This window comes from Haemaphysalis longicornis, unplaced genomic scaffold (genome assembly GCF_048455015.1).
Source record: "Haemaphysalis longicornis isolate Haplotype H1 unplaced genomic scaffold, Haemaphysalis longicornis Haplotype H1 scaffold_304, whole genome shotgun sequence".
Lineage (NCBI taxonomy): Eukaryota > Metazoa > Arthropoda > Arachnida > Ixodida > Ixodidae > Haemaphysalis > Haemaphysalis longicornis.
Window position 1 is genome coordinate 142,129 of NW_027526338.1, and position 115,349 is coordinate 257,477.

Below are 115,349 nucleotides of genomic sequence, written 5' to 3' on the forward strand. Positions count from 1 at the left end.
CCCAGGTTCCGTAGCCAGAAGACCGTCGACCGGGCTCCGGCGTTCCGAACAGCGCGTGACCGGGCTCGAGGCGGGAGCAAGGCCGTCAGCGGACCCGGCGGAAAGTCTTCTGGCTACGGAACCTGGGCATCCAACCTCAACGACGCGGACACCGCTACGAGGGCGACGTCGGCACCCGCGTCCCATACAACCGATGTGAGCGTTTCCTGCCCCGGGACGTTTACGCGGGGACGGTGCGCGGACTTTGTAGTTGCGGGCGCTGCAGCGGACCGCGTGGGCTGTTTTATCATCTGAGTTTCCCCTAACGCTTTGTGAATTCCCCTTGTCATTAATTCAACCCTCTGTGCTGTCCAGTCTGTAAATACAATGTCATCTCCTCATCCGCACTAAGAGCGTTCCCTCCGTTTTGTGTGATCCGGCCCATTTCATTACAGCATTCCAAGCAGCCCAGACGACTATTTCTTGAATAGCGCTTCTGCAGTAAGCATCCCTCAAATTTTCACAAATACCTCACCTTTAGTGACTGCATTCCTTTATCAGAAAAGCGTTCATAGATGTGGGATCGTGCTGGTGACTGCTGTGCTAGTTCACCCAGCACAAAAAAGCGCTTCATGCACCCTGATTTTTCCCTGTATGGTAAGTTTCAGTTGACCTTATTTTCTTAGTACCTATATTAAGTAGAATAGAATGCAAGCTTGGGCTAGTTGGTACATTCCGAAAAAGAAAACTGCGATTAAAACGAGGACACAAGAGAAGACGACTAGACACACAGGGTGCAGACTAGCAAGTGATTTTTTATTTGAGTGAAAAACACATCATGAAGGAAACTGCGATCTACACATGTGCGATAACCTAGGGCACAGGACTAAGATGAACAACCAAATTACACCCAAAAGTCCAGTCACGAAATGCAATCTTCGCCTTTTTTGCAGAATCGCGTACTGCAAAAATCTCCCTCCTGCGCGCACCCCTGTAATGCTTTGTAAATTCGCGTGCTTCGAGGCGTGGCGCACAGCCTTTGCAGTTCTTTACAGTGGGTGGCCAGGTTGCTGCCAGTAAAAGTGCGGAGGCTGTCGGCGTGTACCCTCAATCGATCATTAATGCATCGGCCCGTTTAGCCAATGTGCGATCATCCACTGGACAAGGGGGTTTTGTAGACGACGCATGCTTGACAGTTAAAAAAGCACTTCTCATGTATTTTCCAGCACCCCGCATGCCTATTTTCTTCGATGTTTACATGCTTACACAACTTGTGTAGCTTGTTAGGTGCCAAAAAAACAACACTAACCCCCACCTTTTCCCCAGCTTTCTTGATCCTGTGCCCAACATTATGAACGTAAGGTAAAACGGCCATCTTGTCGCCCTTGCCCCGTTCGCACCTCGTCTTCTTGGGGCGTGACTCGACAAGAAGCTTCTCGCCAACTGCCAAGATAAGGTCGCAAGGAAACCCTGCTTCCTTCAGTCGCTCCACCTGTGAACAGAAACTCGCCTCAGCTTGGTGTGTGCACGAGCGTTGCAGCGCATTCCCGAGAGCTGACGTGAAGTGAAGCAGTCCTTTTTGGAATGAGGGGAATAGATCCAACACACATGGTCACAGTTCACCTTGGGCTCCATATCCAAAAACTGCATCAATCCCCCGACCGGTGCTTCTATTGTTTACGAAAAGACATAGAGGGTGGAACGAAAGAGTTCAAAACACTTCTTCAACTTGATGTGTAGTGCCCTCTGAATTGAGCTGCTACAGCACTAGGAAGTCGTCAACGAAGTGGAAAATCTTAATGATGTTAGTGCAGAGCAACGGAAGCAACTGACGAAGTTGTCGAAACGTGCGAGTACGAGGTCACTGAATATTGGGGCAAGACACGACCCTATACGTACGCTGTCCTTAGGAACATAGGAATGACTGCACACCCCTTGAATTGGCTCAGCTGGTTGGGCCGCTGGCACCGTCGCAGAGTCACAACCGCCGCTTGTGCCAAATCCTTCGGGCCTCCGTATGAAAGATTCGGCACAACCGGCGGTTGTGACTCTGCGACGGTGCCAGCGGCCCAACCAGCTGAGCCAATTCAAGGGGTGTGTGGTTGTTCCTATGTTCCTAAGGACGGCGTATGTATAGGGTCGCGTCTTGCCCCAATATTCAGCCACCTCCTACTCGCACGTTTCGACAACTTCATCAGTTGCTTCCGTTGCTCCGCACTAACGTCATTAAGATTTTCCGCTTCGTTGACGACTTCCTAGTGCTGTAGCAGCTCATTTCAGAGGGCACTACACATCAAGTTGAAGAAGTGTTTTGAACTCTTTCGTTCCACCCTCTACGTCTTTTCGTAAACAATAGAAACACCGGTCGGGGGATTGATGCAGTTTTTGGATATGGAGCCCAAGGAGAACTGTGACCATGTGTGTTGGATCTATTCCCCTCGATCCAAAAAGGACTGCTTCACTTCACGTCAGCTCTCGGGAATGCGCTGCAGCGCTCGTGCACACACCAAGCTGAGGCGAGTTTCTGTTCACAGGTGGAGCGACTGAAGGAAGCAGGGTTTCCTTGCGACCTTATCTTGGCAGTTGGCAAGAAGCTTCTTGTCGAGTCACGCCCCAAGAAGACGAGGTGCGAACGGGGCAAGGGCGACAAGATGGCCGTTTTATCTTACGTCCACAATGTTGGGTACAGGATCAGGGTACAGGATCAAGAAAGCTCAGGAAAAGGTGGGGGTTCGTGTTGCTTTTTCGGCACCTAACAAGCTACACAAGTTGTGTAAGCGTGTAAACTCTGAAGAAAATAGATATGCGGGGTGCCGGAAAAGACACGAGAAGTGCTTTGTTAACTCTTCTTGAACCGCGCGGTTTTAAAACTTAGACAAGGGAAGAGCACACAAGGACGGGACTCGCGTTTTGCCCCGTCCTTGTGTGCTCTTCCCTTGTCTAAGTTTTAGAACAGCGCGGTTTAAGAAGATGTATAACCAACAAGCCCCCGTTTTAGCCTTGCTTTTTTAACTGTCAAGCTGCGTCGTCTACGAAACACCCTTGTCTTGTGGGTGATCGTACATTGGCCAAATGGGCCGATGCATTAATGATTTACTGAGGGCACACGCCGACAGCCTCCGCACTTTTACCGGCAGCAACCTGGCCACCAACTGTAAAGACTGCAAAGGCTGTGCGCCACGCCTCAAAGCATGCAAAGTGACAAAGCGTTACAGGGGTGCGTGCAGCAAGGAGATTTTTGAAGCGTACGTGATTCTGAAAATCAAGGCGAAGATTGCGTCAGTTCACCGTCAGTGTCCCTAGATCGCATGCACCGAGATCGCGTATTGTAACGGGACTCTTGGGGGTGATTTTTAGTGTCCTTGGACTACCCCGGCCCTCACCTTGTTTGTTTATGTGCGAAGCGATTGCACATGCCTAGTGTAGGGTTCTTTGCCCCCGTGTTGCGCTCAGTCTTTTGGCTGTGGTTTTGGTTGTTTACCTTTGTTCTGTGCCCTAGGTTATCGCAGTTTCCTTCATGATGTGTTTTTCACTAAAATAAAAAATCACTTGCTAGTCTGTAGTCTGCACCCTATGTGTCTATTTGTTTTCTCTTGTGTCCTTATTTTATGTGCAGTTTTCTTTTTTGTACATTTATTAACTTTGATAAAGCTTCTCCCACCTTCAATTGGCCTTTGATTTTTTTTCACTAGCGTACCACTCAGCGGAGCGTCGCATGTGTGGAGTGAGTTAAAACAGAATACAGTCTACAAACTAACAAACTAAAGGCAGATATTTCCAGGCACAAACGGGTCATGGCTTAGTTTCAACTGAGCAAACAAATTAAGACGACCCGCTGGCGGCCAGAAGACTATACGCTGGACCGACTGACTCTGTCGGAGGGTCGGCGAGCCGCACAGTAGTGCAGCCAAACCATCTTGTTTTGATGTCACACAAAATGTCAGGAAATAAGCAAGAAGGATGCGGAGGAAGGCCGCATTTTTGAATTGATTATTTCTACCGAATAAATTCACGTAAATGCCGCGAGTGGTGAAAATATGGCCTAGAGACTCCAGACTACAATTCGCACTAGTATTCCTGCAATATTTACAAATCACTTCAGTGACGCTTAAAAAGGGGTATTAAAAAAGACGCACACACACATGCACAAGAGAAGATAACAAACAAACAAACCCTCAATTCCTCAATGTTGTTCCAAATCAACCGGGCTGGAAGGCGAGGCGTGGGGATGACTCCTGAGGCATGCCAGGACCTTGTGGACTTTGTCCCGCTCCCTGGCACAGCCCGGCAGCAACAGCAGCTGGTCTAGCAGCCGAAGATTCCGCCGTGCGGCCAGCAGCTCGCCTCCCTGTTGTTAAATCTGGCCACTCTCCATGGCCAGCAGGCAGGGCTGTCAGCCACCTCCAGGTGGTGTTTCTCTGCTTGGAACCCACATGGGGCACAGGACGGCTGAGAGCTGCTGGAAGGGGAGGAAAACAACTAAGAGGAGCCCCAAAAGCAGCATCCTGGGCACACAGAAATGTTTAAACAAGTAAAATGCCTTCCGTACAGACGAGGTTCTGCCGCACAGACGTCTTTTAGCAGTGACTATGAAATGCCTCAGGACAAGCACCAAAAGAGTTCATGCGATGTGTACATACACCACATGAGCCAACAGATCATGAAGGAACTTGACTTTCATTTAAAAAACGACTATCGGGGTAGCATTCAATTCGGTAGGCTACAGAACTTTTCATGAAACCAGAATGAACGAAACACAGTCACTTAGTGGACAGTTTGATGTACTCGAAAACAACATCCTGAAGCTAAAACGACTACATGGCAATAAAACACAATATGACTAGATTCCCTGAAAACACCTTTGAGCTTGTTTAAGTAAGCAGAAAATGTAACGAACCAAAACAGACACTTGTGCTAAACCCACGTTTCTCTGGTTAAATATGCATGAAAGCAGAACTATCGTGACAGGTCCAAAGTTGTTTTTTGTGCCATTTTGTCCAGTGCTGCCACCATTCTAGCTTTACCCTCAGGTAAGAGACTGCCCACTTTCGACATACCTGAAGCTCTTGGACTTTATGTCGAGGCTAATTAGATGCTCCGTATTCGCCACCATGTTATTTTTGTGGTCTCCACTTCTTGCTGGAGCCTGTCTCGGGCATCATGACTAGGACCAGCCTTGGCTGGGTCAAGACACCACTGCTTAGCTGCCAGAGCTTTTCAGCCGCAATGCGCTCTTGGCAGTCTTTGCTCGATGTTTGTACTGCTCTCAAAACCTCTGGTGTCACATTGAAGCGACTTGCATCTCCGTCAAAGCGCTTGAAGAACGAAACAATGTGCCTGATGCCATGAAAAGTTTGTATCGCACACTGAGCCCTTTCATTAACGTGCCGGCAGTTCTTATTGAAGCCCATTTCCCCAACCGCTTTTCTATGTGGACTGCACAGCAATGCCTTCACTAGCCAAGCCAAGAGAGGGAATTTGGTTTTGTTGTTAGCCTCCTCCTTCCCAAAACTCTGCTGCCAATACTCGTTAATTCGTGTAGACGGATCTGATCAACATGTTCAAGCTGGACGAGCATGTATTCATCCATCAAAGTCAATTCATCAGTTAGATCACTTGCAGCACCCTAAAATGAGCTCTAGAGGACTTTTCTTTCCTCAGCTGTGGGCTTAAGAAGCGCAGGCTCTGCAAAATGAAAGGCAGTCGTTGAAAGGCAGTCGTGCAGAAGGCACTCAGCACATCTTATGTAAAAACTTCCTTCCACTTCATTTTACGTAAAAGATGCCTTCAACGCCCGTGGCGTAAAGGACTCCTCCCACCAGAGCCAACACATTGCGGAAACCCGGCGAAACGAAGCTTCGGCACAAGATTGGCGCAGATTGCTTGAAATGAAGAAGGATGTAGCAGGATTTACCTTTCGGCACGGTTCGGCGCAGATATCACATCACTGGTTCGTTGCACTTGAGCTCCCTGTGTCTGGGCTCCCACTGCGGCCGCAGCCAGGCGCCCCGATACAGCACTCCATGCACCACGAGTGAGCACAAGTCGCCCTCCGGATGCGCAGCAGGGCCACCCGGGAGTAGCATTGCAGGGCACAGCGCTGGGGTCAGGTCCAGGCTGACACCCACCAGCTCGGCTGTGGCTGAGGATACAGCACACTACAGCAGCGCCTGCCGGGTGACCTCCCCTAGCATGGCGCCTGCTGAGGCCGAGCCCTGTCGCTGCCGCACAGAGCCGCCCGAATAGGCCAGGGTGTGGCCCTTCAGGTCATCTCGGACGATGGCCCAGGCCAGCTGAGCTGCCCACAGTGGGGCCGTCCGTTGTTTGCTGCGCTTGCCCAGGATTTCCAGTTGTACCTCGGCCACCAGAGCAGGAGACCAACCAGGGCCCTCCCATCCAGAGGCCACCACCTGGGACATTTTATGATTACTGGACCAATAGGTGCAAATAGCAGTTCGGAAGGGGAAAACACGCATTTACCTTAGGAAATAGGATATAACGGTGTGATAAACATTGCTAAGCCACAAGTGACAAAGCTCTGAGGTTTGCAAGCCCGTCGAATTGCCCTGCAGCTGGCTAAACAGCAACCACTTGATCTCCCAGGTATGACGCTGAAATTGAAGCCTTTGTCATCTCCTGCCAAAACATCATTTTGACGCCACTTTAAGCCACTCTAGTGTACATATAACAACCTAGGACAACCCAATGAACGTAGTTATAAATATTCCTAGGTGAAACCTGAAGACAAGAAAACTAGACACAAGGGCAGCTCTATGCAAAGCGGTAACATGAAGGGCAGTGAGCACAAATTGCACAGCTTCTCTCTCATTTAGTGCACACAAATTGCATACCACATCCTGCCAAAACCTGATGCACCCAGCATAACCGGTTAATTGCACTGTAAACACATCATGGGTCTGCAAGGAAAATTCCAATTGCAACATCAGCTATACACAAAAAGTGGTTACCTTCTGTAAATGAGAAACGTCCTAATTAACCCTGTGCAAGCGCGGCTTGGCCTACTCACACATAGACAGGTTGATCAGCGACACCTCCTTGGCAGCTTTGTTGACATCCAGGGCTTGAAAAGGCGCCCTGAACGCACCGACCAGATGCCGGCAAAAATGCGAGATAATAAAGTGTACACAACTAAAGCACTGAGAATTAAAGCAGTTTGAAACTTAAGGTAAGCAAAACTTATCTCGAGGTAAACAAGGATGCAGAGGGGTTTTACTACTGAAAATATGAAAATATTGAAAACATGAAAATATCCTACTGCACAAGGACAAAAAAGAAGTCAAAAGCTCATTCACCGGCCTTTGCCTATGAATGAGCTTATCTTATTCAAAAATCTCAAACCTGCTACAGTGAAAGGCTTGGAATGAATAAAACTCTAGGGCAGTGCCTTGAACATGCACACAATATTTTGGGAAGGTCTGGCACTATTCATAACTCAAATGTGAGTTAGCAGAAGAAAACTAAAATATGTCAGACACTAGCAATACCATTGCAAACTTTCTCCATAAACACACGTTTGCAGCTAGATAATATGCCATTCTCCTTTTGTCATACTGTTTTATGTGACAGGAGACAACTAAAATGGAACAAGTAGTAAGGCAAATGTGCAGTCTATTAGCTTCATTTTTAGCTCAGACAGAAATTTACTAAATATGCCCATCATGAATATCTCAAGACAACTGATCACATCAACAATAAATGCAGCATGGAGATATGGTAACGGTCAGTGGCAATGCAAATTGTCTTAAATTGGCCCCACTCCAGCTTTATTTTTGGTCCAGATTACAAAATCGCACGACATGCATTTCATACGGGTTTTTGGAAACAGATGGTGTATTAACTCCAACAATTTGTGTTGAATAACGACAATTCCTCCGTCATTTCCATTGTTTTCTTTGGAGTTATGAGTAGGATTATTGTATTGTTGAGTTTTAGTTTGCGGACGCACCATAATGCGCAACAACTGTCTAGTATTTGTAATGTCCATACGCTAAACTGTGCTCTTAAACGCACTGACCTATGTAGGATTTTATCACATCAAAGGGACCTTACAAACGATTTCTGATTCAGTCTCTGTAGTCACATGCGTTATCTACTGGCTATTTTCCGGAATCTGTGAGAAACATTGCGTACTTACTACAAACTTATTGCTTTTTTTTTTGTTAGTGTCATCTTGGTAGCAGTGACAACAGACAATGAGTGGAGCCTGGAAGACACTACAACTCTGTCTGGTCAACGTGTTCTCAGACGCTTTCTTTTACTATTATTTCTTCTCGGCCAGTACGTCATATATAATCTGAGAATGTGAGCGAAAAACAAGAAAAACGGGGTTACAGCATGAAAGGCGCCAACTATAAAAAAAAAGTACAGTTGCTCCCCCCCATTTTGCCTTAATAGGGTATTTACATTGCACTCCATCGTTGTGCTGTGACATCACCGAAATTTATTAAAGTTTTGTGCATCACTAGTCCATAAAGGCTCAGCGCGAGCTCGGCTGATAGCCTGTGCATTCGTTGTACTACTTGTACCATTTCAACAGTTTTCTCTAACGAGAAAGGTAATGCCAAAAGTTTGCAAGCCCAAGCGTGTACTTCTTCACAAATTGTGGTGCTGGGCACCGGCGTGTGCTGCGCACAAAATTCGCCAAACTACGGTACTGTGCAGTGATAGCTCATTAACGACGACCGCAATAAACTCTGCTACTACTTATCACGCTAGTAGCTACTCACCTTTGTTCGTGCCGAGTCGTTTCCGGACGCTTGGGGAACCGTGGCAGTCTTCACGCATACAAAGGCTTGAGCAAGGTATTTTGGAGATGCATTTAAAACACCATTTACCTATTTACTCTCTCAAAAGCATTTTTCCTTGCGCAAACAACCTTACAAACGCAAGAGCAACTCTTAGGAACGACAAACGCGACCAACGGTTGTTGTGTTTGAAATTTGAATTGAAGCGACAGAGGAACTCCTGGTGGTGCTGAAAACTACTACCACAAATGCCTAAACTAAAAAGTAAAATATTTTCGCTTAATAAAAAGCAAAAAACGTTTTATAAGCCAAGTTTTTTTTAAATGCAACAAATTACTCCTTTATTGCAATGTTTAACGGCTTGTTATCTTTTTTTTTGAGTGAGCACTCAGCGCGCGCTTTTTGAAGTTTGCAGCGGTTCGGTTCTACAATTTTGGATTGAATCAATTGGAGTTGCGCCGATGCGTTATCGGGCACTCTGCCTATCTTCGGCACCGTGTGGAGCAAGGAAGCAACGAGTTATTTTCCAGAAAGGTGGAATAGGGTCGTCTGCTTCGCTGAACGCTAGCGAGCATTTTTGGTAGAAAATAACTTTCGCTATCCCAAATGTTCTCAGTTGGGTGCATAGCTGTTCATTTTTTTAGCTCCGGAAGACGCTGCTTGATGTGTGCATTGTGAACGCCAGCCTAGGCCATAATCACTAGCTAATCACTAGCGCCACCTTTAGTGCTATTACGCCGACGCAGCGCAGCTCCAGCCCAAGCGAGGTCTGGGACGCGCTCGTTAGTGCGCGTGGTTCAACCAGGTTCAACCAAAGGTTCAACTCCACAGCTGCACAAAACATTGCAGTCCGATTCGCCTCGCCATGCCTCTTCAATGCTCCAGCCTTCATGCCAGCCCTCACATCTTGCGCAGTCGATGCCCGAGCCTATGTGCTACCACGCAGCCACGCAAGTATGCCAACGCTGTAACTAAGCCGGCCTTCGCCGTTGGACCAGTGCGCCGTTTTGTCTTCCTCGCCCAAGCGTTTTGCACCGTTCACTCGCTTGCCTCCTTGTGACCGCCTGCGTGTATCCGGCTCGGCGGCATATCATGCCGGGCATTGTGTGGGAGCGGCTCGTCTCAGTGACAATGTCGCGCCTATTCATCGACCTCATACGGAAAGAATTGGCACGGCGACAGCTGGACACTGCCGGTTTCAAAGAAGAGATAATTCGGCGACTGGAAGCCGACATTCGGCAGCAGCATGAAGCTAGCCCCCCGGTTGAACCGAAGGCTTCTGCCTCGTCCGCCGCGGTGCCTTTGACGCTAGACCCAGCCACGGTACTTAACCTTGCCAGACACAGTGCCAAAGACTGCCTGCAACATGATCCGTTGCCTTTGCCAGAGCAGCCGCCATGGCAAGTGTTAGTAGCCCAAACATTGCCCTCACGAAGTGCCCCTGTCGCATGACACCGTCGCATCCGACGCGGTGTTCGCGCGCCATCATCCCAATATTCCATCGTCCCGCTTCGCAGCCAGCCCACTCCCAGCCAGCACGCAGTTATAAAAGGTACATTGGCCGAACACAGAGCTGTTTTTGCTTGCCACAGCGATGATCTTGACCATATCATTGATATGAAGCTCCGTGTTTACCTGCTAGCGTGTTGCCCTACAGTCGGCGCTCATACCGGTACGATGGAGAAGGCAAGCAGTTCCTGAAAACTCAGGGGCCCTAATGAACCATGGCTTTAAAGGGGAATGTAATGAGCTACAATCAAAGCCATCATCCGTGCCTTGCTCATCGCAGCCAAGCAGCCGCTAACTCTACAGCTTCTGTGCGAATTCAAAACGAGTAAAGGCCAGGAGCTTCCGTTCAAACAGTACGGCGTCTGTGGCCCCTCCGCTTCCTTCTGAGCCTCCCGAATGCCGTATGCTCAACACGGGTGGGCGGCGAAACCAAGTTCTGTCAGGCCAGTTCTCACAAAGGAAGTCAAGCACATACAGAATTCCTTCAACAGCCAGAAAGAGGTCATACCGTCGGTGAACCACCTGCCAACTACTGTCAGCCCAGCCAACAGCAAGCCCAGCGTGCCGAAAACTTTGTCCATGGACAGAAAAAGGGAAGAACGCTCGTGAGCCAGCCACCTACAGGTTCCAAGCCCGTCAACAGCGCCAACCAGGCGCGAGCTGTGCAGCAGCCAACGCCCAACTCGAGCCATCTGTGGTACCATAAGAGATTAAGGACAACTTGTGCCGCACCTGGCTGACCACTTCGTGAGTGGCATCGATGTACTTCAGCTGGACAAAAGCCCATGCCTGAAAGTTTTTGCAGCAGCACCGACCATTCAGCATTTGGCTACAAGACAAGCAAGGACTTCCTGCGTAGCAATTGTGGCATACTGTGTGACACATGCAGCTCCATGAGACTGTTTGAGAGGGTGTCGGCAACCTCCTGTACAAGGACAACTGGCACGCCTTTCACGAACCTCGAAGCCAAGGCTAAGGCCCTTACCATGCTTCAGTGTGCATGAAACTGCCAGTGCAAGGAAGCAGGACAGTGTAGACTCACCTCTGCAGTCAGTACAGCCACAGCTTAAACGGGACAATGCGCTTATTGGCTGTCTAGCCACCTAGATGACTTGGTGCACGAGTGAAGCGTGCGGCAGTGTTTCCCCCGCGTGTATGAGTGTTGTGCCTGTTGTGGACAATGTGCGGATATTACTGTCCACGAGACGTGGTCAACCAAACTGGTGGGGCGGGGTGCGAGCAGCCAGCCACATGTGCTGTAGTCATTGGGGGATCACTAGCGTCACCTTCAGTGCCATCACGCCACGCAGCTCCAGGCCCATTCGAGGTCTGGGACATGCTTGCTTGTTTGTGCTTCATTTGTGCCCGCCTCCGGTGTGGTCAATCGTGTTGTATAATGTTCAAATAAATGCGTTCCTTTAAATAACTCCCATTCGCCTCGCCATGCCACCTGAATGCCCCAGCCTCCACGCCCAGCCCTCGCAGTACCGCATACGGTGCAATTCATGAATTGCGAGGAGGACCAGAGATAGCGCAAATAAAAGTAATGTGGTTTTAGCAGCACAATATTTACAACAATCGAGGCCTAAACCTAAAAAATAGCCGCAGTAATTTCATTGAATCGGCAGATTTGAAGATCCACGGTGGGTAAAATGTATCACAAAAAGAATCTGGCTTGGATGTTTTTACAAAAGCATAGTAGAGATAAAAAAATGGAGGTGATTTCTTGCTGAATGGATGTCGGGATTTTTTACTATAGAAGTGTAGAGCATGTGTGCTTAAATTTGTTTTGAGATGGGGCGTGTTCAGACGTATTTAAGCGCAAATGTCAAGGAAAGCATTTCTAGTAAATTTATCATGAGTGGTTTTCAAAGTGTCAAGACGCGTAACAAACAAATAGGCTCGGGTAACACTTCTTTAGCATGTCTCCAGATAAACCTCTCTCAAGCGACGTTTTTAAAACCTCTTGGTGTAGCATATGCTTGTGTTGTTCTCAGCAAGACATCTTTTACACGTTTACAAATAAACTTCTCGAAACTGCTAGCGGTAAACGTTTGCAAGATGTCTTCACGTAGAGGTAGACGATTGTAGCTGTTTCAGGCCGTTTCAAGACGTCTTCAAGACAACTTGTGTTTCATGGGTCTCCACATCGCTGCGCCCGTGTTACCACGCCTCGCCCCATGAAAGCCTCTACCAAGGGCAGCTTCGCTGTTGAACCGTTCTCGTGGTCGGAATTGAACCTGTGTCCCACGCGTTATGAAGTGTTGAAGTGTCTACTCGATTGCCCCATAATGCCAGCAAGGTCGAAGCAGTTTAGATTAGCACCCCTCTGTCTAACGACGACGACGCGAAGCTTTCTTCGAGCGAAATCAAATGGCAAAGAGTCGAAGTCAAATTTTTTAGCCGCTGTGGTCAAAAGTCCAGACTGCGTGCAAGGGAAATTCGAAGTGGTCCAACGTTGGTCCAAACCGTCTGCGAGTCAAAGTCCCAACTCAGACGACAACCAAGGAATCCCTCAAAAGAAAGCTTCGCGTTCAACCATCGTCGTCGTTAGACGGATCGGGGGGTGCATGATTTTTTGCCATTGTGGACTGCACAGAACTGTTCCAGAGGAGCTCCGTATTTTTTTTTTTTGCCCATAGAATTTTTATTGCTGGAGCAGTTTTGTACCAGAGTAACTCTGGTTTTGTACTGCCGTGTAAGTGCTCGAAACTGTTCTGCACATGCAGAAACAAACCGACCTTTTCTCCCTAGCAGACGAATTCTCGGCGGCCGAAGCAGACACGACGTCGAAGGAAAAAAGAGAAAAAATTAAAATATTTTTTAAAACCATTTCTGCGTAATTCGAAGTTCAAAATTTAGATGTGGGGGGCGCAGCTCGTGCCACGCGCGTGGCAGGAGACTAATAGCAGACGAATTTTCGGCGGCCGAAGCAGACACGACGTCCAAGGAAAAAAGAGAAAAAATTAAAATCTTTTTTAAAACCATTTCTGCGTAATTCGAAGTTCAAAATTTAGATGTTTATGCTGATTGTACCATCCTGGACGTTCATAGAGGGCAAGAAAAATGGGCCCAACGCCGATCAAGGGACTTTAGGCCCAACGCAAAGCACCGCTTGCCTTCCTACACCGTGACCGCTTGTCAGAGTCAGTGGCGCTAGCAGTCATCCTGATACGTACGCCTTCGTACGAAGAACGCTGCGTGTGTATACACAGCCTTTGTTGACAACTGACGCATGTGATTTTGTTCGAACTAATGTTGGTTGTGGGCGTGAAGTTTCTTGCCCGGAAAAAAGACATAGCCGTGAAGTGTTGTTCGCAGTGAAGTTGTAGCAAATTTTAAACCAAGGTCTGTCGCAGTACCATAAAATATCGGTTACTTCGTCATTGTGAAGCAGTTCACCGAAGGAAAGAAAACTTGGGAAACATGGACGCTTTTCATGTGGCCAAGTTGAAGTTCTCCCGTTGTCAAACGTGTTTTATTAGTATCCCCCGAGAATGGCCGAGGTTGGCAACGTCGTCGAACGTAAGTGTCGGTGTTAAAAACTGCTACTTTTACTGTCCCGTTTCTTTGTGTATTGAATAAGTGCGAAATTTTTCTGATGGGATATGAACACACCCTGTCTAACTAGCAACAAAAAAATGTCCAATATGTGTTTCGTGTTCAACATTACAAATAGGAATTGATAAAATTAATGTTCGTGCTGACGTTCGCGTGTGCGCTGAAAGTGGGTCTACAGAAACTTGCTCGCTTTGCCGGCCAGTTGAAAAAAATCGTCTGCTACTCTAGCTGGTAACTCGTGGACTGCATACGCTTCTGCTACTAGGGATGAGTGATGTAAACTTCATTCGTTACTCTTCAATCTGGTGTCAAAAACAAGAACACTGAATTGAGCATTTCTATAACAGTCGACCTCTTCTGCTGCTTGATTTCAGGCTTTTGTCGCAACATAATGAGTCGGTGCATGCGCGCTCGATTCGCTATGCAGACGCACCCATGAAAAAGGGGCAGGCGCCTCGTAGGTGTTGTGTAATCCCTCACCCACCCCGAGACGGCCGCCGGCTGTCAGGGCGCGTTGGCGAGTGAGTACGGCAATTTCACGACGCCTGACGAGTACGGCACGCATATCAATGCATATCGCTTCCCGAAGACCGCGAGGCGGACGGTTGCGACGATGGCAGCCGGTCTCGCGAACGCAATAGCTGCGAAGCGCACTGCACCGAATCACCAGTCTCCGGGAGGGGTGGTGGGGAGATTTCACAACGCCTACGAGACGCCAGCAGAAAAACGCGTTCTCAACGTCAGCTACTCTTGTAAGCAGGGTAGCGTGTGTTATGTGCACGCGCACATTGAATGTCCGGGTGCACGGAAACACGCAAATGAACGAGCTTGCTTCTCATAGCCGTCTTCCGTTGCTTTTCAGCCATTTATCTTTCACTTAAAACCCGCCGTGGTGGCTCAGTGGCCGAGGCGTTGTTCTGCTGAGCATGAGGATGCGGGTTTGATTCCCGGCCGCGGGGGCCGCTTTTCTGATGGAGGCGAAAAGCAAAAAACGCCCGTGTGCACGAACGACATTTCTAAGCACTTCAAATATCTCCAGGGGGTCAAAATTAATCCGGAGTCCTCCACTACAGTGTGCCGCATCGCCTGTGAAGCATCGGCGCGTTAAACCCTACAATCAATCAAACAATCTATCTTCCACTTAAATCGTAGAACACACAAACTTTCGCGAATTGTACGGCTTACTACATTGTTTCGTAAATAAAATTGTGAAATCTGCAGCTTATTGCGTTTGCAGTCAGAGTTACATCTTGCAGTTTCTAAGTGCAAATAATTATGCACCATTTGCACAAAAGCCCTGCTTATTAAGTCGTAGTACAGGGAAGGCGTGTTAATTCAAACTTCTGTAATCTGAATTTATGGATGATTCTAACTGTACAGTTTGGTCCGGCCAATTCTCCATAGAAGTCGATGTTTAAAGAAGCCTTTAAGTTTGAATCGAGCAGGTTCCGACATGAATAATTCTAACTACTCACCACCGCGGCGGCGCTTAAAGGAGCCATGAAGAGAAAATACAACTTCGTTTAATTTGAAAGAACTAGGATTCAGTATCTCACTCAGCTCAATTACAGCCACAAAAGATGTTTTTTTAACGAAAAAAAATCCAGAAATATTTAAAAACTTTCAAATTTTGTGCCACAGTGACGTGTTATGAGCAAGAATGACGTCATACGGGCCAACAATAAAACATAATAACTGCACGTTAGCATTCAAGTGATGCGTTCAAATGGAACTAGAGGCCCCATTACAGACGTTCAGTCACGTGTCGTCGCGACAGGTGGGTTAGGCGGTCGCCAATCGCACAAACAAGGTTCCGTGGTGTCATAGAAAAGTTGCGGGAAATTGGCTAGGGGGTCGCGACTGCTTCACACGTTTTCTTTAATATCTCCGTTATTTGTTTGAAGATTGTGATGATATTGGTATCATTGTTCTCGGGACTAAGCAGTCTCTCTAATAAGCCCAACTTGTATTTTGTCTTCATGGCTCCTATAAGCACCTGGCACATGACCGGAGAAATGCACCCTGTGCCTACACAGGAGGCTGCTTAGAACGGAGAAGACAAAATAGGGTAAAACTAATGTAAATCCCATACGGGGGACGCTTGGGAAGAGATGTGCTTTGCAGACTGCATCGGTGAGAAAGCTAGTACGCTGGTGTGTGTTGTGCGCTCTCAGGCGAGGGCATCATATGTCAGGTCAGAAGCACAAAGCCTGTTGCTGCTAATGACGGCAAAGAGGACGAGGGTGAAGCGAAGTGCGGCCGTCCATTCAGAAATCACAGCCAATGGAATGCCACCCATCTCTTCTTTAGTTTTTAAGAAGGCGAAGATGAAGCTGCTGACTGCATTCGTTTGTTAGAGCAAAAGGTGTTGAGTGTAGCACTTAGGGATAAAATGCAGCCGACAATCACGGGCATTTTTAAGTATCAATGTGTTGATTTGCCCTTCTGCTTCGTAATTGCAGGGTACTGTTGTCATTCTTAACTTTCATCAGCAGTTTGAACTTTCATTAATTCGAATTGAGATGGCGCTCCCCTGCGGTTTAAATTAACGGGCTTTTACTGCAGTCGCAGTAGATGTTGTTAACTAAAGTGGACTTTAGCTAAGGTGGACTTATACCCCTGCCAGACGGCAAATTTATTGTCATTCCCATCGAATGTCATTCGTTCAAAATGACATTTGTTTGCTGACACACGAGAAAATGTAATGACAACATCAAAATGACATTACGGACCGAATAAGTTTGCGAAACCCGTTTGACTGCATTCTGCCAGCGAATGTATTATCTCGACATCATCATCATCACCAGCCTATCTACGCCCACTGCAGGGCAAAGGCCTCTCCCATTATTCTCCAATTACCCTGGTCCTGTGCTAACTGCGACCAATTTATCCCTGCAAACTTCTTGATCTCATCTGCCCATCTAACTTTCTGCCGCCCCCTGCTACGCTTGCCTTCTCTAGGGATCCATTCTGTTACCCTTAATGACCAACAGTTATCTTGCCTTCACATAACATGCCCTGCCCACGTCCATTTCTTCTTCTTAATTTCTACTAATATGTCTTAACACGCGTTTGTTCTCTGACCCACTCCACTCTCTTCTTGTCCCTTAATGTTACACCTATCATCTTCCATTCCATTACGCGCTGAGTCGTCCTCAATTTAAGTTGTACCCTCTTAGTGAGCCTCCAAGTTTCTGCCCCGTAGGTGAGCACCGGTAAGATGCAGCTGTCATAAACTTTCTTCTTAAGGGACAATGGTAGGCTGCCATTCATTATCTGAGAATGCCTGCCGAATGCACTCCACCCCATTCTTATCCTTCGAATTATCTCTGCCTTATGGTTGGGATCCGGGGTCACAACTTGGCCTAAGTAGATATATTCTTTTACCACTTCCACTACCTCGCCCCCTATCCCAAACTGCTGTGCTGTCCCGAGGTTATTGATCATTACTTTAGTTTTCTGCATATTAATTTTCAGGCCCACAGTTCTGCTCCGTTAGTCTAGTGCGGAAAGCATGCTTTGCAATTCGTCCCCCGAGTTACTTAGCATGGCAATGTCATCAGCAAATCTGAGGTTACTGAGGTATTCTCCATTAACCCTTACTCCCACCTGTTCCCAATCCAACGTTCTGAATACTTCTTGTAAACATGCTGTGGATAACATTGGAGAGATTGTGTCTCCTTGTCCGACGCCCTTCCTTATAGGTATTTTACTGCTCTCCTTATGGAGGATGATGGTAGCTGTGGACCCATTGTAGATATTCTCTAGTATTCTTACATAATGCTCATCTACCCCCGGGTTCCATAATGCCTGAATGACTGCTAGGGTTTCAACCGAGTCAAATGCTTTCTCATAATCTATGAAGGCTATATAGAGGGGTTCAGAATACTCAGCGCACTTCTCTATCACCTGATTGATTGTGTGAATATGGTGCATTGTTGAATAACCTTTACGGAACCCTACTTGTTCTTTAGGTTGACTGAAATCTAAGGTTGCAGAAATTTTGTTAGCGATTACCTTGGTAAGTACCTTGTAGACGACTGACAGTAAGCTGCTCGGCTTGCAATTTTTCAAGTCCTTCATGTCACCTTTCTTATGGATTAGGATGATGTTCACGTTCTTCCAAGATTCCGGTACACTCGCGGTCATTAGGCATTGCCTGTACAGGTTTGCCAGTTTTTCAAGTACAATTTCTCCGCCATCCTTCAAGAGGTCTGCTGTTATCTGATCCTCACCAGGTGCTTTGCCCCCTTTCATTTCTTTGAAAGCCTTCCTTACTTCTTCAGTCGTTACTGGTGAGATGTCTATCTCCTCTGAACTACTTTCTCGTTCGGCATTATCCTGGATGTCCCGGCTACTGTACAGATCCCTATAGAACTCCTCGGCCACTGTGACTATAATATCCCTATTTGTGATGACATTGCCTTGCTTATCTTTAAGTGCATACATCTGATTTTTCCCCGCGCCAAGACGCCTCTTCACTGCTTTTCAGGCTACCTCCGTTCTTTACAGCGTATTCGATCCTCTCCATATTATACTTCCGTATGTCAGCTGTCTTACGCTTATTGATTAATTTCGAAAGCTCCGCTAGTTCTATTCTGTCAGCTGCGGTAGAGATTGTCATGGTTTGCCGTTTCCTAATTAGATCTTTCGTCTCCTGTGAAAGTTTACCAGTATACTGTCTAGCCATCGTGCCCCCGACTACTGCTGCACACTCCGTGATAATGCGTGTAAGGTTGTTGCTGGCTTCCTGTGTCGTAAGTTCGGCTCCCTAGGTAAGAGCTGAATATCAGTTCTGCAGCGCGATCCTGAATTCTTCTACTTTACGCCTTACTGTTAGCTTATTAATCGGCTTCTTTCGTACTAGCTTGTTACGGTACCTCCTCAAATCTAGCTTACGATGGTCACTACACCTTACCCTTCCGTGCACTTCCACATCCTTCACGATGCCAGGGTTAACGCATAATACGAAGTATATTTCATTTTTATGGTCCCCATTCGGGCTCCTCCGCATCCTCTTCCGGCTCTCCCGTTTACAGAAGAAGGTATTCATTATGCGTAGGTTATTCCGTTCTGCAACTCAACTAGTAGGTCCCCCCTGCTATTTCTGCAGCCCAGACCATAGTTCCCAACTGCCTTGTCTCCAGCCTGATTCTTGCCTACTTTAGCATTGAAGTCCCCCATAACTACGGTATACTGTGTTTTTACTTTAGCCATTGCCGATTCCACATCTTCATAGAAGCGTTCCATTACCTGGTTGTCGTGGCTGGATGTGGGGGCATAGTACCACCTTGAGCTTGTACCTCTTATTGAGCCTAATTACAAGACCTGCTGCCCTTTCGTTAATGCTATAGTATTCTTCTATGTTGCCAGCTATGCTTTTATTGACTAGAAATCCCACTCCCAGTTCTCTTCTGTCCTCTAGACCACGGTAACATAGGTCCATTTTTCCATTTTTCAGCACCGTAAAGGCTTCACCTGTTCTCCTAACCTCACTAAGCCCTATGACATCCCATTTGATGCCCTTTAATTCCTCGAACAACACCTCTAGACTCACTTCACTAGATAAGGTTCTCGTGTTAAACGTTGCCAGGTTCAAATTCCAATGGCGGCCTGTCCGGGTCCAGGTATTCTTAGCACCCTCTGCTGCGTCACAGGTCTGACCGCCGCTGTGGTCAGTTGCTTCGCAGCCACTGGAGACTGAGGGCCGTGGGTTAATTGGCGTATTCACGGGAGGTTGTGGCCGTTACTACACCAGGGTGGCCAATCCTGCTCTGGTGAGGGATTGCGTTATCGGCAATGGTCACCAGGGTCAGTCCGCACCCCAAGCCCCATCTGCAATTCCAATCTCAACACAAGAGTCGCAAATATTGAAGCGCTTACTAAAATATTTTCTCAACAGAAGTTTTTAGCCATCGCAAGTGCCATCATTTGCAAATGGCATTAATTTTGGCCGTGTAGGAGCGTGTCAAGAAAATGGCAGGCATTCAGTCGAACGAATGACTTTCGACGGGAATGACATTAAATTTGCCGTGTGACAAGGGTATTAGCCTTACATAAAACTGCCAGCAATCGCTCTGCCTAGGCGACATTTTGTATCAAAGACTCTAAAAGCCACCACTCATCACTCTCCCACCAAAAATAACAATTTGAGGACTTTTCGTTCTGACTCTGATGTGGAGCGTCTACGTGACATGCACCATCACCTCATCGAGTTGAACTTGCCCCGGTGTCTCAGTGACCAAGGCATTGTACTGCTGAGTCTAATGTAGGTTCAATCCCGGTCGCGGTGGCTGCTTTTCTGATGGAGGCGAAAAGTGAAAATGCCCATGTGTCAAGATGTCAGTGCATGTGAAAGATCCCCAGGTGGTCAAATTTACTCCTGAGCCTTTCACTACGGCGTGCCTGGGGGTATGATTTAGCAACGTGAGCAATCGCCCCAGTTGGTATTCCATGGTTTTGGACAGTTGAGTGCAAAGAATAGACAGGGACTGAAAAAGGGACATGACACGAAGGCGCCTTTGGGTCGTGTCCTTTTTTCAGTCCTTGTCTACTATTGTTTTCACTCAACTGTTCAGAGCCTGGGGGTAGCTTCGACACGTAAAACACCGTAATCATTCGTCGAATTAATTGTCGCGTTCAAAGTAAGCACTACATGGCTGTGAAGCGCTGAGCAGATTAACGTTTTCGTGCCTTGTCTGGTAGTAGCAGCAGCATCAACGTACTGAATGAGCTCTCCATTGTTGCCGACAGGTTGCACAGAAACCCACTAGTAACAGCTTCCCGCTATGAGCTACTTCGTTGGACTTGTTTGGCTGACCCATTTCCCATTACATATTTTGTTTTTGGTGAAGTTTTCAGCAGCTGTGTAATCATCGCTACAAAAACACATGGGTGTGTTAAAAATGGTTGCTGTTTGTTTGCTGGCTGCCGCCCCACCTGAAATAAAAAAAAACATATTTTTACATTAATGTAAAAATACGTTCATGTAGGTGACCTCTTCTTGGAAGTGCGTTTAATTAAGTGAAGTGCAAAGTGCATTTAATGTAACTTTGTATTAAACTTGATGTACTTGTTGTTCTGCCTTGGCTTTTTTTTTATCGGCATCTTTACCGGGATAGTGAAGTGAAAGTACAGCTTTTTTTCCCTCTCTTACCTAAACTAATTGGTCTTGGGTAACTTGCCTTACCCCTCTACTGCAGCAAAGAATGCCGTCTTGTACTAAAACATTTCATAAACAACGATGAACTTTGAAATTTCCTGCTGTTTTCACTAAGTTGATGTCACGTACGACTACATTTTCAGAATGTTGTGAAATTCTGCCTCGATCTTATCCCAATATTTTCAAAAGCACCTTCCTTTTAACAACAACTCGATTGTATAACAATATCTCATTTACAAAGATACACGGAAACACTGTGATGCCCCTAAATACTCCCTCTGTGGACACCCCCACGGTTCACCTAATTGTGCTGTTCGGACTCTCAAGTGTTCTTGCCTGAGAAGTTTAGAACAACGGGTCTGCAACTCTCATCCTGTCATTATACCCACAAGGCTCGTTCCTCCCAGAAGACTCACAACAAGACCAAGACCTTCTCAATTCTAGAGTGCACTTCATCTTACCCCACCCTTTAGCCTGCTTCTTGGAACAGGCTTAGAGCCTGCCTTGTTCCGAACAAAAATTTTAAGGATGATAGTCTTTCTTGGGTTACCTAAACCCGAAAATTTGGTCTGCCTGCCTGCCTGCCTGCCTATCTGTCCGCGTGTCCCTTGATTCAGCCTTCCTGCCAAAAGTCAAATGCTCTTCAATGGGCCTGTAAGGCAGAATAAATAAATATATGGGCAAAACATTTCCAAGCCACTAAATATGGAAACACACTTTGTGCTTGTCAACAATGTTCAAGGAAAAAAAAAGCATTAGGCATATTTGAGGCTAACATCAATACGTAAGGGGTATTTTCAGTGTTGTATAAATTAAGCATACATGGATGCTTGATTTTCGCGATAGCAAATAGAAAATGCAACCAAAAATACAAAAAGCACCAGCTCCCGTGACTTGTGCCTGGGGGGGGTTACTCTAATAAGTCCCACAATAATGAAGGGTTCCTGTAGATGGTACTCAATCAGGGAAGTGCAGCAAAATTGAATGGGCAGGAGCGAACCTCTGCCGTGTTTATTGTGGGAGGATGGAAAGAGGAGGGAAAAAACGTGAGAGGTGGGCGGGGAGGGAAGAGGGGCATCTATGCGGCAGTGGTGGCACAAGACTATCATCTTTCGACGACATTTATGACAAAGGGAACGTATACGGGCCCAATTTTCTTGTTTTTTCTTTCTCTCTCTCTCTCTCAAGCAAACCAGTCGGTGCAATGAGTACGATTCAGGGAAGCAAGCAAGGATAATATTGGTGCTGTTTATGTACAATTAGAGTGGCTAGAGTAATGAAGGATTGCAATCGTTGACACCATTGTCCACGTACAGAAATTCGAAAATCGGTGTCCGCAAACTGTATTCCTTAACATGTATTTAGCGCAGGCGGGTGGGGTTGCACTGAGCTTGCCCGTGCCCAGAAAAGCGTCGGCAAGTGCTATGCAGTAGTTCAATGGGAAATTTGTTTGAGCACTAAAGCGCATGTTGTTTTATGTTTTTCAGGAGGAGGTAGTCGTTTACGAGATAAGCTCACCCCAGGGAGATACAGTGACTCATGCTTGCTGGAGTGGGATGACCACAGACGACAACACTGTGGAAATAAATGATTGCTTCGCACTTCATTGCGGATTGCGCCACGATCAAGAGGTGAGTAGGCAAAAGGGTTGCGTGAGTTCAAGCGTTTCCACAGTTGAGCTCACACTGACCAAACTCGCGCTTACTATGAAGCAAAAATCACTGCTGCACTCACTACCTTTTGGTGTAGTTGAAAGGTTCATGAAGTCAGCATAGTTTTCTTTTGAAAGAACTAGCCCTAGGTAACTCACTCAACTCCATTTCAGCCATTAGATACATTTCTAACAACAACAACAAAAAAAAAATTGGTCGCTATCCCACCCTCCGAAAGTGGATCTCCAGCGAAGCTGTTGTAAACCACTACAAATGGTGATGGAGTAGGGTATGAAATGTTTCTCGTCACTTCGGCAGGCTTGTCACTTGCGCTTGGCTAGTACTATAGATAAGGGTACAGAGCATCGGAACTCTTTTCTCCTATTGTTCCATGCTGCCGCCGTGATCATTGTTCAGTTGCTTTACGTGACATTTGTTCACGCTGCGATGGTGCAGGGGTACCGCCATTTTGTTGCTTATGCGTTTTAGTCGATCAACTTTGGTAGGCTTAGCTTGTCCTCCCTGCTCTGCAACTGCGCGCGACTGACATCGTTCTGAATGCGAATCCAAGATAAAGCGTGTAACAGAATTTCAGCAGCAGAAGTGTGTCCAAAGATGCCCTTTTGCTGCATCTTTGGTAGTGCTGTTTAACAAATAATCAAATTTGCGGGTACGCCAGCCGAAATGCTACCGCCAAAATGGCCGCCGTTGCTGACTTGCGTGCAGTGGCGATACTGTTATACGCCTCGAGCACGGCCTGTAGGGGCGCCACTGAAATCTCCCTAGCGGCCCGTTTCGAAAGCAGGCGCGGGAGTCCGTGCCCCGCTCCCCAGTGCCGCCGCTGCTTTTGCGGCACGTTCACGACTGAGATTTACCGTTTGTGGGCGTTTGAAATTCATGTTTGTGTGGAGCAGTCACTCTGTTCGCAAATGGGGTGTGTTTACGAGAGTGTAAATGTTTCCGACGCCATCTTAGTGTGGTATTTTCGGTCTGTATAAGCGCCAGGTATGTGTGACAGGCCAGCGTCGCGGAACCGGCGTATGATCGAGCCGATTGTAGTTACACTGACCTGAATTTACTAGCCGTGTCTCCGTAACCACCGGTTCCTCAGATGTTCATGCTACGGCTACACACTACGATTTAAATCAGTTTTGTGCGCTTACATAATCAGCGGACCACTCATACCTGACAGCACGCCAGTTACGTTTGCCAATATCATACCTCATATATTGATCACCACCATTTACAAGCCCGTGTGTGTTAATTTCGGGAATATTGAACAAAAGTACGATGGAAAATGCATAATTGTACTCGGGGATCAGCACACGACAGAGTCGTCTTGTTGTGAGGTGAGCGCCCGCAAACATTCATCTGCTACATATATCCCCTGCGAGCAGCGCGGAGACGGGCTTAGAATATAATCCCCGTCCGCGAATAAATGCTTCATCGAAATATCGTCCTATGGCACAGGGAGCCTGCAGAATAAACCAGAAACTGAAATCAGAGGGCCTTATCACATACCACACTCTTCCAACGACACATTTCGTAGCTTGTTGAACAGCCTACTCGGTATACTTCCAAAAATTCGTCCGCCGTACGATCAGCTCTTCGTTGAAGTAGAAAAACAAAAGGAAAGTGAACGCGAGATTTATGTGTGGGTTTACTAAAACGTTCATTGCTTGATTCCGCTCCGCATTTGTACACGGCGTCCCCCCCCCCCCCCCCCCCCCCACCGATTTCTCGCGAAATAGCAGTGCATTTCGCATATAGTTGGTCCAGTGAAACCTACCTGGCTTAAGTCCAGACGAACGTCTTTAGCATGCCAGAAGCTGCACTGTTTTTTTTTTTTTTCATTTCCGTTAGAGCTATTATGTTTCTAAATTCCGCATTGGCACAGCATTTATTTTTCTGTGGTTTCATTTCCTTGGTTCTTGCTATATGGCGTGTGTGGGCACATATTTAACGACGCACAGGCTTGGAATATACTTTACATTTTCGCATGGTTTATATTCTTATAAAAGGCATAAGTTATTGTCCGGGATTGGGTAATCGCATCCCCGAAACATATTTTTCTGCGGCGTATATATGCGAAACGAAGCCGCATTCGTTGTCCACACTGCAAAATGAAGCCAACCTCTCATTGTGCCAGTATCAGGTATAAACGAGGCGCCAGTAGAATTCATTTGTGCCTGATGTTTTGGAGGTGACATGGGTGATATGTTGCTGCCGTCGCCGACGCCCGGAAGAGCGGCGACGAAGCGCGCAGAACCGCGTCCCCGGGTAGCTCTTGCAGGCGATCGCATACTCTACGAAGACGCAGCTGCTTTTTAAGTGACCTAAACGTACTCTTTGCCTATAGTCGTCACCATAAGTTTTTTTAGGGCACGGAAAGGCGAAAAGAAGCGAAATAGAACCAAAACACTGCACGAGCCCCTATCAGTCACGCAGCGCAAATCCCGTCAACGCCGCGGAGAAGCGGCGGCAGGCGGCGCAGCGATCGCGAAGCTCGAGGCGTATACCTTATCTACTGATACTACATGGCTTCTTTGCCGGCAAATGCTGGGTCCTGCCTAGCCTAACGCATGCACTCGGCGTCTTGGGCAAGAACAGCTCTATTTCGTGACACTAGTCCCGCCTAGCCTTCAAAGATAATCTGCTAACATTATCTTTACCACGAACACATGGTGGGGGTAACACATCACCCATAATGCGGTTTCGATGCTTGTTTTGAGGTTTCCTTATCTGAGCTCTATGCTGTATGCCTGATTTGCCTGATGCATGCGCTGGGCGTCTTAGGCTTTGCCGCCTTGACGTTTTTGTCGGCGGAGATTGTTTTTCCTTATGGCGATGAAACCGTTGGTCGGTAGAGGTAGACAGCTTTGTGGTAAAAGTGAAAGAAACGTTAAGGAACTTTCAAATTGTTTGCTGGAGGGATGTAATGTGGACAGGAGTGACGTATTGTGGGTCGGCACTATAAACGTAGTTGTTAGTGTGTTAACTGCACATTACCATTCGAGTGATACCATCAAATAAAACTAGAGGCACCACTGCAATCGCCCTCTCGGGTTTTTTGATGGTGGCTTAGCTCAGTGGCCAACAACCTCAGAAACAAGGTTCTTCAACGTCATAGAGGTATCGCTGGAAAGTGGCTGTGGAGTCACCACTGCTTTATATGTTTTCTTCGATATCTCAGTTACGTGTTGGTAGCTTGTGGTAACACCGGTATAACTGTTGTTAAGACAAGGCAGTATTTTCAAGGGGGGCACTGGTCTTGAAACGACTTCTTCTGATCTTCAAGTAAACTCTGTGAAACTTGTCAGTCTTGCTGCTTTTTTCCCACCGATTTCAGTTATGCCATTATTTTTTTCAGTTGGCCAATTAGTTCCCAAGATAATTAGAGATAATTAGCCATTTCTGGTCAAACAATAGACAAAACAGTGTTGGTCATAAAACTGTAATCTTTATATTTTTTAACAATATGAGCCCTGGTGAATGCAATAAGCAAAGCGGTTTTTTGATGCATCACATGGAACTTATTTTACAGCTCATTAAACTTGTGTTTGAAAGGGGAACTCAAAATGGTTCCTTACCACTGGTGCCACCAAAGTTTAATGAGCTGTAAAATTAGTTCCATGTGATGCATCAAGAAAATTAGTTCCAAGTGATGCATCATCGATTATTGCATTCACCAGGGCTCATATAGTATTGGAAAATGTAAAGATTACAGTTTTATAACCAACTCTGTTTTGTTTATTGTATGACCAAAAATGACTAATTATCTCTAATTATCTTGGGAACTAATTGACCAGCTGGAAAAATAATGGCATATTTGAAATCAGTGGGAAAAAAGCAGCAAGACTGACAAGTTTCACAGAGTTTGCTTGACGTTGTTTTAAGGTTAAGACCAGTGATGTACCAGTTTTCCACGTTTACGAAACTTGTAGTTTGTTTTAGTTGCTCCTTTAAGGTCCAGTTATTATGAACCGCTCTTTTAACAAACAAAAGCTGTGTGACTATAAGAGGATTGCTATTGGTGGGCTGAACTGCAGGAAAAAAAAGATCGAAAATCAATATCTTCAATTATTTAATCCCTAGCACCTTCACAGCATGATGTTTTGGTTCTAGCAGCTCTTACGTTTGGTCAGAAATTGTTGATTTAAGTTTTATAAGGAATGCAGGGAAATGGGGAACAGTTATTCAATGTCTCTTTCTTGAAAAATCTTGCTCTTGTAACTTGTACAAAACAGCCTGTACCTGCGTTGTGCTTGATGTAAAATATTTTGTATTGATGGTTTCGGGCAAAGGGTCCAAAAAATAATGTTAAAGGGACAGTGAAGTGAATTTTTCAGACTTCTGTTCTTGTTTGCATTGCATAGACTGGCTCAAATAAACGCTCTGTTTATCGTTTATCCAGTCGATAAAGCAATATTTAATTTATAAAGCCTGAAAGAAGAAATACTAACATGTGGAATCTGCGGTGGCCGCAACATCTAACAGCTGTGATGCACATTCGAGATGCGATGTGATTGGACCATGTCCAAGATAGGAATTCAAACCAGTTTCGGCATCGGTTCTGTGAAAGAATATGCTTGGTATTTGATGTTATCGTAGGCTGGACATTCTTGATATTTCAGGGATCGGCATACCGTGCTTCTGCCATGCTGTCCGCTGTAAAATGCGTCAGATAAACCTGCCAGCATGGCTTAAAATCATAATAATCACTAGTCGAGGCGTACGCAATGGCTGAGCGCCCTCCGCATTGCTGGAGACGGTCAAATGCAAGGCGCAGTGTTCCACCTTTGGAGTTTGCCTGGATCGCCAGAGACGGTCAAATGCGAGGCGCAGTGTTCCACCTTTGGAGTTTGCCTGGCTCATGCCTGTGTCGTAAGAGGTGTGTGTACACTGGGCCGAGAGTCGGTTGATTTGGCACTATTCCCGCAAGCAATCAGTGCTTATGTCAACACCAGGCCAACGAGAACTCGCCAGCGCATAAGTGTCAGTCTGCGAAGGATTCTGTGAACTCACTCGTGGAGCATGAAAGTTCCAGTGCAAAATGGTGGATTCAGCATGGGCAACATTACCCCAGAACAAATAAATCAACTTCAAAAAAAAAAAAAAGGGCTATCGGGGATTCAAACTTGCAAATTGCAAAACAGTAATGTACCCAACACTCCATACCTCTTGGATATAAGCACAGCACTGCCTGGAAGGAAATATAAATTAAATATCATATACCCTGTTTAGCATTTCCAGCAGCTTAGATGACTATTTCTTAAATAACGCTCGTGCTGTAAGTGTGCCCAAAGTCCCCACAAACGTCTCATCTCTAGCGACTGATTCCTCAGACAGAAAAGCGATCGCAAATGTGTGGTCGTGCTGCTGACCACTGTGTATAGTTCACCCAGCGCAAAGTGCTTCCTGCACCCTGGTTTTTCGCTTTCAATAAAAGTTTCAGTTGATCTGAATTCCTCACTAGCTATATTAACTTTGCTGACTCTTCTCCTGCCTTTAATTGGCCTTATATTTTTCTACTAGAATACCAGTCGGTGAAGCATCACATGTGCACTTGTGTGGAGCTACTTGGGCTTTATAAAAGACTTTACTAAGCTTGATACAGTCTACAAAATAACCAACTGAAGGCACATTCTTCCAGGCACTGATCGTTTCGTGGCTTAGTTTCAAATGAGCGAACGAACCGGTCGACTAAACGCTGGGCCGCCTGACCCTGTCGGAGGGTCGGGGAACCATGCAGTAGCGCAGTCAAGCCGAGCTATCGCGAGTGAGTGTTGTGCAAAACGTCATAGGAAATTAGCAAGAAGGGTGCAGAGAGGAGGACAGCACTTTCGCATTGATTTTTCTGCTAAAATAAAGTTGTGTAAACACATCGAGAGTGGTCGAAACATGTCCTAGAGTCTCCAGACTACAGTTTGCTTACTAAGTAATTCCACAATGTTTACGAATCACTTCAGTGTCGTTTTAAAACAGTGGTGGTATACTTTCCAGTTTTGTATGCAAACTATCGTTTCTTCAGCGACAATGAAGAAGAAGAAGAAACGATAGTTTGCATACAAAACTGGAAAGTATACCACCACTGTTTTAAAACGACGCTGAAGAAGAACGTGTACGACAGCTGCATCTTACCGGTACTCACCTACGGGGCAGAAATTTGGAGGCTCACTAAGAGGGTACAACTTAAATTGAGGACGACTCAGCGCGTAATGGAATGGAAGATGATAGGTGTAACATTAAGGGACAAGAAGAGAGTGGAGTGGGTCAGAGAACAAACGCATGTTAAGGACATATTAGTAGAAGTTAAGAAGAAGAAATGGACGTGGGCAGGGCATGTAATGCGAAGGCAAGATAACCGCTGGTCATTAAGGGTAACAGAGTGGATCCCTAGAGAAGGCAAGCGTTGCAGGGGGCGGCAGAAAGTTAGATGGGCAGATGAGATCAAGAAGTTTGCGGGGATAAATTGGTCACAGTTGGCACAGGACCGAGGTAATTGGAGAATAATGGGAGAGGCCTTTGCCCTGCAGTGGGCGTAGATAGGCTGGTGATGATGATGATGATGATCGTTTCTCACAACACGACATGGCTGCAACAAATATGGATAGGAAAACAGTGAAGTTCAAATGCTCCAATATATCAAGCCTTCTTCTGTGCAGCCTATTCAAGTTAATGCATATAATTACTAGCTTGATGACAGCATTTATGCATTAGAACGTGTTTACTTGGCATTAAAAATTTGCTAGAGTTGTGTGTATGCTTAAAAAAAATCATGTGAACAAATGTTTGACAATAAACGAATGCACATTAGGGGTAGTGGGTTTTAGCTGTACTATTTTGTTTCAATCCTTTTTGTTTTTCTTTTTTCAGGTTTTTGTACAGAGGATACGTGAAAGTGTCCACTGTGCCAGCGAGGTTAAAATAAGACCATCATCTGCTGCCGACTTTGCGAAACTTGTAAGCATGATTTGCTCGCACTCCGAGACAACACTAAGCCCAGAATTTTACAACATGAATGGTTTTTGAGAAGGCGTGCGCCTTTATGTTGGCTGCAGTCAAATAACTGCCGCCATTATTGTTGTCAGTGTAACCGTCGATTCTGGATTTGCAGAAAGGCTAAATGGGCCTTTGTCATTGTTTGGTGATGCAGTATTGGCAAAGATGCCAAATCTTCGCTGTTGCTTAACCAATGGATGGGGAAATGGCCAAGTTTGAGTCTTTTTTGAGTGCTTCCACAAAGAAATATTTTCTCTTGAGCGACTGGACACATTTAGCATTGTTACACATGTCAATGAAAGACCATTGACATCTTCACAACTGCGATTACCGCCATGAGAAAGCCCGAAGGGGACGGGGGCTGAAAATCAGTCAAGGAGTCAAAGGTAGGAAGAGGGCACCAGGCGTTCTGTCTATCACGGTTACAGTGCTCAAAGCTACTGGGCAAAGTTTCCATTCTCTCCGCGTCTGGCCCTGGCGACTCGGTGGCTGGGATGCGTCAATGGATAGGCGACCAGGCTTTGTTAGGCGCTCCACGTGTTTACAAAGCAAAAAAATTTTGGAGACGCAGAGCATAATTACAGGCGTGCAGAGTATGGAAAATACTTTAAGACGAGCCGCCCGAGTGCCGATGGCTGTTGCTAGGTTTGCTTTTAGTTGGTTGGCTTTCACTTGTGTTATATTTGTGTTTTACGGAATACCTCCGGGTTTCCGTATGAGAGTGAGAGGTGGGTCATGTGACTATTTTGCGCTCACCTAAGTTTGTTTGTCACTGCGGCCAATCAGTGGCCTAGGGTGGTTTAATCAATATGAACCATCCTCACTCTCAAATTGTGACGTCCCGGTTGTGGGCAAGGTTTTGGTGGTAAAACTGAGGAATTTAATGTTTTAGGAGAACAGGAGAGGAGAGCCTCGACGCAGGCCTTGCCCGACCTCTTTTATGCGATCATGAGGCCTTCACTCTCGAAATGTAAACAAACGAAGCTGAAACTGGAAGAGGAGTTGCTGATAAATACGCCAGCTGCCGATAGTTGTCTTCAAAGTGCCGTTTTGAGTTTTTGCGGGAGGTTTGAAATGATCGGAACTCCGTGTCCGATGGCCTATGACGCCGTAACGAAAGAGTTAAAGGGGCCATAAAGGCAAGATGCAGCTTTGTTCATTTCGAAGAAACTAGCATTTGGTAGCTCGCTCAGCTCCATTGCAGCCACGAAAGACGTTTTTGTAACCCAGAAAACACAAGAAATTAAGAAAACTTTCAAATGTATTATGCACAAGGGTGACGTACAGGGTTACCAGTGTGCTGATTGCATGTTAGCATTCAAGTGATATGATCAAACGGTGGTTGAGGCCCCATTACAAATGCCCAGCTGTGTTTCTTCGCATTGGCTTAGGTTGGCGACAGCCAGTCGCACAAACAAGATGATTCAGTGATGTTATGGAGACCTCACCAGCGAGTGGCTGGGGAGCTGCCCCTGTTTTCGGCAGTATATAGATTATTCATTAGAAGTTTGCGGTAAAATCGGCATCATTGTTGTTGGGACAAAGCAGTGTTTTTAATGCACTAAACTTGTATTTTGTCTCTATGGTGTCTTTAATTTAATTAAGAAGAGAGCAGGAGGGAGAAAAGTGAAAGTGCACGATGGCCCAGCCGTGGGAGATAGTGCACTGGTGCCCTTGTGAGTGTGGCATTCACACCATGGTGGAACTGTGATGTTTCACTCATACGAGCGACACAGGTTCTATACGAGGAGGAATTTATCATAGTCATCACATTCAGTGTTTGAACCGATTTCCGTGAGCAAAGAATTTGCCCTGAACTTGTTCACCCCCATTGTTTTCAGGCTGCTAGTGGAGACACGATTGAAACTGCACTCATGCGGAGCACCCGCCTAGTGTGGCGGGGCATGACGTTTCCTATCTGGGTATCCTCTTCTTCACCCCCTGTTTCGGTTTACGTCGGTGAGTAACTTGCCTTTGCGCTGGCCGGTTTTAAACTACTGGACGAAGCAGAGGTGTTGTCTCCATGCATCTTTTTTTTTTTTTGAAAGGGAAGTTGTGTATGCTTCTATTTGTAATGTACACTTTTCGCCACATCCATCCAATCTGATCACTTGTTGGCGTATCGACTGATCAATTGCTTGGTTAGTTACTTCAAATTAAAAAAAAAAGGCACATTTATGGACAGTTATCGAAGTCTGCAAAGGTTTAAATTGCTCTTGGGAAAAAAAAGAAAGCAAAAAGATCAGGGCAGGAGCGTCACATTAAAATCTTTATGTGACAAGTGTGTGGCGCCCCCCATCCCTGATATTCGTTGGCCGCTAAGTTCAGTGGCCCCACCAGGCTCGGTGGGCAACCTTGTGTGTGGCCGGGCAATAAACACCTCCGAGCACAGCTGCTCAGGGGTCAGTCACCGTCACCACCAGCACGCTGCATGTCGTCTCTCGGTTGGAGGGTACCCCTACCCTCCCAGGTTCACGAACGCGGGACTAAAACGTGACACTGGCGACGAGGATGGGATCCGTCGCCACAGACGCCACTCGTCGCCACTGACACTGGCGACGAGGATGGGATTAGTCCCGCGTTCGTGAACCTGGGAGGGTAGGGTACCCCTACCCTCCCAGGTTCACGAACGCGGGACTAAAACGTGACACTGGCGACGAGGGAAGAGGCCCGCGGAGCGGCCGAAGCCACCGTGAACGCCGCCACCGAGAACACCGAGCCTGGTGGGGCCACTGAACTTAGCGGCCAACGAATATCAGGGATGGGGGGCGCCACACACTTGTCACACTTTAGAAGGACTAGGGCACAATTTGGGTACTGTTGTCAACCAACTGAACTGTAATAGTGTTGGCCACCACCCCAGTGCAATCTCTCTATAAAAGTCTCCGTTCGGCGTCGTTTTACCTATGCTACCCCTAGCCCTGTAGCCCTGTGATGTACTTACTTTGGGGAAGAACCGAGAATGGGCAGTCAGCTCACTAATATGGGGCTGCCATGAGGGAACAGAAATTTAAAATCGCTGATCTAGTCAAGTAAGGCCTGACAGAGCATTTTATGATGTAACAGCTCATTTAATAAAACAGTTTAGCGATAGGCTTTCTTCTGATTTCAAACCATGACAGGGACTGAAATTGAATGACCTGAGCTACCAAACGTTTGGTGCCTTTTGAGAAGATGGTGTGATTTTGTCATGATTCTTTCAACTTTAAATGTTGGCACCCTGTTGCGAGAGGCACTCAAGCGACGGCGTTATGTCACCATTGCCCATTCAGCCATCTGTAGCGTTCTGCTCCAATTCATGTTGGTTTCCCATCATGTTATTGTGTCGTAACCGTTTGTTGATCACCTTCTCACCACCCAGTAACTATGCATTTTATTTGAAACACTTCGAGTGCCAGCTGCAAGCATCCAAGGCTATTTTAATGTTCGATTGATTTGGTTGGTATCAGCCAATTTTGCAAGTTAGACTTACACCGTCACAGTTTGAGGGCAGGAAAGGGGCTCATTGCATACCTTGTTGATTATCTGAGTGAAATTTGCATTAAAAATGGTGTGAGTGTTGTTCCGAGGAGCCAGTCTTTCAATTGTAACGAAGTTTTTAGACTTGCACCGTCACAGTTTGAGGGCAGGAAAGTGGCTAATTGCATACCTTGTTGATTATCTGAGTAAAATTTGCATTAAAATTGGCGTGAGTGTTATTCCGAGGAGCCAGTCTTTCAATTGTAACGAACTTTGGTTTTGTCTTCATGGTCCCGTCAAACGTTTAAAGAAGAGATTGGTTTCCAACTTGCCTTGCAGTGACTGCTATTTGTATCCTTTCTCATGGGCCCCCAATTTTCATTTCGTACACGGGGGTTACATGACCTTGTGCCCGCTGTATTGCAGAGTCCGTCTCACCTGACTGCAGGCTTTTAGTGCTCGTCCAGAACTGCAAGCTCGAAATCCTCCCAGCAGACTCGCTCACCCAAGGGGCAGGCACGTACGGCAGCCATTCACCTAGGAGTCCAGCGGGCAGCAGGGGGGGAATTTGGTCCTACATTGGAAATATTTGGGGGCGAGGAGGCCCGTCTTCCCAGGGTGCGTCGTCGGAGTTGAGTGATTCGTCGTCTGCCTCCTCAGTGCCGCGTGAACAGCAAGCCGAAGTGTCTCTCACGTGGAAGAGTGCTGTCAGCTTCAGCGCTCGGGTGATTCCCCGCAAACACTTGTCGTGCACGCAGCAGGTGGAAGGTGGCGTTGACAAGCTCCTACACGAGCACCCCACCACGGTGTTCGTGTCGAGGACGTTGCTCGGTGGCGAGGACGTTGGTGACCACGACTCGGCTGAAACTTTCGCAGCTGCGATTTCGAAGATTGCCTCACCGCGCGAGAAGCAGGAAAAAGCGGTCGCTTCAGACGCGAAGGGTCCGTCGAACGCCGCGAAAATTAAGAATAGGGCGCAGGCGAACCTGCCCGACTGTGAGACGTGCTTCGTGCGCGTCTTTGTGGTTCCCGTGGCCTGGGATGCGTTCCAGTCGTTGCACGGCACCGACTTTGTACTTGTTGCGGACACTCTTCGGCGACAGTTGGGCCTCGACTACGCAAGCAGGGTGGAAGTGAAGCCGCTGGCGGAAGATGAACGGCCCGTTCCGGTGCTGTCGGTCGCCCTGCATCCCCTCGGCTGGCAAGTGAGTATTCGGTATTTTCTCAGGTTTTTTTTTGTTTTAATCTCTTCGCTGTTCGCGTGTATTGTCTATTTGGTTATTTTTGAAGCTGCTGCTTGGGCTTCTCGATGCGTCCAGCATTGCAGAAAAATTTTGAGAGGTTTCTTGTTGCGAAGAATGTGACATAGTTCTCATAAGGGGAATGGCTTTTTGTTCACCGCGTCAGCTTGGCATATGGGCGTACATATGGTTGTGCAATGGTTTTGTGGCACATAGTTTGCTGCAGAGCGAATTGGTGGGGAGGTAAATAAGGTGATGTTGAAATGAGGTCTCTAGAGTTGAATGTGAGGGGATAGAAATCGAATTAACTGAGGCTGAAAGAATCAACTGCATCACATAAACACGAGGAACGGGTTGGTGGTTGTGGCGTCACTTAGCAAGCACTCTGGTTGGCTAATACTATTTTTGTTACTGCATTCGCCACACTGCCCTAGAGTCACTGCACACGCATGCACACTAACAAGGGCAGAGCTCGTATCTCCAGCCTTGGAAAATGTGAAAGGAGTGTTGTCCTTGTGTCCTTTCAGTTTTTTTTTCTTCTTCAATCTCTGTGAACTGCACCGTGTCCTGCTAAAACGCCACCTCCAGGTTATATGTTTTAACAGTGAACCTGTTGAGCAAATTGTTAATGTGTGGTGTCCGCAGTTAAAAATACCAAGAAAATGTCGAGCGCACGTGAATGCATTCCTCGCGGTGACCGCCTGGCAGTTAAAAAAAAACAAGAAATTACTGAACGTTCACACGTGCAAAGCTCGCGACGACCGCCCAGCGTCCCCTGCGCATGTTTGTCAAGCTAAGTATACCCACTTAGGGAGATTAGCCAAGGCTGTGACGATGCCCGGCAGTTAAAAAAAAACCAAGAAAATTCCGAGCGCTTGTGTGTGCAGGCCTAACGGCAACCACCCAGCACCCCCTGCACACGTTTGTTATGCCAAGCGTACCGACTTAAGGTAGGTCGACACCTTCGAAAAAAAAATTGACAGGTGTAGCCCAAACGTTACACTTATATTTTTGGCTTGTAAAGCTTATACAGTTAGAAACTTTAAATAGATAAAATTGCTAAAAATGTCTAACAAAAAATTTATATAAATTAAAATGCACCAAAATATGCATGTTGCGCGAACAGTCATAAATACAAAATGGTTGGTTCGATTCAACCACGACTTGGCAGGAACATAATGAAGACAATAACCTGTGCAACTAACCTCCACGAATATCACATCTTTAAGCTGAGTTGCGTAATCATAGAAAGACTCAAAAATTTGATATCCGGCTTGTTTGGGTTTCACACAACTGGCCATAATATAAAAAGTTACCAATAGTTTTCAGTCATTCTGCTTGATTGCATAGCTCTATATATAAATAAACAGCAGACAAAGTTTCGTAAGAAAATAATTTCTAGAAGCAAAGTTATCACTGTTCGCGTAACTAATGGGTGCAAAAAATCAAGTTTTGAGAAAAATGGCTTTGAAGGTTCAGACCTATTGTACGTATTATAAGAAACAGTCAATGCGCCTAAAATCCGCCAGGCTGATAGCTTGCACCCTCCTTGTAACCGGCACGATCTCCGTTTGGCCGAGCTGAAGCGCACACATTTTTTTTGCCTGTTTCGTGTCTTACAGTTGACTCACATGCAGCCTTCGTCTTAGGGTGACAGTCACTGGTCAGGCATGCCGTCCTCGTACTATAACTGTAACTATAAAGTACTGTAATGGTCTCCTTGCGAGGCTAGAACTAAATCCATGAGGTTAAAACGGCATACGAAAAAGCACGGACAACCAGACACGAACGCAAGGCAATGCAAATGCGCGCAACGTGAACACGAGTGTGCCACCAATTGCCCCTTAGCGAAAATTTTGAAATAAATCAAATGTACAATATCCCGAATTGTGTCCAAAAGCTTAGAATGTAGCTAAATAAATTGGCATTATGTAACGTATATACGAAGAAACATTTAGGACGACATGGCAGATACTGCGTAATCGGAAACCTTCAGTTTCGGTTTCGGATGCGTCTCGGCGGGGTTGAAAAATGGTCATAACTTTTGAACCGATTAAGATAACAGCACAATTTTTTTTCTAAATATTCTTCAATAGACAAAGATGTTGAAATTGCAAAATTTAAAAAAAGTCATTTTTTTTCAAAAAATGCGTTTTTGAAGGTGTCGACCTACCTTAAGGCCAAGATTAGCAAAAAAAAAAAAAAAAAAAGCGTTTGCCATAATCATGGCAAAACTTGCTGAGAGTGAGAAAGACACGTGATAGTGTACACCTCTCCAAGGTGATGTCTAATCATTATAACTTCCAGGAAATGAAGGATGCTCACACTTATAGCAACAATGATGGAGTAAAGGTGAAGAAGCAAGTCAATGGCAATCGTGGACTTAAATCGTCGTGATAGTTGTGAAGGTTGCATACAGCTTCGCTACCTTTAAGTTTTGCACGTTAGTGTGAGCTTCCCTCATTTCTTTTTTCTAGGTGCATTCCATTTTTTCTCTTGTGCACTCTTTCTTTGCGAGATAAGCAATTTCTGGCCTTAACTTCTTTCCTAAGAGACCTTGGAAGGAAGTCTTAAGATAGTGTGATGGGGGCTGAATTATTTTTAAGTCTGCTAATCACTTAATCACGACAAATTGCTGAAACATTTTTTTTTGGTTTTGGTTTGGTGGTTGAGCACCCCTCTTGGTTGCACAAATTTAAGAACACCATTTTCCAGAAAAAGAAGTGTATCTTATTTAGCTGCTCCCTGTGAAAAAACTAACAGTAGAGTGACATACGTTAAAAAATAGAATTCAGGACCTGCAGGGAGAGTGAAAGAGAAAGAGAGGGAGAAAGGAAAAAGAAGAGAGAAAAGGGAAAAGGCGGGATATAGAAAAAAAGACACATTTGCACTTCTGGTGTTGCAACATACCACACACTATTGAGGACTCGATAAAAGATTTTACAACTAGTTGTGTCTTTAGTGCGCAAAGTATCTTTAGCATAACAGCCCTTAAAGGGGCCATGCAGACAAAACGCAGGTTTGGTTCATTTGAAAGATTGTCTCATTAGAATCATACTGATACCACGTTAACGTAAACTTCACTCTAATAATCTATATAATTTGGAAAAAAGGGAATGGCCATGCGACCTACTAGCTCATTTCCCGCAACAGAACCTGGGATATCAAATGTGGCAGCTCTGCGATTGGCTGAGGCTGCCAAAAGCAAACGCAAATTAGGCAGGGATTATAAGCCCGCCGAACGAGCTATTTGTGCCCAAATTAAGGGTACATTGTTTTTATAGCAGCAGTAATGGTGGGATAAACATTGGAAGTTACGAAAGTACACGTAAACATAGAAGTACCGATGTGTACTGCTGTTGGTACTGCGCGCACTATACCTGTTTCAGCTGCGCAACAATGCGGCTTTTGGGGTTGTCTCTGATGACACTGGTTGATTGGCATAAGCGATGGTGTCTTACGTGACCCTATTTGTCGAGTGAGCACCATGTTTCACGAAACGATAATTTTCTACCTTAACAAAAACAAGCCAGGTACAGATACGGTCAAAAACAAAGCGAAGGCAGAAAATGGCTTGCCACGGTATGGTGGCGCCATCTAGGTTCACTAATGGTAAACGAGGATCCACAATCTGCTACAATCGGCTGCAGAGCGGTTTTTGTGATGTCATCAGAGACGTCGTGAAAACACACGATTTGGCGGGAGAATCAAAATTTAAACTTAAATGGAATAATTTCTCAGTGAATGTGGCATTGTTTGCTGCTGGACAAGCGCCTGGGTCACTCTAAAACACGAAATCTATCGAATAAAACAAACTTGTATTTTGGCTGCATGGCCCGTTTAAACAATGTTTTGTTGCAACGAGGAAGGCTATTGTGAGAGGCTGATTGCTCGTCTAATTCAAGCTTTGCCTTTGGTTGATTTTAGGCTTCAGCAACATGGCGTCAAAGTATATCCAGCACCTTCCGTGCGTGGTGCAGGGATGTTTCCTCCGCGGCATACCCTGTTGTGCTGTCCTCTGGTGGCCTCCTCAGACTGCCACATAGCTCTGGTGAGTGTTTACCATCCTCCTGTTTTCTGACTGTGCTAGTTAAGGGGCCCTGCTACACTTATCGCTGACCATTCGGAGTGCCTTTGGTGATAAATTTTCGTGCTAACAAGAGCAACCAAACCAGCTGAGGAAGGCGGGTGAATGTTGTGAAAAACTGTGCGCACGAAACAACCATACAAAATGAGAAATTGATGATGACACTTCGCTCACGTCGTCAGTTCATTTCTTTCTGTGCTTGTTTTGTGTTTGCAGTTTTTTGCATCTGCTGCCCCTCAAATCTCCTGCTGCGAGAATGCGGTGCGCAAGCATAAGTGTTTTGTCTGTGAAATCGGGAGAGACTAAGTCTGATGCTGCCGAGCTGGGAGAGGGAAGCGAGTGCCAGGGGAAAAGGGTGCCTTTAGGGGGAGAATAGGTGTGTGTGGAAAGACACATTGGAGGAAAGTAGATTGCCAGCTCCAATGACTTCCAGTGCTTGCAGGCGGCGCATTTGGTTTCACTCTCTGCAATGCGGAATCTCGTACTTCTTGTGCATTGTGTGCAGAGCAAGACAGCGCATGGCTTTGTGCTTGCTCGTGTACGCTTTCCGTTTCTCCGGCTCTTAGCATGCTACTGGCTGTGCCCTCAGTGCGTCAGACACACTGCAGGCATGGAATTGCTCAAATTACAGCAGCGGACGTTCTCCTATGTAGATTTAATACAGTGTTCAAGGAGTGCTACAGGGAACCTTTAAGGCATGTAAGCATCGCTGCAAACCCCTTCTCATGTGCTGCTAAAAGATTATACGAAAGAAATTACACGTGGATAATCATGTGCTGTAACACGACAGACTTCTGTCGACTGTTCACTACTAAAAATGACTTACCAGTATTAGGCCGTCGATTGATTTGATGATATTTTCATTGAAGTGTGTTTGAATAGTTTGTGGTAGTGTTCAGAATGGTGTTGTGGGATGCTTAGTTCATAATTGGTGGGCTTAGCTCATAGCGCCAGACGTTAAAGTGTTGAATATCGTAATACAAGTCTAAGACATGGCGTTATCTTGTTGTCAGTTCTTGAGGTACCCCGAAAAAATATGAAGCAATAAAATGAGGAAAAAAATAAGTGATAAAAGCTGTTGGCGCAGTTAATGATGTGTTTATTGTGTAGTGATAGTGCTGCCGCAATGAATGTTTGATTCTAAGAAAACGGTAATTAGTGCAAGGAAACGACACACCAGAAAGAGGGCATGGACAGGTACTACTGTCCGTGTCCTCTTTCTCGTGTGTCGTTTATGTCCACTACTGGTCATGTTCTCAGACCATAACCATAGCCCAGCAACAGGTTTGTCTAAATGTTTGATTCATGTTTTGTTTTTGTTTTGTTTTCCTGTGTCAGGCTACTCACACGACTACCCTACCTGAGAGGGAAGCAGATTTTTGCTGTATCATGTTCCCCACTTGCAGAGGCCATTCTAGGTTTTCGTAGGTGCATTTCCTATCCCATTGCACAGTTTATGGAGGGGTCTGTACTATAAACAGAAAGGAGAAAAGGAGAGAGAGAGAGAGAGAGAGAGAGAGAGAGAGAGAGAGAGAGAGAGAGAGAGAGAGAGAGAGAGAGAGAGAGAGAGAGAGAGAGAGAGAGAGAGAGAGAGAGAGAGAGAGAGAGAGAGAGAGAGAGAGAGAGAGAGAGAGAGAGAGAGAGAGAGAGAGAGAGAGAGAGAGAGTGTGTGTCTCTCTGTGTGTGTGTGTGTGTGTGTGTACCGACCTTTTGAAACATGTTTTGTGCATGTAACACCGTGGTCTCTTGCTTTGTCATGTAGGCTCCCGGGACTTCCTCGTGAAGCTATCCCAGCAGAGGTCCGACGCCGGAGACGCGCCAAATGGCGGCGCAGACAGCGGTGGCGACAACCCGAAGTTTTGCTTCCTCAGAGACGCATCAAACCTTGACGTTCACCTTGGCAAGACGGTGGACTCACAGCCCTCGGAAAAGTGCAAGCTCGAGCTTCCCGTCCCTAACATCAGTTCCCTCAATCCAGACCTGCAGGCCCCGAAACTTGAAGAGCTGGGGTAAGTGGTATGTGGTAGTTTTCTCCACTCCCAGAACCTGAGCCGAAATTGTCTTCAGCAGTGTTGGTAAACTTGTGGTGCTTTGTTGTTCAAGCATGCTGCATCGTGTCTCTCAAAACGGCCTAAATCTTGACAAGCCCAAGTTGATTTTCGTTGGAGGTACGCTTATTTAAATAAGTGGGGCCGAGATTTGCCATAGACATAGGGAAATGATGTGTATAAAAAAGCACTTCGGGGCTGGGGCACGGTTATCTATAGAGGTTAAGGAAATGGTAGTTGGATGCTGTATGCCACGACATGTGGATGGAAGAGTGCAATCAGTTTACCAGGTATACTAGTTCATGTATCTCTACTATCCAGCTCACAAAACGCGCACATCAAATGCACTGAGAGAACTGCTGTCGGCAAGCTTCCAGTCTCTGCCAGCAGAAGTCTCTCTTCAGCTCGCTTGATTGTGGGAAATTGGGTTCTGTCTAAGAGCAAGCGGCTGTGAAGACAAAATACAACTTTTTTCAGTTTGGAGGGAGTTCACTCAGGTCTGTTCCAGCCCCGAAAGAAGGTTTTTTTTAACAAAAAAAAAAAAGGGGGGGGGGGGGTAAGAAATGTTGCAAACCTTTCAAATTTAATGCTACATGACGTCAGCAGTAACACAATACTAGTGGCAGCGGTGACACAGTAGAGGCCAGCACTAAAGACACGGTATAACTGTTTGAATGCACATTAGCATTAATGTGATTTGATCGAATGGAACTAGAGGCTCTGTTGCAATCCTTTATATCGAACAGAAGTGGAGGCCCCCACTATAATCACCCACTCATGTTTCTTGGCAGTTGCTTTGGTCGGCGACTGCCAGCTGCACAAACAAGATTCTGCACCACGAAGACCTCTTTGGAAAGTGTCTGGGACTCACCGCTGCTTCCTGTGTTTTCCTTAATATCGCCATTATTTGTTTCAAGTCTGTAGTAAGATCTGCATCATTCTTATGGGGACGAAGCAGTGTTTTTCGGGAAGGAGACTTTTAATTTGGTGAAAGGCGAAAACGCCTGTGGGTGGAGATTTCGGCGCACGTTAAAGATTCCCAGCTGGTCAAAATTAACCCTGAGCCCGTCACTATCGCGCGCCTCATAGCCCAGATGTTGCTTCGGCACGTTAATCCCCACAATCAATCAATCAGTCAGTCAATCAAGAAGCTTTTGTCTTCTTCGTGGCCCCTCCCATTGCTCCCCCAGGGGTGTGAAGGAGCTCTGCCAGACCGGCCTGACCTTTCTGGAGCAGCTGATGGGGGAAGGGGGGCAGCGACTGGCGGGGCATGCCCTTCTCATCACTGGCCAGTGGGGCAGTGGCAAGTCGACGCTCGCCAAGTCGCTGGCCCTGCACCTGCACCAGGCACCCCCTTTCGCCCACGTTGAGGTCATCGAGTGCACCGCCCTCAGGGGTGAGTTCCTGTGCCTGGAAGCCAGTTTGCAGAAGGGGAGAGTTGGTTGGTCCTAGGTTCCTCTGGTCGAAAACTTGCTGACATGACTCCCTCTTGCCATTCGCCCTTTGACGGTCAAAGTCATTGTTTGCCGATGTGAATGCTTCGGATGAATCTATTTTGAGTTGTCGTAATTTTTTTAGGGTGAGCGTAAAGTGACAAAAAAATTGTTCGTTTTGTTGCATACGTGTGGTTTTTTCATGAATACAATAAAAAAAAATTCCAAGAATGTTTCGCGGACACAAGAAGCGAGAAGCGCCCGGAGGACGAAACTGAAACCAGGTGTGACCTGATGCGTGACCCGATGCGGGCAACGATAGTGGGAACACCACTGTAGTAAAGGGTAAAAAAAGAAAAGAAGAGCCATCGGCGCAAGAAAAGAATTTCACGGATTTCTGCAGTGTGGCAGCACATACCAAGCGACAAAAATGGTCGAAAAAGGCACGCTTTTTAAACATACCAGCGGTGACGTACAGGTACGTCATTGACTGTTTTGAAGGTATTTGCCGGGGACGTACATGTACGTCAATGACCATGAAAGGGCTAAAACACTGGAACATGGAATAGAGGATTCAAGGCAGCTGACATATTCTGCTAGAGAGGCAGAAGCCTGTTGGAGGAAAAAAAGCTGTGATTCAGAACAGCATTACACAAACATGATTGCAGAGCCACCGGTGACTTAGGTTGTTCTACTACTCAGAGGAAACACGGCAAGTGACTGTATGGTTTCTAGCATTTCAGCAAACTCTAATAACGGTTAGATTGTATTCACTGGCGTGGCGAGCATGTCGGCAGCCATCTGTGCCGCCTTAGCAATGGGGACGCGCTGGCTCCAGCATGGCGGCGCACGCATGAGGCTGTCCCACCGAGCTCAAAAAGCATTACCTCGACGTTAAAGGGACACTAAAGGCTGAACGAAATGTTGTTTTAACTGAAAGATTATACGTTTTGTGGCTCTCTCGGCTTTTGTTCGACGACCAAGGATGCGTTATTTGCTGAGAAATAAGCAAACATAGCTGGCTTTTCTCTCACCCGCTTCCCTTTAATTTTTTCATGACATAGCCATTGCGTCACAACATAGGAGCGAAGCCCTGGTGCGGTCTAGAGCGTAAACACTGGCATCGGTATCTTTTACATCTGACTACGGCAACGTTTCTCTGGCCAGGGAGGTTGGCTTGCATGTTCAGGATCTTTCACCAGCGGGATGAGAGGCGCGTTGAGATGCTCGAGCGCCCCGTGTGCCCGCCTACTCCGGCGTCGCAGACCCCATCGAGCCGCTACGAGTTTGGAGGGCTGCTGCGAAGCCGCTTATGAAGCAACAAGTGCTGTTTCGAGTATGAATCGTGGTTTCCCGGTCTCCGGGCTGGCGCCGTTCAAAAGAGTGCCTTCACTTCACCTCGTCTGGCGATCACAGCCATCTTATATTGCCTTCTCTCGCGTGGTGTGAACCTAGCGTGAAATAGACTTTCTTCCCGGCAGCCGTGTCCAGTAGTCGTCGTTGCCCGCACTCTCCCCTGGCTCAAACATAACAAGGGCAGAGCGCGCACGCTCTACGGTTTATTAATGGCAGCTCGAGGTGAACGGAAAAGCACAAGGGCGGATTCGTCAGCTAACCACTCGCAGTAAGTTCATTTCATGGGCGATTATGTTTGAACTTGGTGTGCTTTCCCGATAGTAACATTTTAAATAAAATGTTACTCCTGCTCCTACTCCTTTTACTTTGTGCACTGTTGGGAATGACCTTCCCAACGCTGTCTGCAGGGTTGTGACTCGCATCCAGCTCGTCACGGATGTTGGGAATCAGTCATCTCGACGCTGTCTTCGCTGTAGGGAGGGACTGAGCCCTCTCACCGCCGCCTCCACTGTTGTGACTGGCCATCCGAGCGCAGTTACCGGTGTAGCGACGTTGCCTTGCTCCGTCCGCTATCGACGCGGCGCAGAGCAGAGCGATGAAGTTGTCGAGCCGACGAAAAGTTGAAGTAACATTTATATACAGTATGTACAGGGTAAGTGAACATTACATGACCCGCACAAAGGCGACCGCACCCTTTTACTCGGTGCCTCCGAAAAGTGCCGCCGGAGAGAAGCCGCCGAGGAATGCCGACGATGAGAGCCTCCGGGCTTGTTTTATACCCCGGGAAGTTCGTTGTGGCCTTGAGAAGTTCGAATAGCTCCAATCAGGGCTCTCGCTGCCTGAAGTTTGAATTCTGACGATTGGTAGCGAAGCGGTGAGTCAGCTGCACCGCCAATGGGGAAAGGGAGGGCGACGCTCACGCCGTCTCCGTGACTTCGCCTCCAGGCGTAGCGACATGCCCTTATTTGGTCGTTCTCAGATGCGGGATTCGGCCGCGCCGCCGCGACGAAAGGGAGAGGCCCCTTGGTGGTTTGATCCGGTTTGGACGAGGCGTGACAGCCTCGCTGTCTGCGCGTCGCCTCGTGCAACGCATTTGGGCCAGGCGCTCTGGCACAATAGCACGGAGAACGGGAGATTAGAAGGTCAGGCGGGACGCTTAACCACCTGCAGTGCATCATGTTCCTTTTTCTACTGCTAATAAAGGGTCTTTAGCTTCTCCCTGTCGGGTATGTATATTGCTTGCAGAAGCTCAGGCACTCACCGCCGTACGTCATTGACTTCGCTAATTGCGCACCGATGCTTTTCGAAAACGAAACTGAAAGCATCATGGCTGACTATTGAATAGTGAGGGACGCAGCCTGCCTCGCATTGTATAAAAGCGGTTGTCACAAATTCGAGTGTATGGCATCTCAAAGTATCGTATTGTACAGCGCCTAATGCTGGTTACCAAGTCGTTCGATTCGTTCAATTTCCTTCTGCCCACCTTGGGAAAGCCCTGGAACTTTCCCGTATGAGGCGTCAGTGGCTCTGCCCACTCACCGGCTTGCCGGCAAGAAGATAACAAAAATAAAACCTCTGCTGCTCAGCTTTCATCGAAGCTTCGAGTGCTTTCGAGCGGGCGAGTGTAGCTTTGCCACTGCTAAGGTGCGCCAATGATTCTAGAAGGGATAAAGAGGGAAGCGGTGCACTCAACGGCAGTGGGTGCATTGTGTCTTCTTTCTCTCCACGCTGGCATGGTTATAAAAAGAAAACCCGCGTCGAGGCAAATTAGTTACGTTTGGATGTCGTGATGTGGCAACGGCTTCTGCCTGTGAGAGCACTGCCATCGGCGATCCGCATCCTGGAGGACTCCAACATACTCCCGGGCCTTGAATCACTGTGATCGTGTTGAGACAGCCTGGGGTACGTTGAGGCATTGCTTCATAGGTAGCCGAATCGCCTCACTCAGGGGTGCATCATCCGGCCTGGTCGGTGAATATTGTGGGACTTTGCTTCTCATATGCATCGAACTGTTTTTTTTCTTTTAGTTAACTGCTCTACCTCGTAATATTCATTGTTAACGCTCCTTGATTGTACGTTTTCTCTTTGAACTGTTTCTCGCATTTGTATTCGCTCTAAGTTATCTCTCGTCAACGTTTCATGTCCTCGTGCTTGTATAGTATTTTGCTTGTTAAAATATGTCTTTCTGTTGTTTTGTTCGACCCTGTCTCATTCTTTCCGCTGTTGTCGGCAAAAGCTGCCATCAAACGGCCACCCCCCTCGTCACCTGTGCCCTGTAGATTCGGTGGAGTTGTTTGCTTGCCTGAGCTAACTCCCCATATCTTCCTAACAGCACACCCTATTAAGGAAACGATCACAGCTGTAGTCTGTGTTTTTTTAAATACAATAAGCTCACGGAAAGCTGCGATTTACATACATTTCATGTGCTCAACCACTTACGAACTGTTCATTTCAGGAAAACATCTATAGATGCTTCTCCAATGAATTTGTGGTGTCACGAATCGTAGCACCAGAAAACGTATGGGGCGTCGTCCCCTGTTTTCATGTTTCTGGCATTTTCTGCCTAATTAAACAACTGCTAGTTGCGAGAATGGCGTTTTTAGATTCTCAGCACTGTAATCCATCGATACGGGCCAACTTGTTTCCCTTTAACTACTGCTTCGCGCAGCGCCCTAAAAGTCTACCTGTCACAAGGCACGAAAGAAATGATTGCCAGCTTCTGTGTTTTGATATCTGCCACAGATTGCTCAGCTCGCGGCAAATGTTTCCACTTCGGCCATTCGGCCATTCGCCGATGGATGTTGCTAGCCCCCAGCTAACAGTGCACTCACTGCTACGCCGCTACGGTACCACCGTATCTCAATTGTCATCTGTGTGAACCTCACGATTTCTTCGGAACCATTATTTGGCTTTTGTGCTGAACAACTCTGCCGTGGGCAAGGTGCAGGCGCACCTGTGTTTATATCTGTGCTCTCAGGCAACTGTGCGGCGGCATAGGCATTTCTTGCGTCGTGCCGCTTCCTTTCGCAACTGCGACTCCTTTCTTTGGTAGTGATGCGAAGTCCTCTAGTGCAAGTAGAGCGTCACTGCACAATGTCACTGCTGTAATTCGTGCCTGTTGATGGCATGGCCAAGAATTGGGTGGTAACGGCGCAGACGGCGGATGCTGGGGCCTGTTCTTTTTTCCTGCGAGATGCGGACGCATGTGCAGGCGTGGTGGGCACTGTCGTGGCGATTTTCAGTGTTGCCAAGAGAAGAAATCGCCCGCTAAACTTTTATGTGAATACCATCTGTACCACCCGTATGTCATGCTGCCTGTTGGCAGGGAGGAGGGGTAGGGAAGGGCTTACAAAAAAAAGGAATGAAGTCTGCATTGCACAATTTTAATGCAGTACGCCAAGAATCGTATTACCAGAAAGATTCCAATCGATCCACCTTGTGAACATGGTCAATGTGCCTTTCTATCTCTCTTTTTTAAACGCAATGCTTCATTCAGTGGGAAAAAAAAAATCCTCTTTAAAATAGGATACTTTATTCAATAAAGCAATGGTGAAACAATGTGAAACAGTGATTCAGTGAAACAAAAAAAATCTTTTCTTTAAAATAGGACGCTTCATTCAATAAAGCAAGAAATATGTGATAGCTGCAATGGCTATGACCGCTTCAATACAAAAATTTCTGCCAGTTTAGTCACAGACCGTGGAGGGCTGAAAGAATAATGAATGATCTTACTGTGCTACTTAGTAAGCATTTTTTTCTTTACTTTACTCGCTTCTGGTTTCTATCTTTACTCCATTGAAACCCAAATTGGTGGCTGCATTACAAATGCAATCTGCCTGGAAGCGGTTGGTGAACTGCCTTGCTTTGCCCATGCAGGTAGGCATGCCGACAAGGTAGCTAAGGTGTGGGAGGGCCTGGTCTCTGAGAGCTGCTTCAGGCAGCCCGCAGTGCTGGTGTTTGACGACCTGGACATGCTGGCCGGGTCCATGGTGTCGCCCGAGCAGGAGAAGAGTCCCGACGCCCTCTACTCCAACAGGATGGCCAACGGTGAGGCTTTGGACTCTAACCTCCGTTTTTCTTCAACACTGTCGGGGTTGCAAAACTGTCCCTTGTGTGGAACCGGGGATGAATTGTAAGGGCTGATATGGAGTGTCTGTCAAGTGGGTCAAAGTTAAGCAATATTTGACGCAGGGTAAGTGAAGTTTAGTGAGCCAGTGAAGCGGAATCGGTCATGCCTGATGCTACGTGTACTTCTGGAGCAGGATGGAGCAATCCACTGCAAAGCAAGGTGATTTGAAACGACGAGTAAAACATAGATGATTCCACTTGGGGCTAAAGAAAAATGTCTCTCAACCAACTGGTAGTATTCATTATTACTTCTCCCACGTATTGTACAACCATTTGGACCTAAGGATTTGTCGATTGTGTGTGTGTGTGTAAATGAATAAACAAGCATGCATTCCCAGGATAGTATGCACAGTGTTTGTTATACTTGGTCAATCCTGCATTGGTATGTGGTGGGGTGGTTTGCGTAAGGAGTGTAATGGGGTGGTTGGGTACGGCCGGAGTCATTTGACTGTGGCGTTACCAGTGGACGTCAGTCAGCCCAGGCTGGAGGGGAAGAGCTGGTGCACTACGCAGTCACCGCTAAAGTGTCTCTCATTCGTCCTGCATGGGTGCATCCTTCGAGCTCCCTGCTCTTGCACGCTGAAGTGTCTCCTGTTTGTCCTGCATGGGTGCATCCCTCGAGCTCCCTGCTCTCGAGCACTGAAGTGTTTCTTGTTTGTCCTGCCTGCATGCTGAAGTGTCTCTCGTTCGTCCTGCATGGGTGCATCCCTCGAGCTTCCTGCTCTCGAGCACTGAAGTGTCTCTTGTTTGTCCTGCCTGCATGCTGAAGTGCCTCTCGTTCGTCCTGCATGGGTGCATCCCTCGAGCTCCCTGCTCTCGAGCGCGGAAGTGTTTCTTGTTTGTCCTGCCTGCATGCTGAAGTGTCTCTCGTTCGTCCTGCATGGGTGCATCCCTCGAGCTTCCTGCTCTCGCACGCTGAAGTGTTTCCTGTTTGTCCTGCATGGGTGCATCCCTCGAGCTCCCTGCTCTCGAGCACTGAAGTGTTTCTTGTTTGTCCTGCCTGCATGCTGAAGTGTCTCTCGTTCGTCCTGCATGGGTGCATCCCTCGAGCTTCCTGCTCTCGAGCACTGAAGTGTCTCTTGTTTGTCCTGCCTGCATGCTGAAGTGCCTCTCGTTCGTCCTGCATGGGTGCATCCCTCGAGCTCCCTGCTCTCGAGCGCGGAAGTGTTTCTTGTTTGTCCTGCCTGCATGCTGAAGTGTCTCTCGTTCGTCCTGCATGGGTGCATCCCTCGAGCTTCCTGCTCTCGCACGCTGAAGTGTTTCCTGTTTGTCCTGCATGGGTGCATCCCTCGAGCTCCCTGCTCTCACGTGCTGAAGCCATCTTACGGGGCCCAAGTAAACCCTGCCATCATTGTCTAAGAGCCGTGCAGATAATAGCCGCACTGTCATCTCGGATCGCGTCAGGCGCATCGTTTGCAGACTTCATACAGAGTGGGGATCACGGGTTTTCTCAATTCCCAAACATGCACACTCTATCATCTGACAGTGTGTGCGCACGCGAGAAGGGGTGGGCCTACCGAAGGCTTTACACCTGCTTTGTGAGCAGCATAGCTTCTTGTCACCCTGGAAGATAGAAGGGGTGCGCGCTGCCCATAGGGGAACCACTGAAAGCCATCTCGTGGCTGGTTTCTGTCCCCATGTGAGAGAGTGCATTGCAACAAGTTGTTCGCTGATTTCCCACACGCCCCGATGCAGTGAGTGAGTTTCGATGGATGAGGTTTCATGGTTTTTGTGCCAAAGTAAGTTATTTCTGCAGTGACAGTGTCTAAAAAGAACCTGTTCTTTATCAGGGCAGTTACTTGTGCTGTGCCACCATAAGGTGGGTGCTGCCCACGAGCACCATAGTGCTTGGGTACGAACTAGTACTTACTCTAAAGGCTTAAGTAAAATGCATTTGGTGCTGTGAATGAAACTGCACAACAGGCTTTTTTTTGAGGAGTTCCTCTGTACACCTCGAGCGCTGCCTGTAGGGGCGTCACTGAAATTCCCCTAGCGGCCCGTTTCGAAAGCAGCCGCGGGAGTCTCAGCCTGCTCCTCAGTGTGGCCGCTGGTTTTGCAGCATGTTCATGACTGAGGTTTATCGTTCGGATGCGTTGAAAATACATAATTATGTAAAGCAGTCACTCTGTTCGCAAATGAAGTGTATTTACAAGAGTGTAAAAATTTCTGACGCGGTCTTAGTGTGGTACATTCGGTCTTTATAATCGCCAGGTGTGGGTCACGGGCAAGCTTCGCGAAACGGGCTCATGCATGGAGGTGATTGTAATTCCACTGCCCTGGAATTCACTAACAGTGTCTCCAAGCAGCATTTCCTCAGTTGGTCGTGCTACGACTATACACTACGATGTAAATCAGTTTCGCGTACTTACATAATCTAGTGGAGCACTCATGCCTGACTGCACGACGTCAGTTACGCGTGCTTCAGATATTCATCAATACTGTGGACAAGGCAATGTGGCATAAAGTTCACGAACATTGTACGAAAGAAGTACGATGGATAATGCAAAATTATACTAAAAAATCGGCACACGACAAAAGATTTAATGCTTTGTCGTCTCGTCGCAACGTGAGCGCTCACAAACATGCACGTGCTACATATCTCTGCCGCAAGCAGCGCGGAGACAGGCTTGCAGAGTAATCCGCGTCCGCAACTAAACGCTCCTTCGAAACATCGTCATATGACACAGGGAGCCTGCACAATCTAGCGCAAACTGAAATCACAGGGCCTTATCAGATACCACGCTCTTCCAACTACACCTTTTCTTGCTTGTGAACTCCTACCCTGTATATCTAAAAAAATGCATCCGCTGAGTGATCAGCTGTTCGTTTAAGCTGACAAACAAGAGGAAAGTGAATGCACAGCTTGTGTGTGTGATTACTAAAACATTCATTCCTTGATTTTGCTTTGCATTTGTACGCAACAATAGTTAAGCGTCCCCCTCCCCACCCCCCATGTCTCGCGAAACCGCAGTGCATTTCACATCTTAGTTGCTCTGGGGAATTCTATCTGGCTTAGGTTTGGACCCTCTAGCCTTTCCGAAGCTTCACTGGGTTTTTTTCATTCCCGTACGAGCTGTTATATTTCTTCCGGACTTGCAAAGCATTTATTTTTCTGCGGTTTCCATATCTTTGCTTGGTTTTTGCTATAAGGCGTGAGTGGGCACATATTTAATGACGCACAGCCTTGGAATATACCTAACATATTCGCGTGGGTTATATTCCATAAAAGGTGCAATTATTGTCAGGTACTGGGTAATCACATCCCCAAACCATGCTTTTTTCTACAACGTATGTATATTCGAAACAAAGCTGAATTCCATGTCTGCGTTCCGAAATGAAACCAATCTTTTGCTGTGCCAGTATCAGGTCTAAAAGAGGTGACAATAGAATTCACTTGTGCCTAATGTATTGGGAGGTGACAGTGGTAATATGCTGCTGCCGTCGCCGACGCCCATAAGAGCGTCCAAGAAGCGCGCAGAACCGCATCCCCGGATAGCTCTTAGCGTTCGAACACTCTACCAAGACGCAGCTATTTTTTCAAGCGCCCCAAATTTACTATTTGCTTACAGACGTGACCATAGCAAGTTTTTTAGTGCGCAGAAAGGCAAAGAGAAGTGAAGGAGAACCAAAACGCTGCATGCGTCCCTATCAGCCACGCAGCGCTTGTCCTGTAAATGCCACAAAGAAGCGGCAGCAGGCGGCGCAGCGATCGCGAAGCTCGAGGCATACAGTCGAACCCCGCTACAACGAACGCCGCTTCAACGAAATTTCCGCTTCAACGAAATATTTCCAATTCCCCGTCAGCTAGCCATAGAAGTCAATGCAACAAAGTCCTCGCCACAACGAACCATTTGTCAGGCTTGCTTTCCCTTCAACGAAATTTTCGATGATTTGGGCTGGGTTTGAACAATTATTTGACAATAAAATAAGATTAGCGCCAGCTATCTGTAACTTTTTATACATTCAGGACGCTTAGTTTCAGCGAAAATGCGCGTTGCGACCACACCGCCACCCAAAACAAAACAAAAAATAAGGCGCACGCCATTGCTTGATGGTGATAACGATGTGGCTGGCCGTCTTTACACGAGGCGCAGGCCCGCTTCGCCAAGGCGGAGCCCCAGAGCTACAGCCAATCCGTATCCAGTTGAAATTGCATGAATGTGCTCCGCTGCTGGCGCGGTGCCGTCATGTATGCGTTGTGAGCAGCTGTCCTTGCCGTTTTCCTTCTACCATTCTTCATAGCCAAGAGCGAAAATCATGTTTGCGCGTTTGGTCTTGAAGCCTAGTCATCCTATCTTAGTCGCGAGCGCGCGGTCCTGTTAAATGCAAGCGCGCGCGTCTTGCCTGCCAAGGTCAGTAGCTGCCGTGCCCTGTCAGAGGATAAGATAACGGCACTGCTCCTGCCACAAGCGAGAGGGGGGCTTACCACGGCCTAGCAGCTATCTGCAAGTAATCAGCTCGGTGGGCACGCCTTGTTGTACAGCGATACGTTTTGCGCCTGCATATCTTCACCCCCCTCCGTAACGCGTTCTTTGGGTGGTGAAAAAACAGATAACCATTGGTATGTTTGTTATCCGAATAAACATGAGTTATTGCGCGTCACTCCTTTTTCTAAACATTGTATTATGCTGCCAATGTTGCGGAAATGCACGGGGCTATTTTTCTGGCCTTTCCGGGGTGTGTTGGGGCAGATTTCGCCTCAACGAATTTTCGCTTCAACGAAATTTTTCGCACGTCCCGTCAATTTCGTTGTAGCGGGATTTGACTGTATATTGCTACATGCTGAGCTAGTTGCAGACCCTGTTATTCGCAGGCCTGCTTCCTGTCTGTAGAGACTGTTCCTTTTGTTTCATCAATGCTGCGAATAATCGTTGTCATTGATAAAAGAAATGATGCAGCCTGGAACTAGCAAGGTAAAAGGGGTAGAAAAATGCCACATGTCACTTGGCATGCCTCACTGTCCCGAGGCAGATGCAGTGCATAGCTTGTGTTCTAGGGTACCGAATTTGGTGTCAGGATTGAAGGATTTTTATTTCTCACAGGGCTATCTGATCTTCTTGATTCTCTCCTGCCAAATTTTTGTCGTTCTGTGCCATCTTTCACGACAGTTACATCAAAAAAAGATGGCTGACGACTGCGACACTCCTTAATGCAAAATTCAGGCATGGCTGTTTAGGTGATTCAGTTTTGAGTTTAACAGAGGCAAAGTATTTGATAGAGACATGGGAGCATGTGCAACACAGACCATTCTCTTTGTATTATGACTGAGAAAATTTTGAGTAGCGTGGCTGGCATGGACAATATGTTGTTCGCACATTGCAAAGTGAGTGTAACTGCCTCGCTAATGGGGAGATGGGGGGATAGGGCACAAGGATGATGCGCAAGTGCGGTTCACAGCGGTCGCCGCAAACAGGCCTGCACTCACGCAGCACCGTGTTTCCTCGTTTGCCACTCTTTCCTTTCCTCGTCGCGCATTCTTCGCTGTCATTCGCTCCTACTTGTCTTCCCCTAGACAATACATAGTTCAGTTGGTTACGCCTGCGCTCACCAGTGGGAATGGCCGCTTCAGAGCTGCACTCTAGAAGCAATAGTGTGCTGTGCTTATCACCTCTTGTTTTTTCATCGTTGCCTGCAGTATTCCTCAAGGTGCTGCGTGGCTTGCGAGAAACCTGCTCTCGAGTGGCTGTCATTGTCACCGGCCGATCGAGGGAGGCCTTCAACACCCGGCTCACGGCTGGCCACGGGCAGCACGTCTTCTACGAGGCGCTCGCCATCCCACCCCCCAATGCAGTACGTCGACAGGGTGCCATATCACCCGGTTTATTCACTCTGTGAGAGGAGGGTGGTGGTTCGTTTGCTACTGTGAACGCTTCCCATGCACCGGGTAAATGAGCAGAGCACCTGACTGGGAGAGAGCAGGTACCCTTATAGGAACTTGTAGCTGGCTATTTCGCCACGAAATATACCTTCTGACTTGTTTATTTGGGTTTTTAAGTGCAGAGCACTTTACAAGGGCTCAAGGGCACATACCAGGGCTTGCCTTGTCATCGTAGCTCGCTCGCTGGACCCAAGTAGAGCCCCACAGCATTCCGTCGTAGCGGCTGTCCCAGAGGCTTAAAACCCAGAGGCTTTTAAAGCAAAGGGGTTTATATAATCATAACCGTTCGAAGCTCGTGAAACGCTGGCGCTTGTCATACATCTCCCCGTTGTTTAGCACAAAGAAAACTGTAGGTACATCTTAGGCGAAATATACGTAATTAACTGGCAGCGCCCGCGTTCATTTAGTTACAAACGCTCGTTGGGTTGGTTTTTGCGATAGTAAGCGAAAAAATGTGGCAGTGCAACACTGGCACGTGTGGAAGGAAAAGCAAGCACAAAAGGAACACAACTCCCACTGGCACAGTTTCCGGCAGGAGGCGCGCGAGCACTGCAAAGGCGGGAAGTTTGAATTGCATTGGGTGGTAGAAGTGAGTGAATAACGGCGCTACAGCCCGTTATGGCGAATCACTACCCTGCACTTCCGGCAGCTTTCACATTGAGTGGAACGGCTTTAACTTTTGTTACCAGCAACTGGGTGCATCTGGCTACCTTATCTTGTGTTAAGTGAAGCACGGGTTCACTCCTTTTGTATGCTGCACTGGGAATCTTGCTTTGATATGGAAAGGGGGCTGCATTTCGGTAACTTTGGGATCGCAGATTGTTCTCGTTTAATCTAAGATGTTCTTGATCTAAATCGACGTTCCTTGTAATGAGAGCACTGTAGATAAATGCGCACAGAAAAAACGTTTTGGCATTCTTTTGCCAACGCTTGTCTGTGCACATCACATGGCTGACTGCTTCTCGACTTCACGTATCGTTTAATTAAGTTCTTCGTGGAGCATAAGTTTGCACCAATAAACTTTACTCCCTCAAGAACCCTACATTGTCCTTGACCAAGTGGCAATATATAAAAGCTGAGCTTAGAGATCCCAGATCTGACAAAAGGCAAAATGAGAGTTTAGATTGCTGCAAGCAAATATTTTTTTTTCCACCCTCCATGTAGTGAGGAAAGTAGGGTGTTCAGTGAATGGCGGTGCCTGCAAGCATACTGTTCTTTGTCTTGTTATTGGTTCAGCTCGAGAGCTGTAGCAATGGTATAACCTTAACGGGACGGACAACCGATATTTATGGAGTATGCACTCCCCATCCCAAATGGAAAGGTATCACTCTAGGCAACGGTCTAATTAATGTCGCATGATGGCCGCCGCGAGAACAGTCTGTCTTGATTTTACCTAACCGGACAAACCGCTTCCGCTTACTGACTAGCCAGAGTCACTGTTAATTACTGATAGTGACGCTGGCTAGTCAATGAGCGGAAGTGGTTTGGCCGGTTAGGTAAAAATCAAGACAGACTGCTCCCATCCAGTACAGCAATCCTAGCTGGTGTCGTTTCGCAACTGCAAATGATCAGTCTGTCTTGATTTTTACCTAACCGGCTGAACCGCTTCCGCTCACTGACTAGCCAGGGTCACTATCAATAATTAACAGTGACTCTGGCTAGTCAGTGAGCGGAAGCGATTTGTCCGGTTAGGTGAAATCAAGACAGACTGTTCTCGCAGCGGCCATCATGCAACACTAATTAGAACATTGCATCACTCAAAACATATTGAACCAAAAAATTAAAGCCATTCCACTCAACGTGAAAGCTGTCAGAAGGGCAGAGCAGTAATTCGCCATAGTGGGCTGTGGCGCCATTATCCGCTCACTGTTACCACCCAATGCAGTTCAAATTTCCCGCCTTCACAGTGCCCTTGTTCCCCCTGCCGGAAACTGTGCCAGCAGGAGTTCTGTTCTTTTTGTGCTTGCTTTTCCTCCCGCACATGCCGGCGTTGCACTGCCACTTTTTTTCACTCTCTATCATAAAAACCAACCCAACGGGCATTCCTAACTAAATGATTGCGGGCGCTGCCGGTTAATTAAGTATATCTCGCCTAAAATATACCTGCAGTTTTCTTTGCGCTAAACAACGGGGAGATATATGACAAGCACCAGCAGTTCACGAGTTTTGAAGGCGTATGTCTATATTAACTGCTTGGCTTTCGAATCCTCTGTGGGATACTGCGACGACAGAATGCTGTGTGGCGCTACTTGGGACCAGCGAGCGAGCTGCGATGACAAGGCGAGCCCCTAAAGTGCTCTGCACTTAAAAGGTTTTCCTGATAGGGACCTAGAACTTCTGAAAGTGGAACTTTTAGGTCTTCCAGCCTTGCGTATGCTGTCATAACGAAGCTCGTAACCATGGCAGTGAGCCATTTGGGAGTGTACTTTTGACTGTACGTGAGATTAAAAGACGTATTTAGAAACTTGTCCTCAGTTAGAATAATAATAAATTGCATTCTTTCCTTTTCTTTTATGCGGTCTTTGAATAGTGCTTTGAAACTGGCGGAACTACTTGTGTACGAACAGTACTGTCACATTTAGACCCTACATGGCATACCCTTTCAGACTTCAGAAGGTTTAGTGCCAAATTTAAACTGTTTCCGCCAGTTTCTTTAGCAATTCCTTGAGGTTACCCCACTGCATAAAATGCTGGCTTTCGTGTGAGCTAGAGGGCATACACTCCAAATAAAGTGGTTCACTTTCCTTTTAAAAAAAATCAGCAGTGGCTTAGCTCGGCTATGCCAGGATATACGTAGCGTGAGCTAAGGTTCAGCTGGTTATTGTTAGGTTTCCTGGTCGTCTAGGATTAGCTGATTATCATACTTGCTGCTGCTTAAACAATTTCCAATCCAATCCAATCCTGTCCAGTCCAGTCACTGCTCCTCGCGCATGAGCAGAGGAGCCACGCGAAATGGCTATCAAGCGGCTCTGGCGCAGTGACAGACTTGGCTACTGCGCAACGGAGCCGACAGCTGGGCACGTGCCGGCGCCAGTGCATCTGCCGTGGCTGTGACGTCATTCCTCTGGAATGCGCAGACTGGCGAATGTGGAGACCCAATTCTCTACACACCCGTACTACAATTGGATTGGATTTCCAATACAATCCAATTTAATCCAATCCAATCCAAATCCAATCCAATCTCATGCTCTTCGCACTTGCGCAGTACGGCCCTTCACGGCCCATGCGAAACTGTTCAACCTCGGCCAGTGTATCTTACGCTACAAAAAACGACCCAGTGCGCAGTTTCTCTGTACAGTATCCTCCTAGAAAGGCTCCCCCCTTCCCCTTCTAGGCCGACCGGGAGGAGATCCTCCGGTGCCTGGTGAAAGCGAGGCCTCAGTTTGGCAGGAGCAGCTTTGACTACAGCAAGGTGGCTCGTTCCACCGAAGGCTGCTATGCACGGGACCTGGCTGCCATCTTGGACAGGGCGGCTCACCTGTTTTCCTGCGACGCTCTGGAGATGCCCGGTGAGCGGCCCTTTACCCTGTACACTCGCGCCTGTGACGGATATACAAGCTCCATTCAATTCAGACGCGATTCCCTGCAACGCCTGCAACGGTGCAGGATGCGCTGCACCAAAGCGCCCGATTCACCGCTGCACGAGTGGTTCCCTGCACCACGTCGCTCGATTGCTCATGTTGCAGCCGTGATGTCGCTGCGGTACAGAGAATCGCTGCACCTGCTACGGAGGTGGTACAGCCATTTGGTGCCGCGGTTCCGTGCGCGCGCGCAGTGAGGTTGGTCAGTTGGCGAAGTTGTAGTCTTGCAGAAATGCTAGTGACAATCGGCGGAGTTTTAATGGAGCTTCACCCCGTTTTGGACGAGTGCGGGGCGACCTTAGTTGTTGACGGCCACGAGCTCTTCAAAACAACAGGTAAGGATCTGCGGAATGTCGTGCCAATCCGTGCGTAGCGTGGGACACGTTTAATGGAGGCGGCATTTTATTTCAGATGGCCGAGAAATACGGGTTAAATATGCTGAGGCGCCTGAACTGCCTGCCGTTTCGCCTCTTCACGAGGCTGGAGAGCGAGGTGATTTCGCCAGCGGCGAGAATGGAGATGTCGCCGCAGGTTTTGCCGACTTCGGAGCCGCAGCCTTTGCGTCTCCCTCGGGGAGTGCTCCGGTTCCCGACGGAGCACTGTGGAGCCGGCGAAGAACGTTGCGGCTGATTTGCCTCTACAAAGAGGCCAAAGCAAAGCCACGCGACTACAAGTGCGTTTTCTCTTAGTGCATGTTTTACGCGTGCAGGTAGGTGGTGGCCGCTGTAACACGTTTGTCTTGCGCAGAGGTACAAAAAAGACTTGTGGCGCAACATTGCGGAGCTGCCGAATGAGGAGTTCGGCACCACGTTCACCGAGCTCCAAATAAAAAACAAATGGAAGTCGCTGGAACGGGCTTACAAGAGAGTCGTATCGAAGTGCCGGCGGACAGGGGAGGAGGCAGCCAAGTGCGAGTTTGAAGAGTGCGTGTTTCTCGATTTTTGCAGTCCCCCTCTTTATACTCCTGTCTCGTGTTTTACGCTGCAAGAATGTGTGGTGGCCATTCTCTAAAATGATAAACATGCAAAACCTGGATCCGTTCAATTAGTGTGCCCGCACCATTTTGACGAGGGTGAACCTGCCGATGCTACTGGCAGTGTGCATGTCGCAATAATTGAAATCATATTTGTATTTCGAATTTTTTGACTAAAGCTAACCGTGCCCATTTATGTATACTAGCTCGCCAAATACTCCCTTATGGGGTGCAGCGCGAGTACTAGAAAATGTTTTGGTGTAATTTATGAGATCAGTAATAACTTCTCGCAGCGGACTGGCAGATGTGCTGGACAAGGAGCACGCCGTCCGCCCCAGAGTGCTGTACGAGCCTGGCCGGCGAATCACTGAAGAAAGCCATGAAGGCCCAGCTGCACAGTCGTAAGTGCAACAGAGTTTGTTTGCTCTCAGGAGATTAGAGAACGGCTCTAAATAGGTTCTAGGAAAGCTGGAAGGTTGAGCGTGTTCAGTTATAATCGTTATGATTGTTACTTCTCGCCTTCTCTTGCCCTTTCATCCCTAGAACTTGCCCCAGTGCGCACGCGCCAACTCAGTAATTCTATGAAACTACTTCACTCTCTTATCCATTCAACTTATCGCATGTTTGACATTACATAACTTCATTTGCCTCGCCGTCCCTTACTAGAAACAATCACCATCTCAACATCAAACCAAACCACTGCAGAACTGTAGAACATTCAAATTTAGTTTTTTCCCCTTTAACTATTGAACACTGGAATGGATTCTCTGGTGACACCCATTCCCTTTCGCTCGAAAGATTTATACTTGCCATTTCTGATTCGTCGTGATTGTGCTTTTGTTATATTGTGCCGCCGCTCTGTTTAATTGCTGTTCGAACTTATTCTGGTGTATGCTCACTCCTCCCATCAATAGGTATGCAAGTTGTTAGGATGAGGCTGTTGGTGTCCATGACGACGTCAAACCAGTAATGAGTTAGGTAAACACTCAACACGCAGTAGTGTTCTTGGGAAAGAACACTACTGCAAAAGTTGGAAAAGAGTAGGTAGGCAAACGTTGAGTCAAACTTTGGAATACTAAATAGTCAGGACAGCCGAGGTTGTACACTTGTTTGGGTTTGAGGAGAGAAATAACATAAAGACAAAATACATCCTTCGCCAACTAAGCAACGGATATGAAAAAGCTTCAGTGGGAAAATTAAAACTGAAATTAAATAAAATCCAGGTATTGCACAGGATGTTTGTGCTAGGCAGCCTAGAGCAGTTGTCACAGGATGCTCGGCAGCAAAACCAGGTTAGTTCTAATGAGCATAAAGAAGAAACCAAAGCTGGTGAAATTGTTGGTGTAGGTACTCCTTTGAGGTGCGATCTTGTTAAAAACACATGCTGAAGATTGAAATTGTGCCATGTAGTGTCAAGAAATGAGCCCCTTTACATTTGTCTTGAAAGTAAGTGTAAAGCACTTCCGCTACTCTGTCTGCCCTAATGAGTTTTTTCCCTCGCACTGCAGGGAACCAGTGCAGGCTGCTGACTCGGAGGATGCAGGGGATCTGGCAGGTGCTGAGGTTGCAGTGCCTGCTGGTACACCTCCGCCCCCAAGAAAAAAAAGGGGGAAACACCTATAGACAGGCTGATTGAAAAAATCAGTGAAATGGAGCAAAAAAGAGAGGCACGGCACAACAGGCGCATGGACCTCCTGGAGCGCCTTGTTGTGGTATATGAGAAAAAATGTCAATAAACAAGACGTGTGGAGCAAATGTGCTTGTGTATTGCTCCTGTTTGCATGCCGCAGCTCCTGCGGCCCACAGAAATATTAACAGCAAAGGGAGGGACATAAAATAAACACAACATGCACGTACAGTAAGCAATAAAAGTCCCTGCTGCATGCAAAAGTAAAACAGGAGGGAACATCAAATTCAAAGTACACAAAGTAAGCACAGTATATGCAAAGTAAGCACAGATGTTTCAATTCTGCATTATGCTGTGTCCCTAGCTGTAACTTTGCACAGCACGCACTCATGATGGCAGTTCAACACTGGGTTTGTGCAATGCTCTTCCTACACTGCGCACAGGCTTCCCTGGTTGGTTCGTTGGTCGAGATGGCACCATTGTGCCCATCCTCGCACTCTTCGTCACTGTCAAAAGCTGCGAAGTCGTCCATTTCATCTCTAGTGTTGCAACACAGGTTGTGTAGCACGCAAGCCCCCAGGATTATGTGACATGACTGTTCAATAACGTCCGTGTCCACAAAGTACAGTCGCCGAAAGCTTTGTTTGAGCATGCCAAAGGCATTTTCCACGGCCACACGCTGTAAGCTGTGGCACTTGTTGAAGTCCTCCTTGTACTTGGGGAATGTCGCCTGAGTGTCCTTGTATGGAGGCATCAGTCATGGCAAAAGAGGATACGCCGAATCCCCAAGAATGTAGTCGTCGTTACATTTTTGCACGGCGTCTCCAAAAAAAGAGCTCTCCTTCAGAATTTGGGCGTCGTGGGCCGAGCCGGGAAACCCCACAAACACATCTGTGAAGCGGCAGTCAGCATCACATACTGCTTGCAGAATGAGAGAAAAAAACTTCTTTCTGTTGTAGTAGGATGCAGGCGACTCAGTCGGTTTCTTAATTTCGATGTGGCTTCCATCCACGCTCTCGATGGTGTCCCGCGGTCCTTTGCCCTTGCTTCTGGCAAGAAACTTTGCCTTAATGATCTCACGCTGTCGCTCAGACGGCCACGTAATGACGTCGCCGCCACTAATGCTGAAGAGAAAATCAAGAAATCTTTTCAGATATAGGGCGACTGACGACTCCGACACGTCAAAATTGTCAGCGATGCGGTACATACAAGACTGTGTGCCCAAGTATGCGAGGCTGATAAGGCAGGTCTTTTCTGCAGGGATCTGCACGCGCCCACCTCGAGGAGCGGGGAAATAGTCTGACGCTTCGAACTTGCTCGCAAGTTCATGAAACGTCTCGAGCGACAGACGGAACAACCTCTTGAATTCAGTCATAGTAGGAGCTAACAACTCTTTCGTAGTGCATAGGAATGTGGTTACGGTCGAGGCATATCAAATGCGCTGCAGCGGCATACAGCACCTCGTTGACTTCCTCGTCTTCCGAATCTGAATCGAGAAGCTCCATGACGGCGTCCAACGGAAGGCCGTCCATGACAGAAAATCCGCACGTGTGAGTCAAAGGCCAGTTTAAAATGACACAACGTGGACTTGTCGTGCGAGTTCACCACGGAGCACGCGGGCAGGCTGGCAGCGCAGCGTCCCACACCTAGTCCTAGCAGACGACAAGGCCTGCACCTCGCTCAATTGTTGCGATGCGGTGGCACCTACCGGTGGCGCTGCAGCATGCTGCACTGCACCGCGGCACCATGAATCCGCGCCCGTGCACTGCACCGGCACCACAGAAAATTCTCTGCAACGTTGCCGTGCACCGCTTCTGAATCGAATGGAGCTACAGCAAAACCTCGTTGCAAGAGGCACTGCTGCAAGATACAATCGGTTATAAGGGACATTTGAAAATGGTTTGGTTGGTTTTCCCATGTTCCTCACGTTAGCAACTTCGCATACGAGGGACATGGTTACAAGAGAGACTCTGTTACTAAAGGTAACTGTTCTAGTTTCCCTAGAGTAAATTCGTCACTATTTAGGAGAGACGTGATGGAAGAAGGGTGGAGGATCTTGTGGAAAACAGCCTTGAAGATGAGGCTTGGGCCTGCACCCAAGACACCGCAGAGGTTTCAGAAACTTTTGAGGAGTTAATGTCTGCAGATGTGGGGCTTGTGTGCTCTGAGAAGCTTGCAGATGATACGATCCTCGCGCAAGTAAATGGTGTCCTTAAGGATGAACCAGGGGAGGAGGACAGCAAGGACATTGCAGTGCAGAGAGCGTCGGCAGTTGAGGCTAATGAACATCTGAGAGCACTTTAACGGCATTGTGAGAACAGAAAGGCGTGCACAGTGAAGTGCTTTACCCTTCAGGAGTTTGCAAGGTGGCTAATGCAATCTGAGATCCACAATACTACTATGAATGACTTCTTTGAGCCATAGAGAACATTTTCTTGTTGACGTGTCTGAATATGTATTGACGGTGATGTATATTAAAGTGGTCTAGTCATACTTCACAATGTTTTTGGAGTTTTTGGTGACAAAAGACATATTTCCCTAGTCCCCTGCCTGTATCTTGTAGCAAGGTTTTACTGTAGACCGTGAACACTTCCATGTTTTTAACTGGACAGGCACAATGAAGATGTTATCCTGCTCTTAAAAGGGGGACATGGGTCTTAAAACATCTTCTTTTTATTTTCAAGTGAACACTGTGAAGCTTGTCAGTTTTGCTTCTCTTTTCCCACTGATTTCAAGATTAGTTCCCAAGATAATTAAAGATAATTAGTTGTTATTGGTGAAACAGTAGAAAAAGCAGTGTTAGTCATAAAACTGTTCTCTTTTACAACCTCATTATAAGAGACATGAATGTAAGAGACAAATGGGTATAAGAGACACTATTCACCCACATGGTTGGCTGCCCTATCTTTCCCATTAAATTGACCTCTTTTATAACAGACATCACATGTAGAAGACAGTTGGTTATAATGGACAAGTCATCCTTGAACTTTAATCAATAATCTCGCTTTTAACAGACATTTTAACTTCAGATGCAGTGCCACCAGTAACTAATTGCGGTTGTTTCCATTGTGGAAACAGAGATTGACGACAGACGCCTGCAGTCGCTATTTATTATAACTTCAGCAAACACACAGTGGTTCAGTCAGCTATGAAATGACGATGAGAAGCCCTGCCAATGGTAATGCAACTTACAGAAATGGTTGAAGCTTACTGCCATCCATTGGAGCACGACCGCACATGCGGGCTCTCCCACTCGCGTAGCTCCCAATCAAGAAGCATCTCAGATGTTGAGTCGTGCGAGCGTAATGAATAGCCTGAGCACACAGCGGAAGAAGCTGTGCGCTCTGGCTATTTATCAGGCTTGTGAACTCAACATCTACGATTCATCTTCCACAAACAGTGAAAGGAAAAAAAGCTTGTAGAATCAGTTGTAAAAAACAGTGTAAATACAGTGATGAAGCAAACAAAGATTCAGAACTGGTTCATAAATTGATTGTGAGGTTTAACGCGCCGACGCAGCTCGGGTGATGAGGCGCGCCGTAGTGGAGGGCTCCGGATTAATTTTGACCACCTGGGGATCTTTATCGTGCGGCGAAATCTCGTACACATGGGCATTTTTGCTTTTTGCCTCCATCAGAAAAGCGGCCGCCGCGGCCGGGAATCGAACCCGCGACCTCGTGCTCAGCAGCGCAACGCCTTAGCCACTGAGCCACCGCGGCGAGTGGGTTGGTTCATAAATTCTGGGGGCCAAACATAAGTTAGAATGAATCTTCTGAAACATGCTGTAGCATTCTTTTGAGCTTATTTTAGTCATACGGTTCCCACATTGAACTAGGGTCTGATCAGTAAGTGAGAACATGGTTCCCTGCTTATAAGAGACATCTCGTATAAGAGAGAGAAACTGCTCCACGGTACGTGTCTCTTTATAAAGGGGTTCAACTGTATGAACCGTGGTGAATGCAATAAATGAAGCAGTTTTTTGACGCATCACTAGGTACTAATTTTACAGCTCATTAAAATTTGGTGTTTGAAATGGGTGTTCGAAACATTTCCTTGCCACTGGTGCCACCAAAGTTTAATGAGCTGTAAAAGTAGTTCCAAGCGATGCATCGATAAATTGCTTCGTTTATTGCATTCACCAAGGTTCATCGTATTGGAAAATGTAAAGATTACAGTTTTGTGACTAGGACTGTTTTTTTCTGTTGTTCCACCAAAAATGACTGAATATCTCTGGTTATCTTGGGAACTAATTGACCAACTGGGAAATAATGGCATATTTGAAATCAGTGGGAAAAAAAGCAGCAAAACTGACAAGCTTCACAGAGCTTACTTGAAAATAAAAAAAAGTAAATTTTTTAATACCCATGTTCCCAAAACACATTTAGTTCATTCGAAAGATTGCCTCGTTAGAATCATACTGACACCACTTTCAATGCACACTTCACTCAAATGAGCTATATAATTAGGAAAAAAGGGAATAACCATGCGACCCACTAGCTTATTTCCCGCAACAGAACATATGATGTCATATGCGCCTAGCTGTGTGATTGGCTGAGGCCGGCAAAAGCAAACGCAAATGAGGCATGGCTTATAAGCTTGCTGAGCGAGCTGTTTGCGGTTAAATGTAATTGTAATACATATTAATTTTACAGCAGTAAGAATGGTGCGGTAAACAATGAAAGTTATGAAAATACACAAAGGTATAGAAGTACCAACGTAAACTGCAGTTGGTACCGGGCGCACTAGGCTTGTTTTAGCTGCACAGCAGTCTGCTGCTTTGGAGAGAGAGAGAGAGATCAAACTTTATTTAAAGCGGCCCATGTCCGGGCTGCCGTAAATGTGGTTCTGGTGGGCCTGGAAGACGTTCAGGTGAAAATTCCGCAGGTGTCTGGGCCCCACACGTTGGCAATGTGCCGGGCGAGGCGAGGCCAAAGGATGGGGCGAAGATCAGGCGGAGGAGCGGCCCAGTTTTCCCCATGAGTATGGAATGTGGGATGGTAAAAGGTGTGGATGAAGAAAGTGAGGTGATCGCCTGGCGCGAGGACAAGTCCAGTAGGTGTGTTTAACGTCGGGATAGGCACCACACACTTGACAGTGGGGCGTGCCATCTCGGGTCATGATATAGTGAAGAACGAGGTCACAAGGGAGGGAGAGAGTCTGAGCCTGACGGATCTAAGTGCCTTCGCGGCGTGTGAGGTCAGAAGTGGGAGGAGGAAGATTACGGCGGGATCTGCGAAGGTCCTTCAGCTGTTGCCTCCGGGCCTTGCGATGGGCGGCGCGTTCTTCCTTGGGGCTGTAGTCCTGGGGCCAGGGTTGAGGGTCGCTCAGGTTTTGATTTGCACGAGCAAGGGCATGAGCCCTTTCATTCCCTACAATTCCCTGGTGTCTGGGGACCCATTCTAGAAATACGTGCAGGTGACTGTGGGCTGCCATGTAGCATGTCAGCTCGTGATGAATGTGCGCAGGTAAGGAGTTAGTTGCAAATTCTCTGAGGGCAGGTTGACTATCCGTGCGGATGGTAATTTGGTCAGTTAAATGGGTTTGCAGCATGATCGAATCGGCAATGGCTTGAATTTCAGCAGCTGTAGAAGAAGGTACATTACAGTGTTGACGGATGGTTTCTTCACGTGGACCTACCGTGAAAGTTGTGGCCATGTTCTCGGTAAACGTGGCGTCTGTGTAATATGTGTCATGTGATGGGCTGGCAAGATGGAGGGCTCTACTTCGGCGCCTGCCGGAGTCTGAAGACGGGTCCATGTGGCGTGGGATGGGCTTGACCATTATTCTAGGGATTGTGTCCCATGGTGGAGGTTCTTTTGGTAGAGGAAATAAGTGAGATGTCGCAAACCCTATATCAGCCAGGATGGTGCGACCTTGGGTTGACGTCGTGAGCCTGTGCTGTTGGGCAGCGATGTGCGCGGCTACTTTCTCCTCAAGAGTATTGTGGAGGGCCGTGTCGACAAGAAGATAGTTGGGGGCGTACATGGGCACACCGAGCTCAGTTCGTAAGCATTTCCGGATGTTGTCTGACACGACACTGGCCAATTGGTGTAAGCGACGTGGTCTTATGTGACCCTGTTTGTCGAGGATACCCCATGTTTCACGAAACGATTGCTTTCTACAGTAACAAAAGCAATCCAGATGCAAATATGGTCAAAAACAAAGCAACTGCAGACAATGGTCTGTGGATCAGTATGTTAGCGCCATCTGGGATGACTGACGGCAAGCAAGGCTGGAGAGCCGAATGACGCAGTGGAAGTTTCTTTGAGTACGTGCACCTATGGCTCCATTGCTGATGCCACAAAAACACACCATTTGGTGGGAGAACATAAATTTTAACCTAAATTAATTTCCCAGTCAATAAGGCATCATTTGCTGCCGGACAAGTGCTGGGGCACTATAAAAAACAAAATCTTTCAAGTAAACCAAACTTGTATTTTGTCTGCATGGCCCTGTTAAATACCAAGTCATGGGACAGCAGAACAGATATGTGCATAAAAGCAAGCACCATTACGAATAAATTAGAACCCTTCCACTACTGTGAAGATTGAAGACAAGTTAATCTGTGTTGGTGTTATATGTGGTGGCTTACTATATTGATAGAATTAAGACTCATACACATTACTTCCTTGGCATTAATCCTAAATTAATTGTCATATAATTTATTTTGGGATAGTTTTGGTAAAACAAGAGTTGCAGCTGTTTTATGTAACCATGCTCCCCCTATAGAAGTCCATTTATTGACAGCAGACGAGAATTCTGCATCATTTACCAATTCACTCTGAACTAGTTATGACAAGTAAATGAAAGTCGACGTAATGATAGAGTTGTCTTAGCGACCAATTTCAGGATGATCTGCTCAGCATACCTACATTATGTAAAGAGCAACAGAGCATTTTACACGATGTCTGGAGCCAGCGCGTGCGATTCTTTGTCAACATGACTAACAAGCCGCAGTTGTGCGACTAACGAGCTGTCTCTGCTGCCCTTTTCTCCTCTCTCTGTTGCTGACTGAAGATTCCAGTGAGGAGCAGATTGTCCTGACAGACGACCACCTCGACCGCGCCTTGGAGGAGTACAGCCCAGCATCCCTTCGGGGGTTGAACCTGAGGAAAGAGCAGAAGCTGCACTGGGAAGACGCGGGGGGCCTGGCTGATGTGAAGACCTCCCTTCAGGAGGTCTTCCTCTGGCCCACAAAGGTGCGCTTTCTGTCTTTCTTTTTTTTTTCGAATTTCTTACTCAGTTCTTCCTCTGGCTTGTCCCCGTCTCTTGCTGCTTCGTTTTTCTCTTTTTTTTTCTCGTCTTCTCCCCCGTCTTCCTCTTTTTATGCTCCTCCTTCTGCTCCTCTTCCTTGCGATTCATTTCCCTCTTGTTCTTCCTCCCCTTCCATCCTCCTCTGCCTCCTCCTTCTGCTTATTCTTCTGTTTCTCTCTCCTCCTCTTCTCCTCCTCCTACTCCTCCTCCTCTTGCACCATTCTGTTTCTGCAAAAGTGCTTCAATGAGCTGCTCCAGTCTCGTTTCAGCATCCATGATGTCTACCATCACAGCTCTTAGTGTAAAAAAAAATTCGGCCGCCTCTGCAAATGAAACGCGAAGGCTGAGGAAAAAGCGGAGCTGGTGGTGGTGTTCTTTACGCAAACTGGGTCAAATCAAAGTCCACAATCCACCCTCCTGAAGTCTAAAATCCAAACAGCCAAAGTCTGAATCCAACGACCAAAGCCAGCGCCAGCACTGCGAACTTAAGTAAATGCTGAGTGCCCCGAATGCGCTGATAGTGCAGTTAGATAGATGCCAGTTTCGCAATACGAGGGACGCGGGTTTCATCCCGACCACAGGAGGCGTTTTTTTCTTGAGGAACACACTTCCCACACGTGCTCGTCGGCTCCTTCTCTCGCACTTCTTCGCATAGCATGTTTCCTCCTCTCCACTTTGCTGTGCCTAGTTTTGAGCGACACCAGGCACAGATGGAACTCGAGCTTTTAGTAGCTCCGCTGTTGAGAGTTTCGGTGGCAGTGCCTGTTTTCACACTTTTGCCTTTTTTTGCTTCAGCAAAGAACCACCACTGCTGCTGCTGTTGCTGCGAATGGTATACTTGTAATCACGGCACTTCAATCTGCCAATTAATGGCAGCTTGTTGTTCCACCTCATTGTATCTTCAATATTAGCAGTGGAGGGGTGGGCAGGAGGAAATTTAGCATTCATTTTTGCGGTTGAATTTTGTCGATGTGTGCACAAAATCTAGGCTCGCACGTAGCTGACATTTATTATCCCACCATGAGCTTATAAGCTCAGCCCATGTTCTTTGTCTACCAGCTGCTTTTGCTGCTCTATCGGGGATCAGTTATTGGCATTTCTTTTTTACGTATGTCGCGCATTTCCCCGCAGTACCCTGAGCTGTTTGCCAACTGTCCCATCCGTCCACTCTCGGGCCTGCTGTTGTACGGGGCTCCTGGAACGGGCAAAACGCTTCTTGCGGGCATCGTTGCCTCTGAGTGTGCAGCCAATTTCATCAGCATAAAGGTGAGGTGGAGGCCTTGTTCGCATAGTACAACTATGCACGCAACTGTGACGTCACACTGACTTGTCACATTTTGTGAGTTGTCCATATTCGTTTGAGTTCTGTATGTTTATTTCCACATTTCTCATCTCAGTGGCTAAGGTACTGTGCTGCTGAGTCCAATGATGCAGGTTCGATCCCAGCCACGGTGGCTGCTTTTCAGATGGGAGCAAAAAGCGAAGACGTCCGTATGTCGAGATTTAAGCGCGCGGTAAAGATTCCCGCAGGGTAGAAATTAATCCGGAGCCCTCCTGCACTGCAGTGCGACTCATAGCCAAGGTGTAGCTTCAGCGCGTAAATACCCCAGAAGCTGGCAATTGTAAATCGAGTCGAACCTGGTGAGAAGTCAGACATCCCCGTCAGGCACAAGACTCCCGAGAACACCTTGTCGAAATAGGTTCCGGGCAGATGTTACCGAAGGAACCGCCCGAAATTGCTTCAAATCTGCCAGCTTGTGCGTGCCGGTGATGACAGAAAATCATGAGGAGTGCAGTGAAGTCACCGCCAATGTTGGTGAAGTGGGGAGCGGTTTGTCGGAATTTCCGGACGCCATTGCCGGATCAACGGACGGGCAGTTTATGAACGTGGATCATGGTGTCGCGACCACAGGAGAGTTTGGAGGGCTACACTGTCGATATCGTACTGAGCGCAAGTGAAAACGAGTGCAACGAGGAAAGCAACGACGATCCTTTGCCCACAGCCTCCAAAGTGATTGGTGCACTCGCACTAGTCTGGTGCTTCTTCGCAAATGTGAAAGATTGCAGCCTGAGCTTCTCCAATTCTTTAGACAATGTGGAGAAGTGCGTACTCTCTCGGGCAGAGAAGTTGTTGAAGCAGAAGAACATACAGGACTGTTTCGTGTGAAAATAAGGCAGTTTCGCAAATTAAGTGCTTTTAAAAATGCTGCCTGCTTTTGACGTCCAGTTCCTTAGCTTGCTTATATCGAATTATCCTCTATATCGAACTGATAGGCGTTTTTTTTGTGAGTTCGATATAACCGGGTTTGACTGTACTAAGGTATGAATAACAACCGAAGCATTTAGCATGAAGCGTACAACCAATGTGCGAGAAGCTCTACAGTCTAGTCCATTTATAACAATATTCAAGTGCCAAGAAATTCCATTGTTATAACCAATAATTGTTATAAGTGGGTTGCACACAAAAAAAGACAAAACAGTGATTAAAACATTTTATTTGCATGCTAGCAAGGTCATACTACTACTTATTTGCAGAAAAGGTACCTTAGTTGGTGGGCTTTGTTTGCTGCATGCGAAGCTGGCACACATCTTTTTGAAGAGCATCTGTAGGTGTTTCACCTAGCTGAGCAAAGGGTCGTTGAAGTCCCTGAGGGACTGTATCATGCGTTGGGCCTCCTGTAGAGACCCTACCTGAGTAGGCTGCTCAACTGCGTCGTCTGAGTATCACTGTCAACTCTGTCTGCAGCACATACTATCCGAACAATGATCACTTCTTCAGTGAGGCAGTCGAACATAGCTCTGATGTCCTTTCCGTGGAAAAATGGAGACATTTGAAGTGGTTGAAAAGGCACCCAGTCAAATTCAAAGCGGTGTGCACGTGACACGACAGGTGAACGTAGGCGAACGTGCGAGCGAGCGGCGCCGGCACCAGCGTTGCGAGTTTGCGAGCGGGCGCGGGGACTATGCCAATGCGCCGGCACCGGGAGGGGTGTTCGGAAGGAAAACTGCTCTCCCCATCCTCTCATTTTGTCGTAAGCGGCACAGTCGACTCGTTTTCTTAGGGGTGGCAAGGATGCCAGGCGCATCGTGGCTTCTGGTGCATGCCGTCGGCGTGGAGAGCCAGCGGCAGCTTGAATTTTCGGTGCGCACTGTAACCTGATTCAATTGTTACATCCAATATCACGGCACTGGAACATTGTAACAAACGGTTTCTTTTACCGTAGAATGCGTACGAAAGTGGACGGTGCCATAGTTGTTCATCGTTATATCCGATATATTATTACACATGGTATCGTTATAAGTGGACTCGACTGTATTTGCGTTGGGTGAACTAGCTCAGCGGTCAGCAGCCTGTCCACACATTTGCGATCACTTTTCTGTCTACGGAATGCAGTTGCTAGAGATAATATATTTGTGGGCATTTGGGGGATGCTTACTGCACGAGCGTTATTCAAGAAACAGTCATCTAAGCTGCTGGGAAGGCTAAAACTATAAAATACTAACAAACATACTATACGGTACATACTGTATATTTCCATTCCCGGGAGCGCTGGGGCTATGGCCGAGTGGTCTGAAGCTGGGTGTAGTGTGTCGCAATTAGCAAGTTTGATCCGCCGCGGTGGCTCAGTGGCTAAGGCGTTGCGCTGCTGATCACGAGGTCGCGGGTTCGATTCCCAGCCGCGGCGGCCGCTTTTCTGATGGAGGCGAAAAGCAAAAACGGCCGTGTGTACGAGATTTCGGCGCACGTTAAAGATCCCCAGGTGGTCAAAGTTAATCCGGAGCCCTCCACTACGGCGTGCCTCATCGCCTGTGTTGCGTCGGCGCAATAAACCGTGCAATCAAGCAATTAGCAAGTTTGAATCCCCGATAGGACATATTCTTTGAAGTTAATTTTTCTGTACTGCATGTAATGTTTTCTGTACTGAATTCACCATCTTGCGGTGCAACCCTCGTTGCTCTTTGAGCGAGGTTGCAGGACACGTGTATACTGACACTGATGCACTGGCGAGCTCTCGTTGGCGTGGTGTTGACATAAACACCGACTGCTTGCAAGCACGGTGCTGGGTCAGCCGACCGTCGGTCTGGTCCGAACACGCCTCTTACGACAGAGGCACGAGCCAAGCAAGCTCCAACGGTGGGGGCAAAGCGCCTCGCAGTTGAGCATCTCCGGTGACGCAGAGATTGTTCAGCCACAAGCAAAGCGTACGCCCCGGTTGGGAACGTCACGTTGCAACTCGAATACGTGTCACTGCTTGTTAGTAGGGGTGTGCGAATATCAATTTTTTAATTTCGAAGCGAATTCGAATAATAAAAACAAAGTTCGAATCGAATCGAATATTTTTCGAATATTTTTCGAATACGAATACTCATTGTTTTTTGTAAAATTAATGTTTTCACCATCTAGAGACACAAAAACTGCAACTTTATTGCACAACAAATCACACAAAGTAAAATTAGGAAATACACAATACCATTGCACTGAACAGGTTAAGGTCTGCACTCACTTAAATGTTAACATGGAGAAAGGTTAACTTCTCGACATGTTCGGGGAGCAGTGACAACCTCCTGCTCGTCACCACTTTACCAGATACCGAAAACAGCCGCTCACTTGAGACACTAGTAGCTGGCATGCTCGAGCCCGTGCACATTGCCGCGCGCTGATACAGTAAAATCTTGATGATACTAATCTCGCGGGACTGCGAAAAATATTCGTATCATCCGAAATTCGTATGAACCAACACAGACCAAAAAATTTAGCGCTGAAAAAAGTTTTCGTTTATTTCTTTTCCTACTTTCGCGTGAAGAAATTCGTGATTTTTTCTGCTTTTTTTAACCCACGTGTCGCAAAGCATTCCTTTCTGGAGCACGTAAAGCTTCGCGCTCGTCTCCTCGCTCGCTGTGCCCAAGCTCGCTACGCGCCGCAACAGCCAAGCGTGAACCGCATGGTGCGTTTTAAGTGTGAATACACTTTATAAGCGACCCCAAACCATCCACCGCCGGCGGCGGCGTTGTCGTCCGCAGTGCTCCTCTATATTTGAAAAAGAAACAGCATCCGGCGCCAGGTTTCGATCCGAGGACTTTGCGGCCGCAGCGCGACGCTCTACCGACCAAGCTACGGACGCGACGGTGATATCAGTGTTAGACGCGCCTTATATCTTTAACGCATTCAAACTACGTCGTCAGCGGCGTGCGTTGGCGACTCAGCGGCGTTATAGCGGCTTGATAACTGCGTGGTGTACACGTGATACTACAAACCCGATGGAAGAGATGGAAGAGAAGGCGGCGAGGCGGTGGGCTGCGGGGGCCGAACGCAAGCGCCGCAAGCGGGCCGACAACCGTGCATTCGCACTTTCACATTCTCCCCCTCGGGGAAATGCGGGGTAATTTTTGCACGCGATTCGCTCGCCTCGGCTCTGCGAGCGCTGTATTTTCACGCCCACATCGACGATTTCGCGCCCGCGGTAGCGCCTACCTCGGTCAGAAAATGACGCACGACGCGCGCGGCAGAATGGAGGAGCCTGACTACTTGCGATGAGATCGAGACAGCCGGCTTGGCTCCGCCGGAGATGGTTAGGCTTAGCACCCCGGCAAATATTTTATGGGCGCTTTCACTAGCGGCGCGGATGATGTTTTATAGTACCGTTTTCGCATGCATTATCAGCTCCTTTACCGCACAAGCAACTTCGTGTCTCCCTTGAGCCGCATTTTAAAGAGCGGTTAGAAGCGGTCGCACGAGCGCCCGCGCCACTGCAACTTTTCTTTCCTCCATGGCCACTGCGCGGCTGGAGCCGACGCCATGTTGACGCCGCCGGCCGCGCCGCGCGCAGCGTGGGGGTGGTTTCGCGGCGGTGTCAGCGCGTTGGGCGTGCGCAGAGCGTTTTCGCGAGCAGAAAACAACAGCCCGGCCGTTTCTGTAGAAAGAGTGACAAACAGGGGAGCAAGAGCCGTCACTTGCTCGCTCGGCAGTCGGGTGCCTCGCCGGCTCGTTCGTATCTTCCGCCGGGCCGCGCAGGTCCGTTCGTAACAGCCGAAATTTTTCCCATTGCAAACGATGCAATTTAGCCGGGACTTTTCGGAAATTCGTATCATCCCGAAATTCGCACCCCCAGAATCGTATAATCGAGAGTCCACTGTAAATAAACACCGATACAGACACGCTCTGAATTTTTTTTTTTTTTTAGTTTTGGGTGGTTCGAATATTTCGAACAATAAAAGTGTCGTTCGAATCGAATCGAATACCAAAAAATTCGAATCGAATATTCGAATTTTCGAATATTCGCACACCCCTACTTGTTAGTTGTTGTGGCTGGCGCAGACTGTGCACGATGTTATTTTTTTCTTTCAGGCTTCGACGTTTCAAGATGGTCGCTTGATTGACTACTGAATGTGTAGCCAGCTCTTCGTAGCCGGCGCATGTTTGCCTGTTGTCTGTGTAGCCTTTTTTTGCGTTCCTCTGTTCTTTTCGCCATGGAATTTCCCATTGCGAAGACATGGCGGGCTCACCACGATGCTGCGTTCAAGAAGAAAGTAATCTTGTGCATAGAAAGCGATGGAAATCGGGCCGCGTCCTTTGTGTTCAGTGTTCCGGAGACGCGTGTGGGACTGGCGCAAGCAGAAAGAGGAAATTTTTGCAAGCAAGGCGACACGGAAAGGGTTCAGCGGACCAAAGAGGGGATGATATCCCCAAATTTTTTTTCTTCAAGCTGCAAAAAACGGGTGCGTGTTGCAATAGAGGGCGCGTTAGGTTCAATTAAATACGGTGTCCGTCCGTTGCACCAAAAACCCTGAAGTGTGAGAGAAAGTGGCAAGGAGGCAAGGAGCCCACGAGTTGGAGTTGGGAGTGTGCGCCTCAAGGAAAAATTGTGGTTAGGGAGGTCCCGGGAATCAAACCCAAGACCTTTTCACTGTGAAACTGGCAACCTAACCACTGGGCCACCCAAAAGGCCCGAGGCCTCTGGAGTTAGCAGCGCTGGGGAACGATAACATATGCAGCCAATTGGAAAGAAAAAAGGCGGTGTTGGCATACAGTGCGCAACACCTACAAGAATAAAAAAAAAAGGCCAGATAGGAATTTTCACAAGTACTAGAGCTAAATGGGTTAATTTTGAAGCGAAAAAAAAAAAAAAACCTAACAATGAATTTAGACGCCCATAGCATGCAAAAACCATTTCATCTTGCCTGCAGGCCGCCTCATCATAAATGCACACGTGTTTGGGAGGCTGGAAATAAATTATAGAAGAATGAAAAAAGTGATAGCCCCCAAAATAAGCACAACAGAAAGCAAATAAAAGGCCGCCACCACAACAAACAAAAAGAGACGAACCATGGGAAAAACGCTTCCCATGGTCAGAATCTAACCTGGGTTCCTCCATGATGAAACTGGCTTCTATGCGATTGCATTCGGGGTGTGATCTCTCATGTGCTGTTCTCCTCACCAGTTAACGCACATTTGCGCCTGAAGAGGGAAGCACAGATGCCGAGTTCCCGAAGCCAGTTGCCATGGATTCTAGCGCGTGCTAACGCGGTTCACTTTGGGAGAGATGTGAAAGGCTGCGCAGACAAACGATCTGGGCCTGCCAGTCATGGCGAACTTTCAGCGGCAAGTTCGGAAATTCATGTGAGGTGCAAGAGCTGGGTCTCCGACGAAGGGAGAGGGGCCACCAGCCTTGCACTACTAGCGCAAGCTGGGCAAATTTTTTTTTCATCAAAAAAGCAGCCTCTTTAGGAGATTTTTGCTTTAGCAGTGCTCCCCTCTCGCGAGTTTTCATGACAGGCACATTATGAAGAAAGGTGGTCACCCGATGGTGAAAACTGTATGACAGATATGCTTGTTGGTTCTATAGTGATTGTAAATGGAGGTGCTGTATTCTGCAGTCACCAGTGAAACACTGTACTACTCCAGTTCTAAAAAAACTGCTCCCACCTACACTAATAAGCCTAATGTGGCCGCTTCTTGTTGTTTCTTTCAGGGTCCTGAGCTCCTGTCAAAGTACGTTGGTGCCAGTGAACAGGCCGTCCGGAATGTCTTCCAGAGGTAGTACTGTCATGTACCTTGCATCTTTCCCAAGATTTTTGTTCTTAAGGGGCATTTGAAATTTACAGGCAGTATGCTAGACAGCCTGGGAAGCAGTCTGTTCACGTGTCTGAGTAGGTGGCAGAGCAACTGATAATTTTGGCCAGTTCTTCAAATGGAAACACCGTAGCATGTGCATCCATAAGGGCAAGCAGTGGTTTTTTAAAAGACAGAAAAAAACAAAAACAAATGTTGCAAACAGTGTTGCAATAAAATGTAACTGAAACCATTTGCGCACTTAGTAAATTACAGAGGAAGTTTTTAGTTAAAAAATAATATTCAAGTATTGAAGTGTAGTATTGTGCATATTTTGCTGGTACAGTGGAACTCCGATAATTAGGGTGTGTGAATATCAATTTTTTAATTTCGAATCGAATTTGAATACCGTATTTACTCGTGTAATCCTCGCACTCGCGTAATCCTCGCACCCCTAATGTGAGCCACCAAAACTTGGATTTTTTGGTTCCTCGCATAATCCTCGCACCCCCAACTTTGCAGCGGCGAAAGTTGCCTGCTCGCGAAACCCGCATGGTGCACGCGCTCTCCAACGCGTGCCTTCCCCCGCCGCCTCTCGGTTCGGCGGAGAGCGCTGTGTATCCAAGGCCTTCCAGGCGCCCTAACAACCTGCATGACTACTCCCTAACAGGCGCCCTAACATGCTACTCACACACGGAATAAAAAATTGCGCATCGGAAAGAATGTTTTGACACTGTCCTTGAGCCGGTTTCGCGTGCGCGCAACTAGACGATGTTCGCGCAGCTCGCTGTCGTGTCGTCGTGTCGCCGTCGTGGTCCCGTCGTTGAGCGGCAGCAGTCAGTGAGTCACTCGCGTCAGTGGTGGATAGCTCGCTGCCATTTTGAGAACTTTTTGATCTCTGTTTTGTGCTTGGTGCCGCCTCGCTATGGGGAAGAACGCCAGCTACACTGCCGCTTTCAATTTATAGAGTACGCAATCGAACACGGCAACCGCGCCGCAGGCAGGCACTTCGGCGTCACCGACTTCAACGTGCGTTACTGTCGAACTTCACATGCAGGGCACGCACATGACGACGACGAGATAGGGCGCGCGCCAGAAAGCAAAGGCGGCAATTTCATGATCGCTGATCGACGGGATACTGTTTACGTTGTAAATTATAAAATAAAAAGAAATAGCTGCTGTTGGCAACACTGAGCTTACATATACAAAAAACAACCGCTACATTTAGCGGGATTGGCAGAAGGCAAATTGGCAACACTGTGCACCGTATTTTTTTTTCCCTGCATAATTCTCGCACCCCTAACTTCGCATTGACTTTTCCGAAAAAAAAAAGTGCGAGGATTATGCGAGTATATACGGTAATAAAAACAAAGTTTGAATCGAATCGAATATTTTTCGAATATTTTTCGAATACGAATACTTATTGTTTTTTGTAAAATTAAGGTTTTCACCATCTAGAAACACAAAAACTGCAACTTTAGTGCACAACAAATCACACAAAGTAAAATTAGGAATTACACAATACCATTGCACTCAACAGGTTAAGGTCTGCACTCACTTAAATGTGAACATGGAGAAAGGTTAACTGCTCGACATGTTTGGGGAGCAGTGACAACCTCCTGCTCGTCACGACTCCACCAGATACTGAAAACAGCCGCTCACTTGAGACACTAGTGGCTGGCATGCCCGAGCCCGTGCACATTGCCGCGCGCTGATACAGTAAAATCTCGATGATACCAATAACGCGGGACCGCGAAAAATATTCGTATCATCTGAAATTCTTATGAACCAACACAGAACAAAAAATTGAGTGCTGAAAAAAGTTTTCGTTTATTTCTTGTCTTATTTTCGCGTGAAAAATTCGTGATTTTTTCTGCTTTTTATAACCCCCATGTCGTAAAGCAGTCCTTTCTGGAGCACGTAAAGCTTCGCGCTCGTCTCCTCACTCGCTGTGCCCAAGCTCGCTACACGCCGCAACAGTCAAGCGTGAACCGCATGGTGCGTTTTTGCACGCGATTCGCTTGCCTCGGCTCTGCGAGCGCTGTATTTTCACGCCCGCATCGACGATTTCGCGCCCGCGGTAGCGCCTACCTCGGTCAGAAAATAATGCACGACGCGCGCGGCAGAATGGAGGAGCCTGACTACTTGCGATGAGATCGAGGCAGCCGGCTTGGCTCCGCCGGAGATGGTTGCCGCTTAGCACCCCAGCAAATATTTTATGGGCGCTTTCCAGCGGCGCGGATGATGTTTTATATTACCGTTTTCGCATGCATTATCAGCTCCTTTACCGCACAAGCAACTTCGTGTCTCCCTTGAGCCGCATTTTAAAGAGCGCTTAGAAGCGGTTGCTCAAGCGCCCGCGCCACTTTGCGGCTCTGACGCCATGTTGACGCCGCCGGCCGCGCCGCGCGCAGCGTGGGGGTGGTTTCCCGGCGGTGTCAGTGCGCGCTGGGCGTGTGCAGAGCATTTTCACGAGCAGAAAACAACAGCCCGGCTGTTTCTGGAGAAAGGGTGACAAACAGGGGAGCGAGAGCCGTCACTGGCTTGTTCGGCAGTCGGGTGCCTCGCCGGCTCGTTCGTATCTTCCGCCGGGCCGCGCAGGTCCGTTCGTAACAGCCGAAATTTTGCCCATTGCAAACAATGCAATTTCGCCGGGACTTTTCGGAAATTCGTATCATCCCGAAATTCGCACCCCCAGAATCGTATCATTCAGAGTCCACTGTAACTATATGAATAAACACCGATACAGTCTGAGAAAGCATGTACCGTTCGCCGTGTATATGCTTCGCGACTTTGCTGCTGAGCCACGCTCTGAATTTTTTTTTTTTTTTAGTTTTGGGTGGTTCGAATATTTCGAACAATAAAAGTGTCGTTCGAATCGAATCGAATACCAAAAATTTCGAATCGAATATTCGAAGTTTCGAATATTCGCACACCCCTCTTGAAAGTCGTATTATTGGCAATAATACGACTTTCAAGAGCCGCGTGGAAGCATCGTATGACTGGAGTGTCGTATGATTGGGGTACTGGTAAATACTGCCCTAGTAGACGGTCCCACGACAGGTGTGCTAAGAACTTTTTAAAATTTCTGTATTTAGCACATTCTTGCGTGATTTGCGAGACCCTAGCTGAAATCCCAAGCTTCCAAAAAAATCGCCTATTTTGTGCCCCCCTTTTCCTCCGCGGTGTCTGTGCTATCTAGCATACCGTGTGCCTCACTACCCCTGGCCGTCTTTCGGTAGCCCGCCAGCCCTGTGCCCCGTGCGCGTGAGATAAGTTGGGAAGGCCAATGCGGCCAAGTGAACTGAGAGGGGAAAAGGCGAGAGTGCGAAACTGCCAAGGCCAAATGAAATGAACGATAGTACGAGACGGTGATGGAAAAAAGGCAGGAAAGAAAGAAGAACCGCGGGACGATGCGGGAGGTTGAAGCTACGAACAGGGGGGGGAGAGAGCATCGTGAAAGGAAGAAACTTTGATTGAGCGGGTGAGGAAAGCGAGTGTTTGGTCATCGCTGTGGGGTTGCGGTGCACGTGCATTCATGTTTGCCAACTCGATAGGAGCTTCAAATTGGTGGTCCGCCGGCCACCTCGACTTTGACTTCTCGCTGTTGGTGTGTTGGCGCTCTGCTGCCGCGTTCTGCTGCTCTGCTAAGCTCCCGCCTGCTGTTACCCACCTGCTTGCTTCAGTCTGTTTAGCAAGTGGTCGGGCCCGCTGCGAACTGTTTACCTTTGCGCATCAAGCAGAGTCAACAAGCAGGGGTTAAGGAATACCGGTTGGGACGAGGCGGCGTAAAAGGTGTTAAAAACGTTGGTTTATGCCCACCAGCGTCTGTCATGTAAAGCGGTCTGCGTGCACTCGAGCATTGTATGATCGGGTTTTTTATGCATTGCTTCTGTGGGGAGTTAGGTGGGACCAGGATGATCCATTATAAGAAGGGGGTCGCTGTAAGACCGGGGGGTGTATAATTGGGGTTCCACTGCCTTTCTGGGCTAAGCGGCAAAATAATAGCCAGCCTTGTTGCACACTTGGCATGACGTCTTCTCGATTTTTACCTTAACGTCGGTTAGAGTAATTGGGAGCCCCTCTTAGACCCTGAGGTTGTAATGATGTGGCATTATATTATTCATCGTTTATAAACTCGTGGGCTTTATTTTTTACCTGTAATGTTGCGCCGTTCATAAAAATAGTGCAATTATGCTTGCATGGCTTTCTTTTACACTTGGTGGTAGAGAACAAATTGAGCCATTGTTACAAAAATGCCTGAGTGTGTTATAATTTTTATTGCATGTATTCTGATTACACTAACATGTGTCACGTGAGTGCAACACACATTAGTGTGTCACGCTAATGTCAACTATATCTGAAATGCATAAGAAATACTGGCAAGCAGGGTGTAAAAATAAAATATAAATTAACAGCTTATGGAAGCAAGGGTTAGCGCAGTAACGACAAGGACAGGGAACAGACTGGACAGGAGCTACAAAACTTTGGGATCGTAATACAGGGTGAGGCAAAAATTTTACACTGATCTAGCAGGAAATCTAGTATATTATAAGTATGTCCTTAGGGTAATGTGCTGTTGAATTAGTACTAGGCTTCACTCATTGAGCCTTTTGTTGAGCTTACTGGCCTGGATAATTCTTTTAACGTTTACCAGTTATAGTAGCATGGATTCATAGATATCGAATTTCTGTGTAAGCACCATTATTTGGAAAAATTGGAGGAGGCTTGCTTTTGCCTTCTTTGATGAAAAGACTGAAGACTGGTCTAACGAATTAGTTATTTTAATTGTCTCTTTTCGCAGGGCCCAAAATGCAAAGCCCTGCATCATCTTCTTTGACGAGTTCGACTCCATTGCACCGAGGTGAGTTGCGGGCAAATCATGAAGTTTCATTAGAAAATCATGAAGTTTCCTGCCTTCCTTTCCCCTGTGCTTGTTTGCACTGTTAATGCAATATCTTTCTGCGCGTGCAGGAGAGGACACGACAGCACTGGTGTCACTGATCGCGTGGTCAACCAGCTTCTGACACTGCTCGATGGTGTGGAGACCACCACAGGTGAGACTCAATGCGCTGGCGCGTCAGACAAAAAATTGGAAGGCATGAGAACCTATGTCTGTTGTCCTTTGCACTACTTTTGTGAGGCCACCCATATACTTGCTAGCCATGCGCTCACGTTGCCTTCTTCTTGGTACTCATTGTTCAAAAATTGCCGTGGCAAAAAATGCTGTAGGTACTCATAACAATGCTGCTTAGGCCACCTATTTTTTTGTCATCAACTTTCCACACGGTGGAAAAACTTGACCTAACAAGCAAAAGTGGTTGCATGAAGTTGAGCCTAACCCTACAGCACGCTGCATTTTAGCATGCTCACTTGTATAGCATGCTCCCTTGCTCGTGACGAAGTTGCTCTTTCTGTTTTCAACCTCTCAACATTAGCTTTGATAAGAGTGCATATTCTGATAAAAAAGAATTCACCATGAAGTGAAGTTTATGCGTTAATTGCAAACCAGTGAGCAATTTCGAGGGACATTTTTTTTATACACCTTCATGGGTGCATTGCAAGCGTACCGTTTATAGCTGCTTGTAAATTCAGACGGAGTAGCATATTGAATTGTATTTTAGCGAAAGTGCAGTTATTATAAATGTCTTGAATTCATTTAAGGGGGGACGCGGGGATCAGATTTCGGAAAGTGACCAAAAAATCGTTTTTTCGGAACTCACATTTTCGGATTGCACGTTTTATATTCTATGCGTTCACAAAGTTTCCCCGCCACAAACGATCGCGAAGTGCCAAAGAAAAATATTTATATCGGCTGAGGTGGCAAAATATTTCCTCAAAATGACGAAAACACGGCAATTTTCGCAGCGCTGTATCTCCGGAACGACGCTACCGGGCGCCGCCATCTTGGTCGCGTTAGATCGGCCGACTCTTTAACTTTCGTTTTCCGGTCGCTCCTTTTGTCATCGCTCGCTCACAAACGCACAAACGGCAGAAAGAGAAAGATAGTGAAACGAAGCAACCGATAGATGGTAACACGCGATTGGCTGTCCGGCCGCGTTTTTAGATACGGCTCTCCTGATTGGGCGCCGCCATGCCAGCAAAAACATGGCCGCCGGGCTGCTGCGCATTTTACGCGCACTGCGCTCCCGATGTTTTCAAGGTTTCCCGGTCGACTCGGTAGCAGTTTACTCGTTTTATCTGTTGCGGTACTGAACAGTGACATTACTGTTATCGCGGCGATAATGTTGAGATCGTGCGCCAGATAGGGAGGTGCGCGGCTCGAAAGACGCATCGAAAACGTGCCCGCGACGTCGCCGTGGTCTGTCCTTGAGTGGGAAGCGCGGTGCGTGCGCCTACGATTGCGGTTCGTGAAGCGAACTTTTGGACGCATTGTGAGCATTGCGATGTTATAAAAGGCTGAGTTATTGCTGTGTTGCACAGCGTGCTCGCGAGCTTCGGGAATGGAATGACCGACTCGCCAGAAGTTGCGGCGCGCGCTGCATTGGCGCGACGTGTTCGGGCAGCGGCCGATTGCGGGATCGGTTGCTATTGCACGCGAGTAATAACAATTGATGTACGGGAAGTGAAATTTAATGGGAAAAGCGAAGTTATCAACCATATCAAGGTTACCTAAATTACGATCGTGGGGAACGCGCGCGTAGGGGATTGTAGGGCGGGGGGGAGGGGGGGGGGGTGCAATGAACCGTCACCTAGCTTATTTGAGAAACTTTTGCCGTGGCTCTAAACTAGTTCGTACAACGAAGTCTGGAATTACAAAATAATATTTTGAGTGTTAAATAAATTAGAAAAGACGCCGTAAGGGTGCAGCATTCACAATTCGATATTTTTATTGGGTTTTCTATTTTCGCAATGTTTGCAATTCTGTTGTCTATCTTGCAATGATTGATTCTCCTGAAGGTGAAGAGCATGGTATGCTAATAATAATCAATGTTGTAATTGTGTAAAAAATCTATACTCTGCTTTCAAATAGCTCATCTTATGCTTGTGATGCCCAGATATAACTTTTTGACACCGAACAGCCTCATGTACTAAGCTGTAGCTTTGGCAATGTTATGAAACCCAGAAATCTGCTGAAAGTCTGCTGGAATATTACTAATATAAAACGAAACCATGCCTTACTCTTCATTTTGGAGACAGTTATGCATTAGGCATACATCAAGTAAAGTTTAGGTACCCTAGTAGCCCATAGCAAACTTTGTGGTACACTAGGTGTAAAACTGGTGCTTCTGCCATCTGAAGGCCTGCACATGAAAACCTTCAATTGGCCAGGAAGGCCTCCCAGATGCACCAAATCAAAGGGCAAAGGTCTTTGAGGTTGTCCCCAAGCAAGGACAGCAAGGACTATGCTGCTGGTGCAGTTCGAAAAATCGTGAAGTCTTCGTAAACTTCAAGAGCCGTTTTCTCAAAAGTGCGTTTTACGAGTTCTTCGTTGCTCGTGGAAAGGATAGCATGGCAACCACTGGGCGGATTTCGACACTGTTTGTTTTATTTCAATCCTTGAAGAGTTCTGCAGGGTATGACATTCTCGGATTTTCATTTTAGGGCCTAGATATTTTTTTAAGTGACATTTACGGCCAAGTCAGCTGTATACTACTGGTTACAGGTGAAAATAATGTTTTCTGTAAAAAAAATGAAGGGTGTAAAAAAAATTCGAAGAATGTCATACCCTGTAGTGTTCTTTTGACTACAATTTAAAAGTATTCTGAACTTCCTACCATATGTCAATACCTTGCTAGGCTTTCCACGAGCGGACAACATGTGCACCTCTGTAACACAAGAACTACTGAAGGTATCATTCTTAAATTTCAAAATTCACCATTTGGAGTGTTTTCCAATGTGCCTACCAAATTTCATTACTCTATGTCAAAAAATAAAAAAGTTTGCTCCGATCCCCACCTCCCCCCTTAAATTAAAAGGGCCTATCAGATGAATAAAATATTGAAGATATCCAAACAGAAACACTGTGCAGGGGTGGAACAGTTGCACCATTTGTGCCATTGAGCGCTACATTTGTTTACCTGTGCCATCCTGCGCTGAACAGCCCCTGTTGCGCCAAACTCGTGTATCAGCGCCGTCTTGCGTTGCAGTGGCTGAATTGAGCCGTGAGATACGACCGCCTTGATGCCCAGTGCCCCAAAAATTGGCTGAAACATTGTGTTTTCGATTCCATCAAGGCGTTTATGGTTTCGGTTTCATCAAGGCTATGGGCGGCTGTGGAAGATGATTTTGGCTTAGCTGTAAGTAAGGCTGCAGGCACGAAGCGCCTTCTCCGCATTTTTTTTGCATTTCTTTATGTTGCATTTGCACGGTTTTCTTTGCTGGTGTCGTCCGCTGCGCCACAAACAATGGAAAATGACCAAAAGTAAAATGTTTTTGTGTCTCATCGCGAACAGATTGAATAATATTTGCATGAAAAATTTTACTTTATTGGAGGTGCACATCAGTTTAGCCACCCATTTTTGGCAATCCTAGCATTACTGCCCTCAACTTTCCGTAGCTGCATGTATTGCACAGACAGGGTCTTGGATGCTTTGCCCTCACTTGCTAATTCGGTTTGCTGTTGTTGGGAGGCAGTTACACATTTTACCTGTGAATTTTGGGGTTAGCTTTCATCAGGGGAGGATGGTCCAACATTAGGTAATCATGTCTTCTAGCGTGCTCTCGTTACGTAGTCTACGGCAGAACTTCGGCTACTCTCGCAACCTTGTGACAGGTTTGGAACGCACTGAAACCACTGTTTGATAGAAAAAAAAAATGCAAACAAACACGGAATACTGCTGTGGGTTCGCATAACCACTGCTGTTTACCTGACTTGAAGCAAGGCCTGTAATCTGATGTCTTTCGACTCTACATGTGAGGGTTAACATTTGAATGGTAATACAGTCGAGTCCACTTATAACGATACGGTTTATAACAATATATCGGATATAACGATGAACAGCTATGGCACTGTCAACTTTTGTATTCTTTCTATGGTGAAATAAACCGCTTATTACAATGCTCCAGTGCCACGATATCGCATATAACGATTGAATCCGGTGATATTGTGCACCAAAAGTGCAACAGTGACGACTCTAATGACGCGGTTGCGCAGCCTACTCAGGTAGTGTCTTCGTAGGAGGCCCAATGCGTGACACAGTCCCTCGGGGACTTTTTTTCCGACAAGTACATTTACCTCAGCTAGGTGAAGCACCTGTAGATGGTCTTGGAAAAGATTTGCGCTAGCTTCACACGCGGCAAACAAAGGTGACTGACTGTGGCTTCTTTTGAGCTCTGTTCTGAGCTCTGTTCCGTCTTTTTATTTCGCAACCCGCTTATAACAATTATCGGTTATAACGATAAGATTTCCGTGGCACTTGGATATTGTTATAAGTGGAGTAGACTGTAACGCGGCGTGCTCGCTGGGGCCAAAAGTAGATAACTTGACCTTCTGTAATCCTCCAGACATAGTAAAAGTACTGTGTTCCGGATTCAGATTAGCTTCTAGTGCATGGTAGAACGCTTGATATAGTAGATAGATAAAACGTAATTGGCAGGGGACTTGCACAGCGTCCTGTAGGGAGATAAGGGAGGCACCATAATGCTGTGAAATGGTGTTACATCTGCTCCAAATGGCATTTCTGGCTGCTCAAAGCCTGCTACAAAAGGCCTTTCTGACTGCTCCACACCTGCTACAAAAGGCACTTTTGCCTGCCCCCAGGACTGCTCCCGAACTCGTGTACCCTGTTCCACCCCTGACCATGAAACGTAATGTTAACGTTTCTTGATGGAAAGCAATATGGTGAGGCTTTGCTTTCCAGACATAAGCTGGAACATGGCTTTATGAGACCTGGGTCAGCTGGCATAATTTATGAATGGCCACGGAGTGGTGCTTATCCCACATCTTACATCCTACATGTTTGAGTTGGAGGTTGGCGCACTGCCCATTTGTCTTGAGTGAAAGTGGGGGCGATGTAATCACGTATAAGTTATTCTTTTGTGGATACACATAATGTGGGAGCAGTGCCACGTTAATCGACATACCTATTTGTAGGAGACAGATGACTTACATAGAAATGAAATGTTTTTTGTTGGAGGGCCTGGTGATCGAATGTGCAGATATGGCCGTGAAGAACATTCATTTGTTATACGACGCAGTGCTCATCAATGATGGCCTGCTTTGTGAATGAAAATCCTTGTTCAGGTTATTTTATTTGTCTGATGGAATTCTGAGGTGCTGTGCATCAGTGTCCAACCATTTTATTGTTGCGAGGATCATGTGTGTGTTGTGAGGATCGTGTGTGACTGCACTGATAATGTAACTTTTGTACCTATTCTTCTTTAACAGGTGTCTACGTGTTGGCCGCTACAAGTAGACCCGACCTCATTGACCCAGCCTTGCTCCGACCGGGCCGTTTGGACAAGTGCCTTCATTGCCCCCTGCCAAACACGGTAAGGACTGGAAAGTTCTATTTCATTCCATGGTTCTGACCTCGCCACTCCTTGTTAAGGTCAAGTGCCAAATGTGGTGGGTGAAACAGTTCTCTGTTGTTTCAGCTAAGTTTTTAGAGGCACCCGCCACTTGAGGAAACAAAAAATCATATGTGCGCTGAGTAGCTGTAGAAGTGATGTTCCTAGAAAAACATAAGTGCGATAGATCCATTGCCAATAGCTGCACTAACCACCATGCCAAACACTGCCTTCATATTATGCCATCACTGTTGTCCATACAAACTTGTTGTATTGTATTTGAAATGCTCTGACCCGCCGCGGTGGCTCAGTGGCTAAGGCGTTGTGCTGCTGAGCACGAGGTCGCGGGTTCGATTCCCGGCCGCGGCGGCCGCTTTTCTGATGGAGGCGAAAAGCAAAAACGCCCGTGTGTACGAGATTTCGGCGCACGTTAAAGATCCCCAGGTGGTCAAAATTAATCCGGAGCCCTCCACTACGGCGCGCCTCATCGCCTGCGTTGCGTCGGCGCGTTAAACCCCACAATCAATCAATTGAAATGCTCTGCTGAAATGTTAAAATGCTGTGTTGAAATGCTCTGCCGTCAGTTGTTTTAAAGGGACACTGAAGTAAATTTTTCAACCTTCTGTTTGTGTTTTCATTGCATATACAGGCTCAAGTAAACACTTTTCATTGTTTATTCAGTCAGTAAAGCAGTATTTAATTTGTAGAGCCTGAAAGAAGAAAAAAATGCCATACGACATTTTCGGCGGCGGCCTCATGAACTGCAGTAGTGACTCGAAATGATGCGTATTCGCCTTGCGATGTGATTCGATGACATCCAAGATTTTAAAGTTTGTGCATACGCACATGCGTATGTGTCAATGTTATTTTTTGGTGGGGAGAAGCTTGAGTACTACAGTCAGGTCTCACTGCAACGATATAGACAGGACATGGGAAAAATTCGTTGAAGCAGAAATTCGTAGTGGCAAAATGTGGCCCAACACACCACAAAAGGGCAAGAAAAATACCATTGGGTATTACCTGCATCACTGACTGCATAATGCAATCTTTAGAAAAAGGAATGATGCGCAGTTATGTCATGCCTGTCACACAGGCACTTTCAATCCAGATTGAAGGGAAGCGGGATTGACTTTTCGAGCGCGCTCGATGCATCGTTACTGCCACAGCATGTTTCAATCTCCTGATTGACAAATAGCGCTCACATGCGCCAGATAGCTCAAAAAAAGGTATTTTGCAGCTGGCATCGGGCAGCCTTGGGCCTTTGTAGCCGGTATCTGCTGAATTTGCATCCGTGCCGAGGCCATTCATTGTAGCGTGGTTGTGTGTAGCAGCCGGTGCGATGTTTTGTTTCGGTCTCTGAGCACTTCTTTTGCGATGACCTGGCTTGCACCATGTTCTTTTATTACATTCACCCCTGTAGGGACAATACTACTAGAAGTAGTAGCAAAAACTTCTGTACTCAATACAGCCGACAGCAGCTATTGCGACGACGTACCTTTGAAGGTCAAGTTTTCTCGCCAAAATGCGACCCCCCAGGGTCGATTTTTTTTATTGCTGATATAAATTCTTCGGACAAATCTATTTCGAGAAAAAATTGTAATTCTTTTTAGGGTGATCATAAAGTGACAAAAAAATTGTTTATGTTGCTACATGAGCATGGTTGATTAATCAGTAACATATGAAAAATTCTAAGAGAGTAACGTGAGAGCAAGGAGCAGGAGAAGTGCAAGAGGTGCACCAGTTTCGCGGACGCAAGAAGTGGGAAGCGCCCGGAGGATGAAATTGAAACCAGCCGCCGCGCGCCTGTGCGTGACCCGATGTGCAAGCGATATCAGGTGCACTGCTGAAGTAAAGCGCAAAAAAAGAAAAGAAGAGCCATCGGTGCAAGAAAGAAATTTCACGTATTTCCGCAGTGTGGCAGCACATGCCAAGGTTGAAAAATGATCGATAACGGTGCGCTTTTTAAACATACCAGTGATGACGTACATGTACATCATTGACCATTTTGATGCCGTACATGTACATCATTGACCATTTTGAAGGTGTTTGCCAGGCACGTACACGTACGTCATTGACCCTGAAAGGGTTAAGTCGAGTCACCTGATATATAATTCGTGGTGTTATTGAAGTTGCTGCCTTCTCTGGCATAACTCAGCGGGGACGAGAGTTTCACCGCTCCCTTGTGATTGTACTTGAAAACACCTCAATCGCGCTTGGGGATTCAAGATTGAGTTCGGGGAGGACCGGGATCGATAAAGATTGAAACTGGCTTGTAGCAGCACCCGATCCAGATTGAGCTCATTCCGAATCGACTTAACTTCCATTGAAAGTGCCTGTGTAACAGGAGCATAAAAGACATTCCAGTAATTATCAAACGGTTTTTAACGGAAGAGCTGTTTAAGCTTTTAGTTCCGCTGTATAGCGTTACCAGAAAATATACCAAGAATAAAGACTGAGCGCACGTCAGCGTGTGCCTCGTGAGGAGCACCCAGCACTGGCCAGGCTTGTGCGTGGGCTTGTGCCACGTGAGGAGCTCGCGAAAAAAAAATGCAAAAATAAAAAACCGACCACACATCGGCGTTCGTCTCGTGAGGAGTGTCCGGCGTTGGCCAGCTCGACCTTTGAGAACATTCTGCGCAGCGTTCGTGGCGTGATCTCGCGTGATATTCTACTCACCAGTGCACGTGCGTTCGCGCCTTAAGTGGGGAGCACAGTTGCCGAGTTTGCACTACAGACGCCGAGTTCGCGAAGCCAGTTGCCGCAGGTTTTGGCTCTCACTAACGCGGTCCACTTTGGGAGACACTTGAACGCCTGCGGACAAAATGATCCGGTCTTGCCAGTCATAGAGAACTTTCAGCGGCAAGTTCACAAATCCATGTGCGGTGAAACAGCAGGGCGAGGTTCAAGGAAGAGGGGCCGCCAGCTCTGCTGCTTCCCCGGCCTTGCACCAATTTTTTTACCCACATGTAAAGAGCGCATTGCCGGGGGAACCAATGCTGTCATAAAACATGTTGCTGTACAACAAGGCAGATCTGGTTAGCTGGTCACTTGCAGATAGCTGTTAGGTTGTGGAAAAGCCCCCCTCTTGCTTGAGGCAGGAGTGGGGCCCGTTATCTTAATTTCCGACGGTGGCATCCATCAGGGTTTTCCCCATGGTGGGCGGCAGGTGGGCGGCAGTGGTTCTGCCGCCCACCAGACCGTTGGGCCGCCAACCTCTATATGACCAACCCATCACCTAATTAAACCACTGCTGTGCCGGCCGATGCTGCTTTTGACAATGTGGAATAATGAAAGCGTTGCATTCAGCGAAAAAGTGTGCCAAAATGAGACGAGAAAATCTCGGCGTCGCTGCTGCTTCGCGGCTGCACCAGTCGCACCGCATTGGCTAGCACTCGCCAAGGCACATGCATTGAAGCAACCTACCGTATAATGCGGAATATAGGTCGAGGCGGAATATAGGTCGACCCCCTTACCTTGTAGCCGAGAAATTCAAAAAAAAAAATAAGTGGGTACCAACCATTGTTTTATTGAGACTATAACTTGTTTCGTCTCAGATTACTCATTTAAAACTGTCTGAAGTGTCGTCGGACCACTGCTTCTGGCTCGCTGTCGTCCTCGTTGCAGTCCAGGGAATTGCTTATGCGGCACTTCTTAAACACTCGCAAGATGATGTCATCGTGAAGCGAGCGCAAAGCATGGGACACTCGTGTGCAGACCGGAACGGCAGCCAGTCTGTGCAGGCGGTCAGCAAACGTCTTGGGGTATCCATTCGTAGAGACATCGCACGACGCTAGCGGACAAAATTTGCCCCTTTGTACAGCAGCACAGGTGCACAGAGCAGCGCCCATGAAACGAGGCCTTCCGAGCGTTGCATACTGAGAGGTGCCCCTTCAGCTAATGCCGCTAGCAACGCTTCTTTTGGTGATACCGAACTGGCGCAAGGCGGACACGTCATTGGCCTTGGAAAACCACCAACTTTTCTTTTAAATGCTGCTGTAAACTGGCGCCAAGTGCCTAAACTCATTTTGAGCAAGAAGAAAATTGCACGCACACATTCGCCGACAGCGAGAGAAGCAACAAAACAAAGATGGCGTCGCGTGCAATTGATGGTGGTGGCGATGGTGCCTTTGGGGTTTGGATGGGCTCGATGGGCTTCCCGGCCGCCAGATGACAACTGCCAGTGACTGCAATATAGGTCGAGGGGTGACTTTTCGGCAAATTTTTCTGTGAAAAATCTCGACCTATATTCCGCATTATACGGTACACCACGGCTGGTGTGGACACGCGTGCCAAGCCTGTGCGCAGCAGCTTCTTTTTTGAGGGGGGTGTTGGGCTGACTTGGGAGAGCTATCGCCCACGCGTGTCTGTAGGGGCGAGGCATGCGTGAAAAGGAGAGGTGCCACACGAGACTCTCCCACTATTCCACCTGGCAATGCCTTTTCACCTTTTCGAGTTCCACTTTCACTGACGTCGGGACGGGTGCGCTTCATCAACTTTACTTTTTCACAGCCACGTAGTGCCACAGGGCTGCTGGGTCGGCTGTGTTATAAGCCAAGATGTACCGTCTAGAAGTCGAGACAAGTAGCGAGGCAAGCAAGGTGCTGATCGTCTCCTCCAGGAGAAAATGGCTGCCAAGAAGACGCCGTTGCAGCCTTCTCTGTTTTCCATTTTTTCTACAGAAGTTGTTGAAAAAGCCTTGACCGTTGACCAGGTGCGGCAGCTTGCTGTGGCAGCCAGTGCGAGTGCGGTGGATGTCACTAATACAACAAACGATGAGGCACAGCAGCATGCCGCGGCACTTGGCAGGAGCGCAGCCGATGTCTCCTCCACACCCCACACTTCGGGACGCTCGAAACAAAAGATGAAGAGGACCCCTGCCCCTTGTGCTTCCTGCATCAGAGCTGGCATTGAACAACTGTTGTGGTCTTTCCCAGGTGTTGGAAAAACACGAATGCGACACCTCAGAGGCACAGCTAGGGCTCCATCCTGGGAGACCTACAGATCTCAAAGGGGCCATGCATACAAAACGCAAGTTTGGTTCATTAAAAAAAAATGCCTCGTTGGAGTCCTACTGACACCTTTTTAAGGTATACTTTGTTCAAATATTCTATATAGTTAGGGAAAAAGGGAATCGCCTGGTGACTCACTCTCTCAATTCCTGCAATAGAACCTATGACGTAATGTGCACAACTGTGTGATTGGCTGAGGCTGGCAAAAGCAAACTCAAGTTAGGCAGGGCTTATAAGCTTGCGGAGCAATCTAAGTTTGCTTAAATGTAATGCATATTCATTTTATAGCTGTAAGAGTGGTGGGGTAAACACTGGAAGTTATGAAAGTACACGTAAACATGGAAGTATCAGTGCGTACTGTTGTTGGTGCTGCACGCACTATGCTTGTTATAGCTGTACAGTCTGGTGTTTTGGGTGTCTCACATGACAGAGGCTGATTGGCTTGAGCAACATTGTCTTACGTGACCCTGTTTGTCGAGTATACCCCATGTTTCACGAAATAATTACTACCTACGATAACAAAAACAAGCCAGGTGCAAATACAGTCGGAAAGAAAGCAGAGGCAGACAGTGGCCCTGGACAGTGTTGTGGAGCCATCTAGGAGGACTAACGGTAAAAAAGGAATTCTGCAGTCTGCTGCAGAGTAAACAGCGCACTGCCGTTCGCTTGAAGACCTGTCCTTGTTACGTCATCGCAAACATCACGAAACACGATTTGGCAAGAAATTCAAAATTATAATCTGGATTGATTAATTTCTTAGTGAATAAAGCATCGATTCCTGCCGTTCAAGAGCTAGGGGCACTATAAAACACGAAATTTTTTGAATAAAACAAACTTGTATTTTGCCTGCATGACCACTTTAAGCATTTGATATGGGGGCCCCAGCACTGGCTGGTCTCTTCTTGGAGTTTGTGTGAAACGGTTGCAGTGCTGTACTAGAGTCCTTCAGTGCTTTTCTGGTCATGAAACTCTGCCGTCACGCTATGGGAGAGCTTCGTTCGCTGCCCAAGGAGTCTGCACCGCGCCGCTGGCGTTGATCGTAGGGCATCCGGGAAAGGGGTCAGAGGGCGGTACTGCGCGGAGCAGACGGTTCCTGCGGGATTCACAGGGCTCGTTTGCTTTACCTGTCGTGTACCGTTGAAATGAACCGATTATTTTACGAGTGCTGAAGAGTGTTCTGTAAGTGGTCATTCCGTTCACTTGCTGTGTTCCCGGCTATTGCTTGTATTCACTGGCGAGGCAGGCAACTGTGTGAGTGCACCATCACCCGTTACGTCGGGCTCCGCGGGATGGCGGTACTTGTCCATGCCGAGCACATGACTAACACGTGTTGCACGTTACAAACTCTATCTCACCGAACGCAAAGTATTGCCTCGAGTCCAATGTGAATGTGATTAATAACATCTGTGCGGACACCACAATTGAGAATTGGGTTGTAACGGAGCAGACGACGCACGCCGGTGTTTTTTTCCTTCGGCGTGCGGGCGCAGTGGCCCAAGCCGCGCCATGTCCGTGGCCGTTTCCAGTGTTGCCAAGCAAAGAAATTGACAGCTAGACTTTTCAACGAATACCACCTATAGGCTCCGTGCGCTGGTATGGTGGTGGCACCGGTGCCTGAACAACTAGCACTTCCTCCGGCCACTGGCGGCATTTATCGGATGTTGTTGACATCGCCAGAGTGCTGTCCCCGCACTGGCTGCGCTGTTGTGCGAAGAGGTATTGCTGAACCCAGCACGTTTGTTTTAACAGTTTTGGAGAGATAGGAAATATGAGCACGTTTTTTATAAGAAAACCACAAAATGTGGCTGCCAGCTACACGCTGCAAACGATGTTTACTGCGTCCTACAGGAGCTAGCGAGCGCAACGGAGCCGTCCGATGTTTCCAGCGCATAACAGGCGTGGCCCTGGGCTACGACTTTTGGTTAAAGGCGGGTACAGTGAACGGTTGTGAGGCCTGTTGCAAACTCGCGGCTCACGCATCACTGCACTTCATTGAGCTGTCAGCGAATCCAAGCAAAATAGCCGGGGCAAGCTGCACATGCAAGGCTGGGTGCCACGGCTTGTGTAAACATGCTGATGCAGTGGCTATGTTCGGCAACTCATAACTGTGAACACCGGGCAGCTACTGCCTACTTTTAGCACCAGAATTAGCACCGGTGTTCCCCCTGTCTGAGTCAATGAAATGTTAGACATATGGAGTTGGCCGCGACATCTGTGTCAAAGCAGCTGCCAAGGCCGCATTGGGAAGAAGCTCCGTGCATACACGTAGGAAGGGGTAAGCAGCGATGGGCACAGTAATACAGAAGAGGAATAAAGCATACAGATTGCTAAAGCATAAGTGAAACGTAATACTAAAATGCTGGCATAGGCATAAGCTCAGTGACAAAAGAAAAAGAAAAAAAAGACAGACACCGTCACTGCTTCAAGATGATTGACGCGCATATTTATGGCCAATTCGTTAAGCTACCTGTGGAATCCCTGCAGTTTCGTCTCAACCGTTACTCCGCGTTATATTGCGTAGCACTCGGGGAAGATTGCCGCTGTGGGGTGTATGCTGGCGTGATGTTTTTATTCCCGACAAAGTTCGCATTGCCTCTGCGAGTTTTGCCGGGCAGCGGCTGTCACAGGTTCCCACCAAAGCTCATAGCGGGCGTGCACAGAAACAACATCCCGGAGCATAAACCACATTCACACAAAACAGCAAAACGACCGATTATGGCCAGAAGACGATCGGCATTGTTCACATTGCACGTCGCACTGCGCGGATTCATCACTATCGCCTTTTCGCTTCAGTTTAATTAAGGGAACCAAGATAAACTATTTTTTTGGCAGCCTGGTCGCGACCTTTTCAAAAATGTTGCGGGAGCCGTAGACCCAGCAATACACAGAAATATGCATTACTAGCTCGACTTTTTCACAACGACAACGGAATCTCCGCCCAGTAAAGCGGCTCCTTCGGGCTGAACAACATCCGATTTTCGACAGCGCCGCTGTTCGGCGGCGTTGCGGTCGTGCTCGAAACACGAGTGCATGGAGCCTATAGAGGAAATGACGAGAAAGCATCGCTATTTCACTTTTCTTCTGACGCCGAGCGACGTGTGAGATGGAAAAGTGCCATTCCCCGGTAAGGAGTTTGCGGATCTAGTTTTGACGTACCGCACGCTCATGTGTGGTGACTAGTAGCCTTTCATCCTTTGTCTGGAATGGCCTGGATGCGTGTCTAGCCTATAGAAAAAATCCCTGCTAGGGATAGGTTGCCAATGTCCCTTAACGATAAGTTGCACCTTTGTTGTCTTAGGTCTGAGCGGCGCTGAGGGTGCCTTGAGACGCCGGCGGTATGCCTATCTAGTTGTCGGAGATAAATTATTGCATTAGCGCTTGCAAAGTGTGGGTACATCGTTAGCGTGCAGTGAAGTCACTCTTAGGGCTATGCGATATGAATAGAGAAAGACGTGCCGCTGTGTCTGGGCAAGTTGTACAGTCCAAGGTACACTGTGAAGTTCAAATTTGTTGTGGGTCTTGAGTGTCGCCATGACGGCGGAGATATCTGACAAGGGAGTGACAGCTACTTTTGTAATGCACCCGCCGTGTTGACAAAGACAGCAATTTCGTCAGTGTTGGGCATAATTGGAGCGCTTGTCGTATGGACAATACCATTGAAGGACTCTGACAATATTTTAAAAAGGCCGCCCAAGGGTATATGTACAGCGCTCAGACTTGCTTTTAGTTGGTGGGCGTTTATTAGTGGTGCACTTGTGTTTTGTTTGGGGGGGCTAACCGGGCTTCAGCCCCCCCCCCCCCTTCCCTTTTCCCTTAAAATTTTTCCAGCCGGCGCCGTGCTGCCTGTTATGCCTGGTATGTTGCCTGTGAACAAAAGCGCATATCCTGCGAAAGTGCCACTATTAGCAACATCTGTCCTTTGCATGGGGGCTTACACTAAACGAAGGGACTGAGTGAGGATGGTTGCGAAGGGGTGCAGCCCTTAAAGCGACGGCGCCTTTGAGTAAGCTCGGCACACAGGACGCCAAAGGTGTGCGTGTCCCTTTGTGTATGACATGGTGCCATGAGGGGAATAATTGGCCGGCTGAGTCGTTCTCAGCAGAGGAGATTGACTCGTCACTGTGGGGCCGGGGAAGCAAGGAGTGGTCCGCACTAACTGGAGGCGGAAAAAAAAAAAAGGACCCACCACCATTGATGGGTGAAGCCTGGTACGATGACGACCCGAAAGGTAAAAGACGACCGTTGTATGTGGAAGCATAACGACTTGAAAGTGGCGGTGGCAGGAACTCAAGACTCCTGAGGAAAGGTAACTGAAGAAAGCAATGGGTCGAGGTATTGGGCAAAACCGTGCTTTAGCTGGATAAATGCCGTGCATGGGCAGGGCCTTTGTGAATGAGGCGCACAGCAAAGCATGCCCCTCTTCCGTGCATCACCCCTTCATTCTTCCTTTTTCACGTTTCTGTCAAGCCAGAGAGGGTGTCGTTGGCGTGGGATAATTATATGGTCTCAGCTTGCTCGCACTGCATGTCCCCGTCTTAAAGCGGTGTTGCAGAGTCATTTTTTTTTCATCTGCAATTGGTCAGATTTGTTTGGAAGTATTTTTCCCTAACCTAGGAAACTGGGGAACAGGGGGTGGAAAAAAAGGGAAAGCTGCAGCTTGCCGAGCCAGTTCCAGTCTTTATCCTAAACGTGAAGGCATGACGGTCAACAGCTCTGCCACAGGTACACGGCAGTAGCAACAGTAACAAAGACCCAATGGCCATCTTCGATCTCGGTCACAACTGAAGCCCTTCCAATGTGTCCACGGCCACTGGGCGGTGGCTGCCCAAGGCAGTGTATATTCAGGGGCCTGAGTCACAAAAACAGCAATATGCCATAAGGACAAAGAGCCCCATGGCTTTGGGAAGCTCATGCTAGGAAGTTCCAACACAGAAAAGAGGCCTCTAGTTGTAAGTCATTTTCTTCCATTGATTTATCCTTGCATGATCACTGATGGTGTTGCATTGTGCCTTAACGATGGAGGTTGCATTGTGCCTTAAGCTGTGCGGTGTAGATCAATTAATCACTTTGTAATATTTACACAATGTCACAGTACCTTTGTGTCTGCGAGCCAAAAATTATGTATCTCGTTTTATTTTGAATGCAAAATGTGCGTTTGAATTGGCTGTTGAAAGAAGCGCCCATGATGAAGCGGATAGGTAACTTTGAATGAGGGAAAACGTAACTCATACTCATACGAACGCTTAAATATTTTATGATGAACGAAAAGTTCGGGAGGCTTACTGAGTGTGTATCGGGACAGTGCCGCGTATCAGTACACGAAGCGTTAAAAAGTATATGTACTTGCTGCAGTTTTAGTAGTTTGCATTCACAGGTGGGACTTTTGTTACCGCGTTTCATACCGACAAGTGCATCCACTGCTACACCCAACTTTAAAATCATCATAGCAGCCAAGGCAAGGGAAGGACCTTTGTGCTGGGGGCGAAGAAACGAACTTGCCTTTCTGGTAGAAACGAACTTGCCTTTCTAATAGTTCTCCCAAAGCCTGACTTTTTTGGGGGGTGTGCCTTATGCCATTTTTAGTTCGCCGTGGCAGCTTCTAGGAGGACTGGTACTGGAAAAAGCTCCATTCCCAGCTGCAACTAGCTGTCAAAAGTTTACCACACTTTTAAAAAAAAATTCCCTCGCACTTCCCCGAGGGGGAGAGTGTGTAAGTGCGAATGCACGGTTGTTGATTGCGCGATTACGGTGGATAGTGTGATCTTGGAGTGGAGAGGAGGCGCCCAACACCCGCAGTCACTGAGCGGAGAGAGGAGGAGGAGAGTAGCGCCCGCCGTTACGGCGAGGGCTACACGAGCGCCCTCACGCGTCGGAATGCGGAGCGCCCGCTACGCGAGCGAGAGCTCTCCCGCCCGAAGTGGAGAGGAGGCGCCCAACACCCGCAGTCACTGAGCGGAGAGAGGAGGAGGAGAGTAGCGCGCGCCCATCTCCCCCCGTTGCTAGGGAAGACGAGGAGGAAGACGAGGAGCGCCCGCACCCGCAGCTGTTGCTATGCGGACGACGGCGGCGGACGATTCAGGCTCGCTAAGAGTAGCGCGCGCCCATCTCCCCCCGTTGCTAGGGAAGACGAAGAGGAAGACGAGGAGCGCGCGCACCCGCAGCTGTTGCTATGCGGACGACGGCGGCGGACGATTCAGTCTCGCTTAAGAAGTGCATTCGCACTTAAAAGCACACACACTGACAACTCACCGCACCTCTTGTTTGCGATGAAGGAAAGCATTCGGAAGCTCAGTCCAAGAAGCTGCAAAGAAATTATTTTCCAGCCGTGCAGAGTTTTCTTTTGCATAGTCAAAATGGCTCCCCTCCCCTGAAATGGCTCAGTTGCAACAGGGGGTCAAAAGGAATTCCGCATGTCACTCACAAAATCCACCTCACGCCAAGTAAAAATAAACATGTTTGGAAACTCAGTGCCTATGAATACCATCATGAAACACGTTGACCAAGCCACTTAGGCATTCACGGGTGGGAATTTTCCTTAGAACAAAACACCGCCATTTCCAGAGGTTCCCTAGCCGTGTTCTGGCTGTGCTGTGAAATCAATTCTCAAGGTTCTGAGCTATAGCTGGGCAAGGATAAGAGAAGCGCAGCAGTTAAGGGTCGCGGAAGAATGTAAACCACCACGGAACTAAACTCGCGCTAAATCTCCTACGCATGCCCACTGCAGCGAAATTTCTTAGGATGAAATCCGAACATCTGCCAAATGTTTTAAGCGGGTGTTACGTCTGATATGGATTCCTCGTACGGCTGCAGTTATAGGACCTTCCTCCCGGCTTCGCTTTGTAGCAACCTTGAGGACAACTACGAAGAGCGTGTCTCTACGAAAGAAAGTGCCATCAAAAGGGGGTGCACCTTCTGCCTCCGCAGTGCGGCCCCACACATGGGGGATGCCGTGGTCGCTGGATGCCCTTTGATGAAATTCACTGGAGGCTTTACCCTCCGATCGGCGGCGGCGCCCCTGGGGGGTAGCGTTTGTCCACAAACGAAACTTGAGCAGGAGTTTCATGACCAGAAAAGCATTGAAGGACTCCGGTTGTATCTTTGAAAGCTTTCTCTTATGCCATAGGGAAATCCCGGGAAAAATAAAATAAAAGAAAAGGATTGGCGCTGTCCCAACAGATGGCTCATGAGTAGTGCAAAGGTGGAAAATTTGAATTTCATTGAACGAACGAGTGGCTTTCATCACGTGAAAAGAGAGATGAGGACGGAAAAAGCATAAGGGGTGGGAAGCGGAGGAGTTACGTGCTAGGAGCGGGAGATGACTGTTGCCTTTAGACGACGTTTCTCATGAAGCAAACAGATAACCTTGCAATCTTTCTATCTGGAGGCTTTAAAGGGGCCATGAAGACAAAACACAAGTTTGCTTTATTTAAAAGATTTCGTGTTCTATAGTGCCCCCAGCGCTTGTCCGGAAGCAATGGATGCTTTATTCACTGCGAAATTAGTCAAGTTAAGCTAAAATTTCGATTCTCGCGCCGAAACATGTTTGAACGACGTTTGCAATGACATCATAAGAACAGAACTTTCAGCGTAGTTTACCATTTCAGCTTAGTTTACCGTCATTCCTAGATGGCGCCACCATACTGCTCCAAACCGCTGTTAGCCTTTGCTTTGTTTTTTACTGTATTTCCACCTGGCTTGTTTTTATTACAGTAGGTAGCAATCATTTCGTGAAACATGGGGTATGCTCGACAAACAGGGTCACGTAAGACAATGTCCCTTATGCCGATTGGCCTGTGTCGTGTCAGACAACCCCAAAGCGCCATGCTGCTGTGCAGCTATAAGTGTAGTGCGCCAATGGCAAGGAACCATTTTGAACGCCCATTTCAAACACTAAAGTTTAGACACTAAAGTTTAATGAGCCGCAAAATTAATACCAAGAGGTGCATCAACAAACCGCTTTTCTTATTGCATTCACCAATGTTCATAATATTGTAAAATATAAAGATTACAGTTGTATGCATAACAGTGGTAGTCATATGACTACCACTGTTTTGTCCATTGCTCCTCCAAAAATGACTAATTATCTCTAATTATCTTGGGAACTGATGGACTGACTAAAAAAAATAATGGCGTATTTCAAATCAGTGTGAAAAAAAAAACACCAACCCTGACAAGTTCCACATTATTTACTTCAAAATTAAAAGAAATTGTTCTGTTAACGTTCTTATGTTACTAACTACTGCATGACTCACGGGCTTAAAAACCATCGTGCACCAGTACGAAAAGTTTTACAAGTGCATATCAGTGTTCTTAACGGCATAGTTTGCTAATTTGAGATATATGTCACTTCAGTGATGAAATAAAAAAAAATAAAACTCTTGTTCGGGAGACAAGTAGCGCCATCTAATGAAAACTCGATAACCCAAAATTCGTTTCTTGTTTTTTAATAAGATGAAAGAAGTGTTAAATTTCTAAAAGAAGCGAATTAGGCCATTAGGACATTTTTATGAATTTGTAAAACCTTTCGTATTTGTACAGGATGCTTTTTAAGCTCGTGGGTCGTGAATTAGTAAGGCCCATAGGACTGCGATCTGGTGAGTCAGTAGCGAAAGGTGATCGTGCATGCCAGGTTCTCGCGGAGCAACCTGCCAAAGTTTTCAGCCACATAGCCCAAAAGTAGCCCAATGTCGAGCCATAAAATAGTCAGATAGTCAAATCAGAAAAGTTCACACAGTTCATTTCAAACGTTTATTCGGATGCCTGCTACAAATATTTGGAAAAATCTGCAGAATGAGCGCAAGTGATATAACAAAACATTGCTCGTTTGTAGCACAAACAGCTGCATTTGAGTACATTACGGTCTGGTTCAACCGCTCCAAAAAAGATCTCGGATGGTGTGAAGTCCTTTACAACCGGTGGCTTAGCCAGAAATATTTTTCCTGTGGGGAGAAACAAAACGGAGAGGAGCGTCTTTTAAAGGGTGAGACAGCGGAACTTAGCCATCCTGATGTGCTTCGGGGCTACACCACCGTGCAACACAAGCGCAGACACCGAAACAATTCGGCATGTGAGCTTAGTGATTTCCATTTATACCGATTTAAACTAGTTAGTTCAGTAAGTTTGAGAATCGTGAGAGAGCTCAGGGAACTGATATAATCTCTATTTATCAGAACCAGTTGCTACTTTCGCCTATTGTAATACCTCTTAAGACACAACCGAATTGGTATTCACCATTTAGAAAACGGAGTCCCATTCGTGGCCAGAATTGCACAAAATGTAACGTTTCTCTAGCAGCCAGATGTCTCTATGTGGGTTGTACATTTTGTTTTCGCGCCCTGCAGACTAATCCTTAACGTATGTTTGCCGTACGACCACTTAATTTTGTCGGGTGCGGGTTACCTTAAAGGTGCTGTCGAACAAGTTAATGAAGCCGTGCGAAGGAAGCGCGCAATGGACGCGAAACTGCGCCAAAACAGGCCCAAAACAACCGTCTCTAAAGCAGACGACAAAGCCGTACCGCCGCCGCCGGCAAGCAGGCACTTTCGCGCGGGGAACACTTCCGCGCGGGAAATTTGCCGCGCCATCTACAGTGTGCTGTGTGAGTGAAACCCTCCGCCCGCCGCCGCCACCTCCGCTGCGTTGGTAGTTTGTTGTCCCGCACGCCACGAAAGAACCGTTGGCTGGTAGAGCTAGAAAGCTTTGCTTTAAAAAGACTAATAGGAGAGAGGGATGCGGCGCTCAGAAAATTTCGGGGAGTGTTCTGACACCGTAACACCCCCTCCCCCTGGCCAGTGCTGGATTAGGAAACTTCGGGGCCCGCGGCTACTGCGTTCTTGGGGCCCTATGATGATGATGATTCCGCTTATATATGCGAAAATTTTTGAAGCCCATGTTATGCTCTCTGATCAGTGATAAATTATACATAATTTTACCCTTTCCGGAAACTAATTTGTTGGCTTGATGTCTAGTATTATATAACGGATTTTATCAGGCGCATAAGTTAGTATGATTCGATTGCTGGTCCATCACAGATTCGCAATTAATCGAAGCGCCGTGTTGGCCTGCACACGACATGGCATAGGAGAGTATTTTCTTACCAGAAGCATATTTTATTAAGCCTGTAAGGTATTAGTTTTATTGTAAAGTACTCCACCTGCATATATGGGAGGGCTCAAAGTCCGCGCAGGCAGCTGTCACTCACAGACATCTGCCAAACAGTTCGCCGCCACGGCTTACGGGCCAAAATCCTGTAGGTTACCCGAGCAGGCGGGGGTGGGGGGTGGGGCTCACTTCACACATGTTGCGCAACGCAACCTTCCTATCACAGCACGATTAGTACAAAGACGATAAGCAGGAAAATGACGCTTTTTAGGCTGGGCAGCGGTCCGCTTCGTGCATGGGTTTGCGCATGGCCGTCGAACTTTCAGCGGCGATGAACTCCTGTTGCGCAGCTGTGATGGTCTTGCTAGTCGGCAAGCCGTTACGCATTAACTCTTTCGCAACCGCGAAAAAAGGGCCGATTTTCGACATCCTCGATCACATTTTTTTTCTTGAGTAATTTTTATTGCATTTGGCATTGTGATATACCAAATTGTACACTTCTAATCAAGCTTTCGAACAAAAATAACTCCAGTGTGATAGGTAGGAAACTGTTTGTTATTTCAGCTGTTAACAAAGGAAAAAACACACGAAACCGAAGTAAACAAAACATACACATGCAGCTGAACAAAGCTGCAAAATTAAATTCAAAGTTCTGGAATATACAAAACGTTACACATGATGTCAGCTATGTCCACGCTATGTCCACGCAATGAAAAAACAGGGTTTTCCACCAGCGCACGCATTTCCTCAAGACATTGTAGGTTAATTCCAATTATTTGGTCCGATTTATCCACACCCAGCATGCCAGCATTGTAGTCTTGGACAAGCAGAGGCCTCTTCATGGTAATCAAAGTCCATCTGTCACCTGTCTTCTGCCTTCGCGTGGCTGGGACAAACTGGTTGGCTGTATGAATGGTACTCATCAGGTTCACGGCGCGCCGGTCTTTCCATTGCATATATAAAATGTTGCCATCGCGAAGCCACCGAACGTCTCCGCGCTGAGCTCTTCGTTCCCACCCAACATTGTTCAGCTCAGTTGGAAAACATCGGCGATCTTTCCGGGTGGTACCACAGGCAAGGGTTTTGCGCTCCAGGAAATGGTCAAAAAGTTTCCTAGAGGTGTAGAAGTTGTCCATGTAAATCCTGTACCCCTGGTCTAGATACTCTGAGCACAGGCTGCTGACCACATCAAAAGCTAGGCCATGTGGTCCTGGTCTTTCACGCTTGCCTGTGTATACAGAGAACTGGAGGGTATACCCTGTTTCGGAGTCGGCTAGTACCCAAAGAAGCATATTTGTCCCGGATATACTGCCTCATTCCTGATCTGCCTTTTGACTTCACCATACGTTCATCTACCGAGAGGTCCCGCTTTGGTTGAAAAAAATTCGCTGACGTCTGACTGATGTGCTCCAGAAGTCAGGACACCTTCCAGATCTTGCCAACAGTGGCTTCACTTGCCAAGTCGTCCGGGTCCGATACGTGTAAAAAGGCTAGTAGAGCTACAAACCGGTTTCGGGGCATAATCTTTGATGGAAGAAGGCCACTGTATATACTCCCCGTGCTCCAGTATAAGTGCAGTCGTGGTACTTCAACAATTCCCATGTAGATGATGATCGCAATGAAACGCATCATCTCTAGCGGAGTTACTTCTTCCCATGAGCCGTCATGACGAGCATAGGTCGGCTTGTCAAGAATGTTCATCCAGGCGTACTTGTTTGTATTGTCACACAACATTCTGATCACTTCGGCCGTAAAAAACATCATAAAAAAATCCAGCGCTCTTGCGAACTTCCGGGTGGCACTCCGCCGTGTAGCGTCGATATGGACACCGGGCTGTCACTTGGCCTCAAACTTCACACGTCTTGGCGCATTGGGCAAAATATCTCCACCGTATCAACGGGTCCCCTTTGGGTTGGAGAGCGACAGGTGAGCACGAGAGATGGCATGAGGCAACAGTTTAACAGGGATAGAATGTCTCTGCTCACCCCCACGCTGCTGCTCCCGTCGGTGCCGCGCAACAGATCCAGCAGTCAGTAGTTCGTTGTCGAACGGTCGGGTGGTTGTTCGGTCGTAACTGGCATTGTAAACACGCCAAAGCTTCTCGACTAGCTTCGGGGTCTACGACGGAGGCGAGTATGGGTGGACCTCTCGTTTTCAAGTCCTCAACACGTCTGCCACGTCCACTGTTTTCCCGCGCTCCTTCGGGGATTCTTCTCTCGTGCCGCCACTCCAACACGGGGCCAGATCTTCGGGCCGCCCTTTGGCCGCGCCATCCGGCGGCTCATTCCAAAGCGAAAAGCTCCCGCGGGGACAAACAGCTTACCGTCTCCGAGTCGCGGCGGAGGTCCATTTTGAAGACGCGATCGAAGGGGTTTTAAGTGGACACAGCTTTCGTCATCCCGAAAGGAAACAGACGTTGTTGTTGCTTTGTTTGGCGCCCACATCTGAGTTCTTCACTCCGCCTAGGCCTGGTGATTCCCCAGCTCGAAGGGAGCCGCTGCGTCCACACGGAGTGGCACCTAGAGAATTACCCTACGAATGGAATCGCGCGGATATGTAGCTTCCGCAATGCTTGTTGCTCAGACAGCCTGCAGAGGCTGCAGCACAGAGGCGCGTGCTGAAGCCGAACGACACCGCAAGTGGCCTACACAACCTTTGAACATTTAAATATTCAGCGAGAATATCGAGTCAATATCAATCACGCTATGCGATTCAACTAATCCGCTAGCGTTATTGAACGGGTCGTCATCGCAATGAACTTCCTTTTCAAGCGCTATACATTGAAATTTGTGGCAGAAACTGTGTATGAGCCCGAGGGCAGTGCTTAAGTTGTAAATAATTACATATAACGTCCCTCAGGCTTAAACAATTTACAATGCTCTTCAGACATTTTTTCATTATTCGCATGCCTGACCCTTTCTTATACCGAAACGTGCCCGCGCCGAAACGTCCGCTTACCTCGATGTCCCTGTACCGAAAAGACTACCGAAACGACCTGTGCCGAAAAAGACCGGAGCCGAGCTCGGGACCTTTTTTTTATGTGGCTTATTAGGCCCGATCAAGCTGTGTACCCACGACTTTTTGTTCAAGACGTCTTCTCATATACCTCGGGAAAGCAGGGAAGAGGAGTAGGAATAACTAATTTAAATTGAAATGGACTCGAAGGCTGTCAACCATAACGTGACCCCCACCCCCTTACTTCTCTCCACCTGTCACGAGTCAGCTTTGGTGTAAAGGTGAGGTTGAAGCTCCTACCTTCAACTTTCAACGCGGGCACTCAAAATATATTTTTTTCATATGATCGAGTGGGGCCCCTGACAGCTGGGGGCCCGGGGCTGCAGCCCCCGTAGCCCCCCCCCCCCCCCCCCCCCTTAATCCAGCCCTGCCCCTGGCTACGCCCCTGCTTACAACACTTGCCGTTTCGCGTTATTCCGCGTTTCACGTGCAGGATGTTCTCAAATGTATTTAGGGAAATTCTCTTCCGCAAGTCAGTCTTCGTTATGTAGAGTTACTTGACTAAAAACTAGTACAAGCGCAGAATTTCAAACTGGCAGCGTGAGCAGTGAAATCGCTATAGTTGCGATAGCAGTAGAAAACATTCGGGCACTAGCGCTGTGTTTGGTACCCAGAACATTCTTGCAAAAAATGTTGACGGGGTGGTCACGGACGTCATCTAGCCTACATTGGAGCAAGCAGTATGAACTTCCCGAAAGCCTTGAAGAGAGCATCGAAAGAGAATTTAGTTATGTTGTTGCAAGGCAAGGGGGGGAGATCTCCTAACAGTTTCAGACTGAATGGAAGCCGTTTCAAGGTGCTTTTCACACATGCGATCATAAATGAACGGCACTGCTCAAGAATAATGGTGGTCTTGTCCTCGCTTGGGGAAAGCTTCTCCAAGGCATCAAGGAAAACACTACCCAGTTGGCAGGCTCGAACATGCATTAAATGGCTCTCAGAATCGGCCCTCGCTATAGGCCAAAAAATGGGCACATAGCCAACCAACAATTCTTCCCTCCAACCACAAAGACAAGTAGCCCAATTTGGCTACTTATACCCCAACCTGGCAAATATGAGTGGAAGAACGCAGCCAAGTGAGCTAGCAGAGTGGCAGTGAAATCCACCACCATTTTCAACTCTCCCAAAACATGGCGGCAGGAAGGCGCAGTGGTGCAACGCGTAGGAGACAGATGGAAGCCACGCGAAAGCGGAAGCGGATCGCGAAGCAAATCGTCTCAAGCGGAAAAAAGACGAAGCCCTTCGGGAACGCGGAGCAGAAACGCAGCGTCTCAGGCGTGCACTGGGACATTAATGCTGCCGCATTCAGAGCCATTAAGAAGGGCTTTGGGGCCCTCGCGCTCTTTAACGCAGCCTTGTCGAAGTAGGGTACGGGTAGTGCTGCTGCTGCAGTGGGGTGCAAGTCGCGTCCCTCAAGCATCCAGTTGCGGGTGCCACGGAAGTATAGGAAGGTAAGAACTTGCAAAAAGAAAACAAAAGCAAACAAGATGATGAGAGAACTTGCGGCAACACATGGTATATACAGGGTGTTTCAGTGAACACTTCCAAAATTCCTGAAGGTAGGCTTTAAAAAAAAAAAAGGAATTCTCTCAAGGAACAAGCTATAGGGTTCGGCGGACGTCAGCAGTTGAGAGACATGCGAATTACATAGTTAATTAACTAAAACTGTCTAATGAACTTTTTAATTAGCGAAGTTTGGCGGTTATTGCCAATGGCGAGTTTGTAGCCACGGAGACGACGATAAACGATCAATTTTTAAAACAAAGGAAAATACACTCTGTAGAGCCCTGCAGCCCGCGAAAATCAAGTATTTTTCCCCCATGAAACCGAAACGCAGCGCACATGTTGCGCCAGAAGTCTAGTGCACGTCTAGTGCATACGCCAAATCCGCTGATGACGTGTTGCAGTGACTGTGTCGCCCAATTCAAGAAGGCTCTGGTGATTCCCCACGCTAGGGAATCAGCTGATATCAACGCCATCGCCTCCTGTATTTTTTCAATGATCAACGCTCACCTTACACCACGGCTAGCGTTATCTTTTCTTTCGTTGGTAGGCGCAAGAAAGAGGCTAGCCATTGCCCACAACACGGTCGCCCGTTTCGGGAGCCTTACTGGGCGTTGGTGACAGTTTTGCTTTTCTTTTTTTTTTATTGTCTCGACCACATCTGACGTGGCTACCAGACGTGCAAGATGTGAAACGTCACCATCCGTTCATTCTTTTTTTTTTTTTCGTTAGGTTTATCTGCTGTTCGTTTATAATCGCTGCGTGTTAGAAAGTGCATCGGACAAAGGAAAGGTTTGTTTGCTGGGCGAGGAGGGCTTTCGCGGCTGTGGCTGCATGCTGAGGCTTCCTACCTATTGAAAATTGAACTTATATTTCGAATTGGCCGCCACATTCATTGAAACACGTCACCAGCCGACGTTGCGTTCGCTCAAGTCCTCCAGCACTCCTCGAGCGCCAAGTTTCGTTTTTGAGCGAAAAACAACGGCAGGTTTCCTCGCGCTACAGGGCTTTAAACACCGACTTTTTCGTTGTTTTAAAAACTGATATGATGATGGCTAAGGCGTTGCGCTGCTGAGCACGAGGTCGCGGGTTCGATTCCCGGCCGCGGCGGCCGCTTTTCTGATGGAGGCGAAAAGCAAAAACGCCCGTGTGTACGAGATTTCGGCGCACGCTAAAGATCCCCAGGAGGTCAAAATTAATCCGGAGCCCTTCACTACGGCGCGCCTCATCGCCTGCGTTGCGTCGGCGCGTTAAACCCTACAATCAATCAAATCAATCAAAAACTGATATGAAATCGTCTTCTCCGGGGCTACAAAATAACCATTGACAATAACCACCAAACTCGTCTAATTAAGAAGTTCATTAGTAGAGTTTAATTACCCACCTAACTAATGTGCACACCCTTGATACTATCTGGTGTCCGCCGCAGCTAGCAATCTCCTTCTGAAGAGGGTTTCTTTTTTCCTCGAAGAGCCTATTTTTAGGAATTTTTGAAAGTGTTCGCTGAAACACCCTGTATAGATATCTTCGTGCGCAGCCAGTGAATCGCAAACAAGGTTCGGCGGGTGCGTGGTAGAGATGTGGAGAGTTTCATTTGATGTGCACCAAAAGGCTGAAAAAAAATCTGGATTTAAAAATTTTTTTTAACCATTTGCTTAGTTTTGTTATTTATCGCACATTTTTTTTTTCGTTTAGAGTTTTCCGAAATATGTGGATTCCATTTTAACGCCATATGTATCGAGTGGAGAACGGGGAACTTACACCTTGACCGGAATATTTCCCTCGTGTTCGCTTTGTGCAGCATTGCTCCACGCCTTTGCTATTTACGAAATGAAGCTTGTTCCCGAGTCCCTTGTGCATTCGTGTTTACTCTGGAACGTTTCTGGGACTGGACGGTCGCGTATTCATCATTTTCCCGTTAGTACAACTTAAAAGCGTTGTTGCCCGTTTGCCCGTTGTTGCAAGTAATCCGGCGAAATGCGCGGTTGGGGGGGCGTACTTTATCAAACTTTTGCCGCCTCGAATATGAAGCAGCCTGCACATCTAGTACCGTTGTAATAACAAAGGCACCTTGCGCTGCCGCCGAATGGACCTAAAGCCCAGTGCTATTCTTGCGCAAGTGCAGTCACCGTCAAGTAGCAGGTCAGTAAAACGCGTCGCTGTTGTTGTATTTTTCGTTCACTTTCCCGCTTTTTTTTTTATCGCGAAAAAAAAAAAAAAAAAAGAAGGGGCCCGTCCAGTTTATTTAGCCGAAGGTGTTCTCTGTGAGATTACGTCCTCTATCCAGCTTTGCGAGAGTGTGCGTGGTTCGCGCCGCGTCCGTCATGGGTCTTGGGGCTGGCTATAGGGCTGGCTATTTTCCTTCATTCGGCTTCGCGTTATTTCGTTTCCGCAGCCACACAAATATTGAGAAGCGGTGACTGGTGCATAGGTCAGGTGTCGTCCGAGGCGCTGTGGGCGCATCACGAAAGAAAAGGCAAAAAAAGAAAGAAAAAAAATATGAAGAATGGAAACCCACGTCATTATCGTGGCTCACTAAGCTCCGTGGTGCGGCGAAGCTCTTTGGTATGCACGGTCTCGTCGCAAGCCTAATCTCTCTTTCTGTTCTTATATTTTCTCCAGCTTTTTGTTCGCCGTTGGCTGGAAGTAAAGCGGCTTTGCATACAAGAGTGACAGTTATGTCTAACCCGCCGCCCCCGCTCGCATTTTTCCCGGAGCCTCTGTCAAATAAAATGGCACAGGATGGCCGCCTATGCGTGCGTGGATATTGAATACGAATGCTTGTAAATGGGCAGAAGTTGGATCGTGTAATATGTGTCGTTAGCCAGAAGAGTCATGCAAGGAAAGGCATCGGTTGAAGCCTATTCTGTTTTTACATGCGAAGCACATTTGAGCGAACTCCCGCATATTTCGGGTTTTTTTGTTAAAGCCTTGACAAAAAGCGTTTACACAGATGCACACGTGTGCGTGTGTTTGTGCGTGTGTGTGTAACGAAATCGCTTTACTGGAATTTTTGGTTCAAGGTTCTTTACGGTCGCGCCGTCAATGCAGGGTTAGCAAATATTCCCCGCTTTTAGCCGCTGAAGTGCCGCTTATCACGAAGTTAGTTTCAAGGGTTTACTTTATGTATTATATAGGACAGAAAACTGGCCTTGTTACGACCGATATTTTAGTTATTGATATGGCGTGGCAGGTCTTCACAAAAGCTGCAAAGAAGAAAAATTGGCCACGTATCTGCTTGCTTCGCCACAAATGTCGTCGAAAGACGATAGTCCACTGCCGCCTCTGCTGCATCATTCCTCGTCTCTTTCGCGCCCACCCGTGATGCTCTTCCCCTAACATTTACGTGCAATGGAGGTTTGTTTGAGGAGATTTCATTTTACCGCGTTGTCGCCGAGGGGTTGAAAAAGGGACGATTCGTCCGTCGCGCGCCAGGTGTGTGTCGTGCTGCCTCCGGATGCGTCTCGCCTCACGGTCTTTCGATAGCCGCTCGGAACGTTTCTCGGACGTTTCCTGCGCACGCTTGAGACGACGGGCATCGGCGCCCCGGCACTTCTCCACGGCAATGTCGTCCTCGGTGTTTTCCGTGCGTTTTGTGGGTAATTCGCGTCTAGGCTTGACACTTCATCACCACCGCCACGGTCTCTGAAGGATGGAAAATCGCTTATCTGGCGCCGTCCTTTCCTGAGCTATGTGCACTCCGCACACAATGAAATTCGACGCCGCGTAACGGAGACAAGAAACACGAACCGCGGGCAAAGATATTTTTGTTGACATTGGTGGCGCCGCCTGGCACTGGCCCCGAGAAACGCACAAATGTTCACTCGCTGGCCACTGCCAGACGACGCCTTTCTCTACGACTAATTTTTTTCCATGAGGCATCCATGTATTTTTTAGTGAATGGAACACTGCAAACTTCGCTTATGTATTGCGTTTTTTGCCTCAAATATGCGTAATGTTTTGTTTTATAGGGCGCAGTCCCTTGGTGCCCGGTACCTGGGTTTCGCGGCGGTGAGCGCGTCCGTCGGCGTCCGCGTAACCTAGTGAGCGAACGAAGCAGCGAAGGCAGAAAGAAAACGGACAGGAGCGCCTGGCGAACGTGTGAGCGGGGGCACGCGTGGCTCATCTTTCTCACTCCCTTCCCCTCGGACTTTACACAGACGCTGCTCCTTTCGCCACTCATATGGACCACGTGACATTTGCGCGGGAGGTTCGCGATTTGCAACAACATGCTCGCAGCTTCTCCGTGCGTGGCTCAGCCCAACCACACGGCGTGACATTTCAGCGGGAGGTTCAGACACGATTTGCAAAAGGATTCTCGCTGGTGGCGGCGGCGCGCTGCGAGATAACAGCGCAGTAGCGTGCGCCGCCGTGCGTTCGCTGATCACGCGATCACTTCCTGAGACCCTGCAGATATGCGCCGTGACCGAGAAGACTGCAGTTCGCGCTGAGCACAAATCTCGAATTAGGGAGTATAGTAATATCGTCAGTGCATTTTTTTTTGTTTGTACAATGTTGGCAAGTATGAACATTGCCACCAGATTTAGCTTCTTCCATATGGCGTTGCCTACCTATATAGACCGCTTACAGTGAGCAGGTAGGCCTGCCTAAACCAAATGGCGCTAGCGCCGCGGCCGCCATTCGGGCCTTTAGCGCAGGCATCCATGGTCCGCTGAAAAGTGCGTCGTTCGTAAAATATGAAAAGAGCCATAATTTAATGCTGTCGACGCAGTCGTAGCTCATGTAGGTCGCCGCGACATGGAACAGAACGTTCGCGGAAGCGCTCCAATGTACGGCAACATGCGAATGCCCTGGCGCGCCGTTACCACTACAGCGTAGGTCGATCATCCACTCGTAACAGTTCCGATTACCAGACCAGGCGTGTCGTGCTATTTACAAGTCAGCCGCGGTGTGAAAACGCATCGAGAAAAACCTTCGCATTTATTGATTACAGCTGTGTCTCAGAACCTATGCTCTGTGTTCGCGCCCTCAGCGAGCATCACGTAGCTTGCAAAAAACACCCTCGAGGGCACTGTGAAATCTGGATCGATACATTTCGTTGCGCAAGTAGTGTTGAATCGGATTATGCGTTACATTTTCAGCGTAGACTGATGCAGCGCCACAACCGAAAAGCTCTCACGAAAGAGAAGTTCGCCCCTTAGCCTTCAGTAATTAAATTATACGTCGGGCTCCAGTCGGTGGCATGCATGCATGGTTATCGCAGTTGTCCCGTTAAGGAAACTTGCTTCATCAAATCTGACAAAAATTACTACATGAAAAGGTAATTAAAAAATTGGCTCCAATCCACGTTGTGAAGGTGGTTGGAAAGCAAAGCTGTTAATGACACCCACAACAATTGCCCGTGCGGCGTCAGTTGAATTTACACACGTAACTCTACAAAGAGTGAAACCAGAGATTCTGCCAGCCGTTACCTGGGATTTGCGGGGGCGGCGTCCCGAACGCCGCAGCGTCGGCCACGGCCGTGCTGGAGAACGAAGAGGAGGAGGGCGGCACGTGCGGTTACTGCGCCATCTCTATCACTGCCTCCCCCTTACTCTTGTTTCATGTGTCGCCTCCAAAAAGCGTCCTTCCCCTCTTCAGCCGCTGAATCGAAACCAGCGTCTGTTTCCCCGTCTACACGTGTGGGCGTAGCTTAATCGCTAAGACGACCGACTCTCGCTCCCCCAGTCTACAATCACAACAGGAATACTGCAGAAACCTAACGGGAATTCCTTTAGTACGACAAAAACACTTTGTTGTGACAACAGAAGTCCTGAATTGCTACGACGAAGCCATCTGTTGTTACGACAAACATTTCGGACAGTCAGTTTTTTCAACGACAAACATTCCTGTAGTCACAACAAAACTGCCATTTACGCTATACTCTTCACAATGGGCACTAACATTCAAACCGTGTGAAACTACTGATGGAACATCAGAATGACCACAAGGCAGGAATTCGGCACGACGGAACATCAAAATTAGGACAGGAGTACCACACACGACAGAACATCAGTATCACGACATGACAAGAATACTACAAGACGACAGTGCGACACTTGAAAATACGACAAGGATGACCACAAGAAAGGAATTCGGCACCACGGAACATCACAATCAGGACGGGAATACGACACGCGACAGAACATCAGAATCACGAAACGACAAGAATACTGACAGTACGACGCTTGCAAGTACTACAAACTGCAGAAATTTTTCTTCAGCTTCTCTTCGGACCCAGGTTTTACCTGGATTCGCAGGGGCGGCGTCCTGAACGCAGCAGCGTCGGCCACGGCCGGGCTCAAGCGGCGGACGCCGCCACTCTAGCCCGACCGTGCGTCGACTGAAAGAAAACGGAAAAGAGCGTCTTTCGAAGGGTGAGAGGAGGGCGGCACGCGCGGCTATACTGCGTCATCTCTCTCACTGCCTCCCCATCACCGTTGTTTCATGTGTCGCCTCCAAAAAGCGCCCTCTCCTCCTCAGCCGCTGAATCAAAACCACCGTTTGTCTCCCCGTCTCAACGTGTGGGCGTAGATTAGTGGCTAAGACGACGGGCTGTCGCTCCGCTTTCTTCGTGGCCAGGTTCGATCCCTTGCGGTGCCATTTGTTTTATTTAGCCTGGTTGGGAGTTTCTTGTGCGCACGCCATGACGAAACCGTCGGCCGGTAGATCTAGGTAGAAAGCTTTGCTTAAAATAATTACTAAGGACTACCGAAAATTGTCACGTCCCATGTGTTCTCAAACCGGTTTTATATATATAATGCATAATACAAAAAAAGGAAAGTAAATTTTCACGTCTACAGGGTTATTTGCCAGCGCAAGCTTGCTCAGTCTATTTGAATATTTAATTCCCACGGGCTTGCTCAGTCGATTTGAGCTTTTACAAACTTCACTTTACGCGCTAAGTAGTATGTACCCGCTATTTGCGCACGAGCGCGCTTCCAGTTAAATGCCGCACACATGCTATTTTTCTGTCCACTGCATGCGCTATACGGAAGTTCCAGCATCTGTGTTTACAAAGCCACAGTTAGCGCACACGGGACAGGCAACAGCAGAAAACGCGTAAGAGGTATACATGCTGACCGCCTCAGCTGGCAATTAACGCGGAGCGCTGCACCTTTTTCATCGCGCGCCGAAAAATAAAGCGGCCGAGAAGAAACATACAACTTCCACACCCATTAAGGGTCATCTTGTTTCACGGCCCTTCGTAGTCGTAAAATCGTGCGTCCAAAGCATTTTAGTGTACGGTATATACAGCTGGAAAAGAAACCTTCCCTAACAAGCTTTAGAATTCTGTCATGGCGTAATGTCACAGCCATTAGAGTACGTAGAAATAAAAATAACTAATGCCGTCGGACTACTTTATGTCGGGCGGAACGCGTGAACAGGGAACTAGGCGACGGACGCTAATCAAACAGCGCTGTATGCGTGATTTTTCATGATCAGGCAATCTCTGAACGTTCACACACAATACCTAGGACTGTAAGTCCCCAAGACTGTAAGAGTGGGACTACAATAAGTCCCAGTCCATAGCAACCCTCGGAAAAAAATGGCAAAATGCGCCCATGAAGTCGCGCCGACGCTAGCCAATGGCTACGGGCACCGGCGAAGGCCACGGCGAGAAACGTTTTCTAGAAGGCCAGCCATGGCGAATGACGTCACGTCGGCCAACATGGCCGCCGCCAGGGCGCCGTGCTATAGCCGTGCTGTAAACCGTCTGCATAAACGTCTCGTTCAACATCTGCTTTAAAGGAGCCATGAAGAGAAAATACAACGTCGTTTAATTTGAAAGAACTAGGATTCAGTATCTCACTCAGCCCCATTACAGCCACAAAATATGTTTTTTTTAACGAAAAAAAAAAGCAAGAAGTATTTAAAAATTTTCAAATTTTGCGCCACATTGACGTTGTTATGTTTGAGCAAGAATGACGTCCTACGGGCCAACAATAAAACATACATTTTCAGTGCGTTAACTGCACGGTAGCATTCAAGTGATGGGTCAAATGGAACTAGAGGCCTCATTACAGACGTCTAGTCATGTGTCGTCGCGACAGGTCAGTTAGGCGGCCGCCAGTCGCACAAACAATGTTCCGTGACGTCATAGAAAAGTTGCGGGAAATTGGCTAGGGGGTCGCGACTGCTTCACACGTTTTCTTTCATATCTCCGTTATTTGTTCGAAGACTGCAATTATATTGGCATCATTGTTATTGGGACTAAGCAGTCTTTCCAATTAACCCAACTTGTGTTTTGTCTTCATGGCTCCTTTAACTTTGGCCGGGCGGCTGAACCGAGGGACCCAGACGGACGGACGGACGGACAGACAGACAGAACAAAATTTACGTCCGTGTTCAAGTATTCCAAGAAAGACAATCGTCCTTAAAAATGTGAAATGATTGCAAAGGTTCTTCTGCGGCGGAAAAGAATGAGACCGCCCGTCTAATCTCTCTTTCGAGAGACGGCATTTCGCGGTTACCATTTATTCCTCAGCGTTGTGTCAAGCCGAACCGACAGTTCAAAGCACTCTTCCCGATTTGTTATTATTTCCCTCTCTCTATTTCTCCCTCTGTCTGAGGCGATAACGAAGAAAAAAATAATCGCGAAAGAAAGTCAGCTAAGCGGAAAGTGAATATGCGGGAAAGCGCGTACGAAGTTGCTTTCTGTCGGCCGCTTTACGTGCCTTGCACCCATACACAGCCTGCTTTTATTCCTTCCGAGATCGGGCATTTTGCGGAAAATTGGCAAAAGGCCTCAATGAGAGGGGAAAAAATGGCGAGCTCACCCGAGAAAGGACTAGTGCGGGCTCCTTCGTTTTTCGCGGGAAGGAAAATCCGTCTCGCCGGCCGCCGAGCTTATAGGGAGCGGTACTATTTGTATGCCCGCTTTTGTTCGAAGAAAGGCAGGTGGTTGGGGGCCGGAAGAAAAGAAAAAGACGGAGAGGAATGTTTAAAACGGGGCACTTGGTGTCTTTTTTTTTTTTGAGAGAGGGAGAGAGAGTCGCGCACAAAAAGTGTCATCATCCGCCCTGAATGTGCGCTGCGTGTGCTTCTTTCGCGGAAGGTCTGCTGTTGTGCCCTGTCCGAAGATAGGCGCCGGTCGGGCTGCGGATTATAACGGTATATGCAAAAACGCTGCCCTGCTCCTGCCAACCTGGCTGGGTGCCTACCTTCGCGAGAAAGAAAGAAAGAAAAGGTATCATGTCGTGAGAGAGAGTGGTGCGTGGCCGTGTCACCTGCGGGATTAGGCTTATGGAAGTTGCCGTCTCTTTCTGTGCTTGCGTCTTCTGAAAGGCGGTGGGGGTGCCTTCAGGTGCGCTGCTCGTTCCGAAGCGGATTTCTTTTATTTGTTTCTTCAATTCTGTTCCGCTCGCGTTATTCACGTTCCTTTCATGCTGCCTTAGGGAGCCTTATGGATGATTGGGCCGCCCTATTTCTTGTTGAAAAAACAAAATAAAAAGACAATCGGAGCGAGTGCAGTTGAAGTAAGGTGTTTTGGAGTCCTTAGCCAGCGATCGTCTCACGTCGTTCGATGTGCTCCGCCGTCTGTTTCCGGCGTTCTAGGTATCGCTCTCTTCGTGCCCTTTGTTCGCCTTAAATCGGCTCTGGGCGCTCACCTCCGTTCTTTAATCAGTTGGACACCGCTGCCGTTAAAGAGTCTGCTTGACTCGCTTTCCCCCTCTCGAGACGGTGCGGTTTTCTCTGTGGCTTATAAGCGTGCGCGCCTGCGGCCTGCCTGCTGTTGTACTGTCTTTTAATTCGAGTTACGGGCTCGTTTGTTTGCTCTGCTCTCTGGCTTTATGGTCGCGGGAAGTTCAGGCGAGCGGGTCGTGGGGTATAGGTCGTTGTGGTTACTGGTGGTTCTTGAGTTGCACCGCGCATGATCTGGTGCGTTTTTCTTTTGCAAGTGACTTCTTGCCGTTTTGGACTAATAGGCAGTTTTAGCATATCGTTGCCGTGTTTGCGTTACCGTTTACCGTGTTACTGGAACCCGGAGTTTCCGTTTACCGCTGAAAATGGTAAGGCACGTTTTAGCGCACCGTTTGCGGTTTGCGTATTCCGGCCGCCGGGGTGCAGGTAGCGACATCTGATGAATTAGTCTAAGAGCAAATCACGCATAATTTTGTTGCTCATATCTGTTTGCTTTCGTTTAAGGTAGCTAGAATATTTTACTTTTCGGTGAAGCGTTCACAATAACTAGTTGTTTTGAGAATACTTTAGCTAAGGTGGCTAGAATAGCCACCTTACTTTAGCCATCAGAAAACATGTTGGTGGCGCCATCTACTGAGTAAAGTTAGAATCAAGGCACAATAGAATTTGCCCCCGCGCTAAATATTTAGGCAAGAAATTAGTAAAATATGACGTAGTAATTACTCAATAACCTACACTACCTTGCCCAGCGCAATTTTGGAGGCCTAAAAGCGCTTTGCAAGCTCAGAAACTTATCGGAACTATTTCAGGCGGGCAAGGCTTAGCACGAGTAGGGACGGCCATTTTGCTCGCGCATCT

The 115,349-nt window shown here is 47.5% G+C and overlaps 1 protein-coding gene and 2 long non-coding RNA genes across 4 annotated transcripts; 2 read left to right on the forward strand and 1 right to left on the reverse strand.

Moving 5' to 3' along the window:
• Nucleotides 1–4,161: 4,161 nt before the first annotated feature.
• LOC144177773 (uncharacterized) lies at nt 4,162–9,124 on the reverse strand. 2 transcript variants are annotated; one of them, XR_013323850.1, is made up of 4 exons: nt 8,727–9,124; nt 7,007–7,074; nt 5,894–6,389; nt 4,162–4,435 (listed from the first exon to the last, which is right to left on the reverse strand). It is a non-coding gene; the product is annotated as an uncharacterized LOC144177773 (long non-coding RNA). The 2 variants fall into 2 exon arrangements; XR_013323849.1 differs by having other exon boundaries at nt 4,162–4,438.
• Nucleotides 9,125–13,469: 4,345 nt separating this feature from the next.
• Nucleotides 13,470–85,264, forward strand: LOC144177775 (peroxisomal ATPase PEX1-like). The gene is made up of 17 exons (XM_077705345.1): nt 13,470–13,778; nt 22,464–22,607; nt 29,505–29,591; nt 31,472–31,589; nt 33,516–34,294; nt 38,258–38,381; nt 40,180–40,426; nt 41,656–41,861; nt 47,131–47,301; nt 53,018–53,172; nt 56,595–56,769; nt 66,459–66,640; nt 67,827–67,961; nt 74,666–74,730; nt 79,550–79,609; nt 79,720–79,802; nt 85,097–85,264. Exons 1-17 carry the CDS (start codon nt 13,680–13,682, stop codon nt 85,237–85,239), a joined length of 2,973 nt encoding a protein of 990 aa, XP_077561471.1. The 5' UTR covers nt 13,470–13,679; the 3' UTR covers nt 85,240–85,264.
• On the forward strand, nt 56,779–61,176 carry LOC144177776 (uncharacterized). The gene is made up of 4 exons (XR_013323851.1): nt 56,779–57,514; nt 57,589–57,764; nt 58,108–58,215; nt 59,323–61,176. It is a non-coding gene; the product is annotated as an uncharacterized LOC144177776 (long non-coding RNA).
• Nucleotides 85,265–115,349: the final 30,085 nt, after the last annotated feature.

What these genes read in the sequence shown, in the direction of transcription:
- LOC144177775 (XM_077705345.1), top strand. Translation starts at nt 13,680, where the DNA reads ATGGACGCTTTTCATGTGGCCAAGTTGAAGTTCTCCCGTTGTCAAACG. An exon ending in CCCTGTTTCGGTTTACGTCG is followed by an intron (nt 31,590 to 33,515) that starts GTGAGTAACTTG and finishes GCTGTATTGCAG; the next exon opens with AGTCCGTCTCACCTGACTGC. An exon ending in TTCGACTCCATTGCACCGAG is followed by an intron (nt 79,610 to 79,719) that starts GTGAGTTGCGGG and finishes CTGCGCGTGCAG; the next exon opens with GAGAGGACACGACAGCACTG.